The sequence below is a fragment of the Lissotriton helveticus genome (assembly GCF_964261635.1).
Source record: "Lissotriton helveticus chromosome 1_1 unlocalized genomic scaffold, aLisHel1.1 SUPER_1_unloc_61, whole genome shotgun sequence".
In the NCBI taxonomy this organism is placed as follows: Eukaryota; Metazoa; Chordata; class Amphibia; order Caudata; family Salamandridae; genus Lissotriton; species Lissotriton helveticus.
Genome location: NW_027611705.1, coordinates 117,004 through 261,182, shown reverse-complemented (window position 1 = coordinate 261,182; position 144,179 = coordinate 117,004). Strand labels below are relative to the sequence as shown.

The window sequence follows — 144,179 nt, the reverse complement described above, 5'->3', positions numbered from 1 at the left end:
GATGTCATCGACATAAGATAATGCCTCATCATCATATATTTGTAGTAACTCCGTTACTCTAGCTGAAAATAATCCTGGGCTGTTCTTGAACCCCTGTGGGAGTCGGCAGAAATTTTTCTGCGACCCAAATATTGAGAAAGCGGTCAAGTACCTGCTTTCTGGTGCAATGTTTTGACAAAAGAAACCATTAGAAATATCTAATGTCGTTTTATATTTTTTCCTAACTATGTTATTCATCAGTGCTGCACTATGCGAGTTTTGTACCGCAAATGTTTTGCAACACGAGTTAAGGTGTCTGTAGTCCAAAACTAGACGATATGAATTGTCTGGTTGGGAGACAGGAAACAAAGGATTGTTCATTTGAGAGGTGCATGTTTCAATCACCCCCTGATATTCAAGTTGATCTAAAATCTCCCTGACTTGTTTTTAGCTTCTTGCTTAACTGGGTACTGCCTTTGTGCAGTCGGTTGATTTTTTAAATGGATTTTGTGAGGTGGAGAGTCCTCATCCCATCCTACATGATTCTTATACAACGCAGGTGCTTGAGCAACTGCCCATTTCCTTGCATAAGTATATCTTTTGTGAATCGGAATGTGATTCGAGAAGGCAGGCATAATCATTTCTTCGCCACGAGGGCACTCCCTGACAAACTCTTGGGGCCAATCTTCTTCAGCTAACAGGATGTCATAGCCTTTTGAGAGGTTATCCCAAAATAGACCCCTTATTTTCATAGTCTTATCACCCTCTATACGTAATGTTATTTCGTATATCTTATGAGGTTCACTCACTCTGGTGTCCGCAGTTTCTACTTGAATGTATTCATTCGTGTCCACTGTCTCCAGATGACTCATCAGGATCTTGCGAGCTATGCTGATTTCTGCTGCACTGTCTAACATTGTCTGAGCCCACTCCCCGTTTTTCAACTGTGTCCTCAGTATTCTCGGCATGTTCGATTACTCTAATATTGGCTACCTTCTTTTTTGGAAATTGTAATTTTTTACTTTGAGCAGGTTCCTTGTCTTTGGACTTGGTGTGCTCTCCTGGGTCTGATCGTCCTCTTCTTTCCGATTTCTGCGAAAAAGATCGAGAGGGACGTGTATCAATACTTTGATATCTATCAGGCTTTTTCAAGTTATCCCTATTTCTAAGGTTATATCTTTTCTCAGAGTGCTCCCTCTGGGGAGACTGCTGTTCTCGAGTCGGAGTTCTTTCCCTCCGTCGAGGAGACCTTCCTCTGGACTGGAAAACTTTTTCCTTGGGAGTGGATTGTTTATTTCCATCCCAGCACTTCTTAGGAGTGTTTTGATTATTTTTAATAAATAATTTTTCAGGATTTTCGAGTAGTTGGGGTTTTACTGGTTTCCCATCCAAGCTATCTCTACCTAATTCTTCATAGCATTGCTCTATGATTCTGGCAGGCTCAATTGGTTGATCTGTTATATCTGTTTCCTTCAATTTCTGGCGGATCGCCACAGATGCTGCTTCTCCTTTTATATTGGCTAGTAATATAGCCGAGACCTGCTTGAAGTCTTTCAGTAATTTCATACCAAGAGTTAAAGCGGGTTCTGGACCGTATTCATTCTGAATCTGTTTTAGCACATCTGGTATTACCGTCAGTGACGGAACACCATGTGTTTTTGTGTAAATGTAAGCAAAGACTGTACCCCAAGTGTCACAGTCCTCTATGTGTGGTGCGACCCCTATTGGAAGGCAGATGGTCAGAATCCTGTGTTTCTCAAGAGGGGTGGTATCCGGAAATACTGCCTCTATTTGAGTAATTTTCTGCGCTAACCAGAAAGGAATTTGTTCCCGTTTTATGGGTGTTTTACCAAGACATGATTGTATGTTCTGTGGTGTAATCTTATTTGTGTTCCCCTGATGAGGGGTCAGCTGTGGAACGTTAACAGCTGGTTGGACTGTTGCAGTCCGCATTACATATTGGACTAATTGTCTATGTATTTTAATTAATGCTTTTAGCTGTACTAACAGCTCCTCTCTAGACATTTTTGCAATGTCCGGATGTGGTGTGTAGCTGGCTAGAACCGGCCACGTTGCTCCTGGTCTACCTAGTGGACCGAGCCTGGTAATGTGATCATTGTGTTTTAGGGCGCCTTTAAACCAGAGCAGGTGCTCTTGGTATTTTAATGGAATTTCTATCTCCTCAAAAGGAGCGTACTCCTCCGATGGTTTCTCTATTTTGTAATAGTGAAACTCTTTTGTTCTAGCGTTTGCCGCTGGAAAGTTTATCCATGAATAGAATACCTCTGTCTTACGATATTCGTGAGCCTCTATCACGAAAATGACTGTACCACCTTGTGGTGTCAGTCCGTTTTCTATAAGTTTTAACGTTATAGATTTTCTTAAGTGGACCGGGATGTCGATAGCATCCGGGTCAATCTGTAGGAGACTCGTGTCTTCCTCTATTAGTAGGGCCGCTAATCTAGCTGCTTCCCTTTCCTCTTCACTGTCTGACATTTTATTGTCAGAATAGTTTTGCAGAGCAGGTCTCCAAGGAGACAAAGATTAGGTGCACAATATTTTGGAACACTGTATCCTTCAACGTTGAATAAACCAGAGCTTTACATAGGAATCTCTTCCTACTAAGGTCGGGCGGATTTTAACCTTTCACCCACTCCAGACGTCTATTAGAGTATTTACGGGAGAAAGGGTTCTGTGTGAAAAATGCACGACTGAGTTACTCTAACGTCTTGCGTTAGTTTATCGCCTTACCAAACGTTTGGGCGCTATGTAGTGTAGTTCCTATTTTCCCAATAGGCCCTGCGCATTGGAATAACATAAACAGTAGTATCGACGTAGAAGTGTGGATCTTCCAGGCCTCCACTGACTATGCTAAACTTATATTGGGTTTGTTACCAACTAGCTCAGAGATCACTGGAAACTTTCTTGACTGAATAGGAAGTGATCAGCTTCCTTGGTACAGACACGAAGGGATTCAGTTTTCCAACATCCATGCAACATGACAACTTTGCTCCTCAGATAAGAGTCAATCTCTAGGGTCGTGTGAAACAATAGACAGTTATTTTACTCAGTCAGTTATAGTGCAGATTACTTTCACCGTTATGTAGAGAATAGAGAGACGGGCGTTTTCAATAAAAAGGTATTATTTATTGAACAGTCTTTCTTCTCATACAAGAGAAATGAATTGCCACAATTGCAAGACTAGTTATAATAAAAAGTGCGTACAGTAAAATGAGGATTGCGAAATAATACTGTAAAAGCATTGATATGGTTTCTTAGCCATACAATGGTTTAAAATGGATAAAACATATATACATTCATATATACATTAGGCTAACATACTCAACTGGTGCTTCTAACTACGCCTACCCCAGTGTACCTGACCTAAGCCTAACACGTGGATGGGAGTAAATAGCAAGTTTAAGTTAAGTTGGTTTTGCCAAGGTTTGCTTCAAGAATTCTCTCTAAGGATTTAGTCGAGCACCATACCTCTGGAATAGAATGTTGGAGGTCTTGTATCTCCTTTCAGGACTCGATATCCCAGTCACTCGCAAGAGTAGGCTGGAAACGCCGGAGCTGGATTTTCTCGGCAGGAGAAAAGACAGCGTCTCTCTCAGCGCGTCGAGGAGGAGGAGGGGCAGCGTCCTCCTCCTCGACGCGCTGAGAGAGACGCTGTAAAAGGGGTTATAACAGAGTGGGGAGTAGGGAAGCACTGGAACATTCTCAACACGGGCAACCTGAGATGGGAAAAACCTCTCTTCTCTTACAGGAAGCACGTAGGATAAAAGACGCAATTGTCAATACAAGGCTAAAGAAGGAGTCCCCTGAGAGGGAAACATTAACCAACCTATGGGGTCTACCAAAAGTGACAGGCCACTACAAATGCGGAAATGGCAGCGTTTGCCCATATACCAAGAATACCAAGACACTGCAATTGGAACCCAATAAAACCTGGACAATCAGAGGGCAGACAAACTGTAACAGTGAAAATGTTATCTACAGATTAACATGTCCTTGTGACCTACATTATATAGGAATGACCAGTAGGAAAGTAAAACTACGCATTGGAGAGCACAGGAGTACCATCAGGTGTAAAAAACCGAATACAAGACTCACTGAACATTTTTTGTCAGCAGGTCATACACCTGACGACTTACAATGGACAGTTATTGAACAGATCAAACTAGGAGCGAATCTGAATCAACGCCTGTTCGAGAAAGAACAGAGGTGGGTATATAGACTCCCCACCCACAAGTCCGGTTTGAACGATAACGTTCCATGGAATAGCGTGATGGGTTAAATACTTTATCTTGCAACTATGCTAATCCTAGCAGAGCAAGCTCCCCATTTACACGCAATATTTCTCTATTGAAATACCTAGCCAACATTGTTAAACCAACCTCTGTGGTTTACCTGCCATTCTTTCCTCGACCACTCTGTTATAACCCCTTTTATCCCAAGTCCGCATAACATTAAAACCCTGTCCTTCCGTAAAAAAGAGAAATGGATAGCATGATCTCTATGGCAACCAAACCACATGGTATCTTGCTATAGCCAATCCACGTTCGGACAGCAAGACTAGCACCCTCCTCGTCAATGCATTGTGATTGGCTTTCGTAGCATCACGTGCTGAGGCCACGCCCAACCAGGAAATGCAAACAGTTTACTTCACCGGCATCCCGCGGACAACCCGGTTATTCCACGGGGCACCTCCAGCAGAAACCAAGTAGGTTTTCCGCTTGACGAACAGAAGCCGCAAGTAAGTGCAATCAGAAAAACCTAAGTGCGGGACAAGAACTCACTGCACGATTCCATTAGTTGTACTTTATCGCCCAACCTGGGCAGCTTGCAGCTCATATTTTGCGTCTGTTTTCTAACCACTTACAGGGGACGGACACTTGCCGTCTCGGAAATGCTGGTGCCCATGAAGCAGTAGCTTCCGCCTTCAGCGTAAGCTTAACAAAGTCGCCATCGTGATTCACATAGCGACATCACTACTGCACAAAAACAATCCTATGCAGCCGCTCACCTCGCAGCACGATAGAGATCACCCTCCCTTACTGCGGCCCCCCCTTTTTACACTAGATCGCCAGTCGCCAAACCAGTCCGACACCCCTTTTGGCGCTGGCTCTGTACTTCAGGCACAGTCCGGTAATAAGCACTGAAGCACTTTTTTCCAGATCGCAATAGAAGGACCCTACTGCTTTAATCTAAACGCTGGCATGACTCCATCTAATGATCCTTCGATTGTGACCATGATCATATGTGTTAAATGTAATTCATGTGTTCTGTCCACCCTGGTATGTGATCCCAACCTTTTTTTGTTCCCCCGTTTGTCTTACAGGTTTTTTCCCGAATAAGGAAAAACGCACCTTTTTACACGAGATTGCTATTTGCAGTCTCCTATTTGAACTAGGGCAGGACGCGCCTTAGCGTGTGCGGACCACCCAGTTCAAAATTCACGGTCCTGACGAAAACCAAAGAATCACTTCAATGGTTGAAACATGTAGACCTAGTTACCAGTAGTTTTTGTAGAGTTTCACATCTCACATAGCACACTTCGCTATTTTTAACGCACTATACTTCTCTAGACACCAAAGCCTACCTAATTAGGCACAGGTGCAACACTGTTTTTATAAGGGTTCAAGCACTCAAGAATAAATACTTGAAGTGAGTAGTTATGGCCCTTTTTTAAAACACTTTCTTGATAGTTATGCACACATAAAAGAAAAACTAACCAGCACCACTGTAGTCAGGTGTCGCAGCACACCCTGTGGGCATTCGGCCTATGGGGTGGGACCCCGATGATGAAGCATGTCACCAACCAGGTTGGTGAGTGAGGGGTCTTCTTTAAGGATATGCATTATCCGACAACGGGTTGGGGCATTTGGTGCTGACTCAAGCGCTTAACCCTAGATTCAGAGAAAACTTTTTTCTCTACCTTTTTGAGGTGATGCTCCTCTATTGTTTTTGTATCATGTGAAAATGATCTGATTTTATGTAATGATTGAGGGGCCTCATGTCTAGAATTGGTCTTAGTGTCCCATCTTTCTTGGGTATTAGAAAATACTGCGAGTAAACCCCTGTTCCTTGGTGTTGTAAAGGAACTATTTCTATTGCGTCCTTTTGAAGAAGTGACAGGACTTCTTGTTTGAGCAGAGTAAGGTGTTCTGCCGACATTGGACGCTGTCTGGGAGGTATGTGTGGAGGGGTTGCAGTAAGTTCCAGGCAGTAGCCATACTGGATAATTTGTCTTACCCACTTGTCTGTTGTGATGGAATTCCAGACAGGTAGGAACTGTGTTAATCTGTCCCCCACAGGAGTGAAATGCTGTTGGGGGAGCAGAGGAAAGTCACTGTTTTGTGTTTGAGGAGGTTCAATTATTGTTGTTACCCCGACCTCTTCCTTTGTTGTTGTTTCCTCCATATCCTCCTCTAAAATATCCTTTGTTAGAGGATGTTTGTGTGTTTGATTTGAAGGATGTTGTATTGTCTGCTCCAGACTGTTTGGGGCCTCCTCTGTAGAAGGAGCGACAAAAGGAACTTTTAGCTTGTGTGGACTGTAAAGCTCCCATAGATTTGGCAGTATATGTATCCTTCTTCATCTTTTCAAGTGCTGGGTCTCTACCTCTGGTCCGAACAATTGTTTTTGATTAAATGGTTGATTTAAAATGGTAGTTTGCACTTCCTGTTTAAATCCTGAAATGCGTAGCCACGCATGTCTTCTAAGTATGACACTAGTGTTGACAGCTCTGGATGCAGTGTCTGCCACATTAAGTGCACACTTGATTGAGGCATTGGAAATTAGCTTGCCTTCTTGTATAAGGTCGTTTGCCTGTGCCTTATATTGGTCAGGTAGATGTTCCAGTAGTTTCTCTAACTGATCATAATGAGTCCTATCATATCTTGAGAGGAGGGCTTGTGTGTTAGCTATACGCCATATGTTAGAAGCTTGTGCAGCTATTCTTTTGCCTGAAGCATCTGTTACTTTAGATTCTTTGTCAGGTGGTGATGTCTCACCTGACGTTTGTGAATTTGCCCTTTTCCTAGCATTTGATACAACTAGTGAATCTAATGGTAGTTGTCCTTTAATGTAGGCTGGATCTGCAGGTGCAGGCCTATACTTTTTCTCAATTCTAGGGTTTAGGATCCTAGTACGTACAGGGTCTTTAAATATCTCTGGAGCGTGTTTGATGACCCCTTTAATCATAGGAAGAATTTGAACAGACCTTTGCGATTGTTCAAATGTGTCTAAACGAAAATCTTCCTCTGCCTCATCAGAGTGCAGAGTGACTCCATGGTAAATGGCAGCTCTGTTCAGCAGGTGTCCAAAACTAATATTATCTTCTGGGGGAGAAGGTTTTGATGGGTATGACTGTGGGTCAGGAATATCTGGTGCATCCTGTGGGTTCGGGTACTCCCAGTCTGTAACATCTATAGGGTATGGGAAAGGCTTACCTGGGTCTATCCCTCTTCCTAAACTATACTCATCATCATTTTGAGGTAAGTGTGAAGACAGAAGAGGAGAATGTGGAGGAGAAATCTGTGGTGAATTGTTAAGAGGAACAGGGGATGAAGGAGAAGGAAGTATAGGAGAAGAAGGGTGCATAGGAGATGTGGCAGAGTCCTTCTTCTTGGCAGGTACTACAATGGGTGTTGTATCTGCCTTCCTCTTCTTGTGTGGTATGGTGGATACAGCACCTGTCTTTGGGTCAATGTAGATCTTCTTTTGCAGAGGATCAGGTTGGAAAAGTTCTTCTCCTTGTGTAACCTTTGTCGGCGCAGTTTTTTCGGATCCGAACGAGTTTGCTGCTTGTCTTTAGCCTTAGGAGGCGTTACAGTGTCCTTTGGCGTAGTTTTCGGCACCGAAGGTGTTGTTTTCGGTGTGGTAGGCTGTTTCGAGCGCTTGGGTGCATCGGAATCAGGTCTTGTCGGTTTCGATACCGAAGGTGATGGCTTCAGAGTGGAAGCTGGTCTCGTTGGCTTCGAGGTGTCGGACGTTGGCTTCGCACCTTTGTCTTTAGAAGTCGACGGAGCCTCGACTTTTTTCGGTTTCGGTGCCGATGGAGCTGGTGGGATCGACACGTGCGGCTTGCTCGGTAAGGAGCTGCCGGAAGGCTTACTTATTTTCTTCGGAGCCGGGCTCGATGGCGGGGCTTTCGAAGTGATTTTTCGGTCTCGACTGGGCCCAGGAGGCGGAGTGTTGACCTTTGCCTTCAGTTTGGGTGCTGTGTTTGATGCAGGGGCAGTAGTACTCACGCACTGACCCAATGGTATGGAGTCGTCTGCCTCTGATATGATGATTTGGAGATCATCTGAATCCTCTTCGGGAACGAGCGGAACCTCCTCGTCGAAGATATCCACCGGTTCTGGAGCTGACCTCTGCATGTCGTGTCGGTTTTCTTGGATCGAAAGGACGCGCAGGCTGTACAGCTGGATTTGTCGTGTTCTGGCGATAAGCACAGGTTACAGACCTCGTGGTGGTCACTGCATGGAAACTGTGCTCCACACAAGGGTAATTTCTTGAATGGCGTCCTTTCCATAAGGTGTAGCCCTCACGGCGTGGATAGGCCCAACGGCCCGCGTCGATGACCGGAATCGAGCTGATGGAGTCAAAAACATATCGAAGGTAGTTAGGTGAAGTTTTAATAAGTTTTAGCGCTTCGAAGTACTTGAAAAGTAGATGTCGAGCCAGAACGGAAAAAGTTCAACCGAACCCAGTGGCGGAAAAAAACAATCTAAGGATGGAGCCGATGCCCTTGCGCACTATCGTCCAAGGGAGGAGTCACCTATCTCGTGACTACAAAAGACTTCTTTCAAGACGACAACAACATGCAATCATCCGAGGCCAACACCAGCTGGCGATCTAATGCAAAGTGTAGTATATGCAGCTCATATGCCTCGAACACTATGTTTTGGAATGTGAAATAGGCCAAAAGATGAAAGTCTCTACTGTGAAACATCCTGCGCAGACGCCCCTGTTGATTTCAGATAAACCATTAGCTTGCGTTTACCTGGACTACTGAGGTCCCATACAGAGTGATGGCAACTATAAATATATCATGATCGCAGTGGATTCATGTTCAAGATTCATTTGGATGTGGCCTCAGCGCTCGGCTGACACTCGAACTGTTATTAAAGATTTGCGAGTCTTTATCGGCACGCTACATTCTGACCAGGGTCCTGCGTTTAGCTTTCGAGCTTACCAGGAGGCCATGGCCAATCTGGGCATTGCATTGAGGTACTCTAGTCCATTCCATCCTGAGGGAAATTCGGTAGTGGAGAGAAAAAAACGAGACATAAAGCAATCTATAACAGCTAGGATATTAGGGTCGGGTGACGGGTGGGTCAAACATCAAATAAGTGTCCAACGTAGTCTTAACAATCTGCCAAGAAGTTCTCTAGGGGGTATCAATCCATAGGAAGTCCTTTTTGGGACCAGAATGTTAGTAGCGGACCTCGATTGGCAGACCACAAACTCTTTGATATCAAAGATCGTTTGGCTGTCTTACAGGACTTAAATGAAATAAGAATGAAACAAAGTAATGTGTTCCTGAAGCCAACCACCACTGAAGAGAAACCGACCATCCCAGCAAGGCCTGTCTGGATCCCAAAGCTTGGTGATCTGGTCAGAGAAAAGATCACGGACAAGAAGGAATTTGGGCCTTCCCACTCACAACCAGTACCTGTCCTAGCAATCCACGGAACAAGAACAATATTACTGCCGCCCCTTGCTGGAAAAAAGGAGAACAGGTTTGTGTCTATCAACCTGGTCAAACCACCTCATGTGGCCGATCATAAGCAGTAGGCCAAGTGGACTCCGCCAATGTAGCAGATGCCCAGCTCTGGCTACTATCCAAGAGGTTCAAACTGAGAGACTCATCACCTAAAGAATCTGCAGTGCGAAATGAAGGACTAAGCAACACAGCTATGGAACTTGTACCTCTTGAAACCCAAATAACAGTTTGTCAAGAAACGCCTGCCTACAATGAAGTAGCATCTGACTACACAAATGTTACAAGTAATCCTGAGGTTCCAGCAATTTCAACGAATCCATATGCAATCCCAACAATTGACAGAACTGCCTCTGGCTATTTCATTAACTTTGATACATTTTCCGAGGATCCAAGCGAACCTAAAACTGCGGCAGTAAAAAGAACTTTGAAATAAGTATGGGCAAAATTTGCAAATTCGCGTTCCGCGAATTAGTGTGAAATCGAATTCGCAATCTGCAAAATCCGTGAATTCGTGCGAATGTGTGGATTTTTAGTTTTTTGAGTGTTCGCGGGGTTTTTTGCGTGTTCATGGGGCTTTTTGCATGTTCGCGTGCCGCTTGCATGGCGAAGTTACCCATGCGTTCGTGTATGGGCACAGCACCCTCTGGTTCATCACTGCCACCCTCTGGTTCACCACTGCCACCCTCTGGTTCACCCCTGCCACCCTCTGGTTCACCCCTGCCACCCTCTGGTTCACCACTGCCACCCTCTGGTTCATCACAGCACCTCTGGTTCACCACTGCCACCCTCTGGTTAACCACTGTCACCCTCTGGTTCAGCACTGCCACCCTGTGGTTCACCACTGCCACCCTCTGGTTCACCCCTGCCACCCTCTGGTTCACCACTGCCACCCTCTGGTTCATCACAGCACCCTCTGGTTCACCCCTGCCACCCTCTGGTTCAGCACTGTCACCCTCTGGTTCACCACTGCCGCCCTCTGGTTCACGACCGCCGCCCTCTGGTTCATTACACCTCTGGTTCACCAGTGCCACCCTCTGGTTAACCACTGTCACCCTCTGGTTGAGCACTGCCACCCTCTGGTTCACCACTGCCACTCTCTGGTTCACCACTGACACCCTCTGGTTCATCCATGCCACCCTCTGGTTCACCCCTGCCACCATCTGGTTCATCACTGCCACCCTCTGGTTCACCCCTGCCACCCTCTGGTTCAGCACTGCCACCCTCTGGTTCAGCACTGTCACCCTCTGGTTCACCCCTGCCACCCTATGGTTCATCACTGTCACCCTCTGGTTCATCACTGCCACCCTCTGGTTCACCACTGCCACCCTCTACTGAGACCTTTTGTGACGCAGCGGCAGCACAAAAGATGTGCCATGGTGCTGGGTATTAACAACGTGACGATTCTGAGAGATGTGTCACGTTGTAAAGCCCTGCGCCATCAGGAGGCATTCCGGCGCAGGGGAGGGAGTTCCTGCGCAGGAACGCCTCCTAAAAGTGGCTGAGTGAAATCTACAAGATTTCACTCAGTCACTTTTAGGCCAATGCTGCGCCAAAACCCTGCGCCTGCTTGAAGCAGGCGCAAGGCTTGATGCAGCATTGGGGAGATAGGGCCCCCCAGAGCATTGCTGGAGCTGTGTCGCAAGCGCGACGCAGCTCCAACAATGCGCTGCTTTTACGGCACAGATGCGTGACGCATCTGTGCCATTTTTACCACATGGTGCGCGCATTGTAAATGCGGCGCACCATGGATGGCGGAGCTGCGGCGCACAATAACTGGTGCATCCCTGGGGATGCACCAGTTATTGTAAATCTGCCCCTATAAATTTAGCCAACGAGGGACCACTTACTGTTTAGACAGTAGAAAGTACTCCAGTTGAGTAGAGGTATTGCACAAAAAGGTGGCATCTTCGTGGACAAACACGCAGGGCGCGATTCATTCTGCCCCCTGTTAGACTTGTTTTTTGTGCCCTTCTGCCCTCTGTTAGACTTGTTTTTCCCTTGTTTTTCTGCCCCTCTGCCCCCCGTTAGACTCGTTTTTTGTGCCCTTCTGCCCTCTGTTAGACTTGTTTTTCCCTCGTTTTTGTGCCCTTCTCCCCTCTGTTAGACTTGTTTTTCCCTTGTTTTTCTGCCCCTCTGCCCCCCGTTAGACTCGTTTTTTGTGCCCTTCTGCCCTCTGTTAGACTCGTTTTTCCCTTGTTTTTCTGCCCTTCTGTCCTCTGTTAGACTGTTTTTTTGTGCCCTTCTGCCCTCTGCATCACCACATCATCACTCAGCGCTACCCCAGCATCACTCAGCACCACCACATTATCACTCAGCACCACCACATTATCACTCAGCACCACCACAGCACCACTCAGCACTACCACAGCATCAGTCAGCACCACCACAGCATCAGTCAGCACCACCACAGCACCACTCAGCACCACCACAGCACCACTCAGTGCCACCACAGCATCACTCAGCACCACCAGAGCATCACTCAGCACTGCCACATTATCACTCAGCACCACCACAGCACCACTCAGCACCACCACAGCATCACTCAGCACCACCACAGCATCACTCCGCACCACCACAGCACCACTCAGCACCACCACTGCATCACTCAGCACCACCACAGTACCACTCAGCACAACCACAGCACCACTCAGCACCACCACAGCATCACTCAGCACCACCACAGCATCACTCAGCACCACCGCAGCATCACTCAGCACCACCACAGCATCACTCAGCACCACCACAGCACCACTCAGCACCACCCCAGCATCACTCAGCACCATCCCAGTATCACTCAGCACCACCACAGCACCACTCACCATCACCACAGCACCACTCAGCATCACCACAGCACCACTCAGCATCACCACAGCACCACTCAGCACCACCACAGCACCACTCAGCGCCACCCCAGCATCAATCTGCACAACCATTCAACAACAACTGGTTCAAATATGTTCTCTCAATGTTTCAAACTTTATTACAAATGTCACAAAAAGATGTTAATATTTCACTTCTGTTTTTGGATTTTCATCACAATGAAATACACTGAACATAATCTTCACAAAAGTTATTTACAAAAGTTTAAGCTATTGCCATTATAAATTAAAATCACTTTTATTTAAGTATTCGTTATTGAAAAGCCATTGTAATTTGTAATATCAATACAGCTAAGTCACGTACATACAAAACATGTTGCATTACAAATGCTATAGGTGTCACATTTGCAAAAGTTATAACTATTGGCATTGTAAATGACAAAGCTATTAATTTAGCTATTTTCAAAACCAACACATAAATAAAAAAAATTGTCATTTACAAGACCAATAGCTCAAACTTTCCTAATGCGAGACCTATTGCATTGCAAATGCTTGTTTTTATATCGGTCAGTGCTTCCTGTTGAGGTTTAATTTTCGTGACAGGTGCCTCATTGCCTACTTGTAACTATTCTCTGACCCTGCTTCAAGGGTCAGAGCAGGGTCAGAGAATAGTTGCAAGTAGGCAACGAGGCGCCAGGAAGCACTTACAGGCTTACAGCAGCAGGTGCCCAAGTTGAAGTTAATTTCTTTGTAACCCTTTTGTAAAAGGTTACAAAAAATTAGCTTCCACTTTTGCACCTGCTGCTGTAACCCTGTAAGTGCTTGGCTGAAAATTCGTCCAGGCTGATTCACGGATTTTACTGCGATTTCGCGAGATTCGCGGATCGCGAAATCGCGGAAAATCCGCAAATTCCGCGAGCGGAACGAATTTTCAGCCCATGCTTACTTTGAAAGAACAAGCAACAGACCTTTTTCATCACCTGGAAAAGACCATTTTGGTTTCACCATGGATTGAACTTTGGATTGTGTTGGGTGTGCTTTTTCTTCTACTTTGGTTGACTTTGGTAATAACTTTGGGAATGCTGATAAATGGAAGATATGTCAAAATGGACACAGCAAGTAAGAACATCAGCTTAATTCTCAAGCCACACAAATCATCCCATCGTGAAGAGACTTGTCATCAGTGAACATCACAGCCGTTCCTATACCAGGGAGTATAGCTTGGGACAGAACTAGTTATGACATTTTTGGCCCGTCAGAGCTGTTGAAGATTCCACAGCAGTTCAAGATTTCCTTGAATGACTTTGTTTCATCTAGTACTAGATACTTCCCTCCTGAGGCGGAAAGCCGGCAGAGGAAGAGAACTCTTTTAAGACCTTATTGTCACAGAATATTGTCTGTTCATAATTTGCTTTGTTTTAACTTGTAATTACCTCTCCCTGCATTCGCCGGAGAGCTGGTGCGTCTTTCGAATTGCTGGTCCCCCCCGCAGCCGATTCAGGTGCTGTGACGGGGCTCTGATCTCTAAGCATGGGCGGAAAATCCGTTCAGCTCGCGGATTTTGCGGATTTTCGGTAAATTCGCAATCCGCGAGATTCGTGAATTTCCCGCAAAATCCGCGAGCGGAACGGATTGGGTCAAAAGTTCATGCTGACTTTTGTAACTCTTTTAGAATGGCGCCGGCAAGCTGCCAGAGCCATTCTAAAATAGTTACAAAAGTCAGCTTCAACAGGAAGCTCTAATAGATAAAGTAAAGCAGGTGCTGCTCAAATTCGTTACACAATCATTAATCACCCCAAACTTGGGGTGATTAATGATTGTGTAACTTAATTTGACCTTCAACTCGAGCACCTGCTTTACTTTATCTATTAGTGCTTCCTGTTGAAGCTAATTTGAGCTATTTTAGAATGGCGCTGGCAGCTTGCCGGCGCCATTCTAAGTGGGGTTGAGGGCAGAAGGGCACAAAAGTGGGACAGAGGGCAGAAGGGGACAAAAAATGAGTGGGGCAGAAGGGCACAGAAACGAGTGGTACAGAGGGCAGATGGGCATAAAAAACGAGAGGATGGCCGTGATTAACCAGACAAAAAAAAATCTGTGAAAACGCAAAGCGCCTCGCGAACACCCGCGAACACGCAAAGTGCCCCGCGAACACCCGCAAACTCGCAAAAATAAAAAAATCCGCAAATTCGCACGAATTTGCGAATTTTGCGGATTGTGAATTTGCAAATCCGCAAATTCGCGGATTGCGAATCCGCAAAATTTGCTCATGCTTACTGATCTCACAAGAGCCGCCATATTGGGGGAATCGGAAGGGTAGCGGTACAGCTGCCTGCTTCCTCCCGCCCTCGGACGCGCCTATAAGAGCGTCATCTTTTCATGCCACAAATAGCTAGATACTTCCCTCCTGAGGCGGAAAGCCAGGAGAGGAAGAGAACTCTTTTAAAACCTTATTGTCACGGAATATTGTTTGTTCGTAATTTGCTTTTTTTAACTTGTAATTACCTCTCCCTGCATTCGCCGGAGAGCTGGTGCGTCTTTCGAATTGCTGGTCCCCCCCGCAGCCGATTCAGGTGCTGTGACGGGGCTCTGATCTCTAAGCATGGGCGGAAAATCCGTTCCGCTCGCGGTTTTTGCGGATTTTCGGTAAATTCGCAATCCGCGAGATTCGTGAATTTCCCGCAAAATCCGCGAGCGGAACGGATTGGGTCAAAAGTTCAAGCTGACTTTTGCAACTCTTTTAGAATGGCGCCGGCAAGCTGCCAGAGCCATTCTAAAATAGTTACAAAAGTCAGCTTCAACAGGAAGCTCTAATAGATAAAGTAAAGCAGGTGCTGCTCAAATTCGTTACACAATCATTAATCACCCCAAACTTGGGGTGATTAATGATTGTGTAACTTAATTTGACCTTCAACTCGAGCACCTGCTTTACTTTATCTATTAGTGCTTCCTGTTGAAGCTAATTTGAGCTATTTTAGAATGGCGCTGGCAGCTTGCCGGCGCCATTCTAAGTGGGGTTGAGGGCAGAAGGGCACAAAAGTGGGACAGAGGGCAGAAGGGGACAAAAAATGAGTGGGGCAGAAGGGCACAGAAACGAGTGGTACAGAGGGCAGATGGGCATAAAAAACGAGAGGATGGCCGTGATTAACCAGACAAAAAAAAATCTGTGAAAACGCAAAGCGCCTCGCGAACACCCGCGAACACGCAAAGTGCCCCGCGAACACCCGCAAACTCGCAAAAATAAAAAAATCCGCAAATTCGCACGAATTTGCGAATTTTGCGGATTGTGAATTCGCAAATCCGCAAATTCGCGGATTGCGAATCCGCAAAATTTGCTCATGCTTACTGATCTCACAAGAGCCGCCATATTGGGGGAATCGGAAGGGTAGCGGTACAGCTGCCTGCTTCCTCCCGCCCTCGGACGCGCCTATAAGAGCGTCATCTTTTCATGCCACAAATAGCTAGATACTTCCCTCCTGAGGCGGAAAGCCAGGAGAGGAAGAGAACTCTTTTAAAACCTTATTGTCACGGAATATTGTTTGTTCGTAATTTGCTTTTTTTAACTTGTAATTACCTCTCTCTGCATTCGCCGGAGAGCTGGTGCGTCTTTCGAATTGCTGGTCCCCCCCGCAGCCGATTCAGGTGCTGTGACAGGGCTCTGATCTCACAAGAGCCGCCATATTGAGGGAATCCGAAGGGTAGTGGTACTGCTGCCTGCTCCCTCTTGCCTTCAGACGCGCCTATAAGAGCGTCATCTTTTCATGCCACAAATAGCTAGATACTTTCCTCCTGAGGCAGAAAGCCGGGAGAGGAAGAGAACTCTTTTAAAACCTTATTGTCACGGAATATTGTTTGTTCGTAATTTGCTTTTTTTAACTTGTAATTACCTCTCTCTGCATTCGCCGGAGAGCTGGTGCGTCTTTCGAATTGGTGGTCCCCCCGCAGCCGATTTAGGTGCTGTGACAGTTCTGATCTCACAAGAGGCACCATATTGGGGGAATCAGAAGGGTAGCGGTACAGCTGCCTGCTCTCTTCCACCCTCTTCCGCTTTAAATGGCCAGCCTCACTCGGCCGTGCAGCGGGGGTGCCGGCGGCGCGCCGAAGGCGTGCCAAAGGCAAGCCCGTCTGCGCCCGTCAGCGACCAGGGCCAGAGACGCTGCCGGTTTTGACCCTTTGGACACCATCCCATACACTAGACAGAAGCTGCTCTCCCTCAGGCTCAAGGACAGTGCTTATTTACATTCCATTCCCTTTGACCTACCCATTGAGTTCTACCCCTGCAAAGCATGTGACCCAAAACACGAAGGAGGCATCTCAGTGCATCAATGTCCCTTAATAAAACCCGCGGCCTCGCCCCAAATTAACCAAAATACTCTAACCCTCAAGGCGGGACTCATTAATTGTCGCTCCTTGGTGAAACACTCTCTAGATATCTTCCAGTCTCTTATTGATAACAAATGGGATTTACTCTTTCTAACAGAAACTTGGTTGGGAGATGAAACTAATCCTGCATTATGCCTAGCCATTCCAACAGGCTATAATATCTTGTGTACCAACCCGCAAAGCAATAAACACGGAGGAGGAGTCGCTATTATTTATAGATCCCATTGGTTAATCTCGTCCTTCCTCTACGATCAAATCGATCTAATCGAAACTCTGCCCTTCTGTATAAAATTAACTTCCAAAATCACGTGCTCAGGCTTGCTGGTATATCGACCCCCTAAATCCAGCACATCTCATTTACCTAATTTCTTAGACTTTGTACTTCAAGATAGCTCCCGCTGTGTAAATTTCACCTTGCTTGGAGATTTAAACCTCCATGTGGAGGATACTTCTGATATGATAAGTAAATTGATAAATGTGAATTGATACTTGTATAGCGCACTACTCACCCGCAAGGGTCTCAAGGCGCTTGTACGAATACCGCTGTGGAACCCATTCTGGCTTTCCCTGTGAGGCGTCCACTCCTGGGCACCCGCAAGGTGGAGGCCAGGCATCCTTAGCGTTGTGGGGGCCGTTGTGGAGATTAAGCAAGCTATTGCCCAGAGTTGCAGAGTGGGACTCCATGATTGGAATAGACACCGAGGCGAGAATTATCAGGTCCGTGGAATCTTTTTTGAGCCCAAGACCCGCCGAGGCGGGGAATTGAACCCTGGTCCCGGGCTAGACCTCTGCATCAGGGTCTGCCACTCTAATCATTGAGCCACACTTCTTCACAACTTTATATCCACCATGACTGATTGTGGACTTAATCAGCGGATCACCTTCCCCACTCATAAGGCCGGTCATACTTTGGACCTTATTTGGTCCAATCTTATGGATATTACAATCGGGGAACCTAGTCCGGTGATCTGGTCCGATCATTACTTCATTCCCTTCTCTATCCTCCTGAACCAACAGAGCAGACCTAGGATTCGGGCTAAGGAGTATGGCAGAAACTGGAGCAAGATTTCCCTGGACAGTGTAGTCAATCATCTTCCCTCTGCTGATCCTCCAGGAGCGTTAGATTTGGACTCACGCTTGGTCATTCTAAACAACTGGGTATCCAAGGCCATCGATTCCATTGCCCCTCTTTGGCCTATAAAGACCTACTGTTCAGCTCCCGCCGCGCCCTGGTATTCTGATGAACTGCGCAAATGTAAATCTGCATGTAAACTTTTGGAACAGGGTTGGAGACAGTCCTATTCAGCGGATAGTAAATCATTATACAAAGCTGCCCTCAAAGATTATCGGAAAAAGATCATAAATCATAAACGGAGCTACCTTGCCGATAAGATCAATAAGGCGCAAGGCTCCTTTAGGGAGATTTTTAACACGGTCAAAACATTCACAGACCCACAGGCTCTTCATCGCCAATCCCCAGTGTCGCAGTCTCTTTGTAATCAACTTTCTGATTACTTTGAGGAGAAAATAGCATCCATCTATGACTCCTTCCCCACTATTGACAGCAACGGAACCGGGGAAACACCATCTGTTTTTCAGATTTCATCTTCTATCTTCTCTGAATTTGAGGAGATCTCGGAAGACCGTTCTCTCTCAGAGCTCATCAAGTGCAAGTCTGGATCACCTAGTGATCCCTGGCCGGCTAAGCAATATAAAGTCCTTGCTCCACTTCTCACCCCCCATCTTAATGGCATGGGGAATGATTTTCTTCGCACCGGGATTTACCCAATTCCCGGAAACACGCCCGTCTGATTCCCATCTTGAAAAAGGCCAACGCCGACCCAGAGAACCCGGCTAACTACAGGCCTATTTCTCTACTTCCTGCTCCGGCCAAGATTCTTGAAAAGCTGGCCCACTAGCAACTTGCCGGATTCATAGAATCTAATGGACTACTTCATGATTCCCAACATGGATTCAGACCCGGGAACAGCCCTGAGTCGGCCCTGACAGAAATGGCCGATTCGGTCCTCTGGACACTCGACAGGGGTGCAAGGGCGGTGTTGGTGCTGTTGGATCTTTCCGCAGCATTCAACACTGTCTCTCACCCTGTCCTGCTGAACCGCCTCCGGTCAATAGGCATCCAGGGTAAGGCTCTTAGCTGGATCTCTTCTTTTCTGTCCAACCGTACACAAGCAGTGTTTACTCCTCCATACACTAGTATCAAAAATTTCCCTCATCGACCATAATATTTACATACAAGGATTCCTTCACATGATTTGTCAATTCAATTCAAAGAGTACACCTGTAAACACTAAGGTTTATCTAAAAAATACATTTTTATTTATATCAAAAAGTTATTCATTATTTTTTATTTTTATTTTCTTTTTTGAAATAAGTTCATTTAGCAAGTGACAAAATGTAGACTTCAGTCCTACAATACATATGTTCATTGATACATATTTTTCTTATAATTCATACTGTTCCTAAAACAACCACATAATAAAATCCTAATATAACTATATCCCCCTGGATCACTTCATTCATGCACATTAATATCAACTCTCATACCACTCCTTTCACTCTCACAGCATCAATACAAACTATATCACAACTTGGTACTCAAGATGTCTCAATAACAATGTATGAGACCCAGCACTAGAATGGTCTACGCGCGTTTCGGTGGATTAATAGATGTCCAAAAACCACCTTCTTCAGGACCTTGTAAGATATAACACGTGTGGGTTCCAGGGGACCTACAAATACATATACAAAATATTAACATGGTGTACTAACATACAGATGAAATTAAAAATTGTCATTCCATTTGAATTGTCTAATCCAGACTAGTCCGGCCCACAACCACCCAGGTGAGGAGGTGTCACGTGCATGGCCTATTAAATTGGGGAAGTTGGCGCAAGATTAACAACCAAGAATTGCTTAGGCTAGCTATGCAATGTCGTTATAAAAGACACTATGAATTTCAATACCCCAGCAATTTTACATTTCTACTTTCCTATCTATTACTAACCAGTTTGTGTTGTTACATAAACCTTGCATATGAGATATTACTTTTCCAATATCCCAATGATGTCGATAGTTTTTCTAAATTATCCGTTTTGAGGTTCAGGGGGATCTTGTTAGTAGTTCCTATGATGACAAAATTAAGTAACCACTATTAGTGTACTTATGTCATTTTATAAAAATAGATAGCGTGATTTCGAGTAGCGTCATTTTACCTACTTGCACACACAAATTGAGGTCCACATGTTATCCAAAGGCCACAGTCCTATTCCAAATTTCTAATAACCAGTGGTAGTGTCATCCTATTCAGGAGAAAAATGTGTGTGATTTTGATTATCTCTCCTGTTCTCTGATATTCTCTTATAACTATTTAACCACAACTGTTTACTCTACTAACCTTAGGAATTACGTCCTTACAGATTCCCATTGGTCAAATCTGTTCTGTGGATATGTTCATAATTATTCTTAGTAGTCCAAAAAAATCTCTTGCGCAGTACCTGAAGAGAAATATGTATTCACACGGTAGCCTCGGTGAAAAGCCTCGGGGTCACCATTGATGCTGGGCTCTCTCTCGGGCAGCAGGTGGGGACGGTGGTTTCCTCCTGCATGTTCCAGCTACGCAGGATTAGGAAGGTGGCTTACCTCCTCACCCCCGATGCCCTGCTACAAGTCATCATGGCCCTCGTCCTCTCCCGCCTGGACTTTTCGAACTCCATCTATTATGGTTTGCCCAAATGTTCCATCTACAGGTTGCAAATCATTCAAAACCAGGCGGTGAGATTGGCCCTCGGGATACCGAAGTGGCAGTCTGCCAAACCCCTCCTTGCCAAGCTTCACTGGCTCCCTGTCAGTCTAAGGGCTGCCTTCAAGCTTGGCTGTCTCGTTTTCAAGTCTCTCTCTGGTGCTTGCTCCGCTTTTCTGAAATCTCTTATCCGACCCTACTGCCCCTCACGTAACCTTAGATCCCTTCATCTACATCTCTTGGTGGTCCCTTCCTTTAAACTCTGCAGATCTGGTGGTCGAAGATTTGCCTTCCTCGGCCCCACACTTTGGAATTCCCTTCCCCTCCCAGTTAGGATCTCGGGTTCTCTCATTCAATTTCGCAAATCTTTAAAAACCTGGCTTTTCCCACAACCTAGCTAAATTTCCTCTGTTCCTCCTCATGTACCTTTTCAGCGCCATGATACCCACGGTGATAGTGCGCTCAATAAATACCCCCTTAACATAACATAACATAACATAACACATAAGTGCCCTATATTACCATGTATTAGGTTAAGTGTACCGCTTAAAAGATTTTCCTTTTTTTTATTTTATACACAGAAGGGATGCTTTTAGCAAATTATATACCATAATACTCATAGTGTTTATTGTTAATTCATGTGAATCCTACATGTAATTAAAAGAAAGGCATAGATTTTTTGCACTAAGCCCGGACTATCTGGGACCCATATTGCATGGACGAAGAGCGGTGCAGGAGAACAGAGTCCTACCCAAAACCATTCGGATAAAGATCCCAAACTCCCGCTAACCCCTCTTAAAGTTTAAAAGGGCTTCGTCAAGTATAACTATTTTTACAGTTATCAGATGATCAACGCGAGCCCCACTCCCGTTCTTCTCGGACTCTTACCTTCTCTATTATATGTCCTTCATTATCCGTCACCCCGTAACGCCTCCAAAAAGTTTTGTTGGAATCGCGCCGCCTGTTTGCTGTCGGCTTTTTAAATACTGAGCGCCGTCTTCCTGATCGGCCATTCCATGTGTGGTCTCGCGAGGAGACGCCAAGCAAGTTACGTTCGTTATAGAAAGCGGACTAAACATGTCCGCCATCTTGTAATATACAAAAACGCTACCAAGCCCTAACTACAACTGATGGCTCACCTTAATGTTATAATTATCGCCATCTTGAGATACTGGGCTTCAAAGCCTCTCACCATCTAAACAGAAGGAGACTCAGGACAATGCATATCATTAAAACGATACACAGGCGAGCATTATCCTATATATGCTCTTTTTACATTTTTTTATATAAGACAGAATAATACCACCAATAAAAAGTGATGGGAGTAACAATAAAGGGATACTTAAATTATATGGTTACTAGAATTTACCAAAATGTCACCATAATAATTGTATCTCACTAAGATCTTTCACTTTAAGTTGATAAGATAGAAGTCCCCTCGTATATATTAGACTTTATGCTGGGCCAGGTTATAGGTTTTTACGTAACATACTGTTTAAGATCATTTTGTAACATACCAGGCTATATCTGTGTTGAGGCCTTTCCGTACACTATTAAAATGGAAAATCAAAAATGTTTCACGTTTCTTGCGAGTAATCGCTATTTTTTGACCCATTTTGTGTTGTATCTTTTCCAAAATACACCATTGCAGGTCATCTTCCGTGTGATCAAGATCTAAAAAGTGTTGGACCATTGGTGCCGACACTTTTTTTGTCCTTATAGCCGACTTATGCTCACTAAGCCGTACCCGAAGTTCACGGCCTGTCTCTCCTATATAGGGGAGTCCGCAGGGGCAGAATAATATATACACAATGTTAATGCTTCTGCAATTTGTTAAAGATCTGAGTTTGACCTCCACATTGTTGTATTTAAGGCAATCTGTGATCATAGCTGATCCACATGGGTGGCAAGCTCCACATCTGTGATTGCCCAGATTACAGGGTAAACCAGTGATAGATCTCTGTACCAATTTCTCTTTGGCTTTCTCTCGCGTATGAACCAGCAGGTCCCTGAGGTTCCGATTTTTTCTATACGCTACAAGAGGTTGGGGTAGCTGAGGTTCGTTTTCGTCCGTATTGAGAATTCTCCAATTTTTCTTGATGGCATTTTTAATCTTAAAATTCATAGAGGAGTGATTGATCACACATACAATTTGGTTTACTGATGCACGAGTACTTCCCTGTAGTAGGGCTTCCCTGTTATAGTACTTGGCTCTCTTGTACGCCTGGCGTACTAACCGATGTGGATAACCTCGGTTTAGAAGTCTTGTCTTGAGGGCGTCACCGTGTATGTGGAAGGCTTCCATATCTGTACAATTCCGCCGAATACGGAGGAACTCTCCAAACGGTATAGAATCTTTCTGACAGTTTGGATGAAAGCTTCCAAATTGTAGGATAGTATTCTTCGCGGTAGGTTTCCTATATAGGCTTACCTTCAACTTTCCTTCAGTACCATCGATTGTAATGTCAAGGAACTCTACTTTCCTATTGCTGTAATTAGCAGTGAATTTTAAATTGTTGTTACTTGCATTGAGCCATAAAATAAATTCCTGTAATGTGTCACTTTCTCCTCTCCAAACAAAAAGTATGTCATCTATAAAACGTCTCCAATAGGAGACGTTTTCAAAAAATGGGGCTGTCTCATTAAATATGTTGGTAAGTTCCCACTCCCCCATAAACGCATTCGCTACACTAGGGGCACATGAAGCCCCCATTGAGGTCCCCTTGATCTGCTTAAAGAGGAAACCATTGAAGTCAAAATAGTTATTGTACAGAACGACTTCAAGACACTGCAGGATGAATCCATCTGGTCTATTGTCTGGGATTCTCTGCAGGAGAGCGGCCACAGATTGTAACGCCTGACATTGAGGGATGTTGGTATACAACGCCTCAATGTCAAGCGTCACAAGTGTCTCTGTCCTACCGTCAAATGGGATCCCCTCGATTTTATTGATCATATCCCCCGTGTCCCGAATGAAGGATGCGTATTTCTGTGTGAGTGGGCAAAGAAAAGAATCCACATATTTGGATAGAGGTTCTGTACTAGATCCTATGGTACTGATTATAGGACGCATAGGAGGGTTCACTTCATTTTTATGAGTTTTCGGAAGGCCATAAAGGGCAGGTACTACGGGACACTCTCTGTTGAGGAATCTGTGTTCTTCATCACAAATATATCCTTCGCTTAGGGCCTCATTAGTCATCTCCTGAATCTGAATATTCAGTCTCATCAGCTCTCTAGGTTGCGCTGGTCTATAGTGATCCTGTACTGATAGCATGTCCTGCATCTTTTTATTATACATTTCCTTATCAAAAACCGTTATACTCCCTCCCTTATCACAGGGTTTTACAATCAGATCGTGGTTATTTTTGATATTATTAAGGGCCATATTTTCTGTATGTGATATATTGAAACGAGGTTTAGTAGGATGTTTAACTATGCGTTCAATGTCCTTCAGGACATTTTGTTCAAATATATTACATTCTGGGCCCACCATATCTAGTGTGGGGGTGAACGTGGAGGGGGGTTTGCATTGCAATAGGTTGCTGCTTCCTACCTCTTCTGATCTGTGCATAAAGAATTTCTTAAGTCTTACTTTCCTGAAGAAGGAAAAAAGATCCTCATGGAGCTTGAACTTATTTAGAGGAGTAGATGGAATAAAAGACAAGCCTCGACTCAGTAGGGATAGTTCTTCTGTCTTGAGCTCTGTCGTTGACAAATTGTATATTGGCATAGTCCCTATATCTCTCTCGTTTACCACCAATATTGTTGGTTTCTGGTTTTCACATACCTTTGAGGTTGTGGGGGCATCTGTTGATGTTGTAGTCCCCCCCTGTCCTGTTGCCATCTGACATTCCTCCCTCTGAACTGTCCCCGTGGTAAAAAACCACGACCAGGGAAGGGGCGCTGAAATGGCCTACCTCTGTATGGTCTAGAGTTGTATTGACCATTTCCAGAATCATATTGATTGTCATTATCTGATTCCGAAGAACCGGTATCCGAAAAGTTGGTATAGCGCCTATTGTAATTATTAGTTTGGTTTGTGGCATAACTATTGGACCCATCATCATGATAATAATTCGGGTTCAAGTAAGGATATGCTTTCTCTTTTGTAAACCATCTAATATCCTTTCTCAACTTTTCTGATTTTTTATTTGTCAAATAAAGTTCAAAGTCTTTCATCTCCGCTAAAGTTTTGTCTAATTTTATTTGGGCTTCTTCTACTGCGTTTGATGTTTTTAGTTTTTCCTCCATATCTGAAATTTCTCGACTTAAGGTCGCCATGATGTCTTTGGCAGTTTCAATTATCAGCATCATCCAGTCCCTGGAGCAGCGGTTAGATATTAGTGACCACCGCTCCAGGAACTTTCTGACCTCAACAAATAATGCCGGAGCATTACGTACTCTCAACCCAGATGGTATCACTCCTACCTTTAGATATTCCAACATAGAGAATGCATGTGACTCAATGCGTTTAAGTTTCTTTTTAAGGTTAAGAAGATTTTGCCATTCACTATTATCCCCTTGTTGTGCTGTGGAAGGACCACCACTATCCAGTGCCTGTCCTATTAGTGAGGAAAAATCCTCATCGGAAAATCCAAAGGTCTGTAAACCTTCCATAGTATATAGTACCAGGTACTCGTATTAGCTATTTATTCGGCTACCCAATTTCTACTGTCAACCAACTAAACTCAATAAACTCATGCACAATGTCACCCCTCCCCAGGTATCAGGACCTAGACCCGCTAGACCAGACAAATAAAAATTGGAAGAAGTGGACTATCTCTAACAAAAATATCCCACAGTTAAAGAACTGTGAATGCAAGTGCAATGTTTGGGGACCCCTCTATGAGACCGTGTGGTCAGGGAAAAAGAGGAGAAAGAACATACAATAGTATCAAAAAATTCCCTCATCGACCATATTATTTACATACAAGGATTCCTTCACATGATTTGTCAATTCAATTCAAAGAGTACACCTGTAAACACTAAGGTTTATCTCAAAAATAAATTTTTATTTATATCAAAAAGTTATTCATTATTTTTTATTTTTATTTTCTTTTTTGAAATAAGTTCATTTAGCAAGTGACAAAATGTAGACTTCAGTCCTACAATACATATGTTCATTGATACATATTTTTCTTATAATTCATACTGTTCCTAAAACAACCACATAATAAAATCCTAATATAACTATATCCCCCTGGATCACTTCATTCATGCACATTAATATCAACTCTCATACCACTCCTTTCACTCTCACAGCATCAATACAAACTATATCACAACTTGGTACTCAAGATGTCTCAATAACAATGTATGAGACCCAGCACTAGAATGGTCTACGCGCGTTTCGGTGGATTAATAGATGTCCAAAAACCACCTTCTTCAGGACCTTTTAAGATATAACACGTGTGGGTTCCAGGGGACCTACAAATACATATACAAAATATTAACATGGTGTACTAACATACAGATGAAATTAAAAATTGTCATTCCATTTGAATTGTCTAATCCAGACTAGTCCGGCCCACAACCACCCAGGTGAGGAGGTGTCACGTGCATGGCCTATTAAATTGGGGAAGTTGGCGCAAGATTAACAACCAAGAATTGCTTAGGCTAGCTATGCAATGTCGTTATAAAAGACACTATGAATTTCAATACCCCAGCAATTTTACATTTCTACTTTCCTATCTATTACTAACCAGTTTGTGTTGTTACATAAACCTTGCATATGAGATATTACTTTTCCAATATCCCAATGATGTCGATAGTTTTTCTAAATTATCCGTTTTGAGGTTCAGGGGGATCTTGTTAGTAGTTCCTATGATGACAAAATTAAGGAACCACTATTAGTGTACTTATGTCATTTTATAAAAATAGATAGCGTGATTTCGAGTAGCGTCATTTTACCTACTTGCACACACAGATTGAGGTCCGCATGTTATCCAAAGGCCACAGTCCTATTCCAAATTTCTAATAACCAGTGGTAGTGTCATCCTATTCAGGAGAAAAATGTGTGTGATTTTGATTATCTCTCCTGTTCTCTGATATTCTCTTATAACTATTTAACCACAACTGTTAACTCTACTAACCTTAGGAATTACGTCCTTGCAGATTCCCATTGGTCAAATCTGTTCTGTGGATATGTTCATAATTATTCTTAGTAGTCCAAAAAAATCTCTTGTGCAGTACCTGAAGAGAAATATGTATTCACACATAAGTGCTCTATATTACCATGTATTAGGTTAAGTGTACCGCTTAAAAGATTTTCCTTTTTTTTATTTTATACACAGAAGGGATGCTTTTAGCAAATTATATACCATAATACTCATAGTGTTTATTGTTAATTCATGTGAATCCTACATGTAATTAAAAGAAAGGCATAGATTTTTCGCACTAAGCCCGGACTATCTGGGACCCATATTGCATGGACGAAGAGCGGTGCAGGAGCACAGAGTCCTACCCAAAACCATTCGGATAAAGATCCCAAACTCCCGCTAACCCCTCTTAAAGTTTAAAAGGGCTTCGTCAAGTATAACTATTTTTACAGTTATCAGATGATCAACGCGAGCCCCACTCCCGTTCTTCTCGGACTCTTACCTTCTCTATTATATGTCCTTCATTATCCGTCACTCCGTAACGCCTCCATACACTTCCATCTGTCGCCAGCTCAAATAGGGCGTTCCCCAAGGCTCTTCAGTGGCATCGTATGCTGATGAAATTCAGCTGTTGTTCACATATGACGACCCCACCCTGACTACATTTGATCCTCTGAAAGACTGCCTCTGTGATATAGCGCACTGGATGGATAATAACTTCCTGAGATTGAACGCAGGAAAAACTGAGGTTCTTTTCTTTCATCAATCTTCCCCTCTGGACTCGAACCTCTGGTGGCCGGTGGAGCTGAGCTCTGCCCCCTCACCCAAGGAATCAGTAAGAAACCTTGGGGTGAGATTGGACACCAGTCTCTCCTTCCACAGCAAAGTCCATGCAGTTGCTGCTGCCTGCTTCTCTAAAATCAGGATGATTAAAAAATTCATTAACTATCTTCCCAGCAACACTAGGAAAACAACAGTCCAGGCCTTAATTACTTCTCACCTGGATTATGCTAACGGCCTCTATCTCGGACTCACTTCGGGTCTGAACCATAGACTACAAATAGTTCAGAAAGCTGCTGTTCAGCGAGTCTGTGGCATCTCTCCCCGAGAACATATATCACCTTACCGGCGGAGGCTGCACTGGCTGCCGATCCATAAAAGGGCATAGTTTAAAGTGTTGTCTCTGGCCCATCGGGCAATAAAAGGACGCAGATCTGCCTATCTTTCGTCCTGTCTCCGTCCCTATATCAATGTTAGAAACCTTCGTTCCAATTCTAAGTTATTGCTGACCACACCCAGATTTAAAAAAGTTCGCTCTGGGGGCAGAACTTTCCAGGTGTATGCCTCTTCTCAATGGAACAAACCTCCTATCTCCCTCCGTAAAATCCAGGAGGAGTTACCTTTCCATAAAGCGCTTAAAACATTTCTCTTCTGCTAAATCCTTCTGGACTAGATCTAGTATTCTAAGTACCAACGCCGGGACACCCCGTTGGGGTAGCTGCGCGCTATACAAAATACACAAATATAAATATATAGTACCTTTTCTGATGATTGGGACTTCGAAACTGTTAATAATATGATGTCAGACTTTACAAATCATGAATACTTAGAAGGTTCATCAGATTATGACCAAATGTATTGTTATAATCACTATGGTCATCATTTCTTGCACAAATCTGCAAATCCTAGAAATGTATTAATGTATAACCAATGGGAACATTGTCCTACGCCACCAAAGGGTAGCTCAAAAACATTTTTTAGAAAATGCCCGTACTTTTCAGGGTTCAATGTATCCAATCCGGAATCATTTTACTTTAAAAATGTAAACAAAAACAGGAATGAAAAATATGTTAACAAATACCAAGCAAATTTATTCTACAGCCTTTTATGCTCAACTGTTTCACTAGGTTTCGAATCTTGGAAAGACAACATTGAGACAAAAAACTGTCTGGGGCACAAAATATTGGCAAGTGCAGGGGATAGAAGCTTTATTTAGAGCCTGCAGCATCCCTGAGCAAATTATGTTTTTGAATGACACTGTCTAAGAGACGTCTTGTCTTGGGTTAGCCAAGATAAAAGACTTGCACAATCCATCTATACCTACACCTACACCTGTTAGTGATAACACTTCAGAGGGGGGAGTCGACGTACATACTATTTTGCATCACAACAGAACAGATCCAGATTGGAATAAATGGTTGATCTGGCCCACAGACACAAACAACTGTCAAGATAGATTCCTGAATAAAACAAAGGGGTTCACATTCATTAGGCCAGAACCAAGATATGTTCAAAGCCAGCATCCAGGAATATTAACAACATACAGTGTAGGGAAACTTTGCCTTGATTGGATACATAGATCTACACTTAAGGATGTAAAGTAACACTTATCTTTACTTAAAGATGGCGCTGATATTAGGGAATTGTTGCTAGGAACAAGAACACAGCGCCATAAACGTTTTATATATGCCGGTATCTTTGCTGCTTATAATGAATCATGGAAAATTACGCAAGCAGAGACTGCAGAACGAATACGAGAAATTGATCGTATTCATTTAGAGAAATCTCTCTCTGTGGTTGACAATGGGTTAACGACTCTGTGGTCCAGGATATATTCTTTAGATAGCATAGTGTCTTCTGCCATAGACATCATGGAACAGGACTTGGTCATGTTGCAACATGGTCAGTCGCAAGTACGTTCTATCATGCTATTAGGCTGGACGTTGCAAAACCTTCATTCAGGCTATACTACGTCACTGTTTTCAGAATTCAATCTCACTGATAAACAGATCAAATTGGCACAAAGGGAGCAGACAATACGGTGCTGAGCATTGAAAAACTGGAAAGATTGCCATTTACTGTCGCTGAAAAGCCAGTTATGGAATGGATTATACATTGGAACATTCACTCAGTCTGTTACAATTTTCCATTTTCAATATTGCCTACAACATATACCAGCAGGCACATATAAAAGGTTGGGTAAAGAATACATCAAGACATCCTGGGAATTGCTGTACAAATACAGATGTTGGAGTGGGGGTCGTGAAGTATTTCTTAGCGGGGAAAATTGTGAAAATGCAATCCAATTTTTGGACAACTATCGAATGGGAGTTACCTTATGTTGAATGATCGCAGCTGCTGTGGCATGTTGCCAGGAATACCATACCTAGTAACTGTGTCAGCCAGGGTCACTTGCTGTATGCAAGTATTGTTTCCTAAAACCAAGACAGCCGGGAGTCGCCACTTTGGCCTTCACTGAACATCTCTTCTATACAAATACATACTTTAAGCAGAATGAAAGCCATTCTTTTGCAAAAAACACTGCCACTGACCTCGGCCAAAGAAACCTATGATCTGCAAATCGCAAGGACTTCTGCAGAGTTACATGCCCTCTTAACTACACATTGCCCTATACATTTCTCAGAAATGTTAAGACGTATCTTGAACATGTCTGTTACGAGTGGTATTGTACATGTATTTAAGACCGTATTTTCTGGACTGTTAGCACCTTTTGAAGCAGTCCTGGTAATATTTCCAAACTTTGTGCACTCTGTGTTTGGCGGATTGCCTATCATTTTGGGACTCGCTGCAGGAACACTATTTTTGCTTCTATTGCTGCGATATGGCAAGTCATTTCACAAACGACACCTAGTTCTCCATGGAGACAACTCTACTGGCGATGAAGTGTCGTGAGCGCATCGTCCAAATTTTGGGACTACCTCGTCTAAGAGAACTAAATACCACATGGTTTCTGTCATTCAGACCAATTTGGCAAGATTGCATCCTACCTGTTCTACGCTGCCTGCTATGCTGAGAAGAATGCGTGTTAGACACATGTCTCACACTCCCATCAGTCATGCCAACGGATGTTGATACTTTGCTTGAACCAGTAACAGCCCATGCACTGTGATGTCCCCAGCGGCTACCGATTCTGATGACGGCATTCATTGAGATCTCACAGACGCAAAAAGCTACTGCTGTAATTCATGAATTTTTATCTTGTGTTCTGATTAACTTGGACATATTATATTTGTCAATCTGTAACTTGGAAGATGTTTTTATTTTGTAAAACCGAATAAAGTTTGTTGATAATAATCACTAGGGGATTCATCTACAGGGTAGCATGGTATCCCTCACACTAACTCCAGGAGTCACAGTCCACACAATGGACATGCTTTGTTCCCCCTACTTCCAACCTTACATGTACCCCTAATAACCTGCCCAAACCTCTCCCTGCTGATGCCAATGTGGTCCTCAGTCATCCCACAGACCATATTTTTGGCCGCTTTGAAACTGCCCATACAATAAAAATGCTGCAGTTGTAAATACATATCAACTACCATTTGTTGTGTTTGAAACATTTTATTTGAATAATAAAACCTAATAAACATAAGCTGATTATTAAAGCAAAACAAAACATCAGTTGCCATACACATAAGAGACAAAAGTAGTACATAAAAATCAACTACTGTAACACAGCAAAGTTATGTAGAGCACAATTCCTAATTTTGGGCAATCTTTAAAGTTCCCGCAATTTGAAAGATATCTTGCTTCATACAAGACCATCGCCCACGACTTTACAAAATCAGACTAACCTGTGGAACCTTCCACCTATCACCGGACACTTTCCATGCGGATCGTGTTCAGTCTGTCAACTAACAAAACCGATCAAAGAAATACAACTCTTACCACACCTAAAATGGACCATGAGGAGCCATACAAACTGTAATACGAGCCATGTAATATACATGATTACCTGTCCGTGCAACATGAATTACATAGGCATGACATGCAGGAAGACAAAACAAAGAATCTGCGAACATCGGAGTAACGTGAAATCTAAAAAAACTACGACCAAAATGGCGAGTCATTTTTTGGAGAAAGGCCATACAGTGAATGACCTTAAATGGATAATCCTGGAAACCTTAACTGTCCTTTCTGAGTATAACGTTTCTGGCTTTCCCCTCCTGTATATGGCTTTAGTCCAGTGTGAATTCTCTCATGTGAAATGACATTGTATTCAAGACTAAACCTTATCTGACATTCAGAACACACATAAGGCTTTTCCCCCCCATGTGAGTTCGCTCACGTCAAGTGAAAAGTAATTTGTACCCAAAACATTGCTTGCATTTCGAGCACTCATAAGGTTTTTCCCCAGAGTGGGATCGCTCATAAAGCATAACACTGTCTTTCAGATTCAACCTTTTATGGCATAAGGATTTTCTCTAGTGTGGAGTTTCTCATGGTGAAATAGCGTTTTTTTCGGCAGCTTTTCTGGCATTCAGAGCACTCATAAGGTTTTTCATCAGTATGGAGTCGCTTATGGTTAGTGAGGCTGTGCCTATCAAATAGGAATTTCTGGCATTCACAGAAATTGGTAATGTTTTTCCCCTGTGTGCGTCTGCTCATGTAGAGTGAGATTGAGTTTAAAATGTATGCTTTTCTGGCATTCGGAGAACTGATTATTTTGATGGTGTGTTTTCTTATGGCGCTTGTAACCATCTCTACCTCTGAATCTTTTCTGACATTTAGAGCACTGATAATTTTTTTTCTTGAGTGTGGATTTTCACATGATCAGTGAGATGAGATTTTTGTATGAAACATTTTTGGCATTCGGAGCACTGATAAGGTTTTTCCCCAGTGTGGGTTCTTATATGCACAGTGAGACGGCTTTTTACACGGAAACATATCTGGCATTCGGAGCACTGATAAGGTTTTTCCCCAGTGTGGATTCTTATATGCTTAGTGAGACTGCTTTTTACACTGAAACATATCTGGCATTCGGAGCACTGATAAGGTTTTTCCCCAGTGTGGTTCATTATATGCAGTGTGAGATGTCTTTTTTGAATGAAACATTTCTGGCATTCAGAGCACTGATAAGGTTTTTCCCCAGTGTGGATTCTTATATGCTGAGTGAGATGCCTTTTTCGACTGAAACATATCTGGCATTCAGAGCACTGATAAGGTTTTTCCCCAGTGTGGATTTTTATATGCTCAGTGAGATTGCATTTTTGACTGAAACATTTGTGGCATTCAGAGCATTGATAAGGTTTTTCCCCAGTGTGGATTTTTATATGCTCAGTGAGATTGCTTTTTTCACTGCAACATTTGTCGCATTCAGTGCACTGATAACGTTTTACCCAAGTGTGGGTCCTTGTATGTTTAGTGAGTCTTTTTTTGTCACTGAAACATTTCTGGCATTCAGAGCACTGATAAGGTTTTTCCCCAGTGTGTAATCTCACATGTGCAGTTAGAAGTGATTTAAGTTGGAAATCTTTTGGGCATTCGGAGCACTGATAAGGTTTTTCCCCAGTGTGGGTTCTTATATGCAGCATGAGATGTCTTTTTTCATTGAAACATTCCTGGCATTCAGAGCACTGGTAAGGTTTTTCCCCAGTGTGTAATCTCACATGTGCAGTTAGAAGTGATTTAAGTTGGAAATTTTTTGGGCATTCGGAGCACTGATAAGGTTTTTCCCCAGTGTGGGTTTTTATATGCAGCGTGAGATGTCTTTTTTCATTGAAACATTCCTGGCATTCAGAGCACTGATAAGGTTTTTCCCCAGTGTGGAATCTCACATGTGCAGTTAGAAGTGATTTAAGTTTGAAATGTTTTGGGCATTCAGAGCACTGATAACGTTTTTCCACAGAGTGGGTTAATTCATGTCGATATAGACTCGGTTTGATACTAAACCTTTTCTGACATTCAGAGCACTGAAAAGGTTTTTCCCCAGTGTGGATTCTCATATGCTCAGTGAGATAAGATTTACGCCTGAAACTTTTTTGGCATACTTTGCACGGAGAGTGTTTTCCCCCAGTGTGGATTCTCATATGTTCAGTGAGATAAGATTTACGCCTGAAACTTTTTTGGCATACTTTGCACTGAGAGTGGTTTTCCCCTGTGTGCATTATGTCAAATTCTGTGAGATAAGATTTATGGCTGTATCTTTTTGGGTACAGGTAACTTTTTTCCCTAACTTCAGTTATTTTGCCTCGATTTTAGAGTCAGGCTTGTTTAGATAATGTTCAGCACTTATCTCTAAAATAAATTGTGTGTAATCTTCTCAACACTTGAATTGAGCAAACAATGTCGGGAAGCAGTCCTGTAACACCTGTTGACATTTTTCTAACAGATAATAGTCTTTAGGTAATAGCCTCTCCGGCAGCAACTTAATTTGTGACTGAAGTTTTTCTCAAATCTATTTCTATAGGTTCTAAGCAATGCAGTAATAACGTGTTAATCTGATATTTAATGATTAAACTGATAAGTACCTTTTTGCACTGGTGTAATGGCAGTAACTGAGGGCGTTAGAACGTGCAGAGTACTATTGTGGATCATTAGTCGCAGAACATCAGTTCCTTCTACCCTTTCTATGTTTGGGGTAAGTTTAAGGTTTGTAGTTCTGAGGATGAGGATTTATTTACATTACATATAGCGCAACAGTGCTCCTTTAATCCATTTTTATATTTAACAGTTTTACATATCACTCCTACACAACAGATAATGTTGAGGCGATTTACATAGAATTACCGAACAGTACACAATAAAAAGGAAACAATCTGAGATGGTCATTAACACAATAAAGTGGTGAATTTTTAAGGTTTTCGCAAGAAAGAGCAGAGTGGGTCAAGGTGTTATATCCCGAGGCAGATAGTCTCAAACTTGCGTAACTGGTTAAAAATGGTTGTTGAACAAAGGTGATTTTCCAATCTTTTGGTTGTTAACGTGTCAGCTTCGGAGTCTTCTTTCAGCGTCTTTTCTTTGATGGTATCCAGAAGAAACCTTTAGTTGTAACTTTCTTTTATATAGTGTGTGCTTCCTCTCTAGAATTACATGATGCTTTAGATGAACGTTATTCTGTCATGCTGAGGCAATTCGTCTTTCTGATAATATTTCAGATGAGGATGCTGAAGCGGTCTTTCTACATTATTTCTGATGCTGTGTGCACAGATATGGCTTTGCTCTGGGTTAATGAAATGCAAAATTAGAGACTTCACTTACAGGTATAGTACTTTCCTCGCCACACTTAGATTTTTGGGAATTGTTTAAACGTAGAATGCTGAATGTCCTTCAGTTTTTCAAAATAATCCTTCTTATGGCATTGACATTCACTTGCTTATTGCTAAATCTTGCTTTCTTCGTCCGTAATTTCAATCACCTATAGTATTAAAATTAAATAGTTAATATATGTACATTTCCAAAAATATAATTTACAAGCCAAATCAATGCAGAATTTTGAATATGCTGAGCTGTTTTTCAGACAGAGCAGAGTGCAGAATGGTAGCATGAGAGTACTTGGATGTAAGAGTGAGGTTTTGTAGAATTTTCAACATTTTATTAAGCTCACAAAGAATACATGTACCCTATGGAGTTGCAACATCGAATCCCAAAGGCAGATTTGAAAGTCATATGGACTGGCACCAAACAGATATTAAAAAACTATATACTATTAATGAATTTGTAATGCAGATTTCTGGGAAGGGAATGACTCCTCCACGGACAACAGGCGTTTCCCCCTGCCCTGAGTTACCACCTACTTGTATCTGGTTTCCTGACTTTTGAGTTTTGGCCTCTGCCTCAAGCAAATCTATTGTGTGCTGCGAGGACTATGCCTAGACCAGGGGTCTCCAACCTTTTGTGTAGTCAGAGCTACTTCTGGCCAGTGAAAATCGTTGTGAGCTACTGAACCCGAAGCAACTCGCGCATTTTTCCGAGAGACCCCCCCACGCCCAGTTTCATTGACTTTAAGCCTAATTTCATCAGAGCCCATACTGTGCATTTCTGCCCTCCGTTTCTCTCGTTTTTTGTGCCTTTCTGCCCTCTGTTTCACTCGTTTTCCCCTTGTTTTTTGTGGCTTCTGCTCTCTGTTTCACTCGTTTCCCCCTTGTTTTTTGTGCCCTTCTGCCCTCTGTTTCACTTGTTTTTGTGCCCTTCTGCCCTGTTTCACTCGTTTTTTGTGCCCTTCTGCCCTCTGTTCCCTTGTGCCCTCTATTTCACTCGTTTTCCCCTTGTTTTTTGTGCCCTTCTGCCCTCTGTTTCCCTCATTTTTTGTGCCTTTCTGCCCTATGTTCCACCCGTTTCCCCCTTGTTTTTGTGGCCTTCTGCCCTCTGTTTCACTCGTTTGCACCTTGTTTTTTGTGCCCTTCTGCCCTGTTTCCCTTGTTTTCTGTGGCCTTCTGCTCTCTGTTTCACTCGTATTCCCCTTGTTTTGTGCCCTTCTGCCCTCTGTTTCCCTCGTTTTTCGTGCCCTTCTGCCCTCTGTTTCTCTCGTTTTTTGTGGCCTTCTGCCCTCTGTTTCACTTGTTTTTCCCTTGTTTTTGTGCCCTTCTGCCCTCTGTTTCCCTCGTTTTTTGTGCCTTTCTGCCCTCTGTTCCACCCGTTTTCCCCTTGTTTTTGTGCCCTTCTGCCCTGTTTCACTCGTTTTCCCCTTGTGTTTTGTACCCTTCTGCCCTCTGTTTCCCTCGTTTTTTGTGCCTTTCTGCCCTCTGTTCCACCTGTTTTCCCCTTGTTTTTGTGCCCTTCTGCCCTCTGTTTCACTCGTTTGCCCCTTGTTTTTCGTGCCCTTCTGCCCTGTTTCCCTTGTTTTCCGTGGCCTTCTGCTCTCTGTTTCACTCGTTTTCCCCTTGTTTTGTACCCTTCTGCCCTCTGTTTCCCTCATTTTTCATGCCCTTCTGCCTCTGTTTCCTTGTTTTTTGTGGCCTTCTGCCCTCTGTTTCACTCGTTTTCCCCTTTTTTTGTGCCCTCTGTTTCCCTCGTTTTTTGTGCCCTTCTGCCCTGTTTCCCTCGTTTTTCGTGCCCTTCTGCCCTCTGTTTCCCTCGTTTTTTGTGGCCTTCTGTCCTCTGTTGCACTCGTTTTCCCCTTGTTTTCCGTGCCCTTCTGCCTTCTGTTTCCCTCTTTTTATGTGTCCTTCTGCCCTGTTTCACTCATTGTCCACTTGTTTTTTGTGCCCTTCTGCCCTCTGTTTCCCTAGTTTTTTGTGGCCATCTGCCCTGTTTCACTCGTTTTCCCCTTGTTTTTCGTGCCTTTCTGCCCTCTGTTTCCCTTGTTTTTTGTGGCCTTCTGCTCTCGGTTTCACTCATTTTCCCCTTGTTTTGTGCCCTTCTGCCCTGTTTCCCTCGTTTTTTGTTTGTGCCCTTCTGCACTCTGTTTCCCTCATTTTTCGTGCCCTTCTGCCCTCTGTTTCCCTTGTTTTTTTTGGCCTTCTGCCCTCTGTTTCACCCGTTTTCCCCTTGTTTTTTTTGTCCTTCTGCCCTCTGTTTCCCTCGTTTGTCATGCCCTTCTGCCCTTGTTTTCCACTTGTTTTTCGTGCCCTTCTGCCCTCTGTTTTCGTCGTTTTTCGTGCCCTTCTGCCCTCTATTTCATTCGTTTTCCACTTGTTTTTCGTGCCCTTCTGCCCTCTGTTTCCTTCGTGTTTCGTGCCCTTCTGCCCTCTGTTTTCCTTGTTTTTAGTGGCCTTCTGCCCTCTGTTTCACCCATTTTCCCCTTGTTATTTGAGTCCTTCTGCCCTCTGTTTCCCTCGTTTGTCGTGACCTTCTGCCCTCGTTTTCCACTTGTTTTTCGTGCCCTTCTGCCCTCTGTTTTCGTCGTTTTTCGTGCCCTTCTGCCCTCTATTTCATTCATTTTCCGCTAGTTTTTCGTGCCCTTCTGCCCTGTTTCCCTCGTTTTTTGTGCCTTTCTGCACTCTGTTTCCCTCATTTTTCGTGCCCTTCTGCCCTCTGTTTCATTCAATTTCCACTTGTTTTTCATGCCCTTCTGCCCTCTGTTTCCCTCGTATTTCGTGCCCTTCTGCCCTCTGTTTCCCTCTTTTTTTGTGGCCTTCTGCCCTCTGTTTCACCAGTTCTCCCCTTATTTTTTGTGCCCTTCTGCGCTCTGTTTCCCTCGTTTGTCGTGCCCTTCTGCCCTCGTTTTCCACTTGTTTTTCGTGCCCTTCTGCCCTCTCTTTCCCTTGTTTTTCGTGCCCTTCTGCCCTCTGTTTCATTCGTTTTCCACTTGTTTTTTGTGCCCTTCTGCCCTCTGTTTCCCTCGTTTTTTGTGCCTTTCTGCCCTCTGTTTCCCTAATTTTTCATGCCCTTCTGCCCTCTGTTTCATTCGTTTTCCACTTGGTTTTCGTGCCCTTCTGCCCTCTGTTTCCCTCGTTTTTCGTGCCCTTCTGCCCTGTTTCACTCGTTTTCCACTTGTTTTTCGTGCCCTTCTGCCCTCTGTTTCCCTCGTTTTTCGTTCCCTTCTGCCCTCTGTTTCATTCGTTTTCCACTTGTTTTTCGTGCCCTTCTGCCCTCTGTTTCCCTTGTTTTTCATGCCCTTCTGCCCTCTGTTTCCCCTCGTTTTTCGTTCCCTTCTGCCCTCTGTTTCCCTCGTTTTTTGTGCCCTTCTGCCCTCTGTTTCCTTCATTTTTCGTGCCCTTCTGCCCTGTTTCCCCTCGTTTTTCGTTCCCTTCTGCCCTCTGTTTCCCTCGTTTTTCGTGCCCTTCTGCCCTCTGTTTCACTTGTTTTCCCCTTGTTTTTCGCGCCCTTCTGCAATCTGTTTCCCTCGTTTTTCGTGCCCTTCTGCCCTCTGTTTCACTCGTTTTCCACTTGTTTTTCGTGCCCTTCTGCCCTTTGTTTACATTGTTTTTTGTGCCGTTCTGCCCTCGATGATGTCACAGGGGTCATACTCTCACAAGAAGAGTCTGCAGCACCAGGAGAGGAGCGTCATCCTCTTCACCCGCCCCCACCCTCAGCTAAGCTCCAATCCGAGCGGCTGGTTTGGGTGAGGGCGGGCAAATGCAGCCGGAAAAGTAAATAGCCCATGAAGGGCTACACAAGCTACTCCCGGGGTCTCCGCGAGCTACCGGTAGCTCGCGATCGACCGGTTGGAGACCCCGGGCCTAGACCTATCCCTAAACTATGGTCCAGAGTGTGAATCAAGGGCAATGAAATTAAGGCGTACTTTCATGTGTTCATTTTATTCCACCTTTTTCTGCACCTGGATTTACTGGGTGCAGAAAACCAGGACACAATCTTTTTCCAGACAGAAAACTTAGACTGAAAAGACGCATAAGACTCTGGGTGCAGCAGAAGCAGCCAAGACTTATGCTGTTTTTTTTCACTAACTGGGGGAAACACACAATTCTTCCCTCTGTTGGTGTTCACAGTTGTTGTCTGCCTGTGATTCGGTGTTGAGTGCAGAGCGTATCGATTAGAGCCGAGGGGCCGAGCCGAGGAGGAGTTGATGAGCAAGCGGAGCGGAGCCTGGGACGCCTGCCAGGGTTTGTTTTGTGACCAGTTCCCGCTTTAATTTCTACGGATCTCCGATGGAGGCAGGAACGGCCGCTGCCAGCACCGCAGTGCTAAAGCGCTGCTGGTGCTGCTCGTGCGACGGCTGCTGCAGAGCACAGAGGAGCACAGAGGAGCCTTGGCCTGCCACCTGATTTATGTCAAAAATGTGTTTATTAATTTTTTTTTTCCACAGTCCACAGGCAAAAATTACATCATCACTTGGTCCCACGCAGGGGATCAGAAAGCCTCAACAGAATTATAACAGGTGGACAAAGTGAATTGATCAATATAAATCAGCTCCTCCTCTTATTAGATAAGCCAAATGAAAGATACAGCTTCTAAGTGCCCCGGAGCTTAGAGAGAGAGATAAAAAAGAAAAAAAAAGACGATCATGCAACTTTGCTAAGCCAGCAGATAGGTCTAAAGAAAACTCAACGGCCTTCTGTAACGGTAATTTCTCCAGGTTGCTCCACCGAGGTGTTGCATGCGGAATAGCCAAAAAGCGTGGACAAACTCATCCTAACATGGGATAAGTAATTATGAATCTAACAAGGAACAAAGAAAAAAAATTAATAAAAAAACAATTCCCGGCGTGGCTACCGGCCGAGAAAGATGGCTGCGTTCTAGCAGAGCTCCGTGACTGCAGGGCACCTTCCCTGACAATTCGCACGCACAATATTCCTGACTTCAGCAGGCGCTGCTACGGCTGTATAAAAACGGGAGATCTTCCGGTTCCCGGTGAAGCAATCGGCTACTCCAGACTCCTAAAACTCAAGCGGCTACAAGACAGTGCAACTGGGGCCTAACAGCACTACGGAAGGCGGGGACTAAAGTTTCACGGCGGCCCGGCATACAGATTACCCGACAACAACTGCTCCTGGACACAGAATAATGGCGGCAAAAACCAAAACAGAAGCGGCTGCGCGCACAGGACATCCTTGGACTACAAGGTACTGGCGACTGCTGGAGGAGGCAGCGAGGGGGCTCTGACTGAAAACCCGACGTTACCGGGCAGGGACTGTGGACTGGGGACGCCGCAGTACGGCGGCACAAAATGGCGGCTTCCTGGAACCACCGGCCTCTCTGTTACCGCCACTGAGCACACCAGCCCGCTCACCTGCCCCACACGCAGCACAAGCTGCAAATCAGTGACACCAGCAGGCATTTTAAGGGGCCTAGATAGCACTGTGCGAAGACACCCGGCGCTGTCTCACGAGCTTCACGGGGCTATAGGGAGTAGTGCCACAGCTGAAAGACAGGAGCTGGAGGTACCACAGGCCGCTGGTTCTACACAGCGGACCAGCCCAGCGCAACACAGGCCCACACGCGTTCCCGGAGTCACCAAGGAACACACTGTACAACACATCGAGGAACAGTTGGCAAATGGGGCTCTTCTCCTGTCCTCACGAATTTTTGGGTGCGTGTCCACTGCGATCAAGTACCATGACGGGCAGGTGCAACAGCCTCCGCACTTGGAAAAATATGCCTATGTAAAAGAACCCCAGAATGGTCAACCGAACGAAGCACCACGCACATCATCCCAGACGACCAACCCGCCTGGTGAGGCCGAACAGGTCACCCTGAAAGACGTTATGGCGGCATTGCACACAATGCAAACTTCAATGGGCACTATCTCCACCGATATCTCCCTGATGAGGGCGGACTTTTCCAAGTTGTCAGACCGTTTGATTGAGGTGGAAAAAGCTACATCTGGGCTAACTGACGACACGGCGGCCTTGAAACACAAAGTACAGAAACTGGAAGATGACAATCCGCTATTAAAAGCGAAACTTGACGAACAGGAAGGCCGCTCACGGCGCAACAACGTACGCCTGGTGGGTGTACCGGAAACAACAGGACCTATTCGTAGAAGATTTGATCCAAACGAAGCTGCAACCGAAGGGCCTGTCAAATTATTTCTCAGTAGAACGTGCCAACCGGGTGTCAGGGGGGAAACCAAAACCAGGGGCACCACCGCATCCAATCTTAGCGAGGATCTTCAACTTTCACGACCGCGATGCCATCCTGCAGACAGCTCGAATGGCTCCACCAGTCAAAATTGACAACGCAGAGGTCACCTTCTATCCAGACTACACGGCAGCGGTGGCACAACAACGACGAAATTTCACGGAAGTGAAAAGGGAACTCCGTTCTAGAGAACTCAAATACTCAATGCTCTTCCCAGCGAAGCTGCGTGTTGAAGCGGAGGGAAAAACGTGTTTTTTTTAATCGCCCAAAGATGCGCAAGACTGGTTGGAGGGCTGGCGGCAGACAGGGAAACCCAGGAACCGGGAAGAAAGACAAAATAACCGATAATGGAAAAGACAGAAGCCCACAACAAACTGCATCATTGAAGCGACGCTATGACTTGGCTTTTTAAGGATTAAGGACCTCACAAGTTCAAGGTCAAGTTCAAGTTCAGAAATTTGTATAGCGCACTACTCACCCAGAGGGTCTCAAGGCGCTTGGGGGAGGGGGTGCATTATTTATCGAATAGCCAGGTTTTAAGTTCCTTCCTAAAGGAAATGTGGTTCTGAGTAAGGCGGAGGTGAGTGGGGAGAGAGTTCCAGGTTTTGGCCGCCAGGTAGGAGAATGATCTTCCTCCCATGGTGGATCTATGGATGCGCGAAACTGCGGCAAGGGCTTGGTTGGAGGATCTTAGTTGGCGGGTAGGTGTGTAGAAGGACAGTCGTGTGTTGAGGCATTCGGGTCCTAGTTTGTAGAGGGCCTTGTGTGCGTGGGTGAGGAGCCAGAACGTTATTCTCTTGTTTACCGGAAGGCAGTGGAGGTCTTTCAGGTGAGCGGTAATGTGAGCTTGGCGTGGGATGTCCAGTATGAGTCTGGCTGATGCGTTTTGAATGCGCTGGAGTTTTTTCTGTAGTTTGGCTGTGGTTCCGGCGTAGAGGGTGTTTCCATAGTCCAGTCGGCTAGTGACCAGTGCGTGGGTGACAGTCTTTCTTGTTTCGGTGGGGATCCAACGAAAGATTTTTTTGAGCATACGAAGTACGTTGAAGCAAGAGGATGAGACGGCGTTGACTTGTCTGGTCAGCGAGAGGGAGGAGTCTAGGATGAAGCCTAGGTTACATGCGTGGTCTGTGGGTGTCGTGCCCAGGGCCGATGGCCACCATGAGTCGTCCCAGGTAGAGTTAAGTTTTAGGCGGCTGTTTTTCATCCATTCGGCTACTTCTTTCATGCCTTCATGTAGATTGGTTTTGGCGGTGTTAGGGTCTTTGGTGAGGGAGAGGATCAGCTGGGTGTCGTCAGCGTAAGAGATGATGTTAAGGTTGTGTTGACGTGCGATGGGACTCATGTAAACGTTGAAGAGGGTGGGACTGAGTGATGATCCTTGTGGTACTCCGCAGATGACTTCGGTGGCCTCTGATTTGAATGGGGGGAGTCGGACTCTCTGCGTTCTTCTGGCGAGGAACGAGATGATCCAGTTCAAGGCTTTTCCTTGTATCCCGGCGTTGTTGAGGCGTTGTGTAAGGGTGCTATGACAAACTGTGTCGAAGGCGGCGGAGAGGTCGAGTAGGATGAGGGCAACTGTTTCTCCGTTGTCCAGTAGTGTTCGGATGTCGTCAGTCGCTGCAATGAGGGCGGTTTCGGTGCTGTGTTTGGCTCGAAAGCCGGACTGTGAGGAGTTGAGGGAGTTGTTGGATTCAAGGAAGGCGGAAGGCGGCGAGCTGGCTATTGACGGCTTTCTCAATGACTTTGGCAGGGAATGGGAGGAGGGAGATGGGGCGGTAGTTCTTAAGTTCAGAGGGGTCTGCTGTAGGTTTTTTCAGGAGGGCGCTGAGTTTGGCGTGTTTCCAACTTTCTGGGAAGGTAGCGGAGCTGAGGGAACAGTTGATGACATCACGGAGATGGGGTGCGATGATGGAGTCTGCTTTGTTAAAGATATGGTGGGGACAGGGGTCGGTTGGCGAGCCAGAATGGATGGAGTTCATTAGGCGGATGGTGTCCTCAGTGGGGATTGTGTTCCAGGCGTTAAGGATGTTAGAGGGCTGTTTATGTTCGGAGGTGGGTGGAGTGGACTGTTCTTTGGAAATGTTCTCAAAGCTGTTATGTATGTTGGCGATTTTGTTGTAGAAGAAAGAGGATAACGAATCGCAGAGGTCTTGGGAAGGAGTAATGTCGTTTGAGGCTACGGTGGGGTTGGTAAATTCTTTGACGATGTTGAATAGTTCCTTGCTGTTATGGGCGTTGCTGTCGAGTCGGTCCTTGAATGCTGATTTCTTGGTGGATCGGATCAATTGGTGGTGTTTGCGGGTGGCTGTCTTAAAGGTGGTCAGGTTGTCAGCGGTTGGGTTTTTTCTCCATGTTTTCTCGAGTGTACGGCATAGTTTCTTGGATTTCTTAAGGTCCTCGTTGAACCAGGGGGCCTTTTTGCTACCCTGTTCTCGTCAACGCTGTGAGTGATCCATTGTTTGAGTTTGGAGGCCGCTTGGTTTGGGTCCGATGAGAAGGCGGGAGGGTTTTGGTTGAGCGATGTGAGGAGTTGGTCGGTGGTGATTTTGTTCCAGTTTCTTCGTGGAATAGGTTGTGGGGGGTTGTGGGTCGAGGTAGTTTTGTAGCTGAAGTGAACACAGCTGTGGTCCGTCCAATGGAGGGCTGTGGTGTGATCGAAGGAGATGTGCTTGCTGGAGGTGAAGATTGGGTCGAGCGTGTGTCCGGCTACATGGGTGGGGCTGTCAACAAGTTGTTTGAGTCCGAGATTGGCCAGATTGTCCAGAAGGGTGGTGGTGTTGCTGTCGTTTTTCTTTTCCAGGTGGAAGTTGAGGTCTCCCAGTAGAATGAGCAGTAGCGGCTCCCCTCCCCCTCACAGCGCCTTGAGACCCTCACGGGTGAGTAGCGCGCTATGCAAATCTGTCTGCTTGATTGATTGATTGACTGTATCCTTGTAGGTTGAACACTACACAGCACATGGGCACATCTATTGTTAGTGCAGCAGGCACAGTGGCACCAGGGCTGAAGAAGGGGTAGGAGCTCACTGAAGCCTACCCTATGCCCACACAGGAGCATCAATCACTAGTGAAGCAGGTGCAGGGAAGCTCACCAAGGTGCTATTTCCGTAATCAGATGTAGGATAAATATATAGGCAATCACCTGGCATACCGACGAGACTACACGCTAGTACTTATCAAAAGCAATAATCCTTTCAAGATTTGATCTGACTGGATGCGATGGTGATTACCAGCTTATTGATATTGCATCTCTTAATAAGAATTGGTGTTCCTCAATAAGACTATTTCAATATGGATCGAAGGCTTTAAATCAATCATGAATGTACCAAACTGATGCTACGTTGATTGCCTATATATCAATACTACATCTGATTACATGCTTAGGTGAAAGAACATGGACAGTGGCCATCTACTTCAGAGGCACTCATCAGTTCTATGCCCCTTTGAACTCAGTTGGATACCTCTATCTACACTCTCCTGAGACACTGAACTGACCTACGGGGAACTCTTCTCCTCATCTGTGCAGCAGCTAACCGTAACCTGTTCACAGATACATCCCAGGTGGCAGACAGTACCACCATGGCAAACAAAAGTGATCTGGCTCATTACATCCCTCGGATCAGACTTTTGTTCCCAACCCAAGGTAAACTCTGTGAATTAAGACAGCAACCAACAGAGGCCCCACAGCTGTCAGCTGACAAAAACATCGAAGACAAACTGGTACGTGCCAATACATAGGTGAAGAGACCAAAGGTTTCCATACAGACCATGCTAGCACTACCTCACATTAAAGGACACCATCAATGTGGAAAGTGCATCTCATGCTTGAGTACCAATTGAGATAAATTTGAATACAGAGGCAAAAGTATCATACATGAAGAATTCACAAATTACAATAGTACCAACGTAATATATTATGTAATATGCCCATGCCAGGTTGAATATGTAGGTAAAACAACTCAGGCAGTAAAAAAGAGGATCACTCAACACAGATCAAGAATTAAATGCAAAGTCCAGAATGCACCCATGGTACTGAGGAAAATCGAATTTTGCCTTGTCATGTGTCCCTACGTGTTCCCCATTATATGTTATATGTGCATGATCGATATGCATATGTTCCCCCTTGACCGAATAAAGACGCAATTATAGTTGTGTCCAACGTTAGTATGCCAGTTATCCAGTCCTCGTGAAAGCAACGAGTATTAGGCCTATGTTGCCAATGTTTTACATTGTGCACGTTAATTCATTGAGTTGTCTCCGTTTCTAGGCCTCATAGGGCCCGGACACCAGATTCGAGCTCCAGTCTCCTGAAACCACTCCGAGGAGCGATACAGCCCCTCCCGCATCCCTGACCCTTCACTTACTCTCTGCCAAGCAGCGCGGTGCCAGGCCTGGCCTGCCTGCCTGTCTGCCAAGAATATGTTATGCCTCTAGTTTATCAGTTCAGCTCCCCGGTTTCACATTCCTAAGCTAACGAACCGCATAAACATCTTCAGCTATAGTCTAGTCTTTCTGTCTCCTTGCAAGAGAATTACTGAATTAGTATTCATAGAAGATTCATAGCACACGCAATACATGTAGAATATATGCATGCACCAGCCTTAGTGTCAAGTAGCCTTTGCCCTGATGACATTTAGATTCTATCAACATGTACTCCAAACACAAGATATCAGATATACTATAGGTACATGTCGTCCTGACATCCCAGACTTTAGTCTCCTCTTCTAGTGCCAGAAGTCAGAGCCCCAGCTCTCCCCAGTTACACGTCATGGCCCGTTTGCGCGCACCAGTAGGTTAAAGGTTCCAGCTGCCCAGGTAGCCCCCTCCATGTATCCACCCATTTATGACACTTCTGTGACGTTTACATCACATGTCTCCGTGCACGCCCTGTGCACGCCTTCTTTGTACGCCCATATGTTCTTATCTTTCGTTTGTCACTTGTTACGCCTACTGTATGCAATGCAATTCTACTGTTTTACTATATATACTGTATGATGTTAATATGATGGGAGGGCTTTTTTTTCTTCCCCCTTGTGTCTGTCCCTTCCTGAACCTTTGCAGGTGATGGAACCCGATGGTCCATTGGCTCGAGCCATCTGATTAAAGCCCATTCTGACTCAGATATCACGGATCCTGCCTCTTATTTATTGAGCTATCTGTTTCAGTTAATGCATAGAAAAATAGTACCGGTAATTAATTATTTATTTACCACATAAATGGCGCCCGAATAGGGACGAGCCCTTTCCCCACGCGCCGGCGATGTAACGCAGGCCCCCTGACCCTTCTACAGCCGTGACGGAACCCTACAGTGCACGTGCAGATATTTCTGCTTCAAGTCTCCCTCAGGCCCACGGAGGAGACGGAGACTGCGGTCCGGCATCCAGACGAGGCGGTGAGGAAGGCGGTTCGTCCCGACCAGAGCCCAAGCCGAGAGAGCAAGGTCCGAGGTATCCGGAGGCCCACCTGTAACCGAAGCCCGAAGCCCGAAGCGCATGCGTAGTGCGTAGCAGTAACTAGACGTCGTAGCAGTCCAGTCCAGTCCGAGGCCTTCAGTTTTGCTTCCCGGTGAGTACCGTTGCTGTGGGTATCTAGACGGGTGTTCATTAATTTGTGCCCGGTCCGACGGGTTTGGGTACACAGATCCGGTCCGACATGTTCACCTAGGTGGATACGGTATGACGTGTCTCTTTAGGAGACCGGTATGTTCTGTACTGTTTTAGCAGTGCATCCAGTAAGTCTGTTCTCGAGAAATTCAAGTATTATGTTTTCAATGTATCAGGTAGTATTCTGTTCGAACTGTTATTGTGTTCTTGATGTCGTGGTATGAATGATTGTTTCGCTATTCATTACTGTGTTCATTGTGTATTGTGTTCAAGTTCAAGTACGGTTCAAATATGCCTCTGTTTTCGAAGTTACGTCAGATAAAAACGAGAAAAGGGTTACTCGAAGAATCAGTTCCTGTCCCTCCCAGGGACAGTCCTGGACATTTCATGTATCATAAGCATGGCTTAGATGCCATACTGTATCTAGATTTATGGGTTGACTATACTAAACATCTCGAAGAGAAATATAGACGGCATGTTTCAGGAACATGGGATGCCGAGTGCATCATGAGAGTAGAAGAAGCATTATGGAAAAAGAAAGCCAGACAGTCCCAGAAAGATGCCATAGAGTTATGGCGTAAAGAATCCCATAAAAGTAGCCGAGAAAGAGAATGACTCTTCAGGCGAAGAGGTAGACAACGAGAATCCCACCAGAATAGCGTATGTAGGCAGAACGAGATCTTCAGATAGACATTCACGCCTAGATTACAAGAAAGCTTTTCCTCCTCCCGTACCAGAACAGTGTTCTCTTGAACAAGTATTCCAGGCTACCGATAAAATTCTGAAACTACGAATAGGTTACAATGAGCTTAGTACCATGCATGAACAAGAACTAGCCCGATCAGCAGTCCGATGGACTAGTGATTCTACCACGTTTCCAGACGAAGTAGTGGCCCAAATGTTTCTGAAGCTGCCCCCAGCCGAGCAGCGACTGGTGGGTATGTACATGATCCAGCACCTCATCACACTGTATGAGGATCAGCATTCTGATCCAGGTCCCTTATACAATGTATTGAACGAGTTACTCCTAAACAGATGGAAAGGTCTAGGTACCGATCTAATTAGTGTCATTTTAGAACAGCGCCACAAATACAGAACGTTCCTGACTCCACATTTTGTTCCTGTTTCACCCCCATTCTACATAGACAGACAGAATCCGTTGCGAGAAGTGCATCCAGTTAAGGGAGCGGGGGGTAATCTCGAACGAGTATTTGTCTACCCCCCTATAACGAAAATAGAACTACTAGAGATGAAAAAGTTAATACCCTGTCACGATAAAGATCCAGCAGGGTTCCACCGAGAATTAAAAGACATGCTCCGTATGGGAGAATACACGTATCCTGATATCATCAAAATGTTAAAGGTCCTGTTGCCTGCGGGCATATATGAAAAACTTAAGGAGAAAGAATGGGAGGTGGGAGAGAAAAAGATAGACTGGACCGCGTTAGAGAACGAAGATAATGCACGAGTCCCAGGTACTGGTCTTGGGGATAGAGCCAAAGAGTTGCCCGAACTGTTAATACAAGTCTTGCCAAGATTATTAGCCACGAAAAAGGAAGATTGGGATGCCATCTCAGCCTGTAAACAGAAACAAGATGAAGACACTAGTGATTTTTATTCCAGATTTGAGAAATGTTTCATTATAAATAGCGGTCTGAAAACAAGTAGTGAGTCGTATCCACATCTTTTTGTTACCAAACTAGTTGAGAATTCTTTACCGCAAGTTAAAAATAGAGTATTGAAAGTCGAAAGTACTTGGCAAGCTAATACCCCGTCTCAAATGCTCCAGATGTTACAGTACCACCAGAACAGAATCAGGTAAGAGCAAGAACACGAAAGGAGACGTATGAAAGACACGAAAATGAAAGTACTAGTTGCACAGTCCGTTCCACAAGATAGTCAGAAGAGGGGTCCGAATCAGACTAGTCATTCTGCAGCTCCTGTTAAAGGGACATGCAATTACTGTAAACAGCCAGGTCATTATATAAACGAATGTGCAGTTCTGAAACACAACATAGCTACAGGTAAGACGAAAGAGAGACCACGTCCTCCTAGACAAGAACATGTTCCGCAGAATTCCCAGCCACCGCAGAACGCACAACAGACAGTTACAGTACCGCAGCCTATAGCTGCCACACAACATGTTACACAACAGATGTACCAGTACGCACAGTCAGAGTATCCAGAATATCAGCAGTATTCATGAAACAGCCTAGAGAGGGAGGTTGGCTTGCCTCTCATCGAGATTCCTGTAGATCAAGAGGGTCCCTATGTACACAGTCAAGTATTAGGGAAAGACAGAAAGTTTCTGATTGATACAGGGGCAAGTAGGACTACCATTAGTCATGACGAGGTTCCAGGGGCTCCACTCTCAGGCTCAAGAAATGTTTCCCTGGGATTTTCAGGAAAGCCTATTGTTAATGAAATATCGAAACCAGTTTCCCTAGAAGTTGGTCCATTGTCCCGAACTACAGACTTGTTACTTACGAAATCCTGTCCTGAAAATTTACTTGGTATTAAAACATTGAAAGAATTAGGAGCGGTAATATGCTGCTCTCCGGAAGGAGTGAGATTGTTTTTACGTGATTTTAAAGGTCATTATGTGTTACGAGATTTTGATCCAAGATTACTGAATGTACCACAGCATTTATGGGCGCAAGGTCCAACTGATGTAGGTTGTATGCACATTACACCATATCGTGTCACTCTGAAACAAGGTGTTGTATCACCACGAATCAGACAGTACAAATTGCCACCCGAGGCTGTAGCAGCCTTATCGAAAATCATTGACGAGCTCATTGCTCAAGGAGTAGTTGTAGAAACTGACTCCAATGTATGTAATTCTCCTATCATTCCGATTCTTAAACGTACTGATCCAAATGCACCTCCAGTATATCGATTAGTGATTGATCTCCGAGAACTTAATAAATGTATCATACCCCAGTACCCTGTGGTTCCAGATATCTCTTCCCTATTGACTGCCATTGATTCTGAAGCTACGTTCTTTACTGTTATTGATCTCAAGAACGCATTCTTTAGTGTCCCCATTCATCCAGACAGCCAGTTTTTTTTCGGATTCTGTTTAAATGGAAGAAGCTATAAATTCACACGAGCTCCTCAAGGTTTCACAGAAAGTCCTAGTATTTACAGTCAAGCACTTAAAAGACAACTAGACAGTATTCACATGCCAAATGACACTGCTCTGCTCCAGTATGTCGATGATCTATTAATCACTGCCCGTACAGAACGTGACTGCGAACGTGCGTCACTGACAGTATTGTATTTTCTGGCAGAGATGGGGCACAAGGTGTCCCCTTCGAAACTGCAATTCTGTGTCCAGCAAGTGGTATACCTTGGACACTTACTGTCCAAGAGGGGTAGACAGTTGACACCTGACCGTATCCAGTTAATAGCACATCTTCCACAGCCCAAGACACAGAAGGAGGTACGAGCTTTTATCGGCCTCACTTCTTACTGCAGACAATGGATTCCTCAGTACGCATATCTAGCTAAACCACTGATACAGTTAACGACACAGGAGGCAGCGACATCGACTGTCCTCCCTTGGACCCAGGAACATACACTTGTTTTTAATGAGTTAAAGAAAGCTTTATGTAATGCACCTGTGTTAGCGACACCAAACTACAGTAAGCCTTTTACACTTTTTGTCACTGAACGTGATGGTACAGCATTATCTGTTCTCACGCAAGATCAAGCAGGACAACACAAGCCTTGTGCTTATTTTTCTAGCACATTAGATCCAGTAGCCCAGGCTCTGCCTGCGTGCCTCAAGTCAGTTGCAGCCACAGCTCTAGCTATCAGACAAAGTGATTCCATAGTGTTAGGACACTCCCTGACAGTACAAGTTCCACACTCTGTGGAAGTTCTTTTAAACCGAACACAGACACAGCACTTGACTATAGCACGTTTAACAGGATATGAACTGACAATGTTTCAGCCACACATAGAAATCAGACGCTGCAACGTTTTAAATCCTGCTACACTGTTACCCTCGATTACATCGAATCCTGCCACACATGACTGTGTGGAAGTTATTAACACCATGACAAAGCCAAGACAAGACTTGACTGACATTGCATTACCTGATCCCGACCTGACACTTTATGTGGATGGTTCATGTATGAGAACAAGTACAGGAGAACTAGTAGCCGCATATGCAGTGACTACTGAAACTGAAGTTATAGAAACACATCGTATTGACACCCTGTCTGCTCAAGCAGCAGAGCTCATTGCTCTGACCCAAGCCTGCATACGAGCCAAGAACCTGAAAGTAAACATATATACAGATTCACGTTATGCATTCGGAGTCGTTCACGACTTTGGAGTACTCTGGCAAGAAAGAGGCTTTATGACCTCTCATGGAGCCAAGATTCAGCATGGCCCCCTCATTCAAGCTCTGTTAGAAGCAATACATTTACCGAAAGCCATTGCCATTATGAAGTGCAAAGCACATACGAAAGCCACTGACACCATTTCTCAAGGTAACGATCTAGCAGATCGAACAGCCAAGCTTACAGCCCAGACTCCAGACGTTACAGTTAACACGATCAAGATAGATATTCCAGATCAGACTACTTGTATGACAGTGAAGGACCCTACACGAGATGTACTAGACATACAGACACATGCTACCCCAGACGAAATCAAGAAATGGTCTGAACAAGGAGGGGTCCAGACAGATCAAGGATGGTTGACGAAGGGAAAAGCCACATGGTTTCTCCCCGACTCTATGGTTCAAGTCATTATTAACACCGCACATAGTCCAGCACATTTAGGAGAAAAAGCCATGTTAGACAGCATCCAGAATATTTGGTTTAACAAGCATTTACGAGCAGCGGCCAAGCAGAAAGTGCGTACCTGCATGATATGTTGTCAGTTCAATCCAGGTAAAGGTGTTCCGGTGGAACAAGGTGGATTCCATCCTCCTGACCACCCTTTTGAAGTCCTCCCGATGGATTATATTCAGATGGATCGATGTCGAGGTTTCAAGTATGTCCTCGTAGTTGTATGCGCTTTGTCCAGATGGACAGAAGCATATCCAGTCCCAGATTACACTGCTGCGACCACTGCCAGGCAGTTGGTTCGTGAGTATTTCCCCCGCTATGGTTTGCCCAGGGTCGTGTATTCAGACAACGGCCAGCCATTCTCATCCGAACTCATGAAACAAGTATCTCTTCTGTTAGGGTACCAGTGGAAGTTCCACTGTGTGCGACACCCCGAGGCAGCTGGCCTCGTCGAGAGACATAATCAGACTCTGAAAATCCGCATTGCAAAGGTTTGCGCAGAAAAAGGCGTAGATTGGATGGTAGCCCTGCCAGTCGCCCTTTTTTACATGAGAATGGTCGCTCACTCCCGTTCAGGTCTGTCACCTTTCGAGGTGGTATTCGGTCGTCCCCCGAACATGTGGGGTACACCTATGCCACGTAAAATAACCGATGTTGACAGTAATATGCTGACAGATTACCTAGCTTCCTTGATGTCTGCACTACTCTCTTGTCGTTCACAGGTTGCGGCTGCCTTTCCAGACAACACTCAAGTGAAACCGCACAAGGTCATTCCTGGCGACCTAGTATTAGTGCGGAACTTTGATCGTTCAAGTCCGCTGGAGCCCCGCTGGAAAGAGCCGAAACTAGTTCTGATGACCACAAGGACCGCCGTAAAGCTAGAAGGAAGAAAAGGCTGGCTTCACTCCAGCCACATCAAGCGTTTTCATGGACTCCGTCCAAAGACTTTTCTCAAGGACTGCCCCGATACTGACTCTAAACTTCCCCTGTTAGAGAAAACTCCACAGCAGGAGTATAAACTCAAGCTCAGGTCTAGCAAGTCAGACAGTTTAATTGTTTAAGTCCCTCTCGGGTGAAGCGGTTAGACAGGTTCCTGACATGTATGAGATAGACCCCCATAGTGAGAGAGTTAGACGAAACTCCAAGAAAATACGTTACTGTAAAAATTTGCGCAGCAGATGTATTGTCACTTTATTGCTTATGTTATTTCTGAGTCTTACGATTACATGCATAAGTTATGTTTTACATGTATATTTTCCTCCTGTTGATTCACATGTACATCTTTCCTCTAATGATACAGTAGAGCACACTTTTAGTGAACTACCTCCACACGAGTTATCCTATCGACCTGCTATGCGCAACAATACTTTTATCCGAATGTTACACTATTCACACCAGACTAGCAATGCCACAAATTGTTGGGTGTGTGGTCGACTCCCCCCTTTCCAGACACCGAAGGGAGTTCTGCCACTCTTTCCCTATCCGTTTTCACACAATGGGTCGTGTGGAGCATGGTTTACGTTAACATCATCCTCAGACGATAAGTCCCTTCTGAATAGAACATGTTTACCAGACAAGGAAGGTCTTTCCCATAGGACAGGGTTAGATCTAGAAAATGAAGTATATGATCTAGGTAATTATTCCTCGAATTTCATGGTTTTGAATGTTCAGTCCGAGACTACTCCAGACTTGCCAGCTATTACAGTCCTACCAGTGAAAGGCGAATTATGTGTCAGAAAGAATGGTTCAGTACATCTAGGACACAGTGATTGTACTACTGTGGTCGAGTATAGTGACAGTGGGAAGTCTACTTTCAAAGCCTCACGTCATTCGTATTTTGTATGTGGTCAGACCGCATATGTACGTCTGCCCCTAGATTGGAATGGAACATGTTACATTGCCTTCCTACTGCCACCGGTTTTCCTAGCCCCATCCGATTATCACAGAAATACACATCTAGTACACGTCAGACATAGAAGGGAGATCGAGTCCCCAATTGTCGATCAAATTGAAACTGCCTTAGAACAGTATACAGACTTCAATAAAGGTTTATTTTTCTTCATAGGACCTGTCCAGAATAGTAAGCTAATACGTAGGTTAACCAGAACCCTTGAAGCAGTAGTGAATGAGACTACTTCCGCTCTAGGTAACTTAACAGAAGAACAATCTGTTATGAGATTCGTCGTTTTTCAAAACCGCCTTGTTCTTGACGTCATACTGGCCGATAGGGGCGGAGCTTGTAGAGTCATCGGATCTAGTTGTTGCATTTTCATTCCTAATAACGCACCGTCTGTTTATTCAGCTATAACAAGACTTCATAAGATAGCCCATCAGTTACATCAGAATCCAGGCACCTGGACATGGTCCGGTTGGCTCTGGAGTGTAATATCTGCTTGGGGATGGAAAGTATTGTCATTCCTAGGAATAGTAGTAATGATCATATTCAGTTGCTGTCTCTGTTTACAATGTGGCCCTGCGATTTGCGGTTTGTGCGCTACCTCTTGTATTCCAAGTCCCAAGTCCCATCCCAAGAAGATAAGAGACGAGCAAATGATGCTATATGAACAGATAGATGGTATCATGAATATTGATGTTTCCTGAAGGAAACGTAGGGAACAAGGAGGGAATGAGGAAAATCGAATTTTGCCTTGTCATGTGTCCCTACGTGTTCCCCATTATATGTTATATGTGCATGATCGATATGCATATGTTCCCCCTTGACCGAATAAAGACGCAATTATAGTTGTGTCCAACGTTAGTATGCCAGTTATCCAGTCCTCGTGAAAGCAACGAGTATTAGGCCTATGTTGCCAACGTTTTACATTGTGCACGTTAATTCATTGAGTTGTCTCCGTTTCTAGGCCTCATAGGGCCCGGACACCAGATTCGAGCTCCAGTCTCCTGAAACCACTCCGAGGAGCGATACAGCCCCTCCCGCATCCCTGACCCTTCACTTACTCTCTGCCAAGCAGCGCGGTGCCCGGCCTGGCCTGCCTGCCTGTCTGCCAAGAATATGTTATGCCTCTAGTTATCAGTTCAGCTCCCCGGTTTCACATTCCTAAGCTAACGAACCGCATAAACATCTTCAGCTATAGTCTAGTCTTCCTGTCTCCATGCAAGAGAATTACTGAATTAGTATTCATAGAAGATTCATAGCACACGCAATACATGTAGAATATATGCATGCACCAGCCTTAGTGTCAAGTAGCCTTTGCGCTGATGACATTTAGATTCTATCAACATGTACTCCAAACACAAGATATCAGATATACTATAGGTATATGTCGTCCTGACATCCCAGACTTTAGTCTCCTCTTCTAGTGCCAGAAGTCAGAGCCCCAGCTCTCCCCAGTTACACGTCATGGCCCGTTTGCGCGCACCAGTAGGTTAAAGGTTCCAGCTGCCCAGGTAGCCCCCTCCATGTATCCACCCATTTATGACACTTCTGTGACGTTTACATCACATGTCTCCGTGCACGCCCTGTGCACGCCTTCTTTGTACGCCCATATGTTCTTATCTTTCGTTTGTCACTTGTTACGCCTACTGTATGTAATGCAATTGTAACGTTTTACTATATATACTGTATGATGTTAATATGATGGGAGGGCTTTTTTTTCTTCCCCCTTGTGTCTGTCCCTTCCTGAACCTTTGCAGGTGATGGAACCCGATGGTCCATTGGCTCGAGCCATCTGATTAAAGCCCATTCTGACTCAGATATCACGGATCCTGCCTCTTATTTATTGAGCTATCTGTTTCAGTTAATGCATAAAAAAATAGTACCGGTAATTAATTATTTATTTACCACAGTACAACATTACGAAGAAAAAAAGACATAGGACACAAGACATAAAATGGACAGTCCTAAAACACGTAAAAGGAAGTCGCACTGATTCCATACTATCGCGCTTCGAAGGAAAAACTATCCTACGTCTGGGCACAACCGACAATGGACTCAACGAGAAGAGCTAAATAATGCATTGCATATGAGGAGCCAACTACATAACACACAGCACAATATGCAGTAACATTCGTACTGATAGTTTTTCACTAGGTCCTGATGAATTGCCACTGATCCTCCAGACTATGAGGCATCAAACCTGTCGACCCCTTAAGTGTAGAGCGCAGTTATCCCGAACCATTAGTTCAGAGAGTCACCACTCTTCCTTTTAACCAGGTGGGGAGCCAACCTCAATAAAAGTCATTCTTTGGACTACCCAACCTGTTTTAATCACTTTCCATTACACCACATCCATACTTTATAGGTCCCTTACCTCCACTGCACCAAACGGCAAAGAACAAAAGATCATCACCCAAGAGTCCCTCTTTGGGGGCCCGTCAGGTATTGCAGCACCAACCCAACGAGGAGCAGGCCCAAATGATGAAGCATGGCACCTAGCTGGCTGGGTGCGTGAGGGCCCTAGCTCCGAAAGGAGGAATTCCCCTCCCGCCGATTATTTTAGGACTGCCATTTCTCTTTGTGACAATACACATTGTTGACCTCTCGTTACTTCTCTTGACCCACCTAACCACTCAATCCAGACGTGCCAACCCTCCCGATTTAGGCGTGAGACTACCGATTTGAAGGCTAGTCTACCGCCTCCCGATTCCTACAAGCAAAAACCCGATTCCTCGGGGTTTCAGCTCACAGGGCTTGGTATTGTTAAAAGTTCTAATTCTTCCAGCAAAGAGTGGCGATGCAGGGGTTCTCGAAGGGGGTAAAAACCAACAAAGCGTCATTAACAAGGGAATCGTCTTTTAAAGACCTGCGAAGTACTGGGGCAGGGGTGGGGGGGGCTGTATCAGCCCGGGCTGCCACAGGGGGGTGGGACAGGGGCGTAACACAGGCCCCCGCATTGCGGGGGGCCCTGCGCTCCAGGGGACGTAGGGGGCCCCTCAGTCTGAGAGGAGCCAGCAGCAAGCCTAAATGGTGCGCACGCGCCCTCCAAGTCACCATAAATTAAATGGTGCCGCACCCTGGGCATAAGAAAGGCCCCCGCAGTGCGGGGGCCCCTAGCTCCAAGGGGCCCCCTCAGCCCAGTACGCTCATTGACTGGATTTGGGACCAGTTCGTTTTACAGTTACGCTCCTGCGCACACGTACAAGCGATGTGCGCCATGAAAGTCACAAGAGTCTTTACACGTGGTGCAGCGCAGCAGTGCGCGCCACTGCGTGGTCTTCAGGGCGGGGCGGAGGCCAGGGTGTGACTATATTGAGCCATGTTCAATGTAAACTGCACATGTGCGGCGCAAGGCAGCCTGCTCCTGAAACCGAAGCTGCAGGTCACAGGTGAGACGAGTAAAATGAACAGGCAGTCACGATACCACGGTCACATGTCGTGCAGTGGGGGCTGCTGTATTCAGGGACCCCAGGGTGCAAGATTCGAGCGACTGCTACTGTGAGCCTGAGCACCACGATTGCCTTATGTTATTATTGGTAATGCGCGCGCTCCCTCCCAGCAGGCTTTCAGTTTCCTGGCATTCATTTCAAAATCTCAGCCACTTCTGTGATATGTAACCCAGTAAAAGAACACCTCCTTATTAGCGGCGTCACAGCATTAATCACTGCTCGGATTTCACACCAACTACTGGTGGAACTTTGGGCGTTTTACTGCGAAGGAGGTGTTAAGAACCGTCCACCCACAGAGCAACAGTGCTTGAATCAGCCCCATTTGTAAAAATAAAAGCATCGTATCTGCTGATCTCCGCAGCCCTTCTGCCCACCCCATGTACTGGCGCACGAAGGTTAGTTAGCAGCTTCTAGAGGCCACCACGTCTGTGTGTGTAAATTATTTTTGGTATTGGATTTATAATATTATGACAGTAGTTTGAAATCATTCACCAGCCAGTGCCGGGTTTAGAACTAGGCATTTTAGGCGCCCCCAATAACCTCACTCTACACGGATTTGCTCACTACCACACTCAAACAGGGCCCCGTCTCTCTATAGCTCCTGTCTCTCACATGCATTTCATTTGATTTATAGCGCTATTCATACCAATGAGGAGTGTAAGAGCACTATACGTCAAACACACACACATTCTACAGAAACAATGTGAATCGGCGTTACGGGAAATGTTACATAAGACAATGGGGATTATATTGTGAAGGAGTCGCAGGACATCGGAACCAGTAGCCAGTATATTTTAAGAGTTTGGTCTGGAAAAGCACAAATTCACAATTTAAAATGCACCACAGGGTTGGCTTTAGTAGTAGTAAGAATACATTTCTCCCCAAACAAACCAATGTTTAGCTACATTAGTATAATGAAAGACTAGGGAAAAAAATGATATTCTAACCTATATCACGCAGTCTGAAAGCATCTAAACTCTTGGAGGACAGATCATAGCTCTCTGAGCTATACTAGAATTGCAACTTATGAGCAGCAAGTAACAGAAGAATCTCTCTGACACATGCAGTGACCCACTGAGCTATCCAAATAAAATACAGTTCTGTGATCTGCAGGGTACCTGTTCTTTGCAGCAGGCACATTAAACCTCTGCGCTACTTTATAGTGAGCAAAAGCAAATGAAATTTCTGCTGGCCTAAACATTGTGTGACAGTAGCATCTTACATTTATTAGTAATATCAGTGATTTCTGTCAATTTTTATGAGGGCAATTTTGTATTCTACTGTTTGAGGATAGTAAAAATAATCCTCAGGAAGCACATTTTATCGGCGCTGTGGGAGGTCACATTTTATTAAATATTTTCTAAATCAGTGGAGGCCAAAACTTGATGTCACTGTTACACATCATCCATCAAAACAAAATACTTTAAACTTTTTTGTACAGTTATGTAATTGCAATTTGACTTTTTTGTAGCTTTAATGCACAGCTTGCATAACCTCTGAAAACTGCACCAACTAAAACGTAACTTTCAAGAAAGCCTTTTTCGAGCTTCCATTTGAGAATTATAGAAATGGAATTCAAGCATGGTGTTGGATGTCACGTAAACACTCTGATGGGAGTAGGGCTAATTCATGGGACCAAACTGACCTTTAATGCAGTGTCGAGAGCATAGCTACCTTTGCGTGTCACTGCTAATATTATCATGGAAAGGGACACAGCTTGAATTAAGCAGGTGCTCTTTGATTTTTGTAAGGGCACAGCAATTGTGGGACGCGGGCCAGCACTAAAGCTATTTCATCCAAGATGACGTGAACGCTTGTGTCCGTATTTTATTTCCTCGAGGATCAACGTTGTGGAAATCAAAGATCCAGGGTTTTGGCGCCCCCTCCCCTTAGCACCCGGTGTAGTGGCACCGGTCGCACCACCCTAAAGCCGGCACTGTCTCCAGCCCCTCTGTAAGGTATATAGAGAAGCATTCAGAATTATGTACATACATACAACTAATTAAGCAGTCTGATGTTAAACAGGTGGTTAAATCTGCAAGCATGAGACGTAGTGGTTAATTTTGCATGAGGCATGGGTGTCAATCATTGGAGGTTGGCAATTTCTGGTTTGAGGAAATAGTTATTGTATATGCAGTTTTGTGCGTCTGACAATTCACCTGCGTGTACTGTGCTCCGCACGCGCCCCGCCGCCTCTCCATTTGCTTTGCAGCCACATGCAATGCGTGATGCCTATTACAGCATAGCTGTGGCTTTCAGTAACTAAATTGCCCTCATTCCTCCTCTCTCCTTCTTTTACCCTCATTCCTCCTCTCTCCTTCTTTTACCCTCATTCCTTCTCTCTCCTTCTTTTACCCTCATTCCTGCTCCCTCCTTCTTTTACCCTCATTCCTTCTCTCTCGTTCTTTTACCCTCATTCCTTCTCCCTCCTTCTTTTACCCTCATTCCTTCTCTCTCCTTCTTTTACCCTCATTCCTCCTCTCTCCTTCTTTTGCCCTCATTCTTTTACCCTCATTCCTCCTCTCTCCTTCTTTTACCCTCATTCCTCCTCTCTCCTTCTTTTACCCTCATTCCTTCTCTCTCCTTCTTTTACCCTCATTCCTTCTCCCTCCTTCTTTTACCCTCATTCCTTCTCTCTCCTTCTTTTACCCTCATTCCTTCTCTCTTCTTTTACCCTCATTCCTTCTCTCCTTCTTTTACCCTCATTCCTTCTCTCTCCTTCTTTTACCCTCATTCCTTCTCTCTCCTTCTTTTACCCTCATTCCTTCTCTCTTCTTTTACCCTCATTCCTTCTCTCCTTCTTTTACCCTCATTCCTTCTCTCTCCTTCTTTTGCCCTCATTCCTTCTCTCTCCTTCTTTTACCCTCATTCCTTCTCTCTCCTTCTTTTACTCATTCCTTCTCCCTCCTTCTTTTACCCTCATTCCTTCTCCCTCTTTCTTTTACCCTCATTCCTTCTCTCTCCTTCTTTTACTCATTCCTTCTCTCTCCTTCTTTTACCCTCATTCCTTCTCCCTCCTTCTTTTACCCTCATTCCTTCTCTCTCCTTCTTTTACCCTCATTCCTTCTCTCTCCTTCTTTTACCCTCATTCCTTCTCTCTCCTTTTACCCTCATTCCTTCTCTCTCCTTCTTTTACTCATTCCTTCTCCCTCCTTCTTTTACCCTCATTCCTTCTCCCTCTTTTTTTGCCCTCATTCCTTCTCTCTCCTTCTTTTACCCTCATTCCTTCTCTCTCCTTCTTTTACCCTCATTCCTTCTCTCTTCTTTTACCCTCATTCCTTCTCTCTCTTTCTTTTACCCTCATTCCTTCTCTCTCTTTCTTTTACCCTCATTCCTTCTCTCTCCTTCTTTTACCCTCATTCCTTCTCTCTCCTTCTTTTGCCCTCATTCCTTCTCTCTCCTTCTGTTACCCTCATTCCTTCTCTCTCCTTCTTTTACCCTCATTCCTTCTCTCTCCTTCTTTTACCCTCATTCCTTCTCTCTTCTTTTACCCTCATTCCTTCTCTCTCTTTCTTTTACCCTCATTCCTTCTCTCTCTTTCTTTTACCCTCATTCCTTCTCTCTCCTTCTTTTACCCTCATTCCTTCTCTCTCCTTCTTTTGCCCTCATTCCTTCTCTCTCCTTCTTTTACCCTCATTCCTTCTCTCTCCTTCCTCTGTCCTCAGTCAGAGAGACGGTAGAAGGTGGGGAGAGACGAGGGGTGTCTATGAAGATAAGATTACTTCGGATTGCAGAGACTGAAGGGACTTCCAGTTCAGATGGGTGTGACGTAGCCTGGTTTTAGGCTGGAGGTGGCGAGGAAGGGTGAAGTTGGGAATGGAGAAATGGTTTGGGTGTGATATGAAACCAGGGGGGTGAGCCGTAGGAGGATAGAGAATAAAAGGGCCGGAGAGCAAAGGAGATGTGGTCTTAGACTCAAGTTAGAAACATCCAGTGGAAGGGAGACCGCAGCATCCAGACTGGAAGAGCCACCGAGCTGCGCGTGGAGAGAAGGACGATCACTCCACACACACTGCAATATTACAGAAGATTTTGTGTCCTACTGTCCCTTAGTGGCATTCCAGGGCAATCTGTGGCAATCGAAATACTTTTTTAGGTGCACACTTAAACTGGGAATCTTGTGAAAAGAAATATGATTTAATCAATGTTTTAAAGTAAGGTTTGGGGTTCCCAAGAACGTTAGAGCCAAAGTAGGATTAAACGCTGCATTCTGAAGCACGTTCCACCAGAAACATTGGTAAAATCTAGATGAGACTGAAAGACAAAGTCAAGGAAGATTTATGGCATGCCCCAAGGGATTTTGATAAAAAGTATGAGGCAAAAATACCACATTACAAGGACCCCTGATCTAAAGCATTTATGAAAATTAATAATATTGAAGGTGGATCTAAAATACGTGAATCTGTCTCTGTGCAGTGGCATAACATTAGCTCCTGCGGGGTAGCCGCTGCCAGCACTGCGCATGTGCAGCAGACTCCTGGCTTGAGAGCTCCTGACTGGGCCCAACGTGTGGGGCCCCCCTATGTTCTTTGCAGGGGGCCCCCTCAAGTTTTGTTACGCCACTGGGGTGGGAGGGGTGCATGTTCTGCCAACAACCTGCCAGGCCGTGCACACGTGCATCACCCTCTCTGCCTGCCATTGCGCTCCATGCTTCTGAAAGGTAAGAACAAAAGTGCATTTGTGCCACTTCCAAAGCCCAAAAATGCCAGTAACCCCGGCATACATGCCAGTGACCCATACAAACCCCATACATGCCAGTAAACCGATTCAAAGCCCCATTCTCCAGATTTTATTTTTTTTATCTCCCTCTTTGCTCTCCTGAAATGTTGACATACATAGCAGAAGGTAAACATCACGCCAATGGAGCTTGGAAGCGGGGCCTGCTGCAGCCAGGCTCACGCGCCGTGCAGCTGAGCCTTGTTTTGTGGCTCTCACGGACTGGATGTGGCAGAACGGCCGGAGTGCGCGAGGCCCAAACGAACACCAGGAATCAGACACCAGGATCACCACGAACACACCCACGGGGACGGGATTATATGGAACTGTTTGACTATGGCGATGTCACGGTCTCTCTTTAGTTCTTCATAAATAACAAAAATATTTTTTTTTAAAGCATAAAAGCCAATAAAAAATATTACTACCTCACACACACATTTGGGCGTTTGAGGTCCCCTCTCCTCTCCTTGAGCACCAGGTCAGTGGGGGCTGCGGGGCCTGGGGAGAGGCGCACCGGGGGCCGGCTCGACTGACTCCGGCCCCGGGGGCCCGGCTGCCCGTGAGGAATGGGGCCCGGTGTGTTATTCCCCGCCGAGTGACGCGCGAGCTCCGGCCGCTGCACGAGCCACCATGGCACGCGCGAACAAAACAACTATCACAGCTGCCCATGCGCAGCACCGCGCGTCACAGCTGCGCAAGTGCGGGGCGAAGACACTACTTCGTAAGGCAGAGCTAGGAGCTTGCACCGGGTACAGACTGTGAAGTGCCCTGGACAGAGGCCGCTCAGTCTCACTGCGCATGCGCAGAGTATAACCACTCAGACTCACTGCGCATGCGCAGAGCAAAGACCAACTCACCCATAGAGGAGCAGAACCGAGAGCTTTGCACAGAAATGCATACATTTCACCCTGTGCTGTGCCTCGAGGCGCCTCGCGCTCCGCGGCGGGAGGCAGTCGTTGTATCTCTTGAGCTGTGCTGTCGGAGTCTGTGTTGTGAATTAAATAAAGAAATCTTTCTTACAACGACTTCTGGCGTTGGAGTGTCTTAACAGCGCGCTCGGTCCTCCGCGCATGCGCAGTTGTTATTTCAAAGCCTTCCTTAACTCGCGCTCCGCGGCGGAAGGTGGTATCTATACTCAGCACATGCGCATTTGTTCATCTATCAGGCCGTCTTTCACCGTGTTTCGCTGTAGGAGGCAGTGTCTGTCTCCGGCGCATGCGCAGGTGTCCATGAACAGGCCCTCGTTATCCCGCGCTCATGGTTCAGTCCTGGCCTCAGCTCAGCAGGGAGCACAACAACCAAACTACCACATGAAACCCCAGGTGAGCCCAGACCCCCAGCAGGGCCCACAGCACCCACATGAAACCCCAGGTGAGCCCAGACCCCCAGCAGGGCCCACAGCACCCACATGAAACCCCAGGTGAGCCCAGACCCCCAGCAGGGCCCACAGCACCCACATGAAACCCCAGGTGAGCCCAGACCCCCAGCAGGGCCCACAGCACCCACATGAAACCCCAGGTGAGCCCAGACCCCCAGCAGGGCCCACAGCACCCACATGAAACCCCAGGTGAGCCCAGACCCCCAGCAGGGCCCACATGAAACCCCAGGTGAGCATAGCTGCCAAGGTTTCAGATTGCCATGTGTGACATTTAAAAAATTTGAGTGAAATTATGAGTGACATTTCAACGACTATGAGTGACACTTTCTCGCGAGCAGAAATCATGCAATTAAGACAATGGAAACTTCTAAATATCAGAAATTACAGCCAATTGAGCAACAAGAAACTCCAAGAACTTCTTGAAACTGTTGCAGAGCACCAGAAATGGGAGACTAACCCTATTGCCCCCGCCTGTGATGCTCCCGCCGGCCTAATCTTGGCGGGATTTAGGGTTTATGATTGTGACGTGCTCTCTTAATCTGCCTGAGGCTCCTCCTTCGTCACCGACTAATGCATGTGCACATACAGAAGGCAACTATTACTGCCTTACACCGACTACACAGGACTGGGCCTCCTATGAACAATAATATGAAACACCAGACCGCTCTGTTTAAAATACAGGAAGTTCTGCGTATTTGTCTAACAGTTACTTTATTTTGCTGTTCACTTTCCCGCTTTTAACAAAAGTCCTCAGTAGAAGAAAGGTACAGTTTATGCATGCGTGCCTGTGTTAGGGCGATTATGTTTTCAGTGGACAAAATTATGATTTTTCGCATCTAATAAGCGTAATTCTTGCGAGAATGACTGATATTATGTGACTTTAGCTAGAGCATTGTGCAGTCACTGTGTAAACACTGTAATTTACGTTTGACCGATCTGTACACAAAGCATTCAAGGTGTCAGCCCAATGCATTGTTTCAATTTTAAAAGTCGTGTGAAGAACTTTGCTAGTATAGTGCGTGTGGCCAATGACATTACATGAAATAAGTAAACCCGATAACCAACAAAGTACACGCAATTACACTTGCATATTAAAAATATGCACGACGTGCGCACTGCTGAACATTAATAAAAATAAACTACAGTGCGGACATCAGATCATCACCCGGCGTCGCTCGTATGCGCAGCCAGCGCTGCGTGGGGGCTGACACTTACTTGTTGACTAGAGAACACCTGCTGCTGCCCAGCCCTGATGTGCAGCAGTGGCTGCCACTACTGCCAGGGCACTGCTGTCTTCATCCGGGCAGAGCTGCTTGCTGCTGCCTCTACTCGTCGTCGGACACTCCTCGCCTCGGCGCCCCCGCCGCGGCGCTCGTTCTCCCTCGTCCTCCAGTGGTCAAACAGCCCATTGCTGACTTTTCGCCGGCTGGTCGGCTGCTGCAGCCTCAGGTTTGCGGGGCGCATGTGGCCGCGCCGCAATCGATTTGTGGCCCGCGGAGGGCGGCTTGCCATCATGGCACGAGAGAGGCTGTGGCAGGCTGCAGTCTCATTTCCCCCGCCGCCGACTTTAAATTCCGGGCCGGACATGACGGCAGTACCGCCGTCGCACACATCCGGATTAATAATTCCCGCCCGGCCCCCCTGGTGACACGGTCGTCAGTGATTGGCTGAAGCCGATCGGACTGAGAGCCCAGCCCCTGTGTCAGAGCCGCGCCCGCGCACTATTAAAATTCAGGTAGAAGCATTCTGTTTCCAGGGCAACAGGCTGAGGAAGCTCCTGGTGGCAGAGTCGATACTAGTTGTAGCGCTATCAGAGCTGAGAGCTGCAGGTGTGTGAGTCTGGTTAACAGTCAGAGACGGGCGCCGCTGGTATGCGTGACAATGCATTTCAGTGCGGTGAAGCGGATCACCGTGCTGAAATGCGTGAGTGTCACACCAGTTGCGTGACGCTTGGCAGGACTGGGTGAGCCCAGACCCCCAGCAGGGCCCACATGAAACCCCAGGTGAGGCCAAGAGATACAAAGATTGTCTGGTGCTGGAGGGTCTCCAGCCTGCTGTGCGGGATTCATCTGTTGTTGTTGTTGTTGTTGCATCGATCGATGATTATTTTGTATCAATAATGCTCATTGGCCCTCACTGCTGGAGTTGGGTCTCTTTTCAAGGCCTCAGCAAACAGTGACATTTGTGTCGCCTGAAAAGTCTGTGATGAGAAGATCGGCTTGAATCCCGTTTGTGTCTTTCACCAGAGTGAAGGGGGGCAGCCCTGTCAATCGAAAGTGAAAGAACCCACTCCCAGCAGCACTGACTGCGCCTCATTGTACCTGGGCCTGCACAGCATCATCTGATGAGGATAAAACTCCCCCAAATATGACCCAACCTCACTAGGGCCTCAGTAACCAGGCAGCACCGACTGCGCCTCACTGTACCTAGGCTTGGGCCTGCACAGCATCATCTGATGAGGATAAAACACCCCCAAATATGTCTCAACCTTACTAGGGCCTCAGTAACCAGGCAGCGGTCAGCCAATGCCCATCAGGTAAACGAGCATTGGCAACGCACTCCCAGTCAGCACCGACTGCGCCTCATTGCACCTGGGCCTGGGCCTGCACAGCATCATCTGATGAGGCTAAAACACCCCCAAATATGACTCAACCTCACTAGGGCCTCAGTAACCAGGCTGCGGTCAGCCAATGCCCATCAGGTAAACGAGCATTGGCATCGCCAGTGGGTCTCGCCTCTGAGACCTTATAAGTGTTTAGTTATCCAGCACAATATCCTTGGTGCAACAACATCAACTGTTGCATGGCTAAACACTTATAAGGTCCCAAAGGCAAGACCTATTGGCTGTGCAAATGCTTGTTTTTGATCCAGTGCTCCTACCAAAATTCTGCATAAATGACTCTACCTACTACCACCAAACTTACCATACAATACCAGGCCCATATCAACAACAGAGCGACTGAATTATGAGGCGATTAGATCTATATATGTTGTTTAAACTATCCACAATAAACACGACCAGCTTGTCATTTAGTAAGTTTATTCAAACATACTCAGAAAAACTTAGGTTTTGGAACTTTATTAAACAGGCATTAGAAAATGTCATAAAGAGATGTTTATTCAGCATTAATAAAGAGAGAGCTTGATTGAAGAAATATTATTAATTAACAGAAATAAGCGAAAATAAGCATTTCCAAACCCTAACTATTTCCCTGTCTCTACCCTCATCGCCTGAAAACAAAGTCTTTAAAAGTCTCCTTTCTTTACGTGCGCTCGTCCATCAGCAGAACACGTCCCTCTGGAAAGAAGAAGCGTAGAAAAAAAAGTCTGCTCCTTGAGCCAATTCTTATACCCTAAAACTAAGGCTAAACTAACTATTTTCACATTCCAACAGCTGAATTCTGGCTCCCCATTGGCTATACCACCTCGTGCCACAGTAATTTGTGACATCTTCCGTCTCAGGTCCGGCCTTTTTCACTAACCCATTGTTCATGCACAGAGTCCTGACGACACTTCCTTAGGCTGCTACATTTTGTAGCAAAGATGTTCATGTAATGCACAAAAATGCCGCGGCTCTTCCTCCCAACCTTGAGCCTGTCCGTTCTGAGCTTCCCGTGGTACAATAGCAAACCTCTCCACAGGGTCGCCTTTTGGCAGTTCTTTTCAAAACTTTCCACAATAAGAGTTTATAGGCTTCTCATCTTTTTTCAAAATACGTTTTTTCTTGTGGCTTTACATCAGCAGGCCTCTTTTCAGAAAGCGTCACTTTTTAAAATGCATTATTTTTCTGCAGCCAACTCTAAGCTTCATTTGGAAAACTATTATTTAAACAAACACAAAACTTCAATTAATTAAAGATTTGACATTTGTTCTGTTACCCACCTGTGGTATCCTTCTTTAATATGTTTAAAGTGATTACAGAATGTTATTCTTAGAATGTATGATGTAGTTATGTGAAGATTCCAATTGAGGCTAGGACAAGAGCAGTTGCTGCCAGCCTGTGCCTCCTGTGGATGAGATCCTTTCTTCTTGTGATAAGAATAAATAAATTCCTTTTATCATCCTTCATTTGAGATGTACTTCTTCACATTGGCGACGAGGACGGGATGAAGATTTCTGGGATGAAGATTTCTTCCAACTAACATTCAAAGGAAAAATAATTTTCTCTCCCTTTCAAAAAGAAGAAATTCTCAAAAGGATCTCAACACCAAGCCTCAACTTAAGGTACTTTACGCTAAATCCGTTTTCCTGTTGGGCTTTAGAAATAATTTTACATCAATTTATAATTTCCTTTAAATTTTCTGCCATTACATTCCCTTTTGAGGCTTAAGCATTTCTGTCCATTTATCATACGTTTAAAATGGCAGATTTCCCTGGCTTTACTTTCTCATATCTCTAACTTACTGACATTAGAAATATTTACATCCCTGAAATTGTGGAAAGTTAGCCTTACGGAGAACAGTCAATAATTATCAATTTTCTATGACTGCCAGCCGAGTTGTCACTTGTTTCTAAGGGATTGACTAATAAAACTGCCTGCCGAGTTGTTAAAGTAAACGGCATTCCCTTAATGGATTTTAAAATGTGCGCTTTGTTGATTGTGAAGCTACAACCAAAATAACTTTGCAAGTAAACATATGGACGTTCACAAGGCTGCAACGAGATTTATTTAGAAGTAAACAATTACCTCTGTCTCCAGCCACCGCGCTCCAAGCTCGTTACTCGCATCATGTGCGCATGCTCCTGACGCTGCGTGTCAAGCCTCTCTACGTGGCCTTTCTTATGCGTCATTCTTTGACGAAGGCGAACCTTCTGTGACTCTTTGTAACACTCAACAGCTTCCCTGACAACGCCGCGCCGGGACAGCGGCTCACAGTGGCCTTTCACCTTCTGTCACAGCAGCGTTTCACGAACTACGCTTCATTTACGGCACTTCAAGAACTACGCTTCATTTACCAACAGTGAAGAAGTCTAATCGCTGGCTGACGATCTTGTGCTACGGTAGCATCTTTAACAACAAGAACACTTCAATACTCAACTCTACCTTGTGGGATTTAAGTTTTGTTTTTAAAAAAAAAAAAAAAAAAAGGAAGGGGCTTCTCTTCGCTGACACACTCAGCTTTTGTACTGTGTGTGATTTCGAAGACTTCATCTACGCTGACACACTCAGCTTTATTAGAGTGTATTTATTATAAACATAATGTACTCTCTTTTAACCAAATTTTCTTTTCCCAGGTTTTAATGATGATCTCATATTTCTAACAACAAGTTTCTTCATATGTTAGTATTTTATACCACTCACTCTTATTATTTTACAGGTTCATTGGCATAATCTCGCATATTTTACTGATGAGTTTATTCATATGCTGATATTTTATGTCACTTACTTTTACTGATGAGTTGATTCATGTGCTGATATTTTATGTCACTTACTTCTACTTCCATACTTTACGCATATTATTCAATTGTTGATTTATTTCTGTCTTCAAACCAATTTTCGTCCATTCTACCGGCGAGTTATGCAGAACGTTACTGCTGCTCCTTTTTTTCCTATCAAAACCAGGGGATCCTCCCATTCGCTGGTCAAAGTGGAAAAAAGTGTTTCTGAATTATGCGAGGGTATGTGGCACTTCTCTTTCCGCGGAAAGGAAGTCTGCGCTTCTAATGCACTGCTTAGGTTCCGAAGGGCAAGAGGTGTTCGAACATTTGCCTGAACTGAGTACTGAGGAGGCAAACAATTTGAACGAATTTGAAGTCAACATTAAAAAGCTAGATAAACACTACTTGCCAAAAGTGAGTACCATCTTAGAAAGATACCACTTTGGTAGGCGTATACAGAAAGATGAGGAGTCTGTTGAAACTTATGTTACAGCTTTACGCAAATTGGCTGCCACCTGTAAATTTGAAAGTACTTTAGAGGAAAGAATAAGGGATCAGTTCATGTTAGGATGTTGCTTGAAAAAAAATTAAGGACAAGCTTTGGCAAAAAGATGATCCTGATTTAGATGAAGTCATCTCCATAGCCAAAAGGTTAGAACACTCTCTTGCATGCGTAAAAGTTTTTAAAAAGGAAAAAGAAACGTCTGAGGAAAAGGTCCTAGTTGTTAGTAAGAATAAGTCCCTGGAAAAGACAGACCATAAAACTACACCTAGAAATATTAAGAAAATGACCAACTTCACTCCTTCATCTTCTAAGTCTTACAGATCCTCCCCTAATTCCAAGCTAAAGTGCTTTCGTTGTAATGCCTCTGATCATCTGGCCAATGATAGGTCCTGCCCGGCTTTATCTTCTAAATGTAATAATTGTGGTAAGGTTGGGCATTATTCGAAGGCTTGCAGGTCTCAAACTAATAGAAAAAAAAAACAAGTGAAGGAAGTGATAATTGATGAAGACTCGGATTCTGATTCAGATGAGTTACATTGTGGTGAGATTTCCTTATTTGATGAAGACTCTAATTCTGATTCAAATGATGTATTTTGTCGTGAAATTTCCTTATCTGATAAAAAAAAAAGTGTAAAGGTACTGTTGACGTTGTGCGCATTGATAATTGTGAAGTCAAAATGTTGTTTGACTCCGGAGCAAAAATTACTTTGATACCCGAAGTTTTCTTTGAAGAAAAACTTCTTGGAAAGGTAAAAGTTTTTAAACCTGACATAAGACCACTAGCCTATGGGAGAAAGCCTATTAAACTTGTGGGTTATTTTAATGGTCAAATTGATTATAAGGGACGACTCACTACGGGGAAAATTTACATCTCCTGCAGAGACAGCATTCTGAGTTGGTTCCATCAGGCAGACTTACACGTTGCTTTAATTCCTGGTGAAAACCCCTGTATTGTTCTGAGGGTACATAATATCTCACTCCGGGAAAGATGATGGTGTCTCAAGTGATGTGTCCCAATGCTCAACTACCTGTGATGTTGTAAACATGAATTCAAAGGATGTGTCCCGATGCCCAACTAACTGTAATGTTGTGAGCGTGAGAAAAGTCACTGATCTAAATACGAATGAGGTATCTTATCCTGAGTGGCGAGGTCAATTTAAAAAGGTCTTTAGTGACAAATTGGGTTGTCTTTCTGATTATGTTCATAATATTACCCTGAAGACGAATGCAATTCCTGTGACATGTAAAGTGCGTAATGTTCCTCTAGCTATGCAGGAACCTATGTGACAGGAATTGGAGAAACTCTTGGGTGATGGGATCATTGTGAAATCTGAAGCAAGTGAGTGGGTTTCGCCTGTTGTTTTAGCACGCAAACCCTCAGGCGAAATTCGTTTTTGTGTTGACCTTAGGGGTCTTAATAGAGAGGTTGTAGCAGATAGGTACCCCCTTCCCAATATCAATACCATGTTAACTCAACTTGGGGATGCCTGCATGTTTTCCACACTGGACCTTAGAGCTGCATACCATCAAGTCAAGATTGATGACATATCCATGGGTCTCACAACTTTTATCACACCCTTTGGCACTTATAAGTTTACTCGTCTACCTTTTGGCTTAGTCTCTGCAGCCTCTGTTTTCCAGAGAGTAATGGATGATGTTTTGAGGGGTATTACTGGAGTTAAAATTTATCAAGATGATGTGCTTGTTTTTGGTTCGTCACAAAGTGAACATGATCTTAGAGTTAGATCTGTTCTGGAACGTTTTGAGGACAGAGGATTGACTTTGAGGGAAAATAAGTGTAGATTTAACTTGACTGAGATTGATTATTTAGGTCACTGTTTGACTCCTGATGGTGTAAAACCTAAGGATAAATTAGTGAAGACCATACACAGTTTGCCTACGCCAAAGTCTAGGGAGGAATTGATTACCTTTTTAGGTATGGCAGAATATTATAACAAGTTTGTGCCTCATTTTGCGAACAAGACATCTAACATGAGAGAACTGTTAAAAAAAGGAGCCACATTTTCCTGGTCTCAGGTGTGTCAGAAAGAGTATGAACTCATCAAACAAGATTTAAGTCTAGCTCCTTCTTTACAGAGTTTTGATGTAAGTAATGATTCAATTTTGGTCACTGATGCTAGTTCTCGGAGCTTAGGAGCTGTGCTCAAGCAAATGAGAGATGGAAAATAGATCACTATCTTGTTTCTGTCCAGATCTTTAGTAGGCCCTGAATTATCATATTCTGTAATAGAAAAGGAGGCTCTTTGCATTTATTGGGCAATAAGGAAATTGAAGAAGTTCCTCTGGGGTAATTCGTTTGTGGTTCATACTGATCACAAACCATTGAAATAAATCTTTTGTAAGAAAGGTCTAGATGCCATTTCTTCTCGTATTTGTAAATGGGTTATTGCACTCCAAGATTTTGAATTTGATGTGAAGTATTTACCAGGAGTGAATAACAAAGTTGCTGATTGTTTATCTAGATTAGTTGTGGAACAGAATGGCCAAATTTATTTATCTTCAGAAGATTCATGGGAAGTAGATGAATTCAAGGTATGTGAGATTGTAGAAGGAATTGTTCAGGAGTGTGATTGGAGAGACGCCATGAGTACAGATTCTGAATTACAGGAAATTTGTGATTTATTGAGAAAAGGATGGCCTTGTCTTAAGAATTTGAGTGTTGCTGCCAAAAGATACTGGAATGTTAGAAATGAGTTATCTTTAAAGGATGATTTGTTGTGGAGAGGCACTAGACTTATCCCACCTTCTCTAATGAGGGAGAAGATTCTTCATTTAGCTCACCAGGGTCACCAAGGCATATCCAAAACTAAGGAGAGAATACGGTTGCATTTCTGGTGGCCTGGTATAGATATTTTTGTAGAACGAATGATTCGTGATTGTGTTGAATGTAACTCTTCAGATAAAGTATGCAAGACAAGGACGCAACCAATGGTCATTAGGGAACTACCTGTACGGTGTTGGCTGGATGTAGCCTTAGACATTCTAGGTCCGATTTCTTCTGGGAGTGGTCAAAGGTATGTGTTAGTCCTGATTGACATGTTCTCACGTTGGCCAGAGATAAAAATCACCCAAAACATTGAGACCAAGGATGTGGTCAAAATTTTACGTGATATTTTTGCTAGAGAAGGTTTCCCAGAAACAATCCTTACAGATAATGGTGTACAACTGGTATCAAAAGAGATGGAGGATTTCTTAGTGAATAAAGGTATCAAACACAAGCGTTGTTCTCTTTACCATCCGGAAAGCAACGGAATGGTGGAGAGGTTCAACCGAGTGCTTAAGGAGTCTATCCGGATTTCTAAAGATCAAGGCTCAGATTGGAAAAATAACTTGATGGAAAGAGTAATGTTATATAGGGTTACACCACATTCTACTACGGGGGAGATTCCTTTTGAACTTTTCCGAGGTCGCACTCCAAACACTTCGATATTTCAGACTTGGATGAGAAAATTAGGGGTGTAAACAGTGAATCATAACAGGGGCCTAAGTTCATTGAGACAGGAGGTGAAATCTAAGCTGAGGAAGAAGAACTTTGATTGCAGACATGCAGTTACTCATTCCAATGTGTGTGTTGGGGATTGGGTGAGGATACGTCTTCCACTTAGATCTTTAGGACCTAAATACTCTCCTCCTTTTTGTGTCGCGAAACTCTTTCACAATGCTGTTAAACTAAATGATGGCAGGATTTGGAATCTGAATCGCGTTGCTTAATTTTCAGGTTCTCTTTCAAAAGACAGAGGGTCGAATAGTAGTAATGTTTCTGCTGAAAACACTTTAGCGAATAGCCAATTGGTTAATAAAAAGGAAAATGTCGTGTCTCGTGTGCCTGTCAGGAAAAGTACACGTCGAGTCTGTACTCCTGCAGCTCTTAGTGACTATGTTTTAAGTAATACAATTTTATGTTACAGGGGAAGATGTGTGGTATCCTTCTTTAATATGTTTAAAGTGATTACAGAATGTTATTCCTAGAATGTATGATGTAGTTATGTGAAGATTCCAATTGAGGCTAGGACAAGAGCAGTTGCTGCCAGCCTGTGCCTCCTGTGGATGAGATCCTTTCTTCTTGTGATAAGAATAAATACATTCCTTTTATCATCCTTCATTTGAGATGTACTTCTTCACACCACCCCCTTTGCTAAATGTTAACCCATTAATTATGTTACCTAGCAAAAGCACATTTAAGCAGCAAATATTACCTTTGATATACCAATCCGATCTGGAACTGCATTTGTCACAGAAAAGACAAGACAAAAGCACATTTAAAAGTACATGCTAATTTTTTTGACAGCAGCAGTTAGTATATGACAAAGACAATAGACAATAATTATTTATTATTTCTTTTGCATTTAGCACAAATAAGCATAATGTTAGTCCCATGTGTTCATGTTGCACAGTTTATTCTAGGTTGATTTAATAACATGCAGCAAACATATTAGTTTTATTAAACATTATGGAAGTCTGGCTTCACAAGTCTGAACAAAATATTGTTCATTAACCCGCTCCATCATTTTCATTGGTTCCTGTTTGAGCCTTTTAGAGATGCATGCTTCTGTTTCCACCTCGTGTCTAACTACTTACGCCTTTTGTTGATCTAGATCAAGGGTACTCACAAACATTTTCTCGGGGGCCGCAAAGTTTGGTCTGTGGTGTGACCGAGGGCCGCCCTGATGCCAGCGGGGTGTAAATTCGGGGTAGGGAAACAAAGCAAGTGTGGCTCACTGGTTAGAGGAGGCAGACCTGGAAGCAGAGGTCAGCCCGGGACCAGGGTTCAATTCCCGGCTCTGCGGGGTCTTGAGTCCTAAAATGTCCACGGACTCGACAATTCTCGCTCCGGTGCCTACTTGAATCACGGGTTCACACTCTGCGACTCTGGGCAATAGCTTGCTTAATCTCCACAACGGCCCCTCGCGGCGGGATGCCTGGCTTTCACCTTGCGGATACCCTGCCGGGGTTATCTCACAGGGGAATACCAGGACGGGTTCCCTAAGCAAGCGCTTAGAAACCGTTCGGTGATTTGCGCTATATAAATTCCTGTACATTTACATCTAGTGGCTGCCTTTAAGAATGAAGGTGTTTCTAAAGATAAAGGCCTAGTTACCTCCTTTTCCTAACTGCAATTAACCTTTAAATAAGTGTTTGCTGTATATGTAGGTTTCTTTTTCATGTTGGTTCTGAGTCAAGTAAACGGCAGCCCAGTGCTGCTGCTGCCGAGGGGTCTGCATGTAACGACCTGGAGGGCCTTATGCGGCCCCCGGGCCGTACTTTGAGTATCACTGACCTAGATCCTCCTGGCAACCACCCCAGCTACATGTGTATTTCCATGTTCTTCAAAAAGGTTGTCGGGGTTGAGCCGGGGCCGCTGTATCTGCTTTGCTCTCGGTGGTCCCATGGGAGTAAAAGCTGCTCATTCTGCTAATCCTTCCCTAACTTTCCAGAAGTGTCAGAGCAGACAGGCTCGCTGAGTCATTCTTGGTTACTGAGCGAGTCTGTTACATTTTTGCAACATTTATTCAGCGAGTCTGTTTATTCCCAATGTATGGTGACAAGAGGCTCGGATCAGATTCTTCCTGTTTCTCTTGCTAAGCCGTAGCGCGTCCATTGGGGGGAGTGGGAGGGATAGAGCTGGGGCTCCCCTTCAAGATGCTCACACCCTGCACAGCTCAAGAAGCTGCCATGGCTTAACAAGAGAAACAGGAAGAATCTGAGAAACTGACACAAGTCAGACACACGGTACCAGAGAGTACTAACTGAGAACTTGCTTGTTTGCACAGTCTTTTTTAGCCAGAGTATTTTGAATGATTGAATGTATCGCTTTTAAAATTACTCTGAATGCTTCTAAGACAATCGCATTTTAAATTTAAAGCTTTTTGAAACAAATGTTTTTTTTAAACTGAAATTGAATTGAATGCTTACTCACTGTGGGGAAGCCTGACTTACGTCGAACAGTAGAACGGGAGCTGGGCGGGGCAGGACCAGTGAGCACAGCTGAGAGGACTCGCCCTCGTGGGGAGTGAGTGACAGGTCAGCGCTCTAGTAGTTAAGCAAAAGCCTACTTATGGTGCCCGCAGCACAGACACGCAGCGGCACGCTGCGGGCGCGCCTAAGGCTAGCCCGCCTGCGTCCGGACATGGTCAAGGGCAAGGAACCATGCCGGATTCGTCCCAGAAAACGGTAAGCTCATCACATATGATAGAGCATTATTACTCTCATTGAGATACTCGGGTAGAGCCCATTGTGAGATGACTCTAGCGCCAACAAGCTTGATAGGGAAGAAGATGTCATGCCCTCTCTGCCGGACTAAGTTTAACTCAGACAAGATTGAAGGGCCACTACAACTAGATAGGCCCACAAGGAATGATATATGGGACTTATTAACAGTAGATCCTTGCCATCACACACACCACAGAAATCATAATGCTAATGGAGAATGAAGAAATTGACATTCTCTTCGTTACTGAAACGTGGTTGAAAGACTGGTCCGACCCTGACATAATCCAAGGACTAATCCCAGATTTCCTTATCCAAAGACAAGGTAGGATGGGAAAAACGGGAGGCGGGGTAGCAATCATTTACAAAAACGACTATGAATGCATGATATCGTCCGTTGCCACCACAAACAGTGAAACTGTACAATTCAGCCTAAAACATCGGCTAATAACTCGTTTTCAGGCACACTCCTCTATAGACCCCCCAGGACCCCCCACTCCATTCCTAGAGGAATTTCCCAGCTTAATAGAAGACATGGTGGCCAGCAAGAGCTCCATTACATTATTTGGGGACTTTAACTTCCATCTGGATAAACCTGATAATACCACAGCAGTTAGATTAATTCATGACATGGAGGCCATGCAACTGAAACAACTGCTAAACACAAGCACCCATGTAAAGGGTGCCATACTGGATGCCATTTTTAGGTCTCGCATACGCAGTGCGCATGTGCTGCATAGGAGGACCTTTAGCCGTTGCTCTGCTCTTTTTGGAAGCACATACTCATGCTTGTGGCGGCATCCGCCTTGCGGGGGCAAGCAAGGGCGCGCCACAATCATAAGTATGTGCTTCCAAAAAGAGCTGACTACGCACGCTGACATTCTAACGTGCCGCAAGTGCACGCATGCACTCCTTGCATCTTCAAATAGCACTTGCTTTAATAAATCTCATCAAAGATCACTCCTACCACTGATGCACGCACATCTACAGGGAGAATATTTGAATGTGCTTTACCTAAACAAAACCTGTTCATTCAACGATGGCTCCGTGGATGCGCAAGCATCAGCCAGAGCTCGCTTTGAGTACACTTTTGAATAGTTAACAAAATGCCACTTAAGGACAGCCACCGCAGATACGCATGCATACATGAATATCTAGGACAAGAACAAGCACCTGTAAAGAAAATAGTTTTTGCAAGCTTGTTTTATACTCAGACTTTTGAAGATGACTGTCGGGAGTTCAGGTATTGTTGCAAGATTTGCTCCTGCTTCCGAATAAACAACCAGAGAGGTCTCGTCCGTGGCAGAGATGCATTTTCAGAGTCTCAGGGTCCTTCAATTGAATCTCTTTATTAGTTTAAAATGAGCAATAAACAGTTAGTTAGTGTAGACTCGTACTAGGGTTCGCCTGCAACACGGGTCAGAATAGAATAATATCATATCTCCTCAGAATTACAAACATTTATTTATTTTATTTTACTTATTTATCAGATTTATAGTGCGCATGGCTGCCCCATCGATGGGGCATCCCAGCGCAGACCACAGACTCCCGGACAAGAACCAGATACGAAAAGCTTTAAGCCTGAAAGAGCCAGGTCTTTATGGCCTTCCAGAATGCAAGATGATTCCGGATCACTCTGATGAACACAGGGAGTCAGTTCCAGAGTTGCGCGGCCAGGCTGCGAAAGGAACGGCCACCCGCTCTGGCTTTCCAGACACGCGGGGTGGACACCAGAGCTAAGGCGGCAGATCTTAAAGGACGTCGTGGCGCATAGAACTCTAGCAGCCCCGTCAGTCCCACCGGTGCCTGAGGTGACAAGATCTTATGCGCCAAACAAAGCGCCTTGAATTGAATGCGCTTTTCTACCGGTAACCAGTGAAGTTTCTGAAGTACATGGGAAACCGAGCAAGTGTGCGGAAGGGCCATCAGCACGCGGGCAGCTGCATTCTGTGCCCTTTGAAGACGCTTGACGCTAGCCTTGTTCACGCCCAATTATAGGCAGTTCCCGTAATCCAGTCTAGACAAAATTGTCGACTGAAGGATGATATGGCGAACTTTAGGAGGGAAAAAGCCCAACAACGGTTTCAGGCCCCTCAGAAGCCCAAAATAAGCCCCATCCACTGCTTTGGATTGGGCGTCAAATGTTAGGCCATTGTCAAACCAAATGCCTAGGTTTTTCACTGTCTCCTTGGGCGAGGGGGCAGGTTTCAGGCGGTCCGGCCAATAAATCTCAGACCACAGCCCCTGATCTTTCCCAAACAGCAAGATCTCAGACTTGCTGGCGTTAAGCTGTAAGCAGTTCATCGCCATCCAGTCCGCAATCACAGAGAGGTCCTCTTTTAACCTGATCAAGTTGGTGCAGCTTTTCTTGGAAAAAGCGATCACTAGCTGAGTATCATCAGCGTATGATACCAGTGACAAACCCCTTCCCTTCGCCAACACAGCCAGTGGCTGGACGTGGATGTTAAACAATAGGAGGCTTAACACTGAACCCTGCAGTACACCCTGGCGCAAGGCGAACTCTTGAGAATTGAAAGGAGGGACGTGAACTTGGAAGGGCCTTCCCTCCAGAAAAGACCGTAGCCACTCCAGAGCCATGTCCCTGATGACAATTTCCTGCAGGCGGTTTAAGAGTATTGCATGGGAGACTGTGTCGAAAGCGGCACTTAGGTCCAAAAGGACCAAGGCCGCTGAGTCTCTGACATCCAGGTTCGCCAAATGGCCTCCGTGACTACCAATAATGCAGACTCAATGCTATGGCGGGCACGGAGGCCATGTTGGGATGGGTCAAAGATGGCATTCTGCTCCGCAAACTTGTATAAAATGGAATTCACGTGCGATTCTGGCACATTTGCCAAGAATGGCAGTTGGGAGATCGGGCGATAGTTAGCTGACTCTGCAGGGTCCAACGGGGGTTTTTTGAGCAGAGGAATAAACTTGGCATGTTTCCAGGCCCTTGGAACAGACGCTGAGGTCAAAGAGAGATTAACCAGGTTGAGGTTCAGCGGAAAAAGAAGACAATGGAACTAACGAAAGTGAGCAGGTGTCAGTGGATCTGCTGGTGAACCTGATTTGATCTTTGAGCAGAGAGCCTCAAACTCCTGCTGAGACAGCGGAGGAAAAGATGACAGGGTGTTAACCCCCATGAAACCCAAAGTCCCCGGTGCTCCCACCGCCTGGGCTGAAATAGGGGTGGGTAAATCCTGATAAATCTTATCGACTTTATACACAAAGTACAGGGCCAACTCAGTACACTGCTGATCGGAGGAGATCGAATAAGTCCCCTTGGTTCCTCCGCTCTTCATGCTCTTCAGCACAGCGAAGATCATTTTAGCAGGGTTAGCACTGGCCAGAATTTTATCGGCCACAAACTTGGCTCGAGCTTGCTGAATAAGCTTATGATACCGATTCATTGCGTCACGATATTTCCTTTTGCCACCTGGTCATAGGAGCGCCTCCAGGCACGTTCCAACTGCTTGCAGCCCTTTTTGGCCGTGACTAATGAGTCACTAAACCAAGGGTTCGATGGCCCACGAAATTTCCCCCCAGCCTCGCCGGAATGCAACTATCCAGGCCTGAGGTTACCCACTCATTAAAGCAGGAATTTGCTGTTTCCATATCCGGCGGCAACTGGGGCCTATGGCTCGACAGCCATGTCGAGAGACAGCCAGAGTCGAGCTTGTGCCAAGGGCGCTTTAGAACAGGAGCTGGGCAGATCAAGTCGCCTTTTACCTGAAGTCACATGTTAAAAGGGACCAAGAAATGGTCGGTCCATGTCTGCGGAGCGGGCGGTAGAATCGTAAAAGGGCTTAAGTTGTAAAAGATAGGGTCGAGCAGATGACCAGCCACATAAGTACCTGTTTGAACCCGTTGGATCATCTGAAAGGCCTCCCGATCCGCCAAAAAGCTGGCGATCTCAGCCGTCCCGCAATTATCAAGATTTGAGGTTGAGGTCCCCGAGAATAGGGAAATTTGCCATCCTGCATGCATATTGCGTGACTTTGTTGAGCAGATCTTCTCTAAAGGGACAAGATGGACCTGGCAGGCGGTAAATGAGGAGACCGGTCATAGTGAAATTATAATTTAGTGTGATTTTAAATAGAGCGCTTTCACAGCCAGCGATGTTCTCTTTGCTCAGGGAGCAATTGTAGACTTCCTTAGCAAAGATTGCAATGACCCCCCCCCCCACCCCCCCGCCGGCCTCTCTGCAAATACTATATAACCTATATCCCAAAGGAAGGGCCAACCAGGATTCAGCCACCGAGTCAGGCGTAAGCCATGTCTCGGTCAGGAATAGAACATCCGGAGCCTCCTCTGTTAGGAGATCGAAAACCTCACCGTGATGTTTGGCAAACAGTTCAGACTCAAAAACTTTAGGTCAATACCATCTCCCAGACGGGAATAGGAATCCTTAGATGGAAAATGGCAGGCACAGTACTCGCAGTGAAAAGCATCCTCTCTTGGAGCCCAGACAGGAGAGGGACACTTAACTTCCCACGCCAATAGCTCATCACGCACATACACAATGCGAGCAGCAGTGAAAAAGGCAGGGGTCCCGGTGACTGGCGACGGCCCGACGCGGACGGGCGCAGACGCACTTGCCTTAGGCCCCGAAGGTGGCCAGGCAGGCGAGTCAGCAAACACTAGTCTGCTACCTCGTCGTTCCTCACCCAAGATGGCGAACACACTCCCTCCCTTGCCCCGACCAGTGGATCCCCGAGGGCACCAACAGTGCAATCAGCTTTAAAATACGGCGCAAAAAGGTAGAAGATAAATCAATTAAGTCTCCACAGAGTTAAAAGCACAAATATGTATGAGCAGCGAAATTATTAATGCAGCGCTAGCAAAGCTCCCGGCTCACACCTCAGGAGTATGGAGTATGGAACATGCATAGATGGTGCCTTCAGCATGCCAATGCACAACATTGATGCAATTTTTAGGTCTCGGCGGAGGCGCTAGAGGGCGCACTTGCTGAATGGCCGCACCTACGTGAGGCTCCAGCTGCCTGGCATAACGATCCTTAATTTCTCCTGTTTTCCCTGCGCACACCTGCCCGAAAATCCCCACGGAGGGGCGGCGGGCCACTCTCCACACTCGGTGCGAGTTCTGTGAAGCTACTCTATTGTGCCCCGGAGTTACGAGCTGCGGAGCCCCCCGGCCGGCGCGAGCCTTGCTGCGACGGAGCTTACAGCCGGCGCTTGGACATGCGCGAGCCCGGGGATCCCCACGAGGCAGGTAGGCCTCTGACGCTGAGTGGGTGGCGCGGCCGGCTGTGGCGCTGGGACTGCCAAAGGCGGCAGCTGTGAGATACTGGTGAGGCACACTACTTACTGCGCGGGAGGGGAGGCGGTGTGTGCCTCCCACGGGGCTCGCGCTCCTAAGCGCTCCGAGATTGCCTTTCTGGGCGCGCTGTGTTGGCGCCATTGTGGACTGGCTGCACACGCTGGCGGGAGTCGGCGCTGTCAAGGGACTGCTATCCCGTCTACTTTAAAGCCTCGGACACTGCCTGTGCTGGTATCCTGGTGAGCAGCCGACTCTGTTGCAGAAACTGCCTCTTCTCCCCTAGGCGCTACGCCTCTAGCTGCGCTTCCCGCGCTGTAGCGTTGGTGCTCTCTCATCCGGACCTGCACTCCTAATCGCTGCGGACAGCCCCGCTGGGGATTGCTGTGCCGCCCCGCATTGACTGGCGACTTGGCTGCGGAACACACACTGCTGTGCCACATAGTGAGAGCGAGCTGTCCCTCTTTCCACCTCCCCTTCGGCGGCGGTGCAAACAGCGCATAGTCGCAGTGGGCTCACATACCTTGCTGGCAGGATGGGCAAGCCTGACAGTCGCCAACCCAAGCTGCAGTTTGACAATGCGGCACAGAAGAAGACGACGCGACACACGGGGGACGCGGCGCCACTCAGAAGCCCGATTGCGGGGGCCTCGACATTGGCCCCGCTGACTCCGGATATGGCCACCATGCTGCAAGAGATGCGCCAGGGCTTCGCAACGGTGGTCGACAAAGTAGACCGGCTAACATCTAGGATGGATGGCATAGTCCAAAAGATGGACGTACATGAAGAGCGCATAACTGAGGCAGAGCGCAGGATCTCGGTATCTGATGACTTGACTGCGGCGCATGACACTCGCCTGGCCAGGATGGACAATGTGCTGAGAGTGATTGCCGCCAAGAACGAGGAGTTGGAGGCGAGGAGCCGGCGGAACAACGTTCGCGTCACGGGCATTCCCGAATCGACCAACACTGGGAAGATGGAGCTTTACATCGAGAAACTGCTGACGGCGACGATGGGGGCGGACGCACTCTCGAGTCAATTTATTGTGGAACGTGCACATCGTTCCCTTGGTCCTCAGCCCAAACCCGGAGCCCCGCCGCGGCCCATCATAGCGCGCCTACTCAACTACCGGGATCGAGATGCGGCACTCAGGTCTGCCAGAGCAAACCAGAACCTCACATACGATGGCGTGCCCTTCTCCATTTACCCAGACTTTACCCCGGTGGTCCAGGAGCAGCGACGGAAATTTCTTGCGGTCAAAAGGAAATTACGAGACTTGAACATTGACTATGCTCTCCTGTACCCAGCCAAGCTGCGTGTTACACATCAGGGTACGCAACGCTTCTTTCTTAACCCGCAACAGGTTGAGGACTACCTTAAGACTTTGCCCAAAAGGCCCAGGAGAGCTGCAGACGCTGCGGACTTGAATGCATCTGATGTTGAGTAGGCCGCCGCTGGCTTGCTCAGGCTACGCTTCTTGCACTTCAATGATTTGCCTTCACTTCCCTCCCTGCTGAGGGGGACTCATTCTCCTTGGTGGTGGCTGCGGCCGCCTCTGGGGTGCCACGGACAGGTGTTGGACTGCAGGTGGTAATGTATGCCAGGCCCCCACCCCCTTCTTCCCTCTCTGCTCCGGATGGAGACTCCAAGGGTGGACTTGTACAGAGTGGGATAGCTGGGGGTGGTGGATCGTGCACCTCTGATGACCTCTACTGGGTGTTCCCCAATGACATTTACTTGGATACATGTTTATTGGATAGTTTTTGGTATATTCTTTGTTTGTGGGTGGGGGGCGGGACAACGGTACTGGCTGGTTGGGGTGGCTTCAGTGGGCGGGGGGTGGTGGGACACTTCTTGGAAGACTCAAACTTGCAATAGGCGAGATACGGCATCTGTTAGTGAAGCTGGTGACATTCGCACTGTGTGGTTCTGTATTGAGAAATGTTTGTCCTTTTTCCGGCTGCGGCTGGCTGTTGGGAGGGGGGTGGGGTGGGTGAAATACTGGGAAGGTTGTTGGGTTTCAAGTTTTGACATGTGCATGGTATGGTCTGAACTCTATTGTCTGCCCTATGGAGGGCTTCTTGGACAGCGCTGGGGGTATGGGGGTGGGGTGGGTGGTTTGTGCGTTGTTTGTGGCTGGGGGGGGCACGGTAGATGGAGGCGCTTCGTTGCTGTTCCATTCTGCTGTCTCGTGGGGTGTCGTTGATCTGGGCCTATTGGCCAATAGCGGGTCGTTTGTTGTAGATTGTTTAGCTGTTTCCACACTCTATTCTTGCTGCTGTTCATCTACCCTCCTACATGGCTGATACACGCCTGAATGTTGTCACTTGGAATGTGCGAGGGCTGGGGGACCATAGGAAGAGGAGGCACATATTGAGGTACCTTGATCGCCATAGCATCCACATTGCTTTCCTCCAGGAAACACACTTTGCGCCCCACAGAGCATGCGCATTTGGGAATAGGTGGGCCTCTCACTCGGTATTCGCTAATTACTCCTCGTATGCAAGAGGTACAGCCATCCTAGTTAAGAGATCCACACCATTTCAGCAGTTGGGCTCTAAGACTGATCCGCAGGGGAGGTATTGTTTGTTATGGGGCAGGCTGGGGCATATGTCAGTGACACTAGCATGTTGCTATGGACCCAATTCAGATGACCCGCACTTCTTCACGTCCTTATGGGCTGCGATAGTTGAGACGGGGCCACAACACCTCATTTGGGGGGGAGATTTTAACATGACCCTGCGCCCCCCTCTGGACAGGTCACACCCTGCCCCACACCATTATACTAATGGGCGAGAAGTCCTTAGTGCGACCATTGCCGATAATAATCTCATTGATGCCTGGCGCTCACACTGCGGGACAAGACAGGAGGGTACACACTTTACGGCACAGGCCAAGTCGTGGGCACGGCTCGACTACTTCCTCCTAACCTCACAACTCTACACGGCGCTTACACACGCGTCACACCTCCCTAGGACATATTCCGACCACTCCCCTGTTCTTATTACATTGGCCGGCTCTGAGCTGGGCCCCCCAGTAACGGCGTGGCGTATGCAACCCTCTATGCTATTGGTATTCCAGGAGGAGCTCCGAGATGAATGTCCTGATTTCTTTAAGCGAAATAAGGACTCTGTCCAAGACGTTGAAACCATTTGGGACGCCTTCAAGGCCACGCTCCGGGGCTTGTGTATTTCAAAGGGCTCGGGGGTACTCAAGAGTATACTGGCTAAATTGCGCTCCATAGAGGACGACCTGCGCAGTGCTGAGAGCCGCCTTAGGACTAATCCTGATGGTGCTACCCTTGCTACCATTCGTGTGAAGTTGTCGGAGTTCTCCGAGGAGGCTGCTCGTGAGGTGAAATTTAGGAACAAGTACTGGGTGGCCAGGCGATATGGGGAAGGCGAGAGGCCTGGGAAGGCTCTGGCGGCGACGGTCAAACTGATGCGATCGCCGACGGTCATACTAGAACTTGAAACGGCTGAGGGGTTGGTACTCAGGGACACTACCCAAATCCTGAATGAATTTGTGCAGCATTACGGTACGCTGTACACCTCTAACGGTACTGGCGGGCTCACACTCGACGACTATCTGACTGATGTCTCTTTAGGGTGGTTGAGCGATGCACAGTGACAATTCTTAAGCGCCCCCTTTGAGCTGGATGAGGTCAGGGAGGCTATCATGGGCATGAAATCGGGTAAGGCCACTGGATTAGATGGCATTCCCATTGAGTTCTACAAAACGTTCATTGACTTCATGGCACCAGTACTGCGGGAGGTTTATGAGGATGCGCTGGAGGTGGGACACCTACCGGCCTCCATGAGAATTGCCCTTATCACGTCACTGCTTAAGCCTGGAAAGCCCGCCTCTAGCTGCGATTCCTACCGACCGTTGTCTCTGCTAAATTGTGACGTTAAAATTCTTGCGAAGCTGGTTGCAACACGCATCAGCCTCCTCCTGCCGACCCTGATACTACCTGATCAGGCCGGGTTTGTGCCTGGCAGGGCGACGTCACACAATCTCCGCACTTTTTTTCCTGTGTATGATTCCGTTCATGTAGACCTCCCAATGGCGGCTATTTTTTTGGACGCCACCAAGGCGTTCGATTCGCTCGAATGGGATTATGTGTTCGGGGTTCTTGAGCGAATGGGGTTCCCGCTTGTGTTTATATCCTGGATTAGGTTACTATATACCCAGCCAGAGGCCAGAGTCCTTATAAATGGGAAATTGTCGTCAGCCTTCCCGATCTCCAGAGGGACGAGGCAGGGCTGTCCCCTGTCCCCCCTCCTCTTTTCCATAGCCACTGAACCACTAGCTGCCAAACTGAGGCAGAAGCATCGGGATAGTGCACTGCGTTGTTATCAGAGACAGTTACTCGTCTCTATGTATGCAGACGACATCACCCTTTATGTTCGCCACCCTAGCGATAACCTACATCCCATACTTAGGGAGTTCATACGATTTGGTGCCCTTTCGGGAATTCAGATTAACTGGAGGAAGTCATGTATCTTCCCTCTTACTGCCTCGACAAGCCCGTTTCCGCTGGAGTTCCCACTTGCATGGTGCTCAGGAGATTTCAAATACCTGGGCATACATGTAGAAAAGAGCAGAGAGGAGCTGATTCGTGCCAATTATGGCACTGTAATGGACAAGATGCGAGACAACATATCTAGATGGATCACGCTCCCCCTCTCCATGGCGGGGCGTGCCTCATTGATCAAAATGGTTATACTCCCTCAGTTATTATACCTCTTTATGAACATTCCGTTTCACCCCGGATCCCATTTCTTTCGGTTACTGCGTTCAGAATTGCTCCGCCTGGTATGGGGTGGTAAGTCACCCAGGCTCAAGTGGGATATTCTAATCCGACCATTCTCCCAGGGAGGTTTCGGAGTCCCGGACTTTGAGCTTTATTACCGAGCTGCTCAGGCCCATTATGCGTATTTCTGGATACGCCAGCAGAGGTATATGCCGCAGTTGGCGGCCGAACACTGGTTGGCCCATCCGATCCCCATTGAAGGTGCCCTCTACTCCCGGGTTGAGGGTAGGGACAAGACTCCTTCCACGGTGTCAAGCACGGTGACGGCGTGGCACTCCATTGTTACTATGCTTGGCGTGGATTTTCTCTATGCCCCGCGGCTGCCGTTATCCTATCACCCGCAACTGCCACTCCTGCAAGAGGCTGGCTTTCAAAAATTGCTTAGGAAACTAAACGTCCATACATGGGGAGACCTGTATCTGGATGGCGTCTTCCGGACTCGAGATCAGTTTTACGGGAGCACGCATCCCACACCTCTTGACGTGTTTTACTATGTCAGACTCCGGCACGGGCTACAAGCCATCACGCCTGACTTCCCTTGTGAGCCCTCGGTACTTCCTCCCCTGCAAAATATGTTGCTTCTTGACAACCCTATTAAACTGGTGTCCACACTATATAAATCTGTCAGGGCTAACATGACCTATACTGATCTGCCCGCTAGGAGTAAATGGGAACATGATCTGGCCTTCACCCTCACAGACACTCAATGGGATTTTTGCCTGCAACAAACCGAGCGCATATCCTCTAACAGCCGTTATCGGATACTTCATTATAAATTCCTGCACAGGCTATATCACACTCCAGCGCGCCTCCACAGGTTCCAGCTTAGGCCTACTGATACATGTGACAGATGTGGGGCCCCGGGGGCGGATTTCCTTCACCTTGCCTGGGGGTGTGCCGCAGTGAACCTGTACTGGACTCAGGTTTTTACGGCACTCTCCAAAATGTTACACATGACGATTGATCCATCCCCGTTGGTAGCGCTTCTGGGGTATGTTGCACCTCTCCAGGCGACTCACCGCAAATATGTGGCGCTGGCTATGCTTCTGGCTAAACGCAGGGTGGCCTGTAGATGGGGGAGGGGAAGGGCGCCAAAATTTAAGGACTGGATGAGTGACATGGTGTACTGCCAGGAGCAATTACATACCTATTCCGAGCTGCTGCCGCCCACTTCTAGGCCTACTGACATCTGGGCCCCGTTACAATGTTATTTGGTGACTGACCCGCTCGAGGGTGATAGCAATTGAGGTTGTGATATTGAAGTATTGAGAGGTTGTTGTTTCTTGATCTCACCTTGACACTCCTGGTCTGATGCATCTGGCATGCTGGGTGGGCTGCTCCTTGCCCCTGCCCCCCCCCCGCATCCTCCCTCTTTGTGTCCCCCGGTCTCCCCGTTCCAACGTTTTCTTTCTGTAAGGCCCCCGGCCTCCGGGGCATTCTCCCGCAAGTCTCGAACGGCCTACTGCCTCTGATAATATGACCCGCCTCGCAATTGGCTTGTGGTGGTGTAGCTCTGCTGACCACGTACCCCTCAAGATTGGATACGCCCGATGTGCCTGTTTCCCCCCCCCACCCCCCCTCCCCCCCCTCCTACTTGGGTTCGCATGGTCATTGCACATGTTACTGTTCATATTTAGGTTAAGGTAATATTTGAAAAATTGCAAGACTCTTAGATCTCGCTGTACTGACGCTGCATTTGCCGCTCTGATTGTACTGGTGCCGTGATTGTTATCATACTCATGTACATCTGCTATGATTTATATTTCTGTATGCATTGATGGCGGCCGGCCTCCGGGTTGTTGGTGAGACGCTGTGTACTCCTGGCAATGCTAAATAAATGTTTTGCACTTTAAAAAAATAAAATAAAAATAAAAATAAAAATTTTTAGGTCTCGGCTAGCGTAGGCTGCGCTTGCGCAGTCTCGCTGGCGAGATTTTATGTTTTCTAGTAGTGGGGCTTAAACCCGCCCCTCTTCTCCATTGGCTGGCTTCCTAAACGACAGCCAGCCATTGGAGAAGAGGTTTGTCTGTCAATTTAAGCCCCGTCTTTTTCGGATTGGGGAGCGTGTTTTTTCTGTTCTTTCTCTCTGTGATGTCTTCAGTCAATTAAAAAAACACGACCCCAATCTGAAAAGGACGGGTTTATTCCATCGCTTGGCTAGTACATGAGATGTTAAGGCTAGACACATAACACAGAACATTCCTCACTCCCCAAATATGTTATATTCTCCTCCTCGTATATCGTAGAAAAACGATTTGACTTTTTCTGTGAATAATAAATAAAATGTCGGAAGTCAAACCCAACATAGCAACTTGGCAATATTTTAGTTGTCTACTATTCATATTAATGACAAGGGTCGGGTGGATAGGTCTCCGGATATCCGCTTTTGAAATGTTCACCAGCGTGCGTGTCAATCCTCAACAAAAAATTACATCAAGAATGTTAGTTGGTTGCAACATTTGCGATTGGATTAGTGATCTCGCGAGAGTTCTTTGAGCGAGTCCCTGTGATATTAGCTGGTAGACCCCGTGCGTTTCTCTTTCACCCCCAACATAGCACCGAAGGCCAAGAAGGAAGGTAAGGGCTGGTGGCCGAGTGAATGGGCCTTTGGGGGATTTGTGGGCAAAAGAGCTCGCTGAAGGGTTTATTTTGTGGAGGAACGTGATAATTGTCTGTCAACCTCCGTGCAGGGTGTTATAGGCAACGTACAGCCTTTAATTGTAGATAAGAGTTGGACCGCATGTGTAAGGGAGTACCGGAACGTGCCGCGCTTCCTGGACAGGCGCACGGAATTCTTTAACGTTCCTGCACTGTTTTGTTAGTGGATATTTTTTCCATTTGTTTAGGGAGGTAGGAGGGAAGTGATTAATTATCCGGGGCGTTTGCTAGTGCTTTATACCTGGGCTGAGAGGAGCTTCTTACGAGCAGGAATGCTAATTATATTTGTAGTCTGTTGAGTGGTATTATTTTGCGCCCTTGGGGGAAGTTGTAAAGAATGAAAGTAATCCGTGTTACACTTCCCGGGAACGTGCCCGGCATAAACGATGGATTTAGGCCCAGATCTCTGTACTGGAGTGAATGTATGACATTGTTCTGCATTCTGTCTATCAATTGTTGTTTTTGCATTTGTCACCCCGAGTGGGATGGGTATGCTCAGACGTGAGTCCCGTGCTCTTCACACCACTGGAGTCAAGCTATCCAGGCTGATGAAGGCTGATAGCCAGAAACCGGTTCTTGGATGCTTGATTCCAGTCCAGGAAAGACATGGCTTGGCAGTTCGGGCTGGACTGTTCCCATGAGGCACAGGGTCGGCTGATTTGCATATGGCCATGTCTGACCCGGGGTGGTGTGGAGTGCAAACAAACGATGGATTTAGGCCCAGATCTCTGTACTGGGGTGAATGTATGACATTGTTCTGCATTCTGTCCATCAATTGTTGTTTTTGCATTCGGCATAAACCCACGTCATTTTTTTTCTGTTTGATTTTATTTTAAGTTTAAACTGCTTTACTGCCTGTTCTTGCATGTGTGTGTGTGGATATTTAATTTCACTCTGGTAATGGAGCACATGGTCAAGGAGGATGGCTCTTGTGTGGTTGACCCCTGCCTGGGCTCAGTTCGATACCAAGGCAGCCAGTCCTGGACCTAGAAAAACCAAAGGGCTACCTCCTCAGAGGGGCTCGTGCAGTAACAGGTGTGAACATCTTAGCAGCAGTTTGGTGATCATGTATGATACTGCAAACACGCGTTTAGGTGATCTACCCTATGACTAAAATTTGTATATTTAGCTTGGTTTAGTAGCTCAGCAGATGACCTAGAAAAAGGTACACAGAGCCTTGCTTGCACTTCCAAAACAACAGTTGGTAAAGGGAATACTGTCGAAGTAACGTTAAACTAATTATCTCAAGCGGGTTTTGTGAACTTGGCTGCTTAGTCCGTTCATCTTTACGAAATCTGTTCAACTTGTTTCATCTGTTCTGTTTGTAATTTCATTTTTTTTTTGCGTAACTGAGACTGTCTTCTTCTTAGCTGTCCCTGTTAAAACTGAGGAAAAGTCCAAGGCAGTAGCTGCCTACGATGTGCGCTTGCTCTGTGTAGGTGTTGCTCGCTCTGTGTGTGTGTGTGTGTTGCTCGCTGTGTGTGTATGTGTGTGTGTGTGTGTGTGTGTGTTGCTAGCTCTGTGTGTGTGTGTGTGTTGCTCGCTCATTGGAAATGCAATAGTTTGCGCATTTGCAAGAGATTAAGCTATTGCATTGTAAATGACAATGCCATTTATTTATCTGTTTTCAAAACCAACACATAAAAAATGTGTCATTTACAATGCCAATAGCTCTAACTTTTGATAAGGCGAGAACGTTGCATTGTAAATGCATGTTACATAAGATCGATGGGCATCCCATCAGAGCCTGGAGTTTTGTTGCCCACACTCTGACGTATAGCCTCCTCAACCTCGTTTATTGATAATGAGACTCCAGGTGACACCCTGTTAATAAAAGGGTCGGATTAAAAAGCAGGCTCTTGGTAAATAGTGGAAAAGTAACTTTGCCAGGTAGTGCTCATTATGTTGCATCTGATGGGAGTGAACGGTTGTCCCATTGATCTTAACTCTTTAATGGTAGTCCAAAATATACTCCCATTATTTAAGCTGGCAGCATTAATGAGCACATCCCAGTACTCATCTAATAACTGTTCCTTCCTATTAGTAATAGCCCGCTTATATGTCAACCTTAAGGACTTGACCAAATCATTACACCTAGGGCTTTGAAATAGGGCCTTGCGGTGCTTCCTGTTGGCAATTGAGCACTCCTGATTGAACCATCTAGGTTCGGCAGTACTGTACAAATGGGTTTAGACAGCAAGGATTTAATGGCTCCACTGAGTTCGGTAAAGGCGCTGATAGCCACTGGGTGTGCAACAGGGCCTCTAAGCAGATGTTAATAAGATTCATTTTTCCCCTAACAATAGAACTGAATAGGTCTGCGTTATTAATGCCTGCTGTTAGAACCGGCTGTCTCTACTTGGCAGAGGAATACACTTCTGACAAATAGGGACACAACTTTTCTAGTCAGGGCAAGGGGATCACACACTTAGATAACCCCTGCTCACCCCCTTGGTAGCTTGGCAAAGCAGACAGGCTTATCTCAGAGGCAGTGCGTTAAGCATTTATGACCACATACAGTAATAAAGTGAATACACTACAAATGGACACAACACAGTAGTATTATAAAAATAAGGATGTTTATATAAGGCTTAGCACAAGACCAAATAATGACAAAAATATACCACAATCTTAATAAATACTCTTGGAAGGAAAAATAATAGTTAAAGTGTAGTTTCTTCTTAGCACAAAGTCTTTAGTAACAAAAGCAACTCTTCTTCTTTAAATCACAGTTCTTGGCAACAATGTAACCCCCACAGGAGTCACACGATGTCGAGGCAAAGTTAATCCAAAGGTTCGGCGTCGACCGCGAGGAACGCTACGTAGAGCCTGGAGTCGAAACAGACCCCCTACAACACAGCACCTTGGAAAACGAAGAAACGATGATCTACGGCGTCGAGATGTCCCGGCGTCGAGTCTTCGGAGTCGATCAGGCCTCGGAGTCGGGGCGATCTGCAGCGGCGTTGACAGATGTCAGGCAGGAGCAGCGCTCCCGAGGCAAAGCAGGATACGGCGTCGTCGTCGATGTTGAAAGAGTGAGCTGTGCTCACGGCGTCGAGAGGGCTCTGTGTCGAGGCGTCGGCAGCGGGTTCGCTACTAGCATCGATCGGGCCCGGCGGCCGGCGTCGAAGAGGCGGGACACGGGAGCTGCACTCACGATGTGGAGCTGGATTCGGCGGCGTCCGTCGGCGTTGGGATTGCTGGATTCTTCAGAGGTGCTGGACTTTCAGGTTCCAGCAACAAGCACTTTCAGCAAATAATGAAGTCCTTTAGCCCTATGACTTCAACAGGAGGCTGGCACTCTTCCAGCCTTTGGAGATTTCCTTGGCAAAGCTTGAGAGTACACACTCAGTTCCTCTCTCCTGGTTCCTTGGCAAAAGCCGGGGAGATAAAAAACATTATCAATTGCAGATGAACAGCCCCTCCCTCTGAATGTCGGTTCAAGGGGGGCATTATCTTTTGTAGTTGCATCAATTTCTATAACATTAATTAAGTTAAAGGTGTTCAAATGGTCCATTAGCTCTCTACCCCTATTGCATGTTTGTCTACTGCTGTGTGAATATTCGCTTCACCATGAGTAAGATAGCTTAGCATTAAAATCACCCCAGACAGATTCCTACTGACTTGAAAGAGTCTTTGGATTTTCCAATAGATACAATCAAATTAATCACATTTATAAAATGCATATTTGGAACAGAATGAAAATCATTGTTAAAAAAAGAATTATCCAAAAGGAAATTTCCCCATTAAATAATATGCCTAGAAAATTATTGTTATCTGTATGTACCGTTTTTATGCATCCCCCTGTCTTAATATTGACCCAGATTGATAAACTTCCAAATGGTCGACCCTGCTTGGGGGTTGTTGCTAGGAGTGTTATGGCATTCAAACCCCTCAATATGCAATTCTTGTGTGGCCCATGTTTCCTGATATAAAAGGATATCTTGGTCTTTAATAAGTTGAACCCAATCTGGCTGGTGAAGTTTAGAGTACAACCTTGCAACATTCCAGCTTAAGATACGGAGGTCTGAACTTGCTGAGGCCTTCGTTTGCATAGGAGGGATAAGTGGGTTGTGGAAATAGTACACTCAGTTACTGGTCAGTCTTAGTCAGTCTTAGGTCTCTAATCCAGACAGGGCCTGGAACCTATTAGAGGTAGTAATTCAAGAGGGATTGTTGGTGAAAGAAGCATGACTTGGTTTGTAGAAATAACCAAGTGGTAGTGCGCATATGTTAGTGCTATTATGTGTTATGAATTCGCAACCCCTTAGTAGGTGACCCACCAAAGAAGGTCTGCGAACGTTAATTAGAATACTGTCCCCTTCGATATTTTTTGTAGATGCACTGACTCACCCAACCCCGCATGCCATAATAATATCCTTTATTTCGGATACATGGAAGCTTCTATGCCTTGATAGCCAGTCCGCACATTTATTGCATAGCTGGTCCCGTGACTCATGCTGATCCCTTTTTAAAGTAGGTACTCCTGTCAGTACCAACACAAAAGGGCAAGCAGTGGGCGGCAGACTCAGGACATCCTGATTAGCCATTCATACTTGGGGCGGCAGGAACATTAATGCACGAGGTACTAGACAACCTGTTCTGATTCGATCCCCTGGGCCTGTTTAACCTATTAGCACCATCTCTGGTGGGGTTGGTATTTGAAATGGTTATTGGTATAGGGGGGTGGGGGGAGGACCCGTTTCTATCTAAAGGCAATTGAGGCAGCCCCTGGATTGATTGTATATCAGGTGAAGGGTGATTGCGGGAGCAGTAACTGGCGGTTTGCGACACAATTTCGCATCTAAAATACTCATTCCAACACCTACACTATTGATGGCCCTGCTCCCATCAACCTCTTTGATTTCAGCCACCTTTTCCGCCACTGTCCCCATAAAAGGTTTGGCTACGCCTCCCGTAGACCTTATGCCATCTTTCTCGAGGAATTTTGGTCTGTGGGCCCTCTGTCTCCTCCTGGATTGGATTCTCAATGCCCAGCACCTGGCAGGAGGAGTTTGCCCTGCCATAGGAAAATCAGCCAGAAAGGGTGACCCAAAGAATACGGTATTCCTTGATTTCGATGACGCAACTAGCTACTCGGAACTCCCTACACTTTTGAAGGGGTATAAGAGCCAGGTCCTGGTACAAAGCTATGGAGTGGTCCTAATATATTATTGGTTGCTTGTCCCTGGCAGCACGTAACATACACTCTTTTAGTTGAAAGTCTGAAATGTAAGCCAAAATATCCGGTGGGGGTGCCCAGTATGCTCCTGAAGAGACCCTGCAGGTATTGTGTGATGTCTGGCCCTTCTTCTTTAGGTGGAACTCCCTTAACACGGATGTTGTTTTGCCGAGACCGATTCTCCAGGTCTTCTCTGTGTGCCTGGAGATCGATCTGTTGAGCCTTGAGCCGGACTATCTCTTGCTGTAGATGCTCCACCTCCTTTTCCTGGGCTTGCTCCTGATCCTCGATGGAAGCAATACGGTCCCCAACGGCATCGACGTCCCGCCTTATCAAAAGGTGGGACGTTGATGCCATTTGGGAACGTGTGGCCTCCATCGGTTATCTCCTTCATCTCCCCCGCTATTTCCCTTTTCAGCGTCTGCAAGTCGCCTTGTAATGCACCGAATAGAGACTCTAAAAAGGCGTGGGTAACTGGGGCTTCAGAGGTGTCCACATCTTGGCTGATTTGTGTCATTGGGGAGAGCCTCCCTTCTCCGCTGCGGTCATCGGGAGCTTGATCAGCATCTTTTTTAGATTCTGATCCTTCTTGCTTCTCGCCGAGGACATGGCTGCTATATCTCTTACCACATCACCAGACCCGCATGCCTTGTCGTGGGGGTCCCAGCCCCAGTGGGTGGCTGTCACCGGGTTGTCCTCCCGCTGAGCTCCACTACGCTGTTGCTTGATGGTGAGGGCCCTAGGTGTCACTCCCTTTCAGTCTCGTGCGTGCAATGCTGTCTTTGACCGTCTGCTATTGCCCTGCTGGGCATCTGCTGCTTGTTCTCAATACTCTAAGCACTTTGCGCCCGAACCTGCTGTGAATCCCCCTGTAGGCCAGCTGCCCTATCTGGCCCTACAGCACTAGATGTCTTCTAGTACCACTGTGGCTAATTCCTGCATTATGTGCTTGCAGGCCGTGGCCTCCGGTTTCCTCTGACTTGGCAGTCAGCTCCAGAGAGACTGATCCATGCCCGGGCCCCTCACCCATTGGCACCTTGTGATTCTTACAGCGTTACAGTTCATATCTCATTCCCCTTATTGGATTTTGTCATTTTAGTGTCATTTTGTTCAATACACTTTACTTTATTTTTCTATTTCGTTTTTTAATTTTTTTTTATTGTTTTGCATTTTGACTTTTATTTTTTTGGTTTCTACATACATATTTTACATATTACCTTAAGTTAAGCCTGCCTGTTCGGTGCTTAGGTACCAGGGGGTTGATCCTAGGTTAATTGAATGGCTTTGAAAGTTCACTCTGACAACGGTTGTGATTGTTCCACATCTACCGCAAATAATAATTCAGTTTCTTACAGAAACTATCTAACATTATCTGCAAAACAGGCAGTTGATAATCTACCAGGGTTGAAGCACCATGTGGACAGATTGAAATATGGGATGAGTATTGTGTGGCAATAGAATCTCTAAAAAACTTCAGCTTTCAGACGAACTAAGAATTACGCTTGAATGTCATAACTTTTTAAAACAAGGTAGTCAGGAAAGTATGGCGAATATATTGCAGCATTTTGACAGCCCCAAGCAAATTTGAGAACAGAGTGGATGTATGTAGCAGAGGCGAGTCTGTTCACCCAATGTGAGTGGTGAGATCCGCATTGCTGGTCTGCCTGAAGTTATGATGCTGCTGACAGTAGCGTGTCTGCTAAAAGCGATGGCGTGACTGGTGGAACTATAAAGCCAAATAAGAGAAAGTTATCTTCCGACACCGCAGTCTTCGTGACTGAGACCAATAATGCTGAAGACTCTGAGACTCACAGCAGTATTTTCTCCTTTCAGAGCGTTATTGCTGCAGATGGAGTGAAGCCAAGAAGTAACCACATTACTAAGGTACCAACAACGTTTAATATTATTAATTTGTATTAACTGTTTCTCTTTTACAGCATTTGGAAATGCATTTTCTTATTTTGTTGCTTTTTGGTTCGTTTTTTATTGTAGACTGTTATCTTCGGTTTAAAGGGAAAGATGTTGTAGTGTGTGACCTTAATGCTGCAGTTTGCATTTCATTACCATCATTTACTTATCCTGGAGAATCTCCAGGGTGGAGGAGTTTTGCTGTTCCAGAGTTCTTTCTTCAGCTTCTGGGCAGTTGTCACTCTGTGGCTATCTGTGGTCCTGTTTCTCTGCTCTTCTTGTAGTAGCTCCTATCAGAGTTTCTTCCTCCCGCCAACGATAATAAGATGCCAGGCATCACCCAGCACACAACACAGCCTATGATGGGCTACGTCTATCTGCTTGGCGCAGTTAGAGCGAGGATAAAGTTCTCCGGGTCTATCAGGCTGTGACTGTAACCTAAGGGCTTAAGATGAAATGTAGAGCTTACCTCCTTCCTGAGTGGCTCCAGACTGCTGTGTGCCGACCCGATAGCCGTCAGCACCCTGGAGTATGTATGTATAAATCAGTATTTGTTGGAAGTAACCTGCAATATAGTGGCTGGCAGCACTCTCCATAGAGTAGGATTTCTGAAAGTATTTTATTTCCTGACACATTTATGTAGATTGTCTTTTAACAGGCAGAAGAACAACACTGACCATACATTTCCTGGCACCGTCTTTAAAATGACGTACACATTAGGAATGGCATTTCGTTCTGCTGGAATAATAACACAAGTTATCTTTCACTCTGCTATGATGTTGCATAGATTTTTGGCTGCAATGCATTCCATGTTTCATTCAAACGTGCTTTCTACAGGGCACATATATGATTTGCTGCTGTAAAGAAATAATGCTCCTGTGTACTGTGGCAGACTCAGAAATATTGAAAAACTTCATGATTTCTCTTTCAGCACTTCATAGTAAAACCTTTCACTTTTTGACTCAGTCATGTGGCAGAAACATGACTTAGTACCATTAAAATAGTTGCGATGGGGAACATTCATGTGGGGTTAGGAGTGGCTCGACCAGAGTGCTTGCTGACTTGGAGGAGTATGCAGTTGACCACCTTGCCTGGTCTGGAGTGGAACCAAGCCAGCGATGCTTTGCTGCAGGCTCATTTGCCCTGATAGCTGGTCAACAGTTGGAGGAGGAGGAGGTGAAGAGCTGGCTAAGTGTGCCATGAGGCTGGCAGTTCAGTACATCCCTGAGAAGTGAGCTTTGAGTCATGTAGTGTTCCTCTTTTACCACGTGCAATTCATCCTCTCCAAAGCCTCAAGAATTCCTGGGTGTGAAGGGCGGCTGATTCTGATTGGGTGCTTGATAGTTTTCCAGAAACTCATGTTCTTGATTGTTCATGTTTGTCAGTAGTTAATTAAACACGCCCAGGGGTTTTATCTCTTCAGTGACACAAGCTGCAATAAAAGTTTCTTAGTCGTTGCAAAAAAATATGAACGGCTGATGAGCCTCTGTCTGTCAAAGAATGGAAGGGCTGGGGAACTGTCATTCATCTCACCGCTAACCAGAGCAGTGTCATGCTTCATCCTCCGTCAGGCCTCTGATTTTAACTAACATCCCTTAGAACACTGGGACTTTAGAGCCCATCCTTTTAATGAGAAAAACAAAACTACAAGTCCCATAAGCAATAGTGGTGGAAGGTGTCACGCATGACCTGGGACAACATCCGATTCAGCACATCTAGTTCAATTTTTAAGTATTTGACATAATATTGAATTTATAACCATTGTTTTTTATGGTCATGAGTCACCAGAATACTAAAATGTGTCTTTTATTTTCAGGGTCAATTAAGTAATGGTCACCAGCTTGGAAGCTCTGTTAATTCTTCAGTATTTGTCATTGATCTCCACATGTGGCTGGTTTGGGTGTGCTCCTGCATCGTTCCCGATAACTCGCACAGGTAAGGAGCTTGTAGCAGCAACATGATAACCCCATACTCGTCTGTAAGAAGTGCGCTCTGAGGCAGGTATCCGATCATTTGTTTGAAACAAGGAAGCGCCAATATCTGCTATGTACATTTGTTAAAATAAAGCACAATCAAATCACAGTATACTGTTCCGGAGGTTCAGTCCCAGAGTCATTATCTGTAACTGAACGCAGACACCCTAGGAAGCAGGTGCTTTTAAGACAAGTTGCGTTCACTCACCTGATGGTGACATGCTTCATTATTGGGCTATACTCCTCACCAAGCCGGCGCTACAATGCCTGGCGGGCACCACAAGAGGCCACTTTGTCGGAGATCTTTTAATAAGTACTCCGGATGAGCATAGTAGGACAGAGGATGTTGTGTCATAAGATGTGAGATTGGTGAAAGTCTGAATATAAGATCAACTATTGACCAGTTGTCACAATATAGTTAATGTGATCTTCCTGGTCCATGTTGACATTAAAAACAGTGGCAGAGAAATTGAGGAACTAATGGCCCCTATCACTGTGTGAAAGTGTCGGTCACCTATGGACCTGCTGGTAAGCTGGGGTCTATACTTCAGGTCAACCTTTTTCATGCCTTGTGTAGTCATGGAGCAATCTGTTGGCATTTCATCAGGCCCAAATATGCAAAAATGGGTAAATGTGACCTAATCTTCTCCACAGCGTGAGGAGCTCTGTAACTCAAAGCCCTGCACCATGCATAGGTGATAAGGTGCATATTACCATCTTACTACCACAGGTGAGCACTGCCTAACAGGGTGCACTAGATACAGTAACCCTCCTAAAATTCAGGACATATTGACTTATCCAATAGCGAGGACACCGCTTCAGAGGGCAACTGGTTTGAAAAGCACATGCTTCCTAGGGTGTTCAGTCAGAGATAATGTCTGTGGGACTGAACCTCCAGAACAGTATACTGTGAGTTAATTTATATGAAGAATGTGTATACTGGACTGTCATTTTCCTCAGCATCTCTTGTGCTATGTAAAATAAAACACAACACACCGGGAGGCCAACAAATCTATCATACATTTAATGCAAAAATAGCAAAAGGCCAAGCAAACTAACAAGTGACAATTTTCTTTGCAATGGACGAGAGCATCCACCCTAAAGGAATTTGGAGAATATAATGCTAATGCTACGCAATGTATTTTTATACACTTTTCTCCTAATACAAGTCAATGAAACATGAACACGTGATAGAACCAGTTACTGAAACGACACTAATGAGTAGGAGGCAGGATCTTCTCTCGAGAGGAATGTGAGGAGTCCGTGATGTGCAGATAAAAGATACACAGACAAGCTGCAGAACTCACTGTTTCTGGAAATAACACTTCTGTTTGTCAATATTCAATTTACTACAAGATGCAGGAAAGTGTGCAGATGGACTTCACTAAATAAAATGGTTCTGAGCCCTAATAGAATCATGTAACTTTGCAGGCATATTAAGGCTAACAGACACATCAAATTAATACAAGAATATTGTAATTTGTTAATGTAATATATCAATGCACGTTGTGGCATTCATGTGTAACCAATTATCGGTATTAAAGAAACCAGTATATCCGGTTATGCTTTCTCAATTCCTTCTTCCTAGAGGCCACCACTGCTGCTAGCCAGCTGTATTCAGCAGTGCCTCCTGTGACCTGGAATCCTGCATTTAATCAATACCAAAGGTCGTCAATGCTTCTAGCCAACTCCGGGTCACTGGTGCCACTCGCACCCCACCACCCTTGGGCCTCTTATTCTTTTAGCCAGCTCCAGTCAGTAGTGGCCCCTTGGACCTGTATGTAAGCCTACTAGCCAGCTCCAGTCAGTAGTGCCCCCTTGGACCTGTATGTAAGCCTACTAGTTAGCTCCTGTTAGTACTGGCCCCTAGGACCTGTTATCATTCTAGCCAACTTGAGTCATTAGTAGCACCTTGGGACTAGTGATCATACTAACCAGCTTCAGTCAGTATTGGCTCCCTGAGACCTATTATCCTGCTAAGTAACTCCAGTCAGTAGTGACCCCTGTTCCTTAGATCCTGCAAATATTCAAAACCAGAGGTTAACTCTACTGCCAACCAGGTCCAGTCAATATTGACATGCATTGTTACCCTGCCTGTAATGAATACCAGAGGCGAGCGTTGTTGCTAGCCAGCTCCAGCCACCAGTGGCCGGTCACATATTATCCTCAATAGGATCAATGCCCAAGGCCTGTGCAGCTGCTAACCTGCTCTAGTCAGTAGTGACCTCCCAGACCTGGTATTCTGCATATAATCAGCAAGGCTTCTGCCCTAGTAACACTCACCCCACATCTTTATGGTATATAAGCAATGTCATTTATTTACTTACATCATAAGGTAGGTACCGCACTATGTCACACGATCCCAAAAACAAATAAAATCAAAAATTGCCTAACCATTCAGCACTCCACCTTGTCAAAAATGACCAAATCACACCAAGCACTATAGCCTGTCACATCACATGGCACACTCAGCAACAACATGACCAGATACCACGGCAGGGATTTGGGGCCATTAATCCTCTGTTCGAGGCATGTGTGCTGTAGATGCACATGCCTTGCATACTCCTGCCATCTTCAATCAATCATCAGAAAATTTCTAGAGCGCACTACACACCCGCGAGGGTCTCAAGGCGCTGGGGGAGGTTGGCTGCAGCTAGCGGTCGAAGAGCCAGGTCTTGAGTAGACTCCTGAAGGTCTGTGGGTCTTCTGTCTGGTGTAGGGATAGAGGGAGGGCGTTCCATGTCTTGGTGGCTAGGTGGGAGGAGGTGGTTCTGTGGATGCGTGGGACGGTGGCCAGTGAGAGTTCTCTGTTGGGTGTGTAGAATGACAGTCGTCTGTTGAGGTATTCTGGTCCGGTGTTGTGGAGTGCTTTGTGTGCGTGGGTCAGGAGTTTGAAGGTAATTCTTTTGTTGACAGGGAGCCAGTGCAAGTCTCTCAGGTGGGGGGTGATGTGGTCTCGGCGGGGAACGTCGAGGACTAGGCGTGCCGAGGCGTTCTGTATTCTTTGAAGTCTGCTGATGAGCTTGGACGGGGCTCCGGCGTAGAGGTCGTTTCCGTAGTCGAGTCTGCTGCTGATGAGGGCGTGGGTGACAGTTTTCCATGTGTCTGTAGGGATCCATCTATAGATCTTGCGGAGCATGCGGAGGGTGTAGAAGCAGGTTGAGGAGACTGCGTTGATTTGGTGCCATCTTGTGTTGGGTCCGGATGTTTGCAAGTTGTTTTTCTTCGAAGAAGTCTTTCCAGTCACGAGCTAAGGTGACTCCTCCTTTCGGTGATAGTGGGCATGGGCATTGACTCCATTGTTGTTTTTTACCCCAAACTGGTTTGTATGTGTATTGCTGCGCTCCGAAACCGCTACTCTGGTTCCTCTCAGTGCGCAGTCCACTCTACCCTCAACGATATTGATTAGGTACGCGTTTCCCTGTTCTCTGCGTTTCAAATCGATCGACAAACTCTCCATTTTGGATAGAAAACCTTGTGGGCAATCGTTGGGCCTTGCTACTTACGGCCAGCCATCTGCAAATGGAACGGACTCCATTCCATTTCTGTCCTGGGTGCCACGCCAAGTACCCTCGCATGACCTACATCAAGTTTGTAACTTATGCCTCTCTCCAGAGCACAAGGAGGAAGACTGCGACGCTTGTAAGTCATTTCGGTCCAAGAGGACTCTACCCGATCATCAGACACGATGACGAGAGAGGAAGCGTCAAAGTATTTAACACACTCTTGGATATCTTTGCAGAAGAATCTGACCAAGAAGAGATAGAAGCGTCCTCCGTAGAAGAAGAGGCTTTCTCGATTCCAGAGTCCGATTCCGAGCTCGAAATCTATCTGTAGTCCCAAGATGTGCCTTCGGGACATACTTTCGGGGGAAGAATCTGACCAAGACGAGATAGAAGCGTCTGCCGTAGAAGAAGAGGCCCATCTCTGTGCCAGAGCGCAATCGTTGGGGCATGCTGGGGCAGCCATGTGATTGCAATTTTATGTCATGCCAGTACCATAGGCGACTGACCAAATGTATAGGTTATCATGCGCCCTTTCTGACAACTAAAGTGGCCTAATAAACAGCATTTGGGTGTCATCTCAATACTTAGTTGTGTGACATGCACCATTTCTTTTACATCTAGTTGCCAGAAGGAGTGTATTGCATCGCAGGACCATGGTTAATGTAAGAAATCAGCCCCCACAGTGTTGCAGCGCAAGCATATATCTGGGCAAGACCCGACCATTCGATGAAGGCCTTGTGACGTTAAGTAGGTTCTTTGCAGAAAATTATAATGTATCAGTCGAAAATGTGCATTACTGGAAACCATGCGTGTCAGTTCACAGGCCCGCTACCAGTCTTGATCTTCCATTGGAATGTTATGTTATGTTATGTTATGTTATGTTATGTTACTTTATTTCTTTTATAGCGCACGGCTACTCCAAAGGAGCATCCCGGCGCTTTGGCAAAGAATAACAGCATAAAAAGCAACCACACAACAGAAAAGAGCAGAGAAAAGAAAGGGGCTATTTCATAAAGAGCCAAGTTTTCAGGTCCTTTCTGAAAGTAAGAAGACAGGGAGCTAATCTCAAGGACAGTGGTAGATCGTTCCAAGCCTTGGGTGCTAAGTAGCGGAAAGACCGACCTCCCAATCTTGCACGACGAATTGCAGGGACAGTCAACATAGACAGACCAGATGACCTAAGAGTCCTGCTCGGTACATACCGGGAAAGACGTTTCCCAAGATATTTGGGGCCAATGCCGTGTAAGGCCTTAAAGGCCACAGTCGGGCATTTAAAAAGGATTCGCTTGGAGATAGGTAGCCAATGAAGGGTGTTCAATAAGGCCGTGGCACCAGCTCTCCTCTGGAGTCCAAAGATGGTACGGGCTGCAGAATTCTGGACAACTTGCAAACGGGTCATAAGATATTTCGGTAGACCCAAAAAAAGAGCGTTTGCATAATCCAGTCGTGACCCGATCAGTGCCTGAACAACTGTTTTCCTGTGGTTAAGTGACAGTAGAGGAAGAAATTTCCTCAACATCCGTAAGATGCCAAAGCATTTCCCAACAAGAGACAGGATGTGAGGTCCAAAGGATAGTTCACAATCTACTATCACTCCCAAGTTCTTGGCCTTAACAGCGACCTTGTCAGGGGGAGACATATCTTGTGGCCACCAAGATTTCCAGTCGTGTTCAGGGGCGCAACCGAAAAAGAGCAGCTCTGACTTATCAGAGTTGCATTTTAAGCCATGACATCTGAACCACTCAAACACCGCACCAAGGCAATCCCTGATCTGCATGCCATCTAAAGACCCACCCCTATCACATGTGAACAGGAGTTGGGTGTCATCAGCATAAGACACGATCTGGGCACCGAAAGATTCCGCGACTTCCGCCAGAGGGGCCATAAAGATGTTAAATAGCATAGGGCTGAGTATAGAGCCCTGCGGGACTCCCACCTCTAGCGGAGCCATATCAGCGGAAAAGGGAGGCGCCCAGATCGTTTGTCGGCGGTCGGCCAGAAAGGATTTTAGCCAATTCCACACCGTTCCGCGAAGGCCACACTCCCAGAGTCTTGCAAGGAGGGCCTCGTGGGGAACGGTGTCGAAAGCCGCCGACAAGTCAAGCATGACTAACACGGCCTTTCCCCCGGAGTCGAGTGTTTCCCTGATGGCATCAGTGACCTCCAGCAGAGCCGACTCCGTGCTAAAATTAGCGCGGAAGCCGGACTGCGAGGCGTGCAACAGGTCGTTTCCTTCGATGAAGCTGGAAATTGTCCTGTGCACATAGCGCTCGGCCACTTTTGCCAGAGCAGGGAGAAGGGAGATTGGCCTGTAATTGGCATGGATGAGGGGGTCCAGGGTGGGTTTCTTGAGCAGTGGTAGAATCATGGCACGCTTCCATGCCTGAGGCACCTCCCCTGTAGACAAGGATGTATTCAACAGGGGATTCACCAGGATGTTAATGGCGGATGCCACTTTCCCCAAGCATTTTGCCGGACATGGATCTAGAGGAGAGCCGGATTTCAAGCCAGACAAAAGCTCCAAGGATGTACTAAGATCCATGGGAGGGAATACAGAGAGGAGAGGACCATGACCGTCCACAGAGCATGATGGCGTTAGATGGCTCAGATTCGATTGCGCACTAGAGAGAGAGGCCTGGATGGCTGTGATCTTACTGACAAAAAAGATGGCAAGTTGTTGTATCCAAGAGTTCGTATGAGTGTGATTAGGGGTACAGACAGCAGGAGAGATAAACTCCTGGACCACTTTAAAAATTTCTTTGCAGACATTATCATCCTCATCAATGCGATGTTCAAAATAGGCCTTTTTTTCGTCCCAGATAGACTGATGATAGGCTTTTATTGCTAAGAACTAAAGAATTTAAGAAGGGTCAGAGGAGATATATTTAAAGACCTATCATCCCATCTCCAACAGCAACACTAATATACCAAATTGGATGAAAAGGTCTAAAGCGTGTGGTAACACAAGAAGACTACAAAAGAGTGGATACTAGAGTGGTAGTTGGCCGAGATATTCCCATCAAACCACCCTAATTTGGCGGAGTTTCATCATATGGGATATTTGTAGTAACACCCGACTCTACCGCCCAAACCATCAGCTGATGGTGCGGGAGTGGATGCAGAACTTACACTCGTGCCAAACTTACACTCATAGAGTGGCGATGAAAGTGTCTGTGCAGTGCTGTGGTGAAAGAATATTAAAATTAGCGACTCAGACAAGAACACATTTAATAAAGAAAGTCCGAGTGTTAAAGTTAAAAACACGCCAGGTAGTTGGAGCTAATGACTACACTATGGCGCTGTGCAGGTGGTCAACATGTTTCAGCCCAATAGACGTGTCGTCAGGCTTTCGTCAGGACCAAAGATTTGAAGCTACTGCCACAAAAAGTGAGTAAAAGTGAAGTGATAACGTAAATAAAATGCAATCAGCTACCATGAACTTGGAGCCCCAATGTCCATATGTAGAAGATAATTTCTTTACACAATCCTGAAAAAATATAAACAAGATTATGTGCATTACTAATATATACCACACAATTTCATAGCAAAGACATGTGTATGCCACACCACAAACGGGATCAAAAGATATCCCGTCCACATTTAGAGTCTACTTACTCATTCACAGAACACACCTCTTGTGTCTATAAATACTCACCAAGCTTTGCAAGGGAGTGGACCTCACCTCACCCGGCAACCGCTCGGGAATATGAGGCCCCGCTCTAAAAGTGTATAAGAAAGCAAAATATCCAGAAGAATTATACGCTTTCCACCGCTAGTTGCAACACTTATTTCACACAACCCATAAACTGTGAACTTGCATAAAAACGACCATGATACAACTTAGGAGGGGTGATGGTTGTAAGAGATGATATGCTATGGCCAAAAAGGAGAGAAAGGGGGAATTTAACTCAGGCCAGAGCAACTACAACAACTGAGAACATTAGATAGATGAAGACTAACAAGGGTAAGCAAAAGCGTTGCCACATGCCAGCAGAGAGTAGCAACCTAGCATACAATCTACCTCAATGTAGCTCACTATCAGTATGTGCAGCTTAGAGTCACACCTTACCTGTCCGTCGGTACCTCTCTCAGACGTCCGAGAGGAAGTGGAGGTACCGACCGGATCAGGAAGACTGCCTTAAATACTGCCGTCAATTGGTAGTCAACTACTTAATTGACAACAGTTGTTTAGAAAAAGTCGCGTCTTAGTCCGCAATGCGCATGTGTGTGAAAAACCGCTACCGTAAATATTGCCGTCAATTGGTTTAGTGGCAAAAATAGCGTCTTAGACCGCGATGCGCATGTGCGTGAAACAACCACTACCATGGATATTGCCGTCGATTGGTTGTTAGAACAAGGTCGCATCTACATCAGCAGTGCGCATGTGCGTGAAACCCCCGCTACAGCAATGCGGGAGAGCATGCGCCGTGTTGACAACCTAGGGGACCTGCTGGCATTTTTCTATCTACATAATTTGTTTGAATAGTATATTTGCAAACAGCGGTTACCTATCCACATCTGCATTGTATATGGGCACAGCGCATCAGTAATCACCTGCTTTTCCTGCTGTGTCCAAGGGGGGTTGCGGCAATGCGCCTGAACGTCCAGAGCGCAGGCTTAGCATATCCTTTAGAGCACATGCGCACATGAATAGCGGACTCGCTATGTGCCCATGCGCCAATGGCTAGCGAGATCTTCTAGGTTGTCAACACGGCGCATGCTCTCCCGCATTGCTGTAGCGGGGGTTTCACGCACATGCGCACTGCTGATGTAGATGCGACCTTGTTCTAACAACCAATCGACGGCAATATCCATGGTAGTGGTTGTTTCACGCACATGCGCATCGCGGTCTAAGACGCTATTTTTGCCACTAAACCAATTGACGGCAATATTTACGGTAGCGGTTTTTCACACACATGCGCATTGCGGACTAAGACGCGACTTTTTCTAAACAACTGTTGTCAATTAAGTAGTTGACTACCAATTGACGGCAGTATTTAAGGCAGTCTTCCTGATCCGGTCGGTACCTCCACTTCCTCTCGGACGTCTGAGAGAGGTACCGACGGACAGGTAAGGTGTGACTCTAAGCTGCACATACTGATAGTGAGCTACATTGAGGTAGATTGTATGCTAGGTTGCTACTCTCTGCTGGCATGTGGCAACGCTTTTGCTTACCCTTGTTAGTCTTCATCTATCTAATGTTCTCAGTTGTTGTAGTTGCTCTGGCCTGAGTTAAATTCCCCCTTTCTCTCCTTTTTGGCCATAGCATATCATCTCTTACAACCATCACCCCTCCTAAGTTGTATCATGGTCGTTTTTATGCAAGTTCACAGTTTATGGGTTGTGTGAAATAAGTGTTGCAACTAGCGGTGGAAAGCGTATAATTCTTCTGGATATTTTGCTTTCTTATACACTTTTAGAGCGGGGCCTCATATTCCCGAGCGGTTGCCGGGTGAGGTGAGGTCCACTCCCTTGCAAAGCTTGGTGAGTATTTATAGACACAAGAGGTGTGTTCTGTGAATGAGTAAGTAGACTCTAAATGTGGACGGGATATCTTTTGATCCCGTTTGTGGTGTGGCATACACATGTCTTTGCTATGAAATTGTGTGGTATATATTAGTAATGCACATAATCTTGTTTATATTTTTTCAGGATTGTGTAAAGAAATTATCTTCTACATATGGACATTGGGGCTCCAAGTTCATGGTAGCTGATTGCATTTTATTTACGTTATCACTTCACTTTTACTCACTTTTTGTGGCAGTAGCTTCAAATCTTTGGTCCTGACGAAAGCCTGACGACACGTCTATTGGGCTGAAACATGTTGACCACCTGCACAGCGCCATAGTGTAGTCATTAGCTCCAACTACCTGGCGTGTTTTTAACTTTAACACTCGGACTTTCTTTATTAAATGTGTTCTTGTCTGAGTCGCTAATTTTAATATTCTTTCACCACAGCACTGCACAGACACTTTCATCACCACTCTATGAGTGTAAGTTTGGCACGAGTGTAAGTTCTGCATCCACTCCCGCACCATCAGCTGATGGTTTGGGCGGTAGAGTCGGGTGTTACTACAAATATCCCATATGATGAAACTCCGCCAAATTAGGGTGGTTTGATGGGAATATCTCGGCCAACTACCACTCTAGTATCCACTCTTTTGTAGTCTTCTTGTGTTACCACACGCTTTAGACCTTTTCATCCAATTTGGTATATTAGTGTTGCTGTTGGAGATGGGATGATAGGTCTTTAAATATATCTCCTCTGACCCTTCTTAAATTCTTTAGTTCTTGGTTGTGGAGCAACTTCGTTGCGGGTCATTACATTGGTGTGACTTGAATCTACCTCATACCGTTTTGCTCTTCCCACTCACATTTTTTGTGACTTGCTGGTCTGACCATGGCCGACTTTATGGGGCTGGCTTTCGATGATGAAGCGATGAATTCTATCCTAGAAAACAACCCGAGTCTGCTGGACTCTTTACCTGCCTTAACGGTCGCAAAAAAAGACGACTGGACTACGTTATTAAACCTAAAGAAAAATCTCTCCCGTATTTCCATACATGGTATAATCATGGCAGAGTATCTTCGTGGGAAATTCTCGCCGACAGGCTTGATTGTGACTAATACCCCACGCCTTTTCCTGACAAATAAAGACTTTCTGCGTGACTGGTCGCTCATCGCATGGCGATGCACGCGGGACTGGCTAATCTTGATAATAAATACGGCTAAAAAAACAGCCGACAGTATTCTCATTGAAATACAATTGCTTGAGGGACAAATTAAGACCACACTTACGTCCCCCATTTTCAAAAAACAACTAGATGAGACTAACAAGGTCAGCAAGGACTATAACGACAACATCCTTTTTTCCAAACTTGAAAAATGCAAGAAAGATCTTGCTCGGTTCTCCATGACCAAAATCTTCCCCTACACTAGCGACGATTGGGTAGCTCCTGACTTCAACAACAAAGGGAGGAGATATGGGTCTAATTATTCTTCCTCAGCTTCAGATCCCGATTCCGATTCTGACAACACAGGGGCGGGGCCAACCCAGTTCAAGAGAGGGGGACAATACAGAGGGCCTAACAGGAGAAAGGGCAACAGAGGGTTCTATCAGAATCAAGCACAGTGGTGGTCACCCAACCCATGGGGTTTCCAACCACCTTTTACTCATCCCATGCCTACTTTTCCACCACATCCTCAATTCTACCAAGACCAGTCTTTTTTAGGACAGGGACGAGGTCGCAATTACGGGAGGAGGAGAGGAGCTCAACAGGTCAATTGGGAGTCAGATCAAACCTTCCCTCAAACCAGGAGTCGCAGAGCGGCTCAGGCAGCACAAGTAACACCGACAACATCAGGAACGTAATAGTTAACCTGAGTTCGAGAGACCTGGAATCGGATGAAATATCAGTACTAGAGAGGGGTTTGGGGTTCGTCCCCACTAACAAGGGAGATGCCTTTGAGACACGTTGTGAACTTGCTAAGTTCTTTAGGAAAGTACGGCTGCACTTTTTCTTCAATAAAGATGGCACTGACACAACTGAGCGTTTGGAGCCATTGACCAACACAGGCCTACGTCCTAAGTCTGTATTCACACCTTTGGGGCACCAGGTTCCTTCCAAGGTTTCTACTTTTGAACAGGCCGTGACTCATGATGTCATGGCTCTGTTTCAGAGTGAACATCGGTGCTTTCAGAATTTGTCTAAAAATGAGAAGATTGCCATGGCCCGCCTTGCCGCCGACCAGAAAATCATCATTAAGCCGGCAGACAAGGGCGGAGCCATCGTCATTTTAGACACTACCTCTTACCAGCAGGAGTGCTTAAGGCAACTCACGAACAGTGACTCATACCAACGCGTTGCTGTGGACCCTACTCCTCGGCTTCTCACTGAAATTAAGAGCATGGTGGAGGAAGCGAGTACCGAAGGGTGGATAACACCACATGAGGCAAGATTCCTAGTAACAGATAAACCTGTTATGCCTGCGTTTTACTGTCTTCCTAAGATTCATAAACCGACACGGCCTCCTCCGGGCCGACCCATCATCTCCGGTATAGGCTCTATTTTGGAACCCTTGTCTACCTTCGTAGACTTTTTCTTACGACCCCTTGTTAAAGAGATGCCCACCTATTTGCAGGACACGGCCGATGTCCTTAGATTACTGCCTGAAGTGAGGTTTGACATCGACGCTGACCTACTGGTCAGCTTTGATGTCGAGTCTCTTTATACTTGTATCCCACAGGTGGAGACCCTTGAAGCTATCAGATCTCTCCTCGAGAGACGTGATCTGCAGAGCATCACTCCTGTCAGTTTTATCATGGAGTGTGCGAGGATAGCGATGATGGAAAACCACTTCAGATTTGAGGACCAGATCTACTTACAGACCTCTGGTACCTCCATGGGCAGCGTTTTTGCCCCCAGCCTCGCCAACCTATATATGCACCTCTTTGAGCAGAACATCGTGCTCAACCACAGTAACCCTTTTTTCGATCAGGTGTTGCTGTGGAAACGGTATATAGATGACATCCTTGTGGTGTGGCGAGGTACTGTTTCAGAAGTGGAGGCTTTCCATGAGTGGTTGAACCATCAGAATCAATACCTTAGGTTCACCATTGAGTGGAGCAAACGACAGTTGCCCTTCCTGGACATCCTGATTTTCCCTCATGATGGCCATCTGGGATGTGAGCTCTACAAAAAACCAATGGCGAAGAACTCCCTCCTGTCCTACGATAGCCATCATCCGCGGGCCTTGCGGGACAATCTCCCTGTGGGACAGTTCCTCAGGGTCCGCAGGAACTGCTCAACCAGAGCAGCATTTGACAAACATGCTCGGATTCTATCCAGGAATTTAGAGGATAGGCAGTATCCGCGCCATTTGGTACGTAGAGCTTGGAAGCGGGCGTCCAATAATAACAGGGACGCCCTACTGGAAACCAAAATTACCAAAGAACCTCTGGATAGACTCACTTTTGTGAGCACCTTCTCTGTTTTGTCTAACAGTATACAGAAAACTGTGCAGAAACACTGGGCTATTCTCAACACCGCTGACACGACTATCACTCCACCACTGTTCTCTTTCAAAAGAGCTCGTAGTATAAGAGACAGTCTGGTGCATACGAGACCAGTTATGAAAAGAGTTGAACAGCAGAATACCCTCTGGAACACACAGCCAGTGCGTGGACATTTTCCATGTGGCTCTTGTAGTGCCTGTCCACAGACCTATAAAACAGACCAGGTCGACATAGGTACAGGGACACCATGGATACTCCGCAAACACACGAACTGTAACACAGAATGTGTTATATATCTGATTACTTGTCCTTGCTCTCTACAGTACATAGGACACACTACCAGGAAAATGAAAATACGAATAAGTGAGCATAAGAGTACTATTCGTTGCCATAAGCAATCGACTGGCCTCACTAACCACTTTCTTGAGAAGAAACACAGAGTAGAAGATCTAAAATGGGTGATTTTAGAACATCCTTACATTCCACCCCATATTAATGACAAATCCAAATTCCTGTTTGTGAGAGAGCAGAAGTGGGTGTTTAGGCTCCGAAGTGACAGCAAAGGGTTGAACGATCCCATTCCGTGGACTTCTATGTGATGAGGGATCTAAACATGAGCCTTTCCACCATAAACTAGAATTCTCTAGTATTTATCTAGCACAGGAACATTTTTAGTCTGTTAGGGTGATCCAGTCTGTTCCATATTGACCAGCTGTAGGTGGTGAGACAGTTATTATTAATATACTTCTTCCAGCATGCCTCTCTGGGCAACTGTCGCACATACACCTCTGGGTTGCAGTAGGGATGGCTAGCTTTTACCCTGTTCATTGTCTCTACCTGACCTCTCATCGATCGAGGTTTTTTGCAAATTGTAAATGTTTTGGGGACCTGCTGGCATTTTTCTATCTACATAATTTGTTTGAATAGTATATTTGCAAACAGCGGTTACCTATCCACATCTGCATTGTATATGGGCACAGCGCATCAGTAATCACCTGCTTTTCCTGCTGTGTCCAAGGGGGGTTGCGGCAATGCGCCTGAACGTCCAGAGCGCAGGCTTAGCATATCCTTTAGAGCACATGCGCACATGAATAGCGGACTCGCTGTGTGCCCATGCGCCAATGGCTAGCGAGATCTTCTAGGTTGTCAACACGGCGCATGCTCTCCCGCATTGCTGTAGCGGGGGTTTCACGCACATGCGCACTGCTGATGTAGATGCGACCTTGTTCTAACAACCAATCGACGGCAATATCCATGGTAGTGGTTGTTTCACGCACATGCGCATCGCGGTCTAAGACGCTATTTTTGCCACTAAACCAATTGACGGCAATATTTACGGTAGCGGTTTTTCACACACATGCGCATTGCGGACTAAGACGCGACTTTTTCTAAACAACTGTTGTCAATTAAGTAGTTGACTACCAATTGACGGCAGTATTTAAGGCAGTCTTCCTGATCCGGTCGGTACCTCCACTTCCTCTCTGACGTCTGAGAGAGGTACCGACGGACAGGTAAGGTGTGACTCTAAGCTGCACATACTGATAGTGAGCTACATTGAGGTAGATTGTATGCTAGGTTGCTACTCTCTGCTGGCATGTGGCAACGCTTTTGCTTACCCTTGTTAGTCTTCATCTATCTAATGTTCTCAGTTGTTGTAGTTGCTCTGGCCTGAGTTAAATTCCCCCTTTCTCTCCTTTTTGGCCATAGCATATCATCTCTTACAACCATCACCCCTCCTAAGTTGTATCATGGTCGTTTTTATGCAAGTTCACAGTTTATGGGTTGTGTGAAATAAGTGTTGCAACTAGCGGTGGAAAGCGTATAATTCTTCTGGATATTTTGCTTTCTTATACACTTTTAGAGCGGGGCCTCATATTCCCGAGCGGTTGCCGGGTGAGGTGAGGTCCACTCCCTTGCAAAGCTTGGTGAGTATTTATAGACACAAGAGGTGTGTTCTGTGAATGAGTAAGTAGACTCTAAATGTGGACGGGATATCTTTTGATCCCGTTTGTGGTGTGGCATACACATGTCTTTGCTATGAAATTGTGTGGTATATATTAGTAATGCACATAATCTTGTTTATATTTTTTCAGGATTGTGTAAAGAAATTATCTTCTACATATGGACATTGGGGCTCCAAGTTCATGGTAGCTGATTGCATTTTATTTACGTTATCACTTCACTTTTACTCACTTTTTGTGGCAGTAGCTTCAAATCTTTGGTCCTGACGAAAGCCTGACGACACGTCTATTGGGCTGAAACATGTTGACCACCTGCACAGCGCCATAGTGTAGTCATTAGCTCCAACTACCTGGCGTGTTTTTAACTTTAACACTCGGACTTTCTTTATTAAATGTGTTCTTGTCTGAGTCGCTAATTTTAATATTCTTTCACCACAGCACTGCACAGACACTTTCATCACCACGCTATGAGTGTAAGTTTGGCACGAGTGTAAGTTCTGCATCCACTCCCGCACCATCAGCTGATGGTTTGGGCGGTAGAGTCGGGTGTTACTACAAATATCCCATATGATGAAACTCCGCCAAATTAGGGTGGTTTGATGGGAATATCTCGGCCAACTACCACTCTAGTATCCACTCTTTTGTAGTCTTCTTGTGTTACCACACGCTTTAGACCTTTTCATCCAATTTGGTATATTAGGCTTTTATTGCTGCCCGAAATTTTAGTTTCTCAATTGGATCGTAAGCCCGCCTCCAGGCCCTCTCAGCCCTTTTACACTCCTGTCGTTGTGTCCTCAACTGAGGGGAAAACCATGGGGCCGACGCTCTGCGTTCTCCTAATTTAGGTCTCTTTGCGGGGATTAGAGTCTCAAATCTAGCTAAAAGCCATTTTTGGAGGAGAACAAGATTCTCCTCCAAACTTCCCAGAAGGGGGCAAGGAAAGGTGATGAGAGCCTCAGATAGCATATCCCCAGAGAGCAGATGGAACGGGCGTGAAGTCCGCGTGGCCTCAACTTCTCTCTCCCGAATAAGGACAGGGACAGGCAAAGAAAAGGAGATTAAAAAATGATCCGACCAGAGTAAAGGCTGTATAGCACAGACAGAAATGGGTCTCGTGGAAAATACCTGGTCTAAGGTATGGCCTTTATTATGTGTAGGACCTTTCACAAACGGAGATAGCGCTAACGGGGCCGTGATATCGATAAGTTTTGTAGCGTCAGGGTCACAGCTATTATCCATATGGACATTAAGATCTCCAAGAAGAATGCAATGATCAGACCTAAGACAGGGGACTGAAAGAGCTACTTGCAATTCGTCAAAGAAAGGTCCCGTTGATCCGGGGGTTCTATACAAAAGTATCCCAGTACACGCCTGGAGAGGGGAGAGATGTAAAGTGAAACCAAGGGCTTCACATCCCTGGATGTTCTCCACCGGAAAGGTAGAGCAGGGGATACTCTTTTTCACAATAAGAGCTACTCCACCTCCTCTGCCCGATGTTCTATCCCTCCTAAAGATGTTATAATTCGGAGGGATGGCATTAGCCAAATCCGGTGCGGAAAAATCGCCTAACCAGGTCTCGGTCAAAAACAGACACGTTATATTGGAATTATACAACAGATTCCAAATATTAATGGAGTGGCAGTTCACGGACCTGGTATTAAGGAGAAGACATTGAAAAAAGACAGGTGTATTGTCATGCCCGGTTCCCTCTGCAGCCGGGAAACGCCACGCACATGACGGACATCCTTTCCTTAATTTCCTACCACCGGGAAAAATATGGGAACAATTTCCTCGAGGGAGGCGCAGAGCAAACAGCTCAGCCGAAGATAGATCAGCATGTTTAACAGATTAAAAACAACAAGGGCCGAAATAATACAGACCACCAACAAGCCCCAAAAGCCGTCCAGCCCCGTCCGCCTCCGAGACGCTGACGTGCGCAGACGGGCGCAGACGGGCTGGACTCAGGCGTGACTCCGGCGCTGCGTAGGCGCTCCCGCTGCGCGATCCCGCTGCGCTCACAAGGGAGCTTTATGTAGGCGAACATCCGCTCCCACAGAGCGCTAGTCCGCTCGTAGTCACCGCCCCCCTCACGGCAAAACAACACTCAAAGATGGCGGCCGATGTTTTTTCCACCCCGGGACCCGGACCCGCTACAACAGCGGTGGTCACCACGATTAGAGTGCAGGTATGAGGGAAGGATAACCCCACTTTAAAATCAGGGGATAAACAAGTAACAAGAAAGCTAATATTCAAAAGGTAAGTTTTTAAAAATGCAGCGCGATGTAAAAGCGCGGAGTGCGAAGCGCTATGCAGGGAATCCTTTACCTTAGCGAGGGAGAGCCTAGGACCGGTCGCCTTATGTAGGCGAACATCCGCTCCCACAGAGCGCTAGTCCGCTCGTAGTCACCGCCCCCCTCACGGCAAAACACCACTCAAAGATGGCGGCCGATGTTTTTTCCACCCCGGGACCCGGACCCGCTACAACAGCGGTGGTCACCCGCTAAATTCTAATTCCAGGCCTCTCGGACCCGTGTGTAGTGACTACTGTATCTGATCGCATTGTACTGTAAAGATGCATAATTAGGTGTCTACACGCACCATAGGTTAGCAGTGTCTCCAGGGTTTGAGTATGCAGCGGAGCGGTCGCAAAGCATGGCCAGGTGTGCTTAGTTACGTCTGCCAAACATCACATGTTGTAAAAATTGCCCCTGGCTTAGACAAAACTCTTTGCGGGCATGTTTAAGGCGATAAGTCTCATCTGGGTACAATTCACCCTATTGCTCGCATCTCCCTCCCTCCATGCCTAGAAGGACATACTGAGTGCTATCTTCCTGATTGGTTTTAATATCCAGATTGGGAGCTCCCTATGGAATGGTGCGCGCTTAAGTACTCTCACTACAAACCAATGCCATACTCTGGCCGCCTGTCGCACAATATATGGAGTATCTCTCGGTGTACCTGATTCCTCTATTAACAGCTCTGGAAGACAACCTGCATCCACCATTCCCGCCAAGAGCCACATTTCCCAACTAGGGAGCGATCGAGCGGCGTGTTGCAATTGAACGGCATAATATTAGGGGTCGAAATGTGGGACCTCCAATCCCCCGCTGCATAAGTCCTGGTCAGTCTGGCCAAAGCCACTCTGCTATGTGTAATGGCCTTGTTGAAAGATTTAACAAGACCATTAAGGGCATGATTGGTGGACTTCCTGAAAAACTCAAAATAAGATTGGATGTCTTACTTCCAATCCTGCTTTTTGCCTATTGGGAAGGGCCTTAGAAGGGAGTGGGATCCTCCTTATTTTAGCTTCTGTTTGGGTTTCCTGTCGGGACCACTGTGCCTTGTGAAGGAGGGATTGGAGAAACCTCTTGTTGAACCTTAGCAGATATAGTGGACTCTGTGCTTGGCTTTTGCTCCAGGATGTATGAGTACGTGGAAAAAGCAAGCAAAAACATTGAGGACAGCCTAGAGCTCCAGAAGCTCTGGACATGCTAAAAGGCTGCTATGGTTGAGTTCCAGCCAGGGCAGATGCTGTGGGTTTTGGGGCTGTGGCTCCTAGGACTCTGCAAGGTAAGTGGAGTGGACCCTACCCTACCCTAGAACGAAAAGGGGCGGTCACCTACCTGGTAGACCCTGGCTCTGACAGGAACCCCGATAGTGTCATTCATGTCAACCGACTCACACCCTACTATGACATGGCAGATGTGACCATGCTCGTGGTTACAGATGAGGATCAGGAAGCAAAGAGTGAACCTGTCCCTGACCTGTACAGCAATCCAAAAGATGGGTCAGTGGAAGGTGCAGTCTTGTCAGACACCCTACCAGCCCATCAGGAGACTGATTGCAGACAAGTCCTAAATCAGTTTGCTGGGCTCTTCTTTTTGACCTCCCGCCAGACTCGCTGGTGTACCCATGATGTAGACGCTGATGAAAGCCTACCTGTCGAGAATAAAATATACAGGCAGACTGAACATGTGAATGAGAGCATCAAAGCTGAAGTAAGCATGATGCTGGAATTGGGAGTTCTAAAGCCTTCTGAGAGCCCCTGGACCTGCCGAGTTGTCTTAATCCCCAAGCCTCATAACCAGGATGGTAAGAAAGAAATGAGGTTTTGTGTGGACTATTGGGGCGTGAATGCTGTGACCAAAAGCAATGCATACCAAATTCCATGGGCAGATTAACTTATTGACAGGTTGGGAGCAGCCAAGTATTTGAGTACGTTTGATCTCACTTCAGAGTACTGGCATATAGGTCTGACTCCAGGAGCAAAATAAATATCTGCATTTTCAACCCTAGATGGGTATTATCAGTTCACTGTAATGCCCTTTGGTTTGAAAAATGCACCTGCCACTTTTCAAAGGTTGGTGAACTAAGCCCTTGCTGAATTGGAATCCTTGAGTGCAGCATATCTACACAATATTGCTGTTTTTAGCTCTACCTGGCAGGATCACCTGATCCACCTTAGGAAAGTACTGGAGGCTCTGAGAGGTGCAGGCCTCGTTATCAAGGCATGCAAGTGCAAGATAGGGCAGGGAAAGGTTGCATACTTGGGTCACCTTGTGAGTAGAGGCCAGGTTCAACCCATACAACCCAAGTTCTCTTCCAGGGGATCCTCATCAATAGTCATAAGCACTGAATATTCCCGCCCACATGCGGGGACCCCGGAAATATTATAAACATATATATGTAAATCACATATAACTAGCTCGACATATATGTATGCACATATATAATTTTTTCTCACACCAATGCAGCCCCAAAACTGAGGTTAAACAATGTAATTACTCATACATGTACTAAATTATCAAGCAAATAAAAAACATATTAGGTCAAATGGCCCTTGAACTCTGTGTTTTAAGTAGCAAAATACTCATAAATCATGAAAATTGCTAATAAATAGACATTGTTAGCCCATAGGCTGCATTGTTAAAGCAAAAGCATAGAAAATGAAACCATTTTCAACAAATAAAACTGGCACCGTGCCGTTAAGGCAGCTATGACCCCTGGCTTCCCATCGTGCCTCAGGGGTGACAGTTAGGACAGTTGTTCTTTCCAGCTCCTTCAGTCAGGACCCTGGTTTAACAGCTCCTCCCTTTTTTGACTTTCTGTCAAAAAATACTAGGGATTTTCCTCAATTTTTACTTTCACTTGACGTCTTTTAAGCTTAGAGTGTTTGTGCTGCCTTTTTTGACTTTCAAAAAAAGAATATTTTTGTCAAAATGCCTTCTATTCTTGACACCTGCCCTTCCTGTGGGAAGAAGAAGGCCAGGACCTGTGTGTATCCTCTGTCTCTGTGAGACACACTCTGCAGACCCTTGTGAACACTGCAAGAATCTTTCTAGGAGAACCCTCAAGGATAGAGAGAGGATAAGGATCTATGGCCTCTCTGAAAGAGGTAGGCCTCCTGAGAGACGGAAAAAATGAAGGACGCAATCGACGTCGAGAGAAGTCCCGACTTGTTCACTTTCGGCGTCAGGATCAGTGTCGAAGCTTCCAGCGGCGACGAAGACGACGTCGAAGACGAGTCATCTTCCTTCAACGATGAAGACTTCAGCGTCGAGATCCAAGGTACCTCCGCTGACGTCAACCGTCGACGCAGCATCATAGGCCTTCGACGGCGAAGCTTTCTCCGTTGACGCCTAGTCATAAGTGTTCGACGTCGAGGCACACTCTGGCGTCTCACCACCGGTGCTTGACATCGAGACACACTCCGTCGTCACCTCACCACCGGCGCTCAATGTCGAGACACACTCCGTCGTCACCTCACCACCGACGCTCAACGTCGAGACACACTTGGTCGACGGATCATCACCGGCACTCGACTTCGAGGCAGTCTCCGTCGATGCCGCACCACCGGCGCTCGACGTCGCAGCATCCTCCGTCGTCGTCAAAGCATCGACTCTCGACGTCGAGTCGTATGTCTTCGACTTCTCAACACCGAAGTCTGACGTCGAGGCAAGTCTCTCCATCTGAATCCCAGAGGTGTTCGACGTCGAGCCATAGATCTCCGCAAGGAGAGGTTCAACTAGCCTCGGAGCAGCTTCCATCATCGGTGTCGAGGCCGGTCCTGCCCAGGTCCACGTCGACCCAGAAAGCTACGATGTCAAGTTTACCATCTCCGTCGCCAGGTCACAGACAGCCGTCGCAGCAGAGATCTCCACAGTCGGCGTTGGCGGCAGAGGGAGAGACGACCTCAGGGAGACACTCTAGGTCTACTGAGCATTCTCCTGGGAGCAGGAGTCTTCCTGCTAAAAGGAAGACGGGTCCAGCGGATGAGACATCACGGAGTCGCTCAAGATCCCGGTCTAGAAGCCTTTCCAGAGAGAATTTGCCTCCAGTGAGCCTTTCATCATCTTCTTCAGGCTCTCACTCTTCTCACCGGAATAGATCTCCAGATGTAGTGATATATTCCTCCAACAGTGAGAGGTCCAGGCATTCTCCTGATGGTTCGCTGCATGGACAGAGGAGATCACCCCCACCAACAAGTTTGCCTGTGAGGAGAGATACTCAGAATTCGCCCTCCATCAGGTTGTCACCAAGATGGTACAGGCCTCTCCATCACAGGGCGCCAGACAAGGAAACAGCAGCCAGGCTGGCAGCAGCTCGAGACAAACCAGTGTCCAGGCCCAGAGAACAATCGCGCACCCCGGTGTGCTCCAGCAGACGGAGGTCCAGGTCTAGGAGCAGAAGAAGGGAACGCAGATCTCCCACTTCTTCCTCTTCCCCTACTCGATCTCATAGGGATTATTCTCAGACCTTGACGGACAGTCCTCCATCCAGAATATATCCCGTGGATGACATCTTTACCTTTCAAGACATCTTGGGCAGAGGGGCTCTTAAGCTGTGTGTTCCCATGACAACGCACCAGACCAAAACCTCAGTTATTTTTGAGACTTTGCATCATAGGTCTGCGCCCAAACCTCTGCTACCCTTGGTTCCGGGGATTATAGAACCGGTTATGGTGGTGTTCCTCACGCCAGCGACAATAAAGGCCGCTCCAGTGAGGATTCTCAAGAAATATCGCTTGCCAGAGGAGGATCCACTCTTCCTCAGAGGCGTTCGGCCACCAGACTCGGTCATCATCGCAGTGGTGAAAAAATCTCATGCTGTAGCTTCCTCCTCCACAGTACCTAATGTTAGGGGAGAGCAAGTCGCAGGATTCATGTGGAAGAAGAGTCTGCAACACCTCAGCCTCACTCCTGAAAGTATCCAATGCGATAGCGCTTTTCGGCCGCTATGATAGGTCCCTGTGGGATTCTCTGCAGCGGTTCATCGAGAAACTTCCGCAAGAGGACGAAAGGACTTTGAGGAGATTCTCTTGGAGGGCAGCCAAGTCTCCAACCAAATCATCAGCGCTGCAGCGGAAGGTGCGACCCTCTCAGCGCATGGCTATGCCCTCGGAGTGTGTGCAAGAAAGTCTTCCTGGCTACGTCTTACTGCATTGAAACCAGAAGCTCAATCCCGGATCTTGAACTTGCCTTTTTCAGGAACATCGTTGTTTGGGGCAGGTACCGATGAAGAGATGCAGCGGATAAAAGCATAATTAGACCCTCTTAAAGCTGTGGGGATTGAAAAGAAAAAAGAGTTTCAGAGGCGGTTTCGTCCCTACAGTAAAGTCTCTTCCAAGCAGAGGGTTCAAACCCCTCAGTGGCAGAAGGGTCAGGACCAACAGGGGCAGCAGAAGTCTCAATATAGAGGCAGGCGTAATTCCAGAGGTGGTGGAAATCAGCGCCAGGGCAACAATTCCAACAAAGCCCAATCCAAGCCATTAGTCCTTCCTTCCCCCAGCGCCGTTAACCACTCCAGTGAGGGGAAGCATCGCGCATCATATGGAAGAGTGGCATACCATTGCAAAAGATCGCTGGGTGTTAGCTACACTTCAGAATGGATACTGTCTTAATTTCCAACAACGGCCTACACCCGTTCCTCCAATGCCAACATCAAGTCATCAGCTGAAACTTCTGAAAAAAGAAGTGGCTATCCTTCTCGAAAAGTCGGCCATCGAGAGGGTGCCAATCTCTCAAAGGGGGAAAGGAGTGTATTCTTGATATTTTCTAGTCAGGAAAAAGGGCCAGAAAGCAGAATACAGACCCATTCTAGACTTGAGAACACTCAATCTGTATGTCAAGAAAGAGAGGTTTTGCATGTTGGCGCTTCATCAAATATATCCGCATCTCACGAGAGGAGATTGGATGTGTTCGCTGGACCTACAAGATGCATATTTTCATGTGCCGATCGCTCACAATCACAGAAGATTGCTTCGGTTCCGGTTGGGGACCTCTCACTTCCAGTTCAAAGTCATCCCGTTCGGGTTGAAGTCAGCACCTCGAGTGTTCACGAAGTGTGTCGCAGTGGTAGAGGCCGCTCTACGCCGCAGGGATGTCTTCGTGTACCCATACCTGGATGACTGGCCGTTGAAAGGTCCTTCCCCAGACAGTGTAAGAAATCAATTTCTGAGCTGCATCGACCTCTGCCACCGGTTGGCTCTGCATGTGAACTTCAACAAGCCAATCTCACAGCCTACTCAGAAGATACATTTCCTAGGAGCTCTGCTAGACTCCGAGGTAGGAAAAGTGTTCCCTTCGGAGAAGAGACAGTGTTCCATAGTTCAGAAGTGTCAACTGGTGCTTCGCAGCAAGGACCTAAAGGTGCGAAGGATTGCCTCCCTGCTAGGGTCGATGGCATCCTGCATTTTCCTGGTCCCGAATGCCAGACTACGAATACGTCCTCTTCAGCAGGATCTGGAGGACAAGTGGGACCAACAGTCAGCATGCTGGGATGACAAAATCACACTGTCAGACGCAGCGCGGGCATCCATTCCTTGGTGGGCAAAGAAGAAAAATATGCAGGTCGGAATTCTGTTCCATCAAACTCCTCCTGCCCAGACGTTAATCACAGATGCATCTTTGCAAGAATGGGGAGCACACATGGGTCATCTCCAAATGCAAGGTCTGTGGTCCCTCAAAGAGCGTACTTACCACATCAACATGCTGGAGTTGAGGGCAGTCCACTTCGCCCTCAAAGCGTTCCTTCCCTCGATTCAGGACTCGTCCGTGTTAGTACAGACGGACCCCACCATCACAATGTACTACCTGAACAAGCAGGGAGGTACACGCTCACGGGCTCTTTAGCTGGAGGCCCAAAACATTTGGCATTGGCTCCTGGCTCGCAATCTATCAATCACAGCAGTCCACCTCCCAGGAGAACAGAATGTGACGGCGAACGCTCTAAGCCGGCATTTCGAAGACAGAGAAGACTGGGTTCTTAACGACAAGGTTGTCGAAGACATCTTCCAGTCTTGGGGTCGTGGACGACGAAAACACCAAATGCCGAGACTTCACCTCAAGATTCTACCGCCCAGGGTCGAAAGGGAATGCCCTTTTGATAAACTGATCAGGTGAATTTGTGTACGTCTTTCCACTCCTTCCGCTGATCCCGAAGGTGGGGAGCAAGCTGACGAACTCGTACACAGCGATGAGCCTCATCGCCCCGATTGGCCGAGACAATGGTGGTACACGGACTTTCTCCATCTGTCAGTGAGCCCGCAAAGGAAGCTGCCATGCAGGCCCGACCTGCTATCCAAGATGAAAGGGAGGATTCATCATCCCAACCTTCCGTCACTGAGCTTGGCAGCATGGCTCCTGAGGTCATACAATACGGCCACCTAGGACTTCTGCAAGACTGCATGTCCATATTAAAAGAGGCACGGCGTCCTTCCACAAGACATTCTTATGCATGCAAGTGGGAGCGCTTCTATATGTGGTGTATGCAGAACGACTTATTGTATCTGGCTAAAGCTGGGTTGAAGTTTAATTCTATTAAAGTGCATTTGGCTGCGATAACAGCTTATAGGCGATCACCTTCCCAACCTTCTTTTCTTCCAGTTGCAAGCTGTGAAGGATTTTCTGCAGGAGTTCGAAAAGGTTTATCCCCCAGTGCAACCTCCGTCACCCCCCAGGGAGGTGAACCTGGTGCTATCAAAATTGTTGGGTCCACCTTTTGAACCCATTTATAAAGCAACTTTGCAGCATATTTCGTGGAAGGCTGCTTTTTTGGTAGCAATCACGTCGGCTCGCAGGGTGAGCGAAATTCAAGGTCTCTGTGCCAAAGAGCCTTACACAGTGCTCCGTCTGAATAGGGTAGTGTTGAGAACACATCCTTCTTTTCTACCTAAGGTGGTGTAAAATTTTCATGTAAACCAGACCATCTCTCTACCCACCTTTTTTCCCAATCCCTCCACACCAGCTGAGAGGGCATTGCATTCTTTGGACCTGAAAAGAGTTCTGAAATTTGACCTTGATAAGTCCAAAACTATACGTAAGTCTGATTAGTTATTTGTCAACTATGGGTCGATCAGACCAGGTTATGCAGCCTCGAAACGTTCTATCTCAAGGTGGATAGTTTCTTGTATTAAGCTGGCTTATCAGTTGGCGGAGAAGACCCTGGGTGTTTTTCTCCCAAGGCGCATTCTACCAGAGGGAAAGCGGCTACTGCGGCTTTTCTTAATAATTTGCCTATGTCTGAGATTTGTAAGGCAGCGACCTGAAATGTATATGTAAATGTAAATGTTTTTGTGCTTGTATAGTGCACAGCTACCCGCTGTGGGTTTCCCGGCGCTTGTACGAATACCGCAAGGGAACCCTTCCTGGCTTTCCCTGTGAAGTGTCCACTCCTGGGCACCCCCATGTTGCAGACCAGGCATCCCTTGCGTTGTGGGGGCCGTTGTGGAGACTAAGCAAGCTATTGCCCAGAGTTGCAGCCTGGGACCCATGATCAGAATAGGCACTGAGGCGAGAATATCCGGTCAGGGGAATTAATGAGCCCGAGACCCGCCGAGGCAGGAATCGAACCCTGGTCCCTGGCCAGAGCTCTGCATCGAGGTCTGCCTGCTCTAACCATTGAGCCACACTTCTCCACCTGAAGGTCCGTCCATACATTTACCAGGCATTATTGTCTAGATTCAGACGCTAGAGCAGGTACCCAAGTAGGCCTTGCGGAATCTGTTTAACAGCTAGCTTGGCTGTTACAATTGTTTTGGTTGGGTCATGTTTCTTCTCATTTGCCTGCTGGTGGTTGGTTGGGCTTGCTATTCTAGTCAGTGCTTATGACTATTGATGAGGATCCCCTGGAAGAGAAGGATAAGTTGCTTCCCTGTAATCCTAGTTCTCTTCCAGGGGTATCTTCATCAAAGTCATAAGCAACCCAGCCGCCTCCCCAGGCAAATGAGATATGACTATGTGTTTCTAATTCATTGTTGAGCCCTGTCTTCAGGGTTATGCAAAGAACAACTGACCTCACTGTCACCCCTGAGGCATGATGGGGAAGCCAGGGGTCATGGCTGCCTTAAAGGCACGGTGCCAGTTTTATTTGTTGAAAATGGTTTAATTTTCTATGCTTTTGCTTTACAATGCAGCCTATGGGCTAACAATGTCTATTTATTAGCAATTTTCATGATTTATGAGTATTTTGCTCATTAAACCACAGAGTTCAAGGGCCATTTGACCTAATGTGTTTTTTATTTCCTTGCTAATTCAGTACATGTATGAGTAATTACATTGTTTAGCCTCAGTTTTGGGGCTGCATTGGTGTGAGAAAAAATGATATATGTGCATACATATATGAGGAGCTAGTTATATGGGATTTACATATATATTTTTATATTATTTCCAGGGTCCCCGCACGTGGGCGGGAATATTCATTGCTTATGACTTTGATCAGGATACCCCTAGAAGATAACCCCTGGAAGAGAACTCAGGCATCTAAGTCTCTTCCTGAGACACATTTGCCTAAAAAAAATGGGTCTCTCGTCGTCGATGAAGACTTCCGTTGCCACTGCTACGACAACGACTTCTACCTTCTCTTCTCCTCAACCTACAATGATTATGCTGTCGGCGTCCTCTCAGTTGATGTTTGTCATGGTGTCAGTGAAGCCTCGCCCGTCTGCCACCTCCCTCACTTTGTTGTCGATGAAAAAGAGGTATGTCTCCAGTAAGTCGCCGACGGATGCCTCCTCGCCGACGAGACGGTCGATGGCTCTCAAGGCTCTACCTGCTTCGTCAACAGATGCCTCGTCGACGGTTGCCTCAATGACAGCACAGAAGCCTTCCCTTACGTTACTTCGTCGTCGACCGCTGAGTTGTCAGCGGCATCCTTGGTTCCACCTTCAGCTTTGATGTCTCTAATCCCCTTGAACTCTTCAGCAACACTTTTGCCGCCTTCAGGAACGACGGATGTTTCCCTACTTCAATGTAGGAATTCTTCTTTGGATCTATTGCCAATTCAACCATCTCCAAATCTTCCTGTGGAGCTTTTTGACTATGGGGCTGATAAGGAGGATTCGGAAGAGGATGACAGGTTCCGTGCTGCTCGTACTCCTTTGGAGCTTCTTATCAAATGCCAAGATATTGATGATGACCAAGGATATGATTATTACCTTGAGCCTAATACTCAACCACCACTTGAGAATCCAACAGTGCAGATGCCCATGTCTCTCATCTCTAATTTGCAACATATGCTTGATGACTACTCCCGCTGATTTCCTCCCTCGGAGTCGGCCTGATCTGTCCTACAGACGCATCTTCCTCTGCCTTCATTGATCATCGAGCCGCCACCTCCGGTTTCTCCGGTGGCATCAATGTCTCATCACCCGGAGGACGCACACACCACTGATGATGACAGATAAAATGGGGAGTTGGATGATAGAGCCCTCCTTACTGAGTGGGACAATTATCAAATTCAGACTCAGTCACCTACCACTCCAATTCCTGTTGACTCTCCGTCAGCTGACATAGGTGGGTTTCATGTTAATGGACAGGGAGTCCAAGAGATTCCAACTTCCTAGAGTCACCAAGGAATACGACTGTTTCTTGTATGATTCCAAAGATCAGCCACGGAAACAGGTTTGGGCTATCCCGATCATTGACTTAATCTGGCAGGACGGTTTGAAGGTCATGAAAACCCTGCTTCCATTCCTGCAGTCCTGCTACGCCTGGATATGAAGTACAAGGCCCCGGATGATTCCCAGTCTGTCTTATTGGTCAACCAAAGCCAGATTTGGTTATCTCCCAGGCAGCACAACGTCGTGCCAGGAATCCCTCGTCTCCATTATCTGCTCCTCCTGATCAAGATGGCAGACACCTTGATTCCATTGGAAAGAAGTTTTCCACCATGGCGGCAACTACTTTCCGGGCGGCTAATTCTCTTGCTATTCTAGGCCAATACGACAGGCAAATGTGGTCAGACATTTCCCCCATTTATTGATGTGCCGCCGTACTGCGGCGTCCCCAGTCCACAGTCCCTGCCCGGTAACGTCGGGTTTTCACTCAGAGCCCCCTCTCTGCCTCCTCCAGCAGTCACCAGTACCTTGTAGTCCGAGGATGTCCTGTGCGCGCAGCCGCGTCCGTTTTGGTTTTCGCCGCCTTTATTCTGTGTCTAGGAGCAGTTCTTGTCGGGTCATCTGTGTGCCGGGCCGCCGTGAAACTTTAGTCCCCGGCTTCCGTAGTGCTGTTAGGCCCTGGTTGCACTGTCTCGTAGCCGCTTGAGTTTTAGGAGTCTGGAGTAGCGGATTGCTTCACCGGGAACCAGAAGATCTCCCGTTTTTATACAGCCGTAGCAGCGCCTGCTGAAGTCAGGATTATTGTGCGGATTGTCGGGGAAGGTGCCCTGCAGTCACAGAGCTATGCTAGAACGCGGCTATCTTTCTCGGCCGGTAGCCACGCCGGGAAGTGGTTTTTTATTAGTTTTTTTTCTTTGTTCCTTGTTAGATTCATAATTACTTATCCCAAATTAGGATGAGTTTGTCCACGCTTTTTGGCTATTCCGCATACAACACCTTGGTGGAGCAACCTGGAGAAATTACCGTTACAGAAGGCCGTTGAGTTTTCTTTAGACCTATCTGCTGGCTTAGCAAAGTTGCATCATTTTCTTTTTTATCTCTCTCTCTAAGCTCCGGGGCACTTAGAAGCTGTATCTTTCATTTGGCTTATCTAATAAGAGGAGGAGCTGATTTACATTGATCAATGCACTTTGTCCACCTGTTATAATTCTGTTGAGGCTTTCTGATCCCCTGCATGGGACCAAGTGATGATGTAATTTTTGCCTGTGGACTGTGGAAAAAAAACAAATAATCAACACATTTTTGACATATATCAGGTGGCAGGCCAAGGCTCCTCTGTGCTCTGCAGCAGCCGCCGCACGAGCAGCACTAGCAGCGCCTTAGCACCACGGTGCTGGCAGCGGCCGTTCCTGCCTCCATCGCAGATCCGTAGAACTTAAAGCGCCCGTATAACAAGACACGGGTGAAGCGGGAACCGGTCACAAAACAAACCCTGGCAGTCGTCCCAGACTCCGATCCGCTTGCTCGTCAAATCCTCCTCGGCTCTAATCGATACGCTCTGCACTCAACACCGAATCACAGGCCGACAACAACTGTGAACACCAACAGAGGGAAGAATTGTGTGTTTCCCCCAGTTAGTGAAAAAAACCAGCATATGTCTTGGCTGCTTCTGCTGCACCCAGAGTCTTATGCGTCTTTTCAGTCTAAGGTTTCTGTCTGGAAAAAGATTGTGTCCTGGTTTTCTGCACCCAGTAAATCCAGGTGCAGAAAAACCTAACAACTAATGATCAGGTGGAATAAAATGAACACATGAAAGTACGCCTTAATTTCATTGCCCTTGATTCACACTCTGGACCATAGTTGAGGGATAGGTCTAGGCATAATCCTCACAACGCCCAATAGATTTGCTTGAGGCAGAGGCCAAAACTCAAAAGTCAGGAAACCAGATACAAGTAGGTGGTAACTCAGGGCAGGGGAAAACGCCTGTTGCCCGTGGAGGAGTCATTCCCTTCCCAGAAATCTGCATTACAAATTAATTAATAGTGTATATGTTTTTAATATCTGTTTGGTGCCAGTCCATATGACTTTCATATCTGCCTTTGGGATTCTATGTTGCAACTCCATAGGGTACATGTATTCTTTGTGAGCTTAATAAAATGTTGAAAATTCTACAAAACCTCACTCCAACATCCAAGTACTCTCATGCTACCATTCTACACTCTGCACTGTCTGAAAAACAGCTCAACATTTTCAAAATTCTGCATTGATTTGGCTTGTAAATTATATTTTTGGAAATGTACATGTATTAACTATTTAATTTTAATACTATAGGTGATTGAAATTACGGACGAAGAAAGCAAGATTTAGCACTAAGCAACTGAATGTCAGTGGCATAAGAAGGATTATTTTGAAAAACTGAAGGACATCCAGCATTCTACGTTTAAACAATTTCCAAAAATCTAAGTGTGGCGAGGAAAGTACTATACCTGTAAGTGAAGTCTCTAATTTTGCATTTCATTAACCCAGAGCAAAGTCATATCTGTGAACACAGCATCAGAAATAATGTAGAAAGACCGCTTCAGCATCCTTATCTGAAATATTATCAGAAAGACAAATTGCCTCAGCATGACAGAATAACGTTCATCTAAAGCATCTTGTAATTCTAGAGAGGAAGCACACACTGCATAAAAGAAAGTTACAATAAAAGGTTTCTTCTGGATACCATCAAAGAAAAGACGCTGAAAGAAGACTCCGAAGCTGACACGTTAACAACCAAAAGATTGGAAAAACACCTTTGTTCAACAACCGTTTTTAACCAGTTACGCAAGTTTGAGACTATCTGCCTCGGGACCTCGACCCACTCTGCTCACTCTGGCGAAAACCTTAAGAATTCACCACTTTATTGTGTTAATGACCATCTCAGATTGTTTCCTTTTTATTGTGTACTGTTCTGTAATTCTATGTAAATCGCCTCAACATTATCTGTTGTGCAGGAATGATATGTAAAACTGTTAAATATAAAAATGGATTAAAGGAGCACCGTTGCGCTATATCTAATGTAAATAAATACTCATCCTCAGAACTACAAACCTTAACCTTACCCCAAACATAGAAAGGATAGAAGGAACTGATGTTCTGCGACTAATCATCCACAATAGTACTCTGCACGCTCTAACGCCCTCAGTTACTGCCATTATACCAGTGCAAAAAGGTACTTATCAGTTTAATCATTAAATATCAGACTAGCACCTTATTACTGCATTGCTAAGAACCTATACAAATAGATTTGAGAAAAACTTCAGTCACAAATTAAGTTGCTGCCGGAGAGGCTATTACTTAAAGACTATTATCTGTTAGAAAAATTTCAACAGGTGTTACAGGACTGCTTCACGACATTTTTTGCTCAATTCAAGTGTTGAGAAGATTACACACAATTTCTTTTAGAGATAAGTGCTGAACATTATCTAAACAAGCCCGACTCTAAAATCGAGGCAAAATAACCGAAGTTAGGGAAAAAAGTTACCAAGATACAGCCATAAATCTTATCTCACCGAATTTGACAGAATGCACACAGGGGAAAACCACTCTCAGTGCAAAGTATGCCAAAAAAGTTTCAGCCGTAAATCTTATCTCACTGAGCATATGAGAATTCACACTGGGGAAAAACCTTATCAGTGCTCTGAATGTCAGAAAAGGTTTAGTATCAAACTGAGTCTATATCGACATGAATTAACCCACTCTGGGGAAAAACGTTATCAGTGCTCTGAATGCCCAAAAAATTTCAACCAAAAATCTCATCTCACTGAACATATGAGAATCCACTCTGGGGAAAAACCTTACCAGTGCTCTGAATGCCCAAAACATTTCAAACTTAAATCACTTCTAACTGCACATGTGAGATTCCACACTGGGGAAAAACCTTATCAGTGCTCTGAATGCCAGAGATGTTTCAGTGACAAAATGAGACTCACTAAACATACACGGACCCACACTTGGGTAAAACGTTATCGGTGCACTGAATGCGACAAATGTTTCAGTGAAAAAAGCCATCTCACTCAGCATATAAGAATCCACACTGGGGAAAAACCTTATCAGTGCCCTGAATGCCAGATATGTTTCAGTCAAAAAAGCAGTCTCACTGAGCATATAAGAATCCACACTGGGGAAAAACCTTATCAGTGCTCCGAATGCCAGGTATGTTTTAGTGTAAAAAGCCGTCTCACTAAGCATATAAGAACCCACACTGGGGAAAAACCTTATCAGTGCTCCGAATGCCAAAAATGTTTCAGACAAAAATCTCATCTCACTGAACATATGAGAATCCACACTGGTGAATAAAATGATCAGTTCTCTAAATGTCAGAAAAGATTCAGAGGTAGAGATGGTTACAAGTGCCATAAGAAAACACACCATCAAAATAATCAGTTCTCCGAATGCCAGAAAAGCATACATTTTAAACTCAATCTCACTCTACATGAGCAGACGCACACAGGGGGAAAACATTACCAATTTCTGTGAATGCCAGAAATTCCTATTTGATAGGCACAGCCTCACTAACCATAAGCGACTCCATACTGATGAGTGCTCTGAATGGCAGAAAAGCTGCAGAAAAAAACGCTATCTCACCATGAGAAACTCCACACTAGAGAAAATCCTTATGCCAAAAAAGGTTGAATCTGAAAGACAGTGTTATGCTTCATGAGAGATCCCACTCTGGGAAAAACCTTATGAGTGCTCGAAATGCAAGCAAAGTTTTGGGTACAAATTACTTCTCACTTGACATGAGCGAACTCACACGGGGGAAAAAAGCCTTATGTGTGTTCTGAATGTAAAAAAATATAAATAAAAAATATTTAAAAATGCTCAAATGTCAGATAAGGTTTAGTCTTGAATACAATGTCATTTCACATGAGGGAATTCACACTGGACTAAAGCCATATACAGGAGGGGAAAGCCAGAACCGTTATACTCAGAAAGGAGATATCACTAAATATGAGAAATACATCCACACCAGGTGAAAAGTAAGGCGTAGCTTGAGTTGCAGAAAAGCTTCTCACAACCTGACTTTACATGAGAGAGCACATATTGTAGTTGCAATAGAATTCATCAAGAAACTCTGCATGATAACCTAGGCTGCCCGCTTGCAACCTCCAAAGAAATTTCAGGCCTGGAAATATTTTTCATTGCAACAGAATCCACAATTTGAGTATATGAAAGTTACAAAACTCTCAAGGTCTTTACTTTACACAGAGAAGTGTTAGTGCTTGCAAAAATCAACTAATTGCCCAAAAAATCACAATAATAATGTCTTAAATTTTACTCCATCCAAAAGGTTTCGGCTCACCCTTGTTTCTTAACATATGACTGATATCTATTTTTTCATGATAAGATTAAGCCTATGCGGAGTTCTTCAGTGAGGAACTCCGCAATGTGACAAAAAAACTCTGGCGGTCTACGCGGAGTTCCGCTAGCAGCGGAGTGCGTAAGGGTCATGCAGTTTGTGGTGATTTCATCCCATGTCGGAGGATCATTTGGCCCTTCTCTTCCAGGAAGTTGCGGATCTCTTTGTCAAACGCGTCCCTGTGCCAGAAGTAGGTCGGGGTTGCTACTCCCACTACTTCTTGGTACCCAAGAAGGACAAAGGCCTGCATCCTAGCTTAGTCCTCAGGGACATCAACCGCTTCCTCCTAAAGAAGAAGTTCAAGATGTTAACCTTGGCTCAGGTCTTGTCTGCCTTCGACCCTGGAGATTTGATGGTAGCGTTGGACTTGCAGGACACTTACTTTCACATTCCCGTCTTGCCTGCCCATCGGCATTACCTACTGTTCACGGTAGGCCACACGCATTTTCAGTTTATCACGCTCCCCTTTGACCTTACCAGCCCCCCCCCTGGTGTTCACGAAAGTGATGGCGGTGGTCGCAGCTCATCTGCGCAGATCAGGGGTTCCAGTCTTCTCCTATCTCGACGACTGGCTGTTGAAGGCTCCCACCTCCAGACTACGACCGACTTCCTGCATTTGCTGGGGTTCTCAGTTAACGTGCTGAAGTCGCACCTGATTCCAACCGATAAGCTCCTTTTCATCGGAGCGGTTCTGGACACAGCACAGTTTTGGCTCTATCCTCCCCCAACCTGAGTTCACAGTAGTGATGGATGCGTCACTCCTGGGTTGGGGCGGCCATATAGGAATGGTGGAGATCAAAGACCTCTGGTCTCCGGCGAAGTCCAGGCACCACATCAACCTTCTGGAGCTCCGGGCGATTCATCTTGCACTGAAGGCATTCCTTCTTTCTGTCAAAGGAAGAGTGGTGCGGGTGTTCACGGACAACACCACCGCCATGTGGTACTGCAACAAACAGGGCAGGGTGGGGTCGTGGACCATATGTCAAGAGGCTCTTCGCCTTTGGACATGGCTGGAACATCAGGGCATATCTCTGGTGGTTGAACACTTAACAGGTTCACTGAACGCCAGGACGGACAAACTCAGCCGCCAGTGCATGATGGATCACAAATGGCATCTTCACTCGAAGGTCGTGCTAGGTCTCTTTCAGTAGTGGGGAGAGCCTTGGTTAGATCTATTCGCCACCGAAGAGAATGCTCAATGTCAGCAGTTCTGCTTGTTAGAGTTTCCAAAGCGGCTCTCGCTCGGCGACCCTTTTCATTGCGAGTGGAGTTGCGGCCTCCTGTACCACTTCTGCCAAGATTGCTGAAGAAGATCAAACGCGATCAGTCCCAAGTCTGGTACCCCGAGTTCTTGAGCATGGCCATCGATCCTATTGTTAACAGATTTCTGAAGTGCATTACTCATCTCTTTCCTCCTTCTCCTTTCGTAATGCCCTAGTGGGAGTTGACCTCACTTATCTTATGTGTGCTCCCTTTGAGCGCCTACATAATTGTCCTCTTCGCCTCCTTTGAAGACTGCTTTTTTGCTTGCCATCACCTCTGCTTGCAGGATGAGTGAGCTTCAGGCTTATCTTCCAGACCTCCCTTTCTTGCTGTCCATCCAAACAAAGTAGTCCTCCGTGTAAGCCCTCTTTTCTGCCCAAAGTGATAGCCTCTTTCCACATAGGTCTGACCATCAGATTACCTACCTTCTTCCCACCTCTGCTGTGTTTTTCTCTGCCAGGTGCACAACATATAGACTGTTCACACACTTTCTGTAGTATGCTTTGTTCTGGGCAGATGAATTCTAATCCCCACTCTCCTTCTATCCTCGTGTTAGTGCAGCCCGATGTAAACAGTAATTGTAATGTATTTAGATTTACATAACACTTACTACCCCATACGAACTTTGAAGCGCTTTTTCGGCAAGTAGCACACTACTCTAGGATCCAAAAATTATTCGTGGTGAATTAGTATAGGGAAATATAAAAATGTATATGAGAGCTGGACATGTTGGTCTGTTAGTTGGGTTAAAAAAGATTGTGGGGAGATAGAAGAGGGAAGGTTTTGCATTTATATAACGCTTGCTACCCCTGATGAAGTGTTGAAGTGCTTTTCGGCGAGTAGCATGCTACTCCAGATCCCAAAAAGATGAATAGACAGATCAATTATGGTGGGGAGGTTGTTTTATTGTATACACACAACAGTACACAAATTAATAAAATTCTGTTATAAAGTTGTATCTAAGAGGCAAGTATAGTCTCTGATAATAATGTATACAATACTGATAAGTTTTAAGTTGGCTTGCCATCAAGACTGATGCCCCGTAATGTTGATGCAAAGTCATCTGTGCTGGCGTATCCTAAACTCTTGTTGAATTGTAACATCCACCTTGTAGGTACTGCTATTTGTATCAGGTCCACGTTGTAGGCAGACACAAACGCCTAAATTGTGCACTATTTATATTAAGCATAATAAGCATAATGTAAGTGAGCAGATGACAGTAAGCACTGTACAAGCTGTATTAGGTGCTTAGAAGTAGAGTGACATAGAGGGCAATAAACACTCACTAAATCTTTCTTTTTTATTATTAATAGTGCTCATAAGACCATACAATTCAATACGATGTACAAATAGCCCATTGGGGAACAGTTCAGGCATCATCTGGGGATTACACATCCGAGAAACACAAGTGTCTTTCATGAATACAAATTGACTACTCCTCCAAGGACTCCACTGTATTATTGACACGGGCGAAAAGGCAAACAAGCAGTCAGGAGGTACACTGATTGTATACCCCCACCTGACAGGATGGTGACAGACCCCAACCACCTGCAGGGGAAACGTGCCACCTAACTTAATAGCGGCTAGACGCTTTACTATGTAAGCAGACTGGTGGTTTACAACTGCGCCTACGTTGGGGCACCACATGTTTTTTCCAGCATAATCTGGTGTGCTCCCCCCTGTGTGGGATGATAGCACCCACTGAAAACTGCACCGTTGTGTAGTCTGGGACAGTGCACCTTCCATGTAATTCTGAACTGGGCCTTTAAATACGGTACTATTTTGTGTGCCTATTTAGTTCAGGTATACAAAGAATGTGGCACTACTTGTATACTAGGGTAGGACAAGGAGGATTGAATTTCTATGGTGGCAGAAATGTTTCTGTCAAAGTGCTTTATGCCCTAAACACTCTCCCGTATCCTGAACATAATAAGATTACGTAGAATACACCTCTGCGTGCCTAATGCTGCCATTTGCATTTCAAGACCAGTGATTAATGGGGCTTTATCAAGGTCAAAGCCATTAGGCGTTCCCGACCTGTCTGATACTTGCATATGGAAAAGATGGGTCATTTGAACCTAAAGATAGATAAACATATTCATAGGTCATGATTTATGTCTGCATCTAATATAAAACTGTAAATTAGGAGAGGTGATAAGTGAGAAGTTAAAGGCAGCCGCTAATCGAGCTGCATTTGTACATAGGCCTTCCTATATTATGATATCTATTCGTGCTTCAGTCTTTAATTGTAATGAATACTTTAAAACCCATGCATGAAGTCATCGTCGAGCTGTTTAGATAATCCACCTGTCTCGCCACCTCTTCCCCACTGCATCCTTAACCAGTGGCCTAGCCAGTGTGCCCTGGGCCCCAATGCAAGAAAGGAAATGTGACCTCTGCCCTTTATTTGGACTGCAGAAAACAGCAATAATCATTGTTCTGTGGGCCCCTCAAGCCTCTGTTTGAACTGTGACAAACAGCAGTTATCAGGGTTCAGTGGGCCTTTAAGGCATCTGGGACCTGGTGCCACTGCACCTGCTGCACCAATGGGAAGCTAAGCCCCTGCCCTTAACAGCTTCTATGTTAGTCCCACTGGAGAACCAAAACAGCCAAGTACTGATCTGGCCATATATGCAGGCATGCAGCCGCCTCTTCCACTGAAGGGATTTAAGTCGCATGAAAGCAGCATGCGGGAAACAACCATTTTCTGAGGTAAAGTCAACCAACACCTCGTCTGTTCCAACCTGAATCCATTTAAAACCAGGGACGAAAAAACGGTTCATCGTCATCCCTTGCTTATCAGAAGGGTAAAACAGATTAATCTAACATTACAGTGTACCACATAACAAATTGTGATTCTGTTTACAAATTAAAACTCGCATGCATATAGAAAGGGGAGTCTTTGGCCAAAATAGCCATTTTCCCTACTCATGCTTTTAAAACATCTTATACAAAAAATGCTAATTACATTGTCATCCGGAAATAGTCATTAGCACCAACTCATAAGCAAATGCCACTTAGAATTGTCTTTCACTTCAAGCTTTCAAAGGTAAATTGATATAAAAGCAGTATTGAATTTTTTGACGTTGTGTACTCTTACCAAAATTTAGAGCATCAATTTTATATGACACATCATAGAAAAAAGGAGTTCTTTAAATATACTAAACCTCCTGAAACGTTCGATTAACCAGTTATAAAGTCACGTCTAGCTTAGTTAGTTTATAGTCTTTTTTTTATAATAGTAATTATTTCACATTGTTACTGAATATGCATGGCTAAACACTTAAGGTCCCAAAGGCGAGACCTATTGGCTATGACAATGCTTGTTATTGATTGAGTACATTGAACGGTACAACTTTTGATTAAGTCCTGAAGAATACCGCAAACACCTCTTCGGAGGGTTAATAGACTGAAACATGTTGACCTTTTATTGACTCTAACAGTGCATATATATTTCTCCCACAGTGTCCTGTTTTTAATCCTGGCCCAGGGGTGTACAAATAATGGAAACCCTATACCCTATAGCAAGTTTTAACTTTCACTCTGCTGCCTCCACTACCCTGAGCTCATTATTGTGGTATTTAGTATACCTTTCTTTACAACAAAACATGCCTGAACTCCTCCCTCTCAGTGAGGGGGTTGTATCACTGTGCAAGGAGATTCCCAATAAAGAAGCATGCCAACTATGGTGGGTGAGGGAAATCGTCCTTTTAAAGGGATATTTCATTTTAGCTAGGTCTTCATTTGAAACCGTAATCGTCAGAGACCCAAGGGTTTCTTGATTGTGGTAGAAATGCATTTTTACCCCTTCATTGTACGTTTAAGCACAGACCATTGCATGAAATGTTGTGATCTATGTAGGGAAAATACTCTGTGCGCTGACAAAATGTGTTACAATAACAGAAAGTTGATAATCGCATTTAATAACTTCTCAAACCTGGATTTATCTAGAAGAGAAGTCTGTTCATTCTAGCAGATTTTTGATACCACAAGGTATAAGAAATTAGGGGATCTTTATCCGATATCTTTATCAGTAAAGTATCTGAAATTATTGAACATAAACTTTTCCAAGTATTATTTCTAAAGATTAAGGAAGTTCTATTTTGGTCTTTTCTAAACTAACCCCAGTGCGTAGGACTACAATAACCACCTCTCACAAATCAATATTGTGCTTGTTTTAGTGAGAAAGCTAAATGATATAGGAGCAACCAGGAAATGGCGCCAGTATTTTTCTTAGGAAGCTTCAAGTTAGAGAGTGAAAACACTTTTTAGAATGCTCCAAAAATTGTGAGAAAGATATTTCAATATGTTTGACAAAAAGAATAGGGACATTTCATTACAATATTGAAATGGGAACTAACAGGAACAAATATTTACATGACATTACAAAAATATTAGAGACTAAATCTCAGCAATATAGGAAATACTGAGGCTCATGTACTAATAATCCATTTGGTAAAAAGGGGTTGCTTGTAGAGTCAGCACACTACTTTGTCTGTGATAGCTTTTAAATAAAGGCATTTTTTTAATGCACCCTATTTTACTTTCAGATTCACAAATGTCCCCTTGGGTTACTACCTCCTGTTACTGTTTTTCAGTCCACATATGGTTTCAAAGCTCAATACATACCTTAACAATGTATTAAATATTCAGAAGGGAAACCATTAACATTCCCCTTCCAAATTCTGAATTGTTAAATGGGCTTAGTACATTTGAAAAAGGGGTTTAGCATTTGCAAACTCTGTGAACTACTGAACCAGTAGATTTTTTTAACAATAAAACATGAGGCAATTTGTCTCAATTCCCTCCAAATTAAGTTTTCTAATATTGTTAGTTGAATGATAACTGGTGCATGTACCTATTTAGTGTTAGTGTTGCTTCAGATCAAATAAAAACCATCACACATAACTCTTACACAATACTTAAAGACAGAATTTCTGACATCCAGCGTTAATGTTTTGTTAAATATATTTGTAAATGTTGTCACTTAAACAGGAAAGCAGCTAAAGCAGTCTCTGGACATAAAATAGTATGTAATCATGATCTTTAGATGCATTTTCTGAGTTTCAGGAACAATGTGTGTCTCTGGGTTTACTCTAAACCACTATAATAAACATATTCAATGATTTGAGATTTGATCTGTTTGTACTGGTTTCCATTGCAGACAATAATCTAGATTTACACCAAGGATCAATTCCACCCATGGCTTTTAAAATCTATTTATCATTGATCTTTTTTAGTGTTATCGCAACTAAAACTGTAATAGAACGGATCTGAGAGATGGACCTTCAAGTATAATGCTCAGTCAATTTATTGAACAAACTATGGAGTTAAAATCTGAATAGATTCGATCCACAAGCATTGCCTGACCACTGTATTTTACATCAATAGATTAATTATCAGCACATTTTCTCTAAGTACAATTCAGTCATCTTCTATTTTTCGCGGAACTCTTGCTGGTCTGTTAGAACTCTTTCAAAAATATGACATTTAAATGTCCAAACAATCAGGAATTCTAGTTTCAAGCATGGTCAAACCTTAATGAATGCTATACCTAAAGATGCCCTTCTGTTCCTACATTTTATTGTGCACCATGATTCAGAAATGGCATGTTTTTGCTTTCAGAGGTAAAATTCTAAACATATTTTTTGTTGTTGACATCAGAAACATTATCACTAATTGGGAAGATAACCACAAGTGGTCTTGTGATGCTTGCTGGAATGGGAAGTGTTTATTAAAAATGTGGATTGAATTCAAGTTTAGGTGACAATTTTACCAAAGTGTATGGTTTTTGTATATATTTAAAGTTGTTGATCTCCAAGAATTGAATTGAAATTCAAGTTTATCATTTGAATCCTATTGTTGGAAAAGATGTGATTTTGAACTCCATGAGGCGGTTCCTTTCCAGAAAGCATTCAGGTTGTAATCATGAGTCAAATAATGCTGAGGAGGTTAAAACATTCAAATTAAATTCAAATTACACGTGAAATGTTCATTGTTCAATATATTTCTCTTAGTATTTTAATGTGAGGACTTTATTGCTTAAGGAAAATAATTAGGTTTTTTTTCTATATGTAGGAAGCATTACATTAATGAAATCACTGTATCCCACCTTCTTTCTTTCATTTCTTGTTCTTTATGAACGTTTCTATTTTTGAACTTTAAAGATTGCCCGAAATTAAGAATTGTGCTCTACATAACTTTGCTGTGTTACAGTATGTTGATTTTTATGTACAACTTTCGTCTCTTATGTGTATGGCAACTGATGTTTTGTTTTGTTTTAATAATCAGCTTATGTTTATTAGGTTTCATTATTCAATAAAATGTTTCAAACACAACAAATGGTAGTTGATATGTATTTACAACTGCAGCATTTTTATTGTATGGGCACTTTCAAAGGGGCCAAAAATATGGTCTGTGGGATGATGGAGGACCACATTGGCATCATCAGGGAGAGGATTGGGCAGGTGATTAGGGGTATATGTAAGGTTGGAAGTAGGGGGAACAACGCATGTACATTGTGTGGACTGTGACTCCTGGAGTTATTGTGAGGGATACCATGCTACCCTGTAAATGAATCCCCTAGTGATTATTATCAACAAACTTTATTCGGTTTTATAAAAGAAAAACATCTTCCAAGTTACAGATTGACAAATATATTTATGTCCAAGTTAATCAGAACACAAGATAAAAATTCATGAATTACAGTACAGAAGTTAATCGCAGCTTGACCTGAACAGCGACCCGTAAAAAGTTAAGCGTATGCAAACCAGTGTCTTTAGAGAGGAGTTGTAAAAAGATAAGAGCTGGTCTCACCCTCCTAACACCCGCTTTTTTGAGAATGGGAATAATAAATAACTATCTAGGGACAGCAGAAAAACTACAAAACATCGTAAAGTGCATCATGTCCTGAGGAGACTCACCGTTGCAGCCACAGTGCATGAGGCACAGGCCTCTGTGGAAGCCGCGAGGGTGTGCCAAGAGGTAATGGAAGAGGTTGAGCCGAAACCGGGTCAATAGAAAAAGATCATGGATGCTTTTAAGCCCTAGAAGATAAGGTTTGTTGGTTGGTACAGTTTTTAACACAATGTACTTACGCACACTAGGCTTACACAGCTCATTTCCCTCTCTGTCACAGCAGCTCATTCTTAAAAAACACTCTTTGACCAGAGAAAAGTCCCTCTTACATATGCGCTCAGGGTTAGCGAATAGTTCCTACCTACCCTGGAGAGACCAACTCTTATATACTGGAGCCATCGGATGCTTGAAACATGGTCAAGTGAAAGGCATTCCCGTAGGACATCTTTGCTAAGTATATTTTCTTAATTAGCCCAAATATTAAGCCACAACGCCAGGGGACGGAAAGCCAGTACATCTGAGAGGAAAGGCATCCCCAACTCATCCTGCACGACATATAACGGGGTGCTTTGTGGGACAGGAAGAGCCCATCGCAGTAAAGAGTTTTCAGCACTTTGCACTGCCCCTACCCCAATGTGGCCCCATATCTCACTCTCATAACTAACCTTTGAAATATATTTGGCTTCATATATCTTCAAAAGAGCCGCTATTGGCTTCTCTCCCACTCTGCTGGCAAAGTTAAAAACAGCTGCAAAAGCGTTCACTATATCCCCTTTCCAAGTAAGCAAAGGACACCAACTCAAGGAATTGTCAAACACAACTCCCAAATAAGAGAAAACATTGGTCTTCGGTATTGATGAAAGTCAGAGTTTAAAAGTGAACTGCTTAGCTTTACGAGGTCCCACCTGCATAATGAACGACTTGGAATGATTAAACAAAAGGTCCAAGTCCTTCATAAACAGGTTAAAAGAATTCAGAAGAAGATGTAGGCACCTAGCTATCGCCAAGAGGATTGCGTCGTCCGTGTTTAGGAGGACTGGCAGGCTACGCTTGCCTACCTGGGGACAATCCGCATTTGTGACCAAGAGGGCCTTCTCTAAAGAATTAATAAATAGGTTAAAAAGAAAGGATGCTAAAATCCACCCCTGACACACCCCTCTCTTGATGTCAAGCTGACTGGACACTTTCAGGTCCTTTGAATAGCGGACAACCACAGTTTAATCACGGTGAATAAAATTATGTTACTGTCAATGCCAATGGAGGACATCACCTGCCACAGCTTGGACCTATTGATACAGTCGAATGCTGAGAACTGGTCCATGAAGGCTAGGTATATGGGGCTGGAACGAGCCACAGTGTATTTGTTCAGAACCATGTACAGGTTTAAACACTTCCACAGTGGAACGACCTGGGTGAATGCCGTTTTGGATATCAGACAAAAAGTTGTTTTCCTCAACCCATGATACAAGTGTGTCAAGTACCATGCGGCCCACCACCTTCACCACAGAGTCCAGCAGAGAAATGGGCCTATAACAATAGGCACTGTCCCGTTATACCTTTTTAAATGCCGGGACTATAATCGATAAAGCCCAAGAATCTGTCCGGCCAACCTGGACTGCAGCATTGATAACAGCTGTGAGGACAGGCACCCAGGTTTCTACGTGGGCGATGTAGAGATCTGGTGGGATCCCATCTGGCGCGGGGGCCTTGTTTTTAGATAGACCCAGAATACTGGCTCTCACCTCTTGCGTGGTGAAAATACGTTCCGACTTGCCTTCTACCCTTTCCTGCCCCTCAATTGGAGGAGTATCCGACTGGAAGATACCCTCGAAATTATTTACCCAATCGTCCTCTGTGATTTAGGCATCCAGTAAATTAGCATTATTTCGAGATATAAATGGGCTGTTAATATTGCCCCAGATATGAGCTATTACACAGTGTACTAGCCTCCACTAAATTGATCCAGGCCTCCTCCTTCAGGACAGACTCGCGAGTTGCTAGAGCAGCCTTATATGCTCTTCGTAGTCCGTTGACCGCCACCCGGTCTCGGGGCTTAACACCTAAGGCCTGTCTCAGGTTCCTGGAAGCCTGGGAGCACGTGAGTAAAGCCATCGTGGACCTGGTTGCTTACGGCCCCCACCCGGGGCCCGTAGTAACTTCCTTATGACAGTAGACATGGATCCAAATGCACCCATGATGTCCGGAGCACTTGCCTCATCGTCGAGACAGGTGGCAAACTCGCTGCGACACCGAGTTAAAAGTGACTCGTGAAGTAGCTCTGGGACAATACACCCCCACTTTACACTCCTTCCCGCTTCCACCTCTTTAAGGGGGACACCAGCCCCCCCGCCCACCTTGGTGAATCCGAATGTTCGGGTCCAGCCAGTTGAGACACACATGGGTTGTGGTCACTGCATTCACTCGCCTGCACAGAAAAATCGGTAACCAGAGAGTAAAAGGGGATATATACAAAGGTGAAATCAATAACGGCCTCACACCCTCTCGCAATAAAAGTGGGAATAATGTCTGTTTTCCCCGGAGGCAGCTTATTTATTACAGATGTTAGATCAAATTCAAGCAAGATGGAGTTAAGCTCAATACCCTTGGGAGTATGTTTCGTGTGTAAGCCTGCTTGTCGTGCACAGCCCATAGCTTCCACTCCTCCTTGCATGATGTCCCTACACATGAGTGTTAAAATCCCCTGTTAAAAAAATGTAGTGATAACTCTGACCTTTCAAGATGCTATGCTGAAGTACAGACCCTGGCAGAGTTATATTTCCCTCATCCGGGTGTGTGACTCCAGAGTTGACAAAGTTACCAGAGCAGCTTGCTCCTTCCACTGGGCAACATCACATGTAAATTGAGAGAGACATACAGTGAGGTATTGTACGAAACTGGCTCTGTATACTGCACCAAAGTGAGGTATAGTGTGTATAGAGTCCAAGGGTCTCCAGAGGTAGGCAGAGGTTAAAGTTAGATAGAACCTTACTCTCTAAAGTGGTAGCTTGGTCGAGCAGTAGGGCAGTATAAGAGGACAGTGTTAAGCATTTGATGTACACTTGATGTACACACTCAGTCAGCAAATGAATTCACACACTCAAGAACTGAACTCTAGGCCAATTGTTTTTGTATAACAAAATGTACTGTTGTTTTATTTCTAGAACCAAGCAAGCCTGGTACAGGTAAGCATAAAAATACTTTGCGGTAATCATTTACTTGTATGAACACAGTTCAATTATGCAGTAGAAATTGTACTTTGTTTGATTTACAGGGGAGAAGTAGTATGCAACACAGTACATTGATATGAATAGGCTTTTTCACTAAATTGCAGGCAAGTTACTTTTTGCTTTACTTTTCTAACTCAGTGCTGGATACCTAGATTCAGCACTGGTACATTTCCTAGAAACAGCTATGTAATTACGTTTTGGTTATTCGCATGATTTTTAACGACATGGGTGCTAAGGCAATTCCCGCTGGGTGCTGAACTCTCCAGATTTGCCTTGTTCATGACAAGGTCAGCTCGTCATTAGCACAGCTCCAGTGTGCCTCATGACGAGCTGACCTTGTCATGAGCATGGAAGGGGTTAAAGAATATTTTCAGTTTTCAAAACTCCACACTTGTAAACTTTTTGGAGCAGTACATTGAAATGAATGGGCTTCTACAATAAATTGCAGGTAAGTTACTTTTCGTGTAACTTTTCTAACTCATTGCTGGATACCTAGATTCCGTCCATCATCCCCTTTTGTATCGCTTTGTTCGCCCTAAGTTGGCAGGGTATGCTCAGACGTGAATCCCTTTCTCACTTTGCCACTGGATTCAAGATAGCCTGGCTGATGAGGGTTATGAACCCGAATCCCGTCCCAGGATGCTTGTTTTTCGGTCCAGGGAAGACATGGCTTGGCAGTTTGGGCTGGACTGTTCCCATGAGGCACAGGTTCAGACTGATTTGCATATGGCCATGTCTGAACTGGGGTGACGTAGTGAGCAAAAGAATGGTGATGGATAAAACCCACATCAAATGACTGGGGGTGAGTGCTTGATTTGCTCAAACGCTCCGTCCATCATCCCCTTTTGTATCGCTTTGGATACCTAGATTCATCACTGGGACATTCCCTTGAAACAGGTAAGTAAACACGTTTTGGTTATTTGTGCAATTTAAAGAAATATTTTTAGATTTCAAAACTCCACACTTCGAAACATTTTGGAGAAAAAGTGTCCATGTTATCCTATGGAGGGAAAACAGGTTAACGGTTCTCAGGTAAGTAATTGACTGTGGGAGTTAAGGTTCTGGGGTTAGACTCAGGGGATCTCCTAGGGTCAGTGATGCACTGTTGTTGCACCCTCAGCAGCACTAGGACGGCCGGGTGCATAGTGTTGAGGCCCAATGTTATCCTATGGAGGATAGGGGGGTGGATTTCGGTCCAAGATGGCGGAGTGAGGACGCGAGCCGGCGGCAGCTAATCCTGGAGCTCCTCACCCCCTCCGAATGAGATAGAAAAACAGCTGTTTCTGAATTAAAACTACAGAGTATGAACAAGAAATACAGATTGCACTGCGGATAGTAAATCGGCTTCTTAAAAAAAGAAAACGCTCACCGATGCACTGGCTCTCGAATCTCTCCCGGACCGTTAGGCATTCAATCACACAGATCCATAGCCTGCTCTCCGGATCGGAGGTCGGCTGGATAGGTCTTCAACCTGTCCGCACCTGGTGGTTACACGAAATGTCTCCTAAGAACCCGCCGCGTATCACGCGGAACACCAAAGCTACCGCCGCTCTTTCCTCCACGGATACGGGGGCTGCAAGCACAATAACCTCGGCAGCCACGGCAGCACCGTCCCTACCTCCAACAGGAACGGGTACGGGGGCGGGGACCGCAATTGCAGCAACCGCACCAAATGACGCTTTGGCGCCTTCAATTTCTAACCTCATACTGACAAAGGGAGCCACGGACCCGCCATCCAAGCCTCTGGATTTTGCAGTTTTCCCAGTCTCTAAGACTTCAGGGGGAGAGACAGCGCTTCACAGCTTCAAAGAAACCTTCTCTACGGCGGCGGCGTAAAGGCATTGAAAAACCAGCTCCCGGTAAGCCTTCAATATGTCCCCCAATGCAGACTGATATGACTGATATGAACACTTCCCCATTAATAAAAACCGTTAAAAATGCTGCCAAACAAAAAGCTAAGATGGGGGCTCTAGTGGGGTCTTTGATAGGAAACGATGGGGTCAAAACTGATGTACCTAATAATACAAACACCCCCGCTAGCCCAGCTGATGTGTCTAATTTGTCTGGAAAAATAACCCCGGAAGTCACAGATGTAAATAGTGGCCTAAATGATACATCACCAAAAGATCAAGAGACAGCAGCAAACAAATCACTAAAGGAAACTACAAAGGAAAATACTAATTTAAACATACAAACTATTGATGAGGCTAAGGTATCTAACCCTAACCTCACGCAATTCACAGAACTACCACTAATTTTTGATACCGAGCCAACACTTGACTTAGCTGATACAGGACACAGCAGTATAAGATTACAACAAAAGGAAAACAATAATTCTTTAGTGGTGACAGGTGAAGAAAGTGCAGACTTGGGCTCCCACGACGAATATGAAATTGAGACGGAAGAAGAATCGGCTGACCCATCTGAAAACGCAACAAAACCCTTGGCGACTAGAAGACGTAAAACAAAAAGCAAATTCAAGACTAAGAAAGGGGTGAAAGCTAGTACCACCTTAAACCGAACTGTTATTAACAACATAGCGTCTGCCAAGAAAATTCCGTCGACAAAAGCCCTCTTAGGAAATGGATAGAGGCTAAGGGGCTGGTAAAAAATATGACATTAAGACTATCGGGGACAAGCCCCACGGACCCTGATCCAACCACCGGTCTGTTAGGTGGATCAATTCTCTTAGATAACAATACTATAAGTGAACCACTCAACGCTTCTGCTAAGGTCATAGCTGAACAAGATACGTGTCCATCTCTGTTACAACCTACTCCAGCAACTATATTAGCTATTCTGACATCTACCAAGGAAAGGTTGCCAGCTACAGATGGAGAGAGGAGAGGTAACACTACAGACTTAACTGATGACAACACCCTAGCTCTGTTTACCACCTCAACCTCGGCCACTGCACCCCTCTCCACGACCACAAATAATATCCTCTCTAAAAACCCAGAAGAGGAAGACACCCAGCTTGACACAATACTTCAAATACTAACTAATCAACACGCTGAAGCACAAGAGCAATATCTACAATTGCGTGAAGATAACAATAAACTCCGGTCTTCTTTATCAGAACTAACCTCCAAGTTCTGTGGGGTTTCGCAGGACATCGAAGAGCTGCAGCACAGAGTAGCAGGGGTAGAAGAAGCGACAACATGTACACACTCAGTAGTAAACCAACATGACACTCAGATAACTGCACTTCAACTCAAAGTTGAGGATTTAGAAAATAGACAGAGAAGATCAAATTTTAGACTCTTTGGGGTGCCGGAAGGTTCAGAGGGGTCAGACTCCAGAGCGTTTCTTGTTGGCCTACTACAAAAAGCTTTCCC

General features: G+C 45.5%; 2 protein-coding genes and 1 non-coding gene across 4 annotated transcripts; 2 read left to right on the top strand and 1 right to left on the bottom strand.

The window, feature by feature from the left end:
* Nucleotides 1–31,130: 31,130 nt before the first annotated feature.
* On the bottom strand, nucleotides 31,131–62,084 carry LOC144806315 (uncharacterized). The gene is made up of 2 exons (XM_078672705.1): nucleotides 61,893–62,084; nucleotides 31,131–34,936 (listed from the first exon to the last, which is right to left on the bottom strand). Exon 2 carries the CDS (start codon nucleotides 33,684–33,686, stop codon nucleotides 32,307–32,309), a length of 1,380 nt encoding a protein of 459 aa, XP_078528831.1. The 5' UTR covers nucleotides 33,687–34,936; nucleotides 61,893–62,084; the 3' UTR covers nucleotides 31,131–32,306.
* A 608-nt stretch (nucleotides 62,085–62,692) lies between these two features.
* On the top strand, nucleotides 62,693–137,075 carry LOC144806309 (uncharacterized). Of its 2 annotated transcripts, XM_078672702.1 has the most exons (5): nucleotides 62,693–62,789; nucleotides 94,727–94,777; nucleotides 96,618–96,736; nucleotides 126,424–126,580; nucleotides 126,759–137,075. In XM_078672702.1, the coding sequence occupies exon 5, from the start codon at nucleotides 127,657–127,659 to the stop codon at nucleotides 128,428–128,430; it is 774 nt and encodes a 257-aa protein (XP_078528828.1). In that variant the 5' UTR covers nucleotides 62,693–62,789; nucleotides 94,727–94,777; nucleotides 96,618–96,736; nucleotides 126,424–126,580; nucleotides 126,759–127,656; the 3' UTR covers nucleotides 128,431–137,075. The 2 variants fall into 2 exon arrangements, with proteins under 2 accessions (XP_078528828.1, XP_078528827.1); XM_078672701.1 differs by having other exon boundaries at nucleotides 126,424–137,075.
* LOC144806316 (small Cajal body-specific RNA 16) lies at nucleotides 88,621–88,799 on the top strand. Its single transcript, XR_013605761.1, has one exon.
* Nucleotides 137,076–144,179: the final 7,104 nt, after the last annotated feature.

Bases quoted from the DNA above. Each gene is read 5' to 3' on its own strand.
- LOC144806315 (XM_078672705.1), bottom strand. From the start codon at position 33,686: ATGCACACAGGGGAAAACCACTCTCAGTGCAAAGTATGCCAAAAAAGT.
- LOC144806309 (XM_078672702.1), top strand. From the start codon at position 127,657: ATGCACACAGGGGAAAACCACTCTCAGTGCAAAGTATGCCAAAAAAGT.